Genomic DNA, 144,036 nt, shown 5'->3' with positions numbered 1-144,036 from the left:
GACTTGGGGTCTGAGTGTCTGGAGTTTGCATGTTCTCCCTGTGTTGGTGGGTTCCTCTGTGTGCTCTGGTTTCCTCCCACAGTCCAAAAACATGCAGATTAGGCTAATTGTGTGTGTGTGTGTGTGTGTGTGCCCTGTGATGAGTCTCATTGGATAGGCTCCAGGCCCATTATACAGGATAAGCTCTAACCCTGTATACAGGATAAAAGGTATAGAAGATGAATAGATGAATAAATATATTATAACAAAAACTGCCTTAGAGTTATTTTTTTCATTCCTATTTTTTTTATTCCATTTTACTGTAAAGACTACATGTTTTTGAGTTATTAAGACTTGGATTATATTACTTTTCATTACCTTCAATACCTTTAACTTGTCATGAATGATAAAATTAAAGTAGGTGAACCCAAAAACAGCGTTCAGAACTTGTGGTTGATAAAGCAGTCAAATACTCAGGTGAACTGCCAACATCAATCAAAGGCCAAAGACAAAAGAATTTACTCGAGACAATAAGCAAAGTTTTGAGACCAGCAAACTCAAACAAGACTTGGTGGAGTCCAACAATACAAGACTGAGCATTGGGTGGGCAAAGCCTGAAGTCTGTACGTATAGAGTGGGAGGGTGATTGTGAGCAGGGGTGTGTAATCAGTACCCAGGTGACCGTGAACATGACTGACTGCATGTGTGTGTGTGTGTGCGCTGGGATTTTTAGCCATGTTTGTAGGCCACCATTTGTTCTGGGAATTAGAGTCTCTATCTGGTGCTAAAAGCCCCAGAATGCTGCAGTCAGCACCAGGAGAAAATACATGGCAGATGTTCTCGCTGGAGTCTGGTGGTGAAGTGATGACATTCTCACCAGAGTCTGGTGATAGAGTGACAACATTCTCACCAGAGTCTGGTCCTGGAGCGACGACATCTTCAGCTCAGTCTCAGGCTTGAGCAAGACATGCTCAGGTGACTGTGAATGTAAGTCGGTTCATGCCTTCTGGGGTTTTGTATTTTTCCACGGCCATGTCTGTAGGTCACGGCTTAAGTGGGTTTAATCAGGTTATGTGCATGGTCAAATTATAAAATTTTCTACGAAAAATTCTACAATACTAATGAAGTTAATGTTAGATATCATATTTTTTTTGTTTTTTTTTTATATATATATATAACATGAAGCTTTTAGTCCTTACTCTCACCTGTCCTTACTTGGCCATCATGTGAATAAATGTGAATTACTTGGCAGACGATTTTTTATGGATCAGTTATTTCATAGCGATATCATGGTATCATTAGATACAAGATCCAAATCCCACCCAGTGATGAATTCCATTTACGATCACACGCACTCCCAGGAGTCATCTAAGGTTGAAGGTCTTTCCAGCCTTATCTATATTTGATGGCTCAAAAAGGTGTGAGATTAAAAAAAAAAAGAAGGAAAGAAAGAAGGTGCACACTCCAGTAGCACAAACCTTTGCTCCTTTAAGACGTGTTTTAAACATTTCTTCCTTCAATGCTTCCTTCATAGGGAAATGAATGAAAAGAATCCCTTTTGAACTTTGTACGGATTCCACTTCCTTATGATTTTTATCTTCTTAGACTACGCCCCTTAACTTCATCACTGATCTATTACAACTACACACAACTGTAGAAAAAAAAAAATGGTTTGAAGTGAAGTAAAATGATTAGACCAGAAATCCAATGTAGGCCAGAAAATCTCATATTACAGTATTAAGCTTCTCTTAATATCACTAATGTCATAAGTCTACCTGCACCATATATTTGCACTGACTCAGTATACAGTATATAAACTACTATTTGCACCTCTGGTAATTGCTAAACTACCTCTTGTTATTACTATACTATGTTACTTTGCAATGACAATAGAATTGTGTCTACCTACCAATTAGAGCAAATAATAAGTACCAAAGAAATGCGTTCAATCTCCTAATTTTCATTAGAATTAAGCAAATTTATTGAAACATGACATTGGTGATATATATATCAGGCATCTGGCATAAAAACCTATAATGATAGGAAAAACACAGAGCAGTTGTAAGAGTTATTACATGTACATGGTATAAGTGGTTTAAGTGGTTTAACGGTTTAGCAGTGTGATGGTTGTGGGAAAAAAACTGGACCTGAACGCGCTGGGTTTGGTGTGATTGTTCCTGTACCTTTTCATCTAATCTAACACATTGGGACATCTTTATATTTACCGCCCATCACCTAAAACCAAATGAAGAGGTGTATAATTACATAATTACTTAATGAAATAATTACACACACACACACACACACATACATACTGAACATTTAAATGTATTCAGGTTCTTCCACATTTCATTTCAGCTGATCAAGTGCGGGCGTTTTTCTTTTACATGTTTTTGCTTGTTTTCACCTGTTTCTTAGAAAATGAATCACAGCATTTTAAACTGATTGGTGTTTGAGTTTTGTTTGATGAATTACCACGGTTCCCGTAGTGACATCTCTATGGTTATGATGGTTGACTAATGGCCATGATGGTTATGATAAACACACAAAGACCGATCTGAGCTCTCCTACTGGTTCAGATTCTCTTACGACCTCAGAGCTGTTAAAAGTGCCCAATGGTTGAATTCAATCAAATCACAAGAATACAGTTATTGTTTCAGTAGGGAAACATGATATCTTAATAAACATGTTCAAAAACTTTATTGTTTTTATTTTGTAATATTTTCCTACTTTTAACATAATCTGGTCACCCCCCCCTCCCCAACGACTAACAGCACTGCGTCTCTGTACACATCTGTGGACTATTAAGCTGGTTGAGAAAGTGACTCTGGACCCCCCTGAGTGTTTCTCTTCTCAGCAGCGGATGAAGTGAAGTCACAACTCATCCACACACACTATAACCACAGTGGGTAATAAAGTCTGGGCTTACAGTGTACTGCTTGCGAAACCACCGACCTGGAGCAGTGACCTAGCGAGCACATGGATGTCAGAGAGATACTAGTGGCATGATTGCGTACTAGTCTTATAGTCTTTCTCATATAAAAGGACTAGAGTTCCTAATCAGGTACAGTACAGTACAGTGTGAAGGTTTCTGCTCCCTAAGAGCCAACATTTCTTGTATTCTTTAATTGTCTTGAGTAATATTTCTCCAGGCATCCTGAAGGACTTTTCGGCTCTCGTTTTTGGCAAAATTTTGTCTTTTATTTTTTAGTGCTGTCTTTGTACCTGAGCAATTTTCTTTTGTTAAGCCACACAGTGACCTAAGAATCATTTGAGCATCTAACAAGGCATGATCCAGTGAGAAACAGGTGCAGATGATGAGAGATGATCAGGCCGGTGATTAGTATACCGGTGATGCTGAATGCTGATTGGTTGGAACAGACGAGAGGGGAAACGAGGTCGCTGGTGAGGTTGTTATGTAAACAAACTATTTCTGAATTGCATCTTTGGGTACTTTGCAGTATTTAACCTACATCATTGAATTCAATTTTATATGAAAAAATGAGTAAAGACTTTTGAATGGAATATATTGGTTGGCAGAATTCTGTGCACAAGTGGGGTGGGAGTTTGGGGGGGGGGCAGCATGGGGTGGCAATGTTTGAAAGCTTTTCTGGGAAAAAATACGTTGCACCAAATCTTATGATTTTTTTTGTTGTTGTCATTATTGCTTTGAATTTGAGTCTGTTATTGCAAATTTATTATTGTTTTGTATATATTATTTTTGTAAATAATAAATGTAACTGTATAAAAATACTGTAAATGTATAAAAATAACTAATTTTCCATAAAACATTTTTGCAAAATTCTTTCACTCACTCATTGTTTATCCCATTTAATCCTGTATACTGTGTCATAGTGGGTCTGGAGCCTATCCCAGGAGACACACACGTACATACACACTCATTCACACACTACAGGCAATTTGGGAACGGCAGCTTAATCTGCATGTCTTTGGACTGTGGGAGGAAACCAGAGTACCCAGAGGAAGCACAGGGAGAACATGCAAACTCCAAAAAGGTGGGAATTGACCCTGGCTGGAAATTGAAAAAGCACCCTGGAGGTGCAAGGCGACAGTGCTTACATGATTTAAACATGATAAAAAAATAAAAAAATAAAAAAATAAATAAAAACATTGGCTTGTTCAGTCTTTTTACCCCAATTTCTGTCCGACAAACACAGGGGTTTTCCCCAGATCATTTTCTTTAAAACAAAACAAAACAAAAATCAATCTGTGCTCGGAAAACAACTAAAGAAATGCAGTAAAACCAGAATTAACCTCAAAAGCATTTTCCCATGATGGAGTCATTCATTACTCATCAACGGTGATTAAAGCCGGACACAATATTTATTAACAACGTTGCTTCATTTGCTTAAATTTTTTGAATGGCTGGTTTCTTTTTATATTATAAAGGAAAGGAAAGTGAAAGAGCTCATCACCATCCCAATGAATCATTCATCCAGCAAGTTTTGTGTCTTTATAGCGTTGTAGCGTTAGAACCTGGCTTTCGAACTGCTAAATGGACAATCGTTTAAATAGTCATGCTAACAAGGCTTACTGTACCATGAGCTTATAAGGTTGATTGATTTTTTCAATCTTGAAATTTGAAATTTTAAAGTATTGTTATTGTGATGAAACAAAGCCAATATGTTACCTCTAACTCGGCCGAATATATGTGAAAAATCCGTTTAGTATTTTTTACATGATGTCTCCACAACAGACAAACAGAGAGACAAAAATGCCAAAAACCATCTTGAAATGTTCTGTTACTCATCTTATCACCCCACAAATTTTTTTTTTTTTTTACAAATACCTTCAATGTACAGCAATGCCGAGGTCACAGTTTTATCATATGTATAGAGTAAATTATCAGATTATTTCTCATGATGATGATTAAGCAGCCTTTCTTTTAGTAACAAGACTCACGTGCTAATACTAACACCAAAGCGTCCCTATTTAAACCCAGAACATTTTAGCCATTTCTGTGTTTTGCTGTTTTTTTTTTTTTTTTAATAAATATATATAGGGCTCAGGATTGTGCAGTATGGCGGTACGCTAGCTTAGTGATTAGCACTACAAATGGGAATTAATACAATGGTCACCACTGAATAGACTGTGCAGTGTAGGGTGACATATAATTTTTTTTTTATAACCAACCATACATAACATAACTGTGCAAAAAAAAAATAATGCAAAAACAATAATGGTTATTTCGTGTTGTTTCTATGACCAAAAAAATGAATAATAATTTTTAGAGTTCTTCGTATTTCTAGTTCTACGACCCATATTCTGAAAGTGGTCAAATTTGCACCTTATAAAAGTACTGATTGAGTGGTGTGTGGATGGCAGGGAATTGGGTCAAAAAGGTAAAAAAAAAAAAGAAATCTTGCCCTATTTCCTTTGAAACCGGCTATAAATAACATCCAGTACGTAGAGAAGAATCCCAGGGAAGTTTCAGATAAGTGGGTTTTTGCCAGACTTCATGTCTTTATTTTTAGACATGTCCTAATTAACAACCTGGAAATAACCCCAAATATATTTATGGCTTGCTTTTGGAGATTAAATCATTTGGGATATTTGAACCTGTAAATTCTGCGATGGTGAAGCAATAAACAATGATGGTTATGATGTTATATTTTCAGAAAGCTTTGTACTTCTGTTAAAAAATGAGTTCACTGTGCATGCTCGCTTTAATGGCTCTTACATTACTACAAAAAAAAAAAAAAAAAAAAACCGATCTCGGACCACATTGCAGTCATGAGCCTACGACTCCCATGTGGAGAGAATGAGGGTAGCCTGGGACAGGGTATGCCGTAAGCTGTGAATGAAAACCACATGTAGGTCAAATAAAAAAACTTAGCGTAGCTGCCTCGCGTTACGTAACACATCCCTCACCCTTGTTCGAATTTAGTAACCGATCACTGGGTTTGCTAGATGATTCTTGTATGGTACATGACTGGCTGCCCATGGTTGCCCAAACCTGTTTCCGGATGTTTTTACTTTTACCAAGTTAATTAATCTCTCCATCACACACTCACCTAACCAAGGCTATACTCCCTAAATATGGACTAAAATAAGACAGGATGGGCACGAAGAATGCGATAAAGCACGGCTGATAAGGTGTGTAAAACAAAGCGAGACAAAAAACTAAACAAAACAAAGGCAAAAAACAAGGAAATGAAAAAGTTAGCAGTTCCAGAGAAAGTAGTTGCATAAAAGCTTTAAGTGGAAATTCTAGTTATATCACATTAGCATCGCAAGCTTGATAAGGCCAGAGAATAACCATCACTTTATTTAGATACAGTGACTGCAAACATTCATGCTATGTGAGACACTTCCTCTCTACTCAGAAACACTGGATTGCTGGTGACCACTAACAGGGTGGTGCCACGGACAAGCAACACTTGGTTTCCACTAACAGCTGGATGAGACCATGGTACAGCTAATAAACTCTTAGCGGAAAACTTTTTTTTTTTTTTTCGGAGAAAGCATGTAAAAGAAAACAAAGTCAATCTAAAGGAACCATGCTGACGGATAATTCTAAGAGAGAGAGAGAGAGAAAAAGGTAGTTAAGTATTATTTTAATAGCTGAGGTTTCTACAGTATCTTTCTTTCTGAAGGGTTTTAACCAAAATCTCTGACTTTTTAGTTAGATGATCTGTGATAGATTTCTGCACGGTGTTTTCACAGGCTGATGTCTCCATCATGGAAATACAGTCAGCTCGAGAATGATTAGGTTCTCCCAAGAGAAACTGCAGCAATGACTGAATAAAATAAACATTACACACTGGGCTTCCAACTGACGAGTTGCTGGCAGAGCATTGTTGGCTGTGCTCACTATGAAGTTTTCCCATCGATTAGTGTGACACTAAACAATTGTCTGTTTCTGACCTCATAAAAACACCAATCAGCCATAACATTAATACAATAATCCTGGCCTTCGAAAGAAAAGTCACCAGAAAACCCGGTGCACACCAGCCCACAGCCCCACAGCCCCACAGTGCACGGGGCCCGGCAGGCAAAGACAGGCAAAGACAATGATGCCTACCCGACCTCCAAACACAAGCACCCATGGAATGCACTAGACAAACATGTCCGACCCACGGAGTCCCCACCATGAAACCCACAGCACCCGAAGTTCCTCTGCCAACATCCTGGTGCCAGACAACACAGCACACCCCCAGATGGTTTTAATGTTATGGCTGATGGTGTTCAAGTGTCTCAAGTTTCCCTTCACTTTTTGGGGAAAATATGAAACCCAACAAACAAATAAATATCACACAATTATTCACTATAAACTTACATTTTTCATCTAATAATAATAATAATATTGATGATAATAATAATAATAATAATCATAATAATCATAATCATGTCAGGAATTCCCATAATAATAGTACTTTGTTTCTCATGTTAAAGTGTTTGGAAGCCTTAAATGATTTTTCTTAATTGTCATGAATCGAAAATGTTACACTGCATTCTGTCTTTGTGTGTTAATTTACTTCCTGTTAATTATCTATCAAAGAGCTTTTAACACAAACAAATATAATGGTTCTTGACGTACAAATATTTATTTGCAAATGTTAAACTCATTGATCCCTTTAAGATCGTCTTCAAGAACACGGCACTTATTTTTTTCTATGCATTTCCTTATTTTTTTATTCATTTTTGAACAGACTCCAGCATATGCCTCTTCCAAATGGTTGAGATGTCACTTTATGGTAAAGATATCAATATCCCTACATATATTAATAAAAAAAGAAAGAAAGAAAGAAAAAATCTGAATGTGTGGTGGGAGAACAGCACAAATGTTTTCTTGGATTAGATCCGCTTGTGTGTGTGTGGTTTACCAGACATAGCATTATCTAGTTGCACACCTCGGCTGAGTAGTACAGTTGACTCAGTGTGGTTAAGTTCAGCATATTTTTCAATGATAAAAAGTGACTCAAAATGTGCTCTACCAAAAGGTTGAGCAGTACATTAAAAGGGGATAATGGACACAAACAGATAAAACATGTCTAAGCACATAAGTTAAGTATAACAAAAATATGATTTACTTTACAAATCTTGTATTACTATATTTAAACATTTGTACCTCATGAATCGTTAAAGCCAAATCTATTCCTTTAAGATTTATATAATAATAAAGCGGGTTTGTAATAGATTGTCGCTTCTGGTTTGGAAGGATCATACACTACTTCACTTATGCCATTTTCAGCTATGCATATTATCAGCAGCTTCTTTATATTCTGACATGGGATAACAATAAAATCCTTTGTTGCTCAAAAAAGCCCATGCAAATCACTGCTTCCTAGTGCTCTGTATTATTACTTGAAAAGTGGTGCCTCTCCGGGGGCCAACAGATGTGCCACAGCTGGAAATAGGTAAACCAAAAAAGAAGAAGAAAAGTTTCAATACAGTGCACTTTAGCACTTTTAAAATCACTATGGAATCAGCACTATTACTTTAACGTCCTGTAAAATGTCCAGTATACCACTGCTTTGGAATCTTTTACTGTTTAAGAACCTGTTAACAATGCAAGAACTGAGTTTTATTGATTCTAAAAGGCAGTAAATAAAAATGAATGACATAGGAAAGGGTTTGGTGTCCCTTAGTGTCTTTGCCAAAATCATAACTGTCAAAGAGTATTTAGGACAACACATACTATCTTTCTATCTTTGCTTTCACTGCCATCTAAATAGGACCAATGTTGCATTCACAAATACAGTACATTATACAACAATCTGGTTCTTTTCACCTTCTCATCCCACCTACATATTCACTGTCCAGCAGAAACCTCATACCACAAGTAGCCTACTATACACAGGGGGTTAGAAGAAGGTAATAAGACTCAGGAATGTTTTTGAAGCCACAGAGATGACATCGACTTCATGATAGACTGTGTAAAGAAGTACTTAACTTCTGTGTGGAAAACACCACCCCCACCAGGACAGTGTGATGCTTCCCCAACAGCAAGCCCAGGATCACTGGTGATCTAAAGAAACATGAAGAGGAAAGGCTTCATACGAGATGGGGACAGAGACTTAATGAAGACAGTTTGGAGGAGACTGAAAGTGAGATTGGAGGATGCTTATGAGAGGTAGCCGGAGAACAAGCTTCAAGAAAAAACTAAACAATATGCAGGATGTGTGGTCTGGTATAAACCATTTCACGGGTCTTAAGACTAAGAGGGATCAGACTGAGGCTAACCCGAGCAGAGCCAACAAGCCGGCGCTATTCTTCAGTACACGACCCCCAGCTGCCCCTCGTTTTCTTCCTCCAGCCACATAGACCCCACACCCAGCCTCACAGTTTCCACAGCTGCTTCCCTCTCACACCTCCCCGGTGACCGATGCCAGCAGCTTACACTGGTCTGAATCCTGTCCCCCAACCCCCACCATGGACTTCACATAGCCACCCCCACCTCTTTATTCCACCACATTCAGCAACATGGAGGATACCTTTACATCCCTTACTCCATCTCTGTTTCTACAAGCCAGGCTTCAGGTCCTGATGGCATCAACTCCTGATTTCTGAAGGGTGTGCTAATTAACCATGTGGCATGATGCAGCACTTGTACATTGTCCCAGCGCCAAAAGAAGTCATCTTTTGTCTTGGAGACACTGGTGTTCAGGTGAACATCTCCATATAGTGGACCTATAGTTCAGGGTGCCATTTTTATAACTTTTCCAGTGTGCTCTTTCTCACCTGGACTAATAGGGAAGCATTGCAAGGATCGTGTTCTTTCATTTCTTTAAGACAATCTAGCTTGTAATGCTGAGAGAAAAGCCCCAGAAGATGCAGGTACTGTAGATGCCTCCGAATTCTCCTGGGTAAACAACTATCTGATAGTTTTTGTGAGATAGCAGAGATATGTTTCTGAACAAGTAGTCCACAGCACAGTAGCACTGCAGTAGACACTCCTCTCATCTTATACCCCTGTTCACTTTGGACACCATCGACTTTCAGTACAACTTTGAGTCATGTTATCTACAGAGGTTATTAGACTACTCTGCATTTGGTGGGGTGGGTTAGCATGGACAGGAGGCAGAGGACGTAGACCGTAGACATGGACAGACTTGTGGAGTGATGTTGACCCAGCTGCCTGGTCTTGGATTTTAGGAGGACTACAGTAGGACTAGCTCAGACACCACTGACCATTCCATTCTTAAGGAGAAGGAGGTGGAAGAGGTTGGAAGTTACAACAGACTAGACTGGAAATGTAACAAAGAGGATGTCTACAGGAAGCATAATCTACTTCCTATGCCAAAAACAAATACTAAACAAACTGGAACACTGACTTGGTGCTGGGGATTACTCTGAAGGCTTTGCAGTTGGTTGTGGAGAGGAGGATGTTGCATAAGCTATTTAACATCATGGAGAACACCTCACATTCCATCCACGACCTCTTGGTCAAACAGCAGAGCACTTTCAGCTCCCCTTGACAAAGAACACTACAGGAGGTCTTTGCTGCTTACTGTTATTACATTGTACAACGACTCTCCTCAGTGTCTGGAGAGGGATCACTTTTGTTAATATACAAACTTGTTGATTTATTATGGGTGCACCTTGATGTACAGATTTGTTAGTTTATCTACCTCACCGCACCAATGTAAATGGCATTTTCTACCAGCGCAGCACTTTTATTGTGGAGAATAACAGAACACAGTTATGAGAGTATAAACTCTCTTTATTTCTCTATATAATCCCCTGCTACACTAATGCACTTATTCTTAAGTGCATTATTCACTAGTGCTTGGACACCATCAAGGTAGAAAGTTTTCTCAGTACGCCAGAGCAATGATCTAAATGATGTCTGAAATGCTGGCCTCCCAGGAACTCCTTTAATGACCCAAACGTGTGGAAATGGCTTGGAGCGAGGTCAGGACTGTACGAAGGACGTGACAATAACTCTTAGCCTAGTTCCTGTAATGTGCAAGTGGTGTTGGTGAATGATTGTGTGTACAGGTCCCAGAGACAGAGGAGTCTCTCCCCCAAGTTATTCGTTGACTTTTAAGGATCAGACGCTCTACTTGCTGAATGGTTTACAGAATCTTTGCACCATTCAAATGTCTTATTGCGGGTAAAAATCTCATCACCATACTGTCCTTGAAGTCTTCTGTAAATGTCAATAGGTTTTAATCCTTACATTTACATTTAGGCATTTGGCAGACGCTCTTATCCAGAGCGACTTACAAAAAGTGCTTTAATGTTTACATAGGAATCCTTCAGTCCCATGGTTCCTAGACATGCAGTGTAGGTTGATTGACAGCTCCAGATTTTGTGTAGTGTGTGTGCTTGTGCCATGTGATCAGTTGGCACTCCATCCAGGCTGTGTTCAGAGTTCCCTTGGATAGGTTCCAGGCCCCTGCTACTCTACACAGGGAAAGTGATATAGACAATGGATGGATATAAGTTCTTCAATTCTTTACTTAAGGAGAAGCCTGGGTGTTAATATACAGTAAAGTTCACTAAAGTAAAGTAAACTGCCCTCTAAAGTCACACCAATTTTAGATGCTAATGTTAATTATTCCGTCCAATACCAAGGAACAAATCCTTACCTACGGCTTTTTAAATGTTAGCTAGGGTGCATGACAAACTAGCTATGTGTCCTAATACAAACATCCTTGATAAATACTATGTGGATATTGGTATTAGGTGTCATTCACCTACAGTAGTAAGGAATGAAGAACTTTACGATGATGTACTGATGTAGCTTTCGAACCTGCAATGAGTAGAAAATACTTATAAAGTATTAAAAGGTATTTCTTACATTATTTGATATACTGCGGTTTAAAAACAGGATTAATTACAGTCATTTGTAAGTAAGTCATTTGTTACTTCCCAGCTTTTAAGCAAAATGTGACACTTGTAAGAATTTTACGAGGTCATATAAGATATAGAACTTTACCTTTGAGTCAAGTAAATATGCTTAATACAATATTGAACATTAAGTTAAGCATATGTGTAAAGGCTTTATTGTACATCACAGCACAGGTTTCCTGCGTTACTTACTGCATGCCTTGTTCCTGGCATTGCTGAGATACAGTTAATGCCAAAGCACTGGAAATTCTCAGACAACCTGATTCCTGGGTTAAAAAAAAAAACATCAGTACATTTTTTATATCCAGTATCTTTTATCTTTTAGGTTTTTTACTTTTGCAATTAGCTAAAGCTGTTAGAAATAAATAAATAAAAATGACCTACTGCATATACTGTACCAATGTGAATAAATAAATGATGCTCAGTGTCATATCAAAGCATGCGGATTTAAATATTTATTTAATGAAGTTAGTATTACAACATCAAAAATACAAACATATATTTATCTTATACTGTGTAACATGAGGCACGGCACGGTGGTGTAGTGGTTGGCACTGTCGCCCTGCACCTCCAGGGTCCGGGTTCGATTCCCGACTTGGCTCGATTCCTGTCTCTGTGTACAACTGTGCTTGGTGGGTTTCCTCCGGGTACTCCGGTTTCCTCCCACAGTCCAAAGATATGCAGGTTAAGCTAAATGGCGTTCCCAAATTGCCCGTAGTGTGTGAATGAGTGTGTGAGTGTGTGTATGCCCTGCGATGGATTGGCACCCTGTGCAGGGTGTACCCCGCCTTGTGCCCCAAGTCTCCTGGGACAGGCTCCAGGTTCCTGTGACTCTGAACACAGGATAAAGCAGTACAGAAGATGAGTGAGTGTATAACATGATTGAGGTGCTACCTTACGAGTTAACTTATAATCACATTTTCACTCTCATCTGCTTATACAGTATTCCTAATAACAGCCTCGTATTAACCCACAGTACCTGATTCAGGTGTTTAATAGCTATAAAAATGTGACATCCAGAGCCATTGATTTATTCTGTATAAAACACACCAAACCAAGTACAAGAGATTTAAATAGATACATTCGCTATCCAAGACCTTTTTGAACCCCCTTAGAAGTAACAGGATACTAAAATCATAATATCTCTCTCCCTTTTACTCTCTCTCTCTCTCTTACTCACTAATCAAGCATAGCATTACAACACAAAACATTAAGCCCAGTACTGTGTAGGTTCCTCTTGTGCTGCCTGGAAGGCTCTGGTCCCGCGGGGCATGACTCCATATGACCTCCAGGGTTGTGCTGTGGTCTCTGGCTCCAGGATGTTGTGGTGTCTGGCTCCAGGATGTTGTGCTGTGAGTTGCGGGGTGGGGCCTCTGGTGATCAGACTTGTTTGTTCGGTGCTCCCATGAGTGCTTGATCAGATTGGGATCTGGGGAGTTTGGAGGCCAGGTCGGCCACCTTGGGCTGTTTGCCTGTCGGGCCCTGTGTGTGGCAGGGTGTGGTGCATGGGGTACCTTCCTGTCATGGAAGCTACCTTAATTCTGAGTTGCTGCAGATTTCGCGAATACACATTCATGATGAAAATCTCCCGTTCTACCATATCCCAAAGGTGTCCTACTGTATTGAGATCTGGTGACGGTGGAGGCCATTTAAGTACAATGACCTCATTGTCATATTAAGAAAACCAGTTTAAAATGATTTTAGCTTTGTGGCATGGCGGATGTTCTGTGGTCATAAAGGGATGGAGATGGCCAGCAACAATTCTCAGGCCGGCTGTGGCATTTAAGGTTCTCCTTTGGTACTAGGGGGCTGAAAGTATGTTAAGAAAATCTCTCCCACACCATTGGTGGCTTAGTGGTTAGCATTGTCGTCTTGCAGCTCTAGGTTACTCTCAAGTCTGTGTGCATGGAGTTTGCATGTTCTCCCCGTGCTTGGTGGGTTTCCTGCGGGTTCTCTGGTTTCCTCTTACAATCCAAAGACATGCCTGTAGTATGTGAATGTGTGCGTGCCCTGTAAAGCGGTATAGACGATGATGACAACGACCATTTCAGCACCACCACAAGTCTGAACTGTTGATACAAGGCAGGATGAAGCTGACTGAATGTTGCAGTAGAGATCGAGACCTATCAGAGCCTGCAATGTCTTTTCCATCCCATGTGAATCACAGCCTCAGTTTACGGTTCTTAGCTGACAGGAGTGGCACCCGGTGTGGTCTTAACCCTCTGCTGTAGCCCATTTGGTTCAATGTCAGACATGTTGTCTGTTTAGAAAGGCTCTTGTGTTGTAACAGGATATTACTTGAGTTACTGCTGCCTTTCTATCAGCTCAAACCATTCTGGCGATTCTCCTCGGGCATCTGGCATCAGCATGTCATTTTCCTGCCCATAGAGCTGCCGCCTACTGACCATTTTCTGTAAACCCTAGGGATGGCTGTTTTGTGAAAATCTCAGTAGATCAGCATTTTTGGAAATACTCAGACCAACCCGTCCGGCACCAACAACTTTACCACGTTTAAAGTCACTTACAGTAAATCCCCCTTTCTTTCTTCTCCATTCAGATGCTCAGTTTGAACATCAGGAGATAGTCTCAACCAGATCTACAGTACATGCAACGAGTTGTTGCCATGTGATTGGCTGATTATATATTTGCTCTAAGAAGTAGTTGATCAGGTTTACCCAATGAAGTGGCTGGTAAGTGTGGTGGCACCATTGCCTCGCTCCACTAGGGTGCGGATTCAAATCTCTCCTCTGGGCCTGTGTGCATGGAGTTTGCATGTTCTGCTGGGTTTCCTCTGTGTACTCTGGTTTCCTCCTACAGTCCTAAGACATGCAGCATAAGTTGATTAACATTTTAAAAATGCCTTTAGTGTGTGTTTGTACTTGAGCGCTGCGATGATGTACCCAGGGTGTACCACGGCTTGTGCATTAAGTTCCTGTAAGTTTCCATTGCCAAGAATGTCTTAAATACAACCATTCATGCAGTAACCACTTTTTCCCGAGCCGTGAGTCACGGAGGCAGGAATACATGCTGGATGGGATGCGACTCCATTGCAGGGCATCCCTTACTCACGCACACACAAACACACACACAGACAGACACACACACCTGATGCATTTTTTTTAAAGAGCTGTAATGCTACCTAATGAATAGTTTGAACAGCAATGAATTTAAAAAATGCATAATAATGAGCCACTCCTTACTATGGTTTCAAAGAAGGAAGAAATTTCACATTCAAAGTAAAGCTCATCAAAATTCAATCCTTTGTAAAACAAAGCTTTTTAGGAGGTTGAGGGCACGGTGGAAGCTTGCTAGCATTGGGATTTGAACCAACAACCTTCTGATCGGCAACCCGGAGGCTTCCCTGTTGAGCCACCAATGCCAAATAACCCTTATAGGGTGGTGAATGTAATCATAAGGTTACAACAATATAGGGGTTAGAACAGGGGACACCAATCTAAGGACATCCATCTGGGCGGCAAAACCTTCAACAAACAAAATGAATGGGTGATAAAATTCATGCATCGAGATCAACAAGGGTGTGAGTCTCGTTTGCTCGAAATCTGGTGTGGTTGTCAACAAAACTAAAAACAGACGCTTTGAAGAAACTTACCCTCAGCAGTCCGAGGTAAGGGCGGAGAAATGAAATGAGCTCAGAGCCCAGTACGTGCAATCTACACCCAACAACGAGCACATGAGCGCCCACTGAGGATACAGCAGACAAAGCGCAGAGTGGTTAATGTGTTGAAAGAGATGAAGTCATTTTTACACTTTTTCCTTCATCAAATGTTAGTCATACATTGTCGCTGGTTACATTTCAGTCATTTGTACCAAAGCAACCTAAAGGACGGAATTAAGCAACGTTAAAATCGAATCCATCTAGTCTGGGAAAAAGCACAGATTCATGATTTTAGAGATATATACCATATGTAAATTGTCCAGAATTGTTTTAGTTGAAGACCCCTTGGCTAGGATCTAGGTTGTAGAGGAGTCTGAGTGATGCAGCATGTCAATGGTTTCAATTACAGAAGTCACACAACAAAGCAAAGTCTATATTTAAAGTGGCCACATTAAGATCTCAAGTGGAATTCTTGGTGGAATCAAAACCAATTTCTTTTTCTGTAGACGCGTGGGTCAAGTACTGACACATCACTGTGCATGACTGATCAGCTCTTAAACTGTTGAAAAGAAAAAATGTTCAAAGGGGAGGTTTGGTGTAGCGCCCTTAAATAATAATAAACATATTAAGAAGTATTACATTTCTACAGAGCTGTCATGGGAACACTGGGAATACGCCCTGGATATGGCACCATTCCATCGCAGGACACTGTTCGCACATGTACAGTATTTACTCACACCTAGGGGCAATTCATCTTAACCAGCGTACTAATTGGCTTTTGGAACACAACTAGAGATGGTTAGAAGGATACAGCACCGAGACGATGTGACTCAGAAATGGGAAATCTTAAATCTAAAGTATACAAAGACATCCAAGTAGAGCTTTGTGGCAAGTTTCAGGACGAACCATAAGTGGGTCTGATAATCATGTGTCCATGTTTTATCTTGGTGGAAAGGCAACACTGGGAATGGAAGCACGAGGATGGAGAAATCACTTCAAGTCTAAAACCGGTCCATCGTAGCGCAACATTTAGCGTAGCCAATCCAGATGTGTGCATGTTACTGGAATTGAACTCGAATTAAACTGTACACCATAACGGAAATCTGCATTTGTTAATCTTGGGACTGAACTAGAAACCCTGGGACTGTTAGACGGTAACGCTACCTGTCCAACCTTATGACTAAGTATGGGCGTAAAGATGCAACTGAATTTACCGTACTTAAGAGGAATTCTGGTATGTAATTCCTGTGAAGGTATTACAGCGGTTATCTCACTTTCATCTTTTTTGTTAGCTGAAAAGAATGGGCTTAAAAGGCTATTTTTCTAGGGAAAAGGTGTGATTCACAACAATCACACCTTTATAATGATAGTAAATTACTAATATGATTACAATAGCCTTGTTAGTTCATTGGAATTAATGAGGTCACACATTTTTAGCTGGTTAGGGTTTTTGTTATTAACAAAAAAAAAAAAAAAGAATGGAAACCAGAATTGCTCTTTGCAATTATACAGTATTAAGAGTATTTTTTTTTTTTTGGTGAGAAGCTTCCTTGCAGGCTCCCTAAGGCCCACAGTGCAAGGGTCATTTGTAAAGCTGTTTTCGATTTTATATAATTTGCCATGGTAAGCCCTAGCGTGCTCAACTTTGCTCCGGTGACAAATAAATTTTTTTTCAGATGATTAATTCCGAAGCTAGTAACTCATTAATTTAAATTAATCTATTCTCTAGAAAGTGCACTTCATTTCCAATCAGCTCACTCATCAGGAGGCGTCCATTCATGCAATTCATCACCAACCCGTTTTTTCGCTTCTGTCAAGGGCACTTATTCTCAGATTCTCATTAATGCAAAAAAAAAGATTTTTTCCTCTGATAACAAGCACACACATGCACAATCTAATAACTATAATCATATGAGGAAATAAAAGAAATGAGGAAGTAAAAAAAAAGTGTTTTTGGAACGTACAAATAAAAACAGCTAAGCTTGGAGTTCTTGCCCCGGCATGGAACGAGGAAATAAATCTGCTCCAAGAGATATTTAGTGATTTATGGACCGTGTGGACGGTCCGATGAGGTCAACTGTCGCCGTGCTTACTTTCTCCTGAAGTCAGGAAATGCAGAATTGTGATGGATGTCAGAGGAAGCCGTCTTGCCAAAATGTGGGCGACGGTTTGTGTTTTCACCCAAATTCCCTAGAGAGAGGTAGCGTCTGGCTGAAACGGTGCTCCCCTGGAACTTAGACTCAGGAGTGTGGGGATGATTTTTAGAAAGAATGGAAAATATAAATGTTTTAACGTTCATGCAACACTTTTAATTATTAAAATGTGCACAGGATGGAGCGTTAAAAAGTCTAATAGGTTCTTCTGTCCTGCTCCTGTTTTACTCTTCGAGTGTTCTTCAAAGGTTCTTCGGATAAATTGTTTATATATCGTTGTGATTGTCCGGCTTTTTATTTGAGATCAGGAGAAACTCTTTTTTAGGAATTGTTTGTGGTGGAAATCCTGAAAACTATAAGAACAAGTAAGTCAGAGCAAAGTTAATGGTTTACTGAAACTTCTGCAGAAGGACCAGTCTCAGACAACAGTTGCAGCATGGAGAAAGGTGATTTCTTCTCTCAGCCGTTGCCATTTTATACACAAACCTCTCTGCCAGCATGATCTATGCCCCGTACATGGTGTTCTCACATATAAGGAGTTGATTTCCCTATCTGTCCAGGAACAGATGTCTTCACCTTATCATTCAGTCGCGACTGCAATCAGTTTGTTTCTATTCTATCTTGGGCCTTGTCCTTCTACAGTCCAACAGACAAGTTTTAAAGCTTCTGCAATCTACATGGCACAATTAATACTCTATTAAAAATGTGATTTTTTTTTTCAGAGCGATTAAAGCTTTAAGGTTTTAGAAAATACCGCAGAACAATAATGTTTGGATTCCTGAACCAGATCCTGTTGGTTTATGGTTCTTTAAGCAGTTTAGCTTCACTGAATTAGATCTGATTTTAAGAAAGTATAACCTCAACCTGATCATTATTCCAAACAGGCATACTTTCTTGAGAATTCCTCACTTCCTTTAACCCAGATCACGAAAAGATGTAACAAGAGACGGTCTCCATGTAGAAGAAATCTTCCTAATGATCATGCAGGCAAAAAATAATACTGCAAAGAAGAAGAATGCCCTAAAATGTCGGAATAAAATTACTAGAACCCTACAACCAAGAAATCTCAATTCCTTGAGAATCAATGTTCTTAACAAGATGTGGCCTCTTAGAGAACAAATTGCAACGGGAACTTCTTGTTATCTTGGGAAATGCTATACTAATTCTATGTGGATTATTATTATTTTTTAATAAGGTAGCACCCCAAACCAACCGAAGAATCACTGAGGAACGAGACATGCTCTCTTCAGTACTTTGAAATGATTTCCAGCTTGTCCCTCTGGGGGAAACCCTTACAATAGTCAAAAATGGTTCCAGGTAGTGGAGGACAACTTCAGGAAGTGGAGAACCCCTAATTTTCCAAAGCACAGTCGAAGAAGGTTTTTTTTTCTTCAACACACATCCAGTGTGGTGCTCAGCCCGTGATCTCATGCTCTCTATCACAATCACTCGCACACAGCAGAACCCCTGGCAAGCCCCGCTCATGGGTGGACCACCAGGCTCTCGATTAACTCCAGACGTGCCGCTGGGAGGCCGCCAGATGCAGGAAATGACCTACAGTGTGTCACAGGGTGCAACTCCAGCGTCATGGAGAGTGAGAGAGAGCAGAGAGAGTGAGAGAGAGAGTGAGAGAGAGCCCGAGGGGTGGCGAAAGGGGGAAGGACTTCCAGGAAAACCTGTTTACCATGGCAGCCTCAGACACGAGTTGGACTGCCAACGACACCGCACATGAGCAGAAGAAACACAACAGGGCTTGTGTGAGAACTCGCACATATAGGCTCAAGAAGACAGCTTACAGTACCGAGCTGTCTCCTATTCAAGGTACTAGATTCAAATAAAAATGAGACGTCTTCAAAACAGGGTCCAGGAAGAGGAGTTTTATTTCTTTTTTTTCTTTATTAAAAGAAAACGGTAGATTATAAATATTTTAAACCTTACTAATAAATAAATCCAACATGATAATAGAAAGTCTAGACTGAAACTGTACACATTTTAATATTCGCATCATTTTTTATTTTAAAGCTATTAACAACTTCCTGGCTACAAAACATTCACAAACTCCTACTCTAACGTCCTCAGTTATGATCTCATGTATGGACTGTGTAATAGGGTGTAGCGTTACACCTCTCAGAGACAATAGCTCCTCCTTGTGGCAGCTTGTGTGTATGACTACTATTACCACTACTAGCCCTGATCACCAAGACCATCTTTCTCTCTTCATGAGTGTCATGTGTAGGTCGATCAGAATGAAAAGAATTAGCCACAACAACGTGGCTTCCAGCTCACGCGTGAATGACGACACCGGAGGCTGAACTCGTCTTCGGGGCGGTTTTATTTACAGATCAAACTTCCTGAAGTGTAACAGAAATTTTACACAAAATTAAAACATCTCAAATATACAAACGCGACGGCGATAACATCAACGACTTTAAAATTAATACTCGGCTGAAGAAAAGGCGTGGATCGTGTGTCACGTTACGATCGCAAAAACTAGTCTAAATGTACTTGGTATTTCTTTGAGATGATGTATTTATGAGAACCACAGCAGCATGACGATGATGAGGATGATGATGATGTTACAATAAGAGAAAACTAGGCGTCTACCAACAACAGCAACAACGCACTGCTGAACTGTAGAACATCCACATCCAATGATTACATGAAGCAAGTACAGTATGAATTGAATTAAAGAGGTATATCAAAGGTACATTGCCTTGTCTTCTCTTTTTTTTTGGAAAGAGATGAAAACACACAGACAAGCATGATGGCCTGCGCATATTAACAAGAAGGAAAAAAAAGCGCTAAAGCACAAGGAGGCAATCTGGAGGAGGGGGCACAGGAAAAAAAAAAAAAAAAAAAAACACACATGGCACCTCATTACCTCATTACACAGCCTTAATCCGAGGCTTAACATTTAAAACAAGACGCAAGAGGAAGCCGTCATTATGAATCACTGCTGTGCTTAAGCATGGAGGGGAAGAAAAAAAAAAATCTAATTAAGCAGGGTAGTCCAGCTACGTCTTGCGACTGCGCACTGAGGAAATACGAGGCTGCGTCTGGGACGGGTTCTCAAAAACCCGACGGTGTCAGAACGTTCATGTCGCGCGGTTTGAGCTTGTGGGGCCGCGTCACCTGCTTCTTGGGATCCACCATGGGAATATCCATCTTGGGCGGAGCTTTAAAGGTGATGGGGTCCTCGGCCAGCCGAGTGGCCTGAGCCTTCATTACCTCCATGGGAGTCGGCTTCTGGGCGCCTTTATAGGACGCCAGCGCGAAGCCCCCTGTCAGACACAGAGAGTAACGGGTTAGAACATCTGGAACATTCATTAGCAAAGGTCCAGTGGTGCAGAGGGGGGGAAAAAAAAAATGGGGCTAAGCGTCGGGATAGGGCTTTGTAAAAATAAACCTCAATCTGCGTGTTGTGATCAGTGAACATAACCCGAGCCGGGATTATTTTATTTATGTTATTATATTTTATTTTAATTCTACCTAAACGAATCACAGAGTACAAAACTGAGAACTTTTCTTTAATCACTGAACTACTTAAAAAAAAAAAAAATCTTTAAACTCCTAATAAAACGGCTTAACAGCTGTGATTTCTTTCTGAACTGGAAACTGGAAATGTGTTGTAACAGATTTCAGAGCTGCCTTCAATTCCTGTCAGAAACATCATAATTATGAGCTAAGCGCTTTCGAACTCCACCATGTCAGAAACTCTGGAACTTTTTTTTTTTTTTTTTTGCATTTTTCCGGGTTATAAGAATGCTCATGTTAAAATAAACAACCCACCCGAATCAAAACATGCTTAACTTGTTCGCTTTGAGGATTTGCTAAATATAGAGAACAATGAAAAGTTGATAGAAGTGAGAGCTTTAATCGAGAGCTGACAAAACAGGTAACAAACTGCTACCGCTGAGTAATGGCGTTCCTGGAAATCAGTTCTCTGGACATCATTATGAGCAGAGTCATGGGAATAGTGTGGTGGTCATGGTAAAATGTCGGGTTTAAGCCTGAATACTAAGTATATAAAAACTGGGTTTAACTCGGGAGGATTCACGTTACTTGGTACCGTAGAGGATTACAGCGGAGTGCGTGTACACTGAGAGCGCTGACCTACTGCGGGTATTCGGTGACGGCTCAGCAGTAACGCTCTGTACAGGAAACCGAAAAGATCAGATTGTGGTTTTACTGCCAGACAGCCGTCGCTGGACTTTTCACCGTGAGCGGCCCAGCTTGCAGAGCACAATGCCCGAATTGTATTCTGCCTCATGTGCAAGCTGTACTGGATAAGGCTTCTGCCAAGTCATAAACATAAATATTCCAAAGAATGTCAATCCGTGGACATTTTGGGAAATGCTGCTGTGAGCTTTATCCTATAGATCTGATCTTGGTACTGTATCATGGAGCGAGATGGGTCATAATTTTTAAAATACTGACATCATGAAACGCATTTTTTGTAGTTTATTATTCTCTCAAATTATAAAAAAATCCAAACATTGCCTAACAGACACTAATATATCTGGCTATTCTCTTTTAAATCAGTCTCTCTGGAGTTCATGCATAACACAAGAACCTTAATTTCTGGTGCGAGTGATATTTCTAAGCTTTGTGCCACATTAGCTATAAATCACAGAAACCTACAACCAGGATGTAACTCTAGAAAGTCCCCAAACTGGCTATGCAGGAAGATGTAAGAAGAAAAATCATGCAAAATCAGAACAAAGTGATCAAAAGCATAAAGAATGGATAATAATAATAATAAAAATTCCATTCTGTATCATTTTTTAATACTCCAAGTAGAACCATGTTTAACTGCATCAGCAGCTGCGAGTCTTCTGGCATACTGTACGTTTCGATCAGCTTCGCACATCTGGATCGGGACATTTCGTCCGGCAGAAACCCCTCGAGCTCTGTCACACCACATGTAGACTGTTGTTGAAGAACGATTCCAAGTTCTTGCCACAAGTTGTATGTTGTTGTTTATGTTTTTTCTTCTTCCCAAACAGTTTCTTGTATACTGGAATAGATTTTCTTCTGTCTCGATCTGTTTTGCTCTCAACCCTGACCAGTAAAGAGGTTAATGATTAATCGTTAAGAATTTAATCGATTCAAAGCCTATTAGGTTTGTAGTGGTATCCTTGACAACGCAGTTTTCCTCACTACCCAAACTACGTATGTGTTTGTGCTGATAACGTAGAGTCAGGAGTCAGATCTTGGGTCTGTGGAGTTTGCATGCTCTCCTTAGGGTTTCCTCCGGGTTCTCCGGTTTCCTCCCACAATCCAAAGACATGCAGATTAGAATAAAATGCAGCCTGTACTTTTGGTGGCCCAACCCCCTTTTCATGGGACTGAGATCACGTGACCCGTGACCTCGTTGTAATTTTCTCTAAAACAGCCATCATGACGGACATGGAGCAAACTCTCAAAAAGAAGAACGGCCGCAAGCTTTTTATGAAATCTGCCAAGTAAAACGTTGACGTGTTTGGGTTTCCGACATCTTGTTTGTTTTGACACCTTGGTCACATGTCCGCTGCATTTCCATCGTCTGTGTCGATCTTCAATTGCTGTGTGTTTAGACTGATGATAAAATCTACAAACAATTTCTACTGAACTGGGATATTTATAAACCGTGATACTTGTAGAATCGCAATACTAATTGTATCGGCTAATTTATATCGTATCGGATGATCCCTTCTACTCTTACTGAAATCACCAAAAAGGCGTTTTTGTTCATGGATACCCCTCGAGTTCTGTGAGTTCTCCGAATGCATCATGTGCTGGGAGATTTTTACCTGCTGTGCCGTGGTCTATTCCCGGGTCAGTCATGGACTTGTGGACCTGTTGCCGCGGTCCAAACATGCCCCAGCGCTCCATGGCTCCCTCACCGGATCCCAAATCCATACTGGAGCTAGAACTGGAGCTGAGCTCTGAGCCTGTGAGGGACGTCACCGAGCCCTGATTGCTGAACCAGCCCCTGAAACACACACACACTCGAATAAATATCCTCCTCGAAAACGCCACCGTTGTCCGATCATAACTCTAATGTGCTCATACCGACTGCATACTGTACCTGCGCGTCTGTTTTGGGGACGACTGCGGAGTTCCTGATGGTGTCGACTGAGCCGAGGACGACTGCTTCTCCTCTTTATGGTCGGCGCTGTGCATGTGCAACTTCTACAAGGAATCAGAAATGAAATGAACTTTAATTACAATAGAGAACAGAACGAAGTACGCTGTTTACAAATGTCTTAATTCTGACCTGCATCGACTGAGCCATGCGGTGGTAGTGGCTCTCGTCAGCAGCCAGGCCCTTGTGGGGTTTGTAGCCTGCGTCGGTGAGTCCGGCTTTCTTCTCAAAGCTCTGCATGCTCTCCTGGGTCTGCTCTGGATACGACACGGGAACAAAAATTCTCCTTCAATATTCTACAACAAGAACAAACCAGGCAGCAAAAACAAAGAAACAAACAAAAAAAGGAACACTCAGAGGTCTTACTAATGATCAGGGAGCTCATGAGCACTGAAGACGCTTTGGCCTTCACCACCACCGGAGGTTCACGGGGCTCAGGTGCAGACGTGTTCTTTATAGTGTTTTCTGATTCCTCCTCCTGAAATCAAGCAAAAGAAATGCACAAGGTGTACAACACAACACAACTTCATCATGACTTAATCAGATGCTTAAATTCAAGGTGTCATTGTGGTTTTTTTTTTGTTTTTTTTTTTTGCTGCAGTTACTAAATATTGAGGAAACAAAAGATTATGAAAAAATGCCTGTGGTTAATTGGCTTAAACTCACACCCAAAATATGATCCATTCTTTAATCAAGGTACACTTAATCTCTGAAGATAATAGTGTTGCAAAATCTGCAAAATCCCCACATCTATAATTAGACGCCGATTCCATGCTAGGTTTTGCTGATGTATGCCAAGAAGCCACAGCTGATCCGTGGCTGGACTTTCGAACATCCACATCTGAACAAAAACGAGCGCCGAATCAAGAATCTTGGTTCTCACAAATCCCACAAAACCTCACTGAACTGAGGAAGAGAATTCATGAACAATGAAGAAAGAGAAGACGACGATGACCTAGAACACTGGAGGAGTTGGTGCGATTCTCCTAACAGGATAGGATATGTCAAGAAAATAATTTTACTGTGCTGTAAAGCTGTTTCTTTTTCTTTAGAATATAGGTGTACTGATAATTATAACCAATAACAAACATAATTTTAAATGTTAGATTTTTTTCACCTCCTCCCCGAATTGTTTCAATTCCCCTCATGTTTTTTCGTTAACAAGGGTGCTTTTATTTCTGCACAAGACTATTTCTTATAACCAAAAGCTTATTAGATAAGACAAGACCAAAGAGGACAGGTACAAAGGTCACCGCGACATAAGAGGAAATGCATGATATTTTGATTACTCACGACTAAACGATATGAAAAACGCACGCGTCGTCTTTTCTTATTTGACACGGTATGGTTGTCGTGGTTACGTTTCCTGACGTCTTCAAAATAATTGTTTTCTATAACACTACGTCTTGTTCTGCATGTTTTTAGCTGAATAGGAACAGAAACGTTTATCAGGTTGCATTAGTCATGTATACTCAAGAAGAACGCACGTTCAAGTCAAACTGGGACTTGTGATGTGATTCAACAGGAGATTTTGCAATACGGTGTTGAGACTTCACTCTTCACAGTAAGACATTTGAACATTGGTGCAAACGTTTTAAAGAACGTCCGTGAACAATGAGCGAGTGTGAGTGGGAGGCCGAGGTTTTGGACCTAAAAGAAGGCAATAAAACCTTTCTATTTTGATTAAAAACAAAACAAAACACTGGGATAGGTGTATTAGTGTAGCAGAGAAATAAAGTCCCAGTTTGACTTGAACGCCCCTCGCTTGTGACTAAAATGACAGGAGCACCTCAGCCAGTCGGGAGAACTTTCTCTCGGGGATGACGGGCCTCCTCCACAGGTTGGTGATGTTGATGTCGGAGGGTGGAGGTGACATGGGCCGCTCCAGGTTGTCGTCGTAGTTCAGGGCTCGGCGGGTCATCCCCGTGGGGATAGACATGCCCCCCAGGAGGCCCTCGCTCACCCCAGAGCCTGCCTCCAGGGCTGCAACGACATCACAGCCACAGAGTAAAGTACAGCTGACTGAGTAAACAATAAACCTGGACGAGTGATATCTTTGGTCTGCTCTTAGATAACACCACCTTAGGGAATCAACACGGGGGTAATTCTGTCGTTTTTCTCCATTCATCTACACTGAATTAGGTGTTTAACTTCCTGCTTGACAACATTTTTATCCGAGAGGCACTTGAGCTCATCTGATCACGTTTTCCCAGATCACTACATTGGTTTGCTAAAGGGATCTCTAGTGTAGCTTGATGCGTCTCATTCTTTCTCAAAATACTGCGAGTTTGTGTGGAGACAGCGAACTCGTAACCAAGAATTGACTTAAATAAAAATGATCCCCCTGGATCCAGACTGCTGCTCACAACTCACTACTGAACATAAACTAAACACTCAGGACTGCACTATTCATAAATGTTGCACATACTGTATATTGTATAAAATGGCCAACCTCTTTCCACTCTCAATAACAAGCTGCACACATGTATATAACCTTCTCAACTGCAATATCACAACCCTGGTATACAATACTGTATGTTCCTTCATCTACAACCATTGCTCTCATTGTACATAACCTGTATCTGTGTATATTTACATATGCATATTATTTTATCATGCCATATAAAATCTTTCTTCAGTGTATATAACCCTTTCTGTGTACAGTTTTTATACACAAATTATTTATCATGGTTTACAATGTCCCTCATTGCATACATCCGAATCATTGCACTCATTGTACAAAACTCTCTGTTATACTGTTCACATGCAGAGTCTTTATTATGGTATACAATACTTCCCCAATTACACCCACTTATAATTTATTTGCACTTATTGTACAGTATTTTTTTTGCAGAGTATTTTTAAGGGATTCCTGTTTGCAAAAAACTGTATAGGTGACTCAGTGGTAAGTGTCTCGACTGCGTATACTGTATACTGATTATATTTGCTAATTATTTATCATGGTATACAATACCTTTCTTATTGCACCACCTACAATCACAATCATATTCTCAGTCCCTGAACTATTTGCATTAGTACAACATGCTTTTTTTTTTTTTTTTTTTAAAGGCCACAAAATCACTCTGGATAATAAGATTTAAAATCTGAAGCTAATCATGTCTTTGAATTTTACAGCAACTAATACTGTACGTCTACAACCCAGGAACAGAGCTGAAGGAATTTGCTGGAACAAAATGAAAGCAAAAATTAATCCCCTCTTACCTGGAATGTCTCCAGGTCTGGACACCATGACCACTTAGGACGGAGTCTGTGTTCAGCAGAAATATGGAAACGGGGACGAACTGGCAGTCTGACTCCCACCGGTCTCTTGTTAAAAAAACGAAAACAAACATCAGACTACATGTCAAAATGGCTGATGCACCATGCACAGTCAATCAGATTCTAAACCAAGACAACCGACTTTAGGTCATCACTAATCAGCTGAATGATCACTACAAACACTCACGGACAATTCAAATGTCCTTCACTGCTCGTAGACTAAATCAGCACAGCTCCTGACATGAGTCAAAACACAGTTTCATTATTCATTCAAACTGTACATAATTCATTCTGAAAGGCTGATTGTGTGCAAATCAATACAAAGCACGACAGAACGAAGCCTACAGTAATGCAGGGGTTCTCTAAAAGCCATTCTTCAGAAAAGTAAAACTGACTGCCGTGAATCGTATTATTAATATTCACCACATTCAAAATCCAAAACCAGATGAGAACCCACATATTTTCCTTTCATTTACATTAAAAAAATAATGATTTACCACAATTTATACATCAATTATAAATCCCCTATTCCGTTTGTTTATATACATGATCTATCATCTTATGCAAAAGTTTAGGCATCCCCTAATAAGTGATTTTTTTTTATTAAACAGATGGTCAATACTCAGTCTTTCTTGAAAATGGAAAAAAAATGCACAATATTTTCAGCAAACATTGATGCATAGTTACTTCTCATGCTATAAATTTTACAAAAATTAAAAAAATAAAAACATTACTATGGCAATGTGCAAAAGTTTGGGCGCCCTAAGAGCTCCAGAGTCTCAGATTCTTTTTACAAGGTTGCACCCGTTAATCAGCTCGTTAGATCTGATGCATGGCAACAGCTGTCATTAGTAAATGCCAATACTTTGACTCTTCAAACCTTGTGTACACACTTGCTGACACTTAACAACCATGGGTCCCTCTATGCAGTCTGTGTAAGACTCTGAAAATGAAAGTTACTGATGTCCACAATGCAGGAGAAGGCTACAAGAAGATAGCAAAGCATTGTCAGTTTTCAGTTTCCACAGTGAGAAATGTAATTAAGAGACGCAGGTCAGGGGAACTGTGGAGGTCAAGACGAGATCTGGAAGACCAAGAAAACTCTTAGAGACAACTGCTCATATACTGGTCAGAAAGACAAATTAAAACCCCCATTTGACTGCAAAAAACCTGTAGGAAGATTTAGCAGACTCAGGAGTGGTGGTGCACCGTCCCACAAGACCTTCATGAAAGAGTCAGCAGAAGAAAACCTTACCTGCGTCCCTATCATAAAATCCAATGTCAGAAGTATGCAACAGAACATCTACAGAAGTCTGATGCGTTTTGGAAACAAGTGCTGTGGACTGATGAAGTTAAAATAGACCTCTTTGACCGCAATCAACAAAGGCATGTTTGAAGAAAAAAAAAGAAGCAGCATTTCATGAAAAAAAAAAAAAAACACCTTGCTAATTATTAAGCATGGTGGTGGATCTATCATGCTTTACGGTTGTGTTGCAGCCAGTGGCGCAAGAAACATTGCAGGTGGAGGGAAGAATGGATTCCACTAAATAACAGCAAATTCTGGAAGCAAACATCACACCATCTGTAAAAAAAAGCTGAAGCTGAAAAGAGGATGACTTCTACAACAGGACAATGATCCTAAACATACTCGACTATGGAATACCTAAAGAGACGCAAGCTGAAGGTTTTGGAACGGCCATCACAGTCCCCTGATTTAAACATTTTTTACCTTAGTTCAATTTATTACATAAAAAGTAACTATGCATCAATGTTTGGTGAAAATATTGTGCATTTTTTCAATTTGCAAGAGAGACTGTGTGTTAACACCTTTAAAAAAAAAAAATCTATAAAAAAATCTATTATTTATCAAGGGGTGCCTAAACTTTTGCATAAGACTGTACATAGCATAAAATATAAATTTTCTTTAGCTTATTCTTTTTTTATATATGTTCGCATTTGAGGTGGTAAAATGATGCAGATCCTCTATAATCCTACATTTGGCACTCAACTCTAATTGGATGAGCAAATTATTTCCACCATTTTACACTCTACATTGCCAAAAGTATTCGTTTACCTGCATTTATATGCATATGAACTTGAGTAACATCCAATTATTAATCCACAGATTTTATATATGATGTTGGCCCCGCCCCCTTTGTAGCTATAACAGCTTCAACCCATCTGTGAAGGCTTTCCACAAGGTTTAGGAGTGTGTTTATGGGACTTTCCCCATGGAATCCAGGTCTTGATGGACCTTGCTTTGTGCACTGGTGTTGGAACTGGTGTGGGGTTGTTTTTCAGGAGTTGGGCTGATGCTTAATGCTTCAGTGTACCAAGACATTTTGGAGGCATTAGTTTCATGCTCCCAACTTTATGGGAACAGTTTGAAGACGGCCCCTTTCTGTTCCAACATGACGGCGCACCAGTGCACAAAGCAAGGTCCATAAAGACATGGATGAGTGAGTTTGGTGTGGAAGAACTTGACTGGCCTGTACAGAGTCCTGACCTCAACCTGATAGAAAACCTTTTGGGATGAATTAGAGCAGGGACTGCGAGACTGGCCTGCTCGACCAACATAAGTGTCTGCCCTCACAAATGCACTTCGGGAAGAACGGTCAGAAATTCCCATAAACACACTCCTAAACCTTGTGGAAAGCCTTCCTGAGAAGCGCTGAACCTGTTATAGCTGTAAAGGGGCGGGGCTAACATCATACTAAATCCTATGGATTAAGAGTCGGATGTTACTCAAGTTCATATGCATGTGAAGGCAGGAGAGCGAATACTTTTGCCAATATAGTGTATGTTTAGAATCATAACGAAACCTGGGATTTTTATACAATCGTGATACTGAAACAATACAAAATAGAATCGGCACCTTTGTATAGTATTTGATATTTGATAACGCTGTATCGCGAGGGCTCTGGTGTTACTGGAGATGGTAATATATAGTAATGATGTTCAACTACGAGTTAATCTGGAACCCTAGTTTATAGTATCAAACTTTCCACCGATATACAGACCACATGTTTGAGAGTTTTACAGGTTTGATTTCATCTCAGTACATTTTTTACGATAAAAAAAAGCCTCAGTGATAGATTTCTGCTTTGATAATGATAATTTTTTTCAAACGCTGTAAAAAAAAAGAGAAGTTGGAACGTAATAGTCCCACATTCCCAGACGCCACATTGCCCTAAAATAAAAAATAAGACACAAGCACTGTGTACATGGATAAAAAGTCCTTTATTATGAATCACCCCTCTCCAGCTTACCAGTAAGTCTTTACTAACCTTGAAAAGTTTCCTAAAACTGCAGGATGAGCATTACCTTAACAGCTGTTTAAAAAAAACCTAATGTACAACCTGTACAATTTTATGGTTCAGTACTGGAATTACACTGCTGAAACAGGTGCTGATGCAATAGCGATTAACAGTAAATGTACACCTGCTGGGAACACACCTGACTGAGGAGTAAATGACAGGTAACAGGGGACATATGTTTTCCTTTATAGTGACATCATCATATGCTGTATAGCTCTTAATAGGAAGGAAGCCAACTGGGACAAGCATAAGCAGAAACGGCTGTGTTTATGAACTGCTGAAATGTTTCCCTATCTCTGTGAAAGGCGTCCAGGAACGTGCAGCTCATTAAAAACTTGCACTGAGATTAGTGTGTGTGTGTGTGTGTGTGTGTGTGTGTGTATTTACCAGGGCAGGAGGTTGAGGCCTGAGGCAGTACTGCTATAGGGCTGGATCCGATTGAGCCACACAAGCGGAAGGTTGCACGCTAAGCATTGTGGGATACGCAGGGAGAGAGAACTGTAAAAGAGACAGGGCATTAAAACTACTAAATCTTCTATCGTTTAATGTTTAAAATAAATCTTTATCCTACAAATCTACTACTAAAAATTATGAAAATTGCATTTTTGTACACAGATCTGGAACAACCTGTCCGATCTCACGTGAGATCTGCATGTTTCTCGGTTTTACGCCTTTCTCTAATTACAGCTGCACCCTTAAGTACAGTGATTGCAGATCTGTTTGTCACTACCACACACACAATTATTAAAGTGAAATGTGATGCGACGGTACAGTAATCCGCTTCAAACACAGATTTGAGTTCTGTTTCCCAGCTACGCAGATGGATGGATTAACAGACAACAGAATGTTAGTAAATTCTTTTAACGCAGTGTGGCGGCTCCTTTGCTTTTGGCTTATTCACTGTAATAAATGCAAAAAACTGGGATTGTCAAACTGTAGAAGCAAGTGGGCAGGATGGTCACCCAAGATTAATTATAATTAATGATAATTGGTTAACTCTATTTAGATTGGCTAGAGTTCATGAAAGAGTGGGTGTGATTAGTGGGACTGGCGGGACAATTGATGTGATTGATCAAACCTTTCGTGGGAGTTTGGTTAAAATGTATGTGAGGGCGGGCGGGATTTATCAAACGTCATGTGGGCTTGATTGAATTTCATGTGGAAAGGGTGAAATCAATCAAAATCCATGCTGGCGTTGGTGGGCTTGATGAAATTTCATGCAGGGGTTGGTGGGCTTGATGAAATTTCATGCAGGGGTTGGTGGGCTTGATGAAATTTCATGCAGGGGTTGGTGGGCTTGATGAAATTTCATGCAGGGGTTGGTGGGCTTGATCAAACTTCATGCAGGGGTTGGTGGGCTTGATCAAACTTCATGCAGGGGTTGGTGGGCTTGATCAAACTTCATGCAGGGGTTGGTGGGCTTGATCAAACTTCATGCAGGGGTTGGTGGGCTTGATCAAACTTCATGCAGGGGTTGGTGGGCTTGATCAAACTTCATGCAGGGGTTGGTGGGCTTGATCAAACTTCATGCAGGGGTTGGTGGGCTTGATCAAACTTCATGCAGGGGTTGGTGGGCTTGATCAAACTTCATGCAGGGGTTTGTGGGCTTGATCAAATTTCATGCAGGGGTTTGTGGGCTTGATCAAACTTCATGCAGGGGTTTGTGGGCTTGATCAAACTTCATGCAGGGGTTTGTGGGCTTGATCAAACTTCATGCTGAAATTGGTGGGCTTGATCAAACTTCATGCTGAAATTGGTGAAATCAATCAAACGTCTTTGCAGTAGAGAATGGGATTGAACAAATTACATGCAGGAGAAGCTGAGATCAATCAAACGTCCCGCAGGAGATGGGTGAGCTTGATCAAACGTCCTGCAGGAGAAGGGTGGGCTTGATCAAACGTCCTGCAGGAGAAGGGTGGGCTTGATCAAAGTCCATGCAGGAGATGGGTGGGCTTGATCAAACGTCCTGCAGGAGAAGGGTGGGCTTGATCAAAGTCCATGCAGGAGATGGGTGGGCTTGATCAAACGTCCTGCAGGAGATGGGTGGGCTTGATCAAACGTCCTGCAGGAGATGGGTGGGCTTGATCAAACGTCCTGCAGGAGATGGGTGGGCTTGATCAAACGTCCTGCAGGAGAAGCTGAGATTGATCAAACTTTATGGAGGAGAGAATGGAATCAAGAAAACTTTGTCCAGGAATGATCAAATTTCATGCAGAAGTTGGTGGGATTGATCAAACGTTGTTCTGGTGTAGTCGGCCTTGGTGTGTGAGTAGGCAGGAAGTGATGCACAGTGACGAATCGTTCAAAACAACCAATTAAAATGTGTAAGCAGTGAATTTATTACAAAACAAGTCATTAAGCAATGTAAAGTCACACTGACTGATAATAAATACCCCCCCCCCACACACACACCAGTTTAACAGCACAATAAACACATGGAATGCCCTCTAAATAACCTTCATGAGCTCAGGGTTTAATGAAGACGCGTTACATTAGTTTATTAAATATTAGATATGATAGTTTTAGAGATTCTGTCTGTGCTAAAGAGCTTTAATGAAGCCTGCTAGCTAATGCTAAGAGGATGACGTCATGTTATTAGCAGACAAAGCTCTCACCGTACTCAAATGACCCTAGAACAAATCCAAATCTAATCATAATACAAACAATGACTGAAATACGAACTAATTTGTTATGAATAGAGTTAATTCGGAATTAAACCCCGAATAAACGTTTTGTTTAGAACCCAAACGATAAAACACACAGCTCTAATTTACCTGGCCCGGTGTTTCAGCGGCAGCTTACACTCGCTTCGAGAGCTAACAATTCATAACATGTAGCGAACAGACACTAAACCGAGCTGTTACACCGCTAAAGACAGATATTCCCCAGATTACTGCTGTTTCTCTCCGCCATCACTTCCCGTTAGATTGAAAACACAAACCGGGATGGAGCGGTTCCTCAAATATCGCGAGATCTCGCGAGAATTCATGTAGATGAGCAGGCTGTAGTACTGCAACCTGCCACAAGAGGCAGTAGATGAACGTTGCATGCACCCCCGCTGTGCTGTACGAAGTAAACGTGTACAGTTCTGTGAAAAAGTTTTTGCCCCGTCCAGATTTATATACCTTTTTTTTTGGCATATTTGTCACCCTGAACTTCAATCTGATCCCTCACTCATTTATCGTCTATACCCTTTTTAGGGAACACCTACATGACATTTTTAAAAATATTATATATATATTAAATAAATTTGTTTTTTTTTTTACATTTTATATTTTTCATTTATAATATTCATAATGCTTTTTTCTATTACAACTTTTGTAAATTATAAATTCATACACTTACTCCACATAAAAAAAAAACATTCCAATTGCCGGTAAATCTTTTTATCTTCCTCTCTCGCCTAACTTTGATTCAACAGGTCAGATTTAACTCAGCTTTACAAAAAATAGTGCTAATCACAGATCATTCATAATTTAACAAGGGGATTGTATTGCTGTACTTTTCCACATAGGGTCAGGTGGGTTCGCAGAGCTTTTTTTTTCTTTTAATACATGAAATCATAATTTAAAACTGCATTCTGTATTTACTCAGGTTATCTTTGTGTAATATTAAAATTTATTTGATGATCTCAATCATGTAACTGTGACAAATATGCAAAATGTTAACAGGAAAGCAGCTACAATGCAAAATAAATAAGTACAGAATGCTGTAAGCAGATGTACAGCAGTAAAGCAGTTTACACCTTATTTTTTTATTACTTATTACATTATTTTACTTATTGATTATGCATTATTTCTATCTATCTATCTCTATATATACACTACCGTTCAAAAGTTTTAGAACACTTTCTAACTTCAAGATGGTTCCTGATTTTTATTTCTGTCTACATTGTAAAGGAATGCTGAAGGCGTCCAAAAATATGCATAAATCTCCTTTGAACAGTTAATGGTGAGATGTGTCTACTACTTCTGCTGTGTAAAGACTTCATAACGCCTCTAATCTGAGGAGCTGTTAATTGGTCATTTTTCAGGCTGATAACTCTAAATGAACTTCTCGTCTGGGGCAGAGGTAGGTTTTGGTCTCGCCCTCCTGGGACGGTCTTCATGAGAGCCAGTTTCATTATGGTGCTTCATGGATTTTGCTAATGCACTTGACAATACTGTTCTTGCAGGAACTATTACAGAAAGGCTGACCTCTGTGTCTTAAAATAACAATTAATTGTTGTTTTTCTTGTTGTTACGTAATTACTGTACCTAATCCCATATGTGTTATTTTATCATTTTGAAATCCCCAGTACTGTTGTAGAAAATAAATCATTAAACAAAAACAAAGAAATTTGCAAGTGTTCTAAAACCTTCAAACAGTATATATATATATATATATATATATATATATATATATATATATATATATATATATATATATATATATATAATTGATATGCTCTGATATGCTCTTGATCCAGATCACGTTTTCAGTCATTAGTGTGCCCGGGTTCGATTCCCAGCCAAATGCCCAAACCAGCCACCAGATGCAAGATGTGCCCCAGAGGTGATGGCCCCAAGCCCTGATATGATGATGAGAGGAAGGATGTTGTGCTCAGTATAGTGTTTTAGATCTTCATTGTATCTCAGTTAAACCTGCTCATGTATAAAATATATACATTTATTATATCACATATGGAAAATGTACATTTGTCTGTAAGAGGTTACTTGTTGGTGAAAATGCCTGTGTTTAGTCAGCTACCAGCCTCCTGCTTCCAGCTTCCAAACACAGGGCGAGCTGATCAGGCTGATAAGTGAGTGCATTTTGTATATACAGTAAAGCATATTTAAAAGAACAATTGTTGACCAAAATGACTTACAGACAGGATTGTGTATAACATGGTTAATAAATCACCCTTAGATCTTCTTTGCCAGCTGGTAAGTACTGGTAAATGAAAAAAAGTTGCTAGAAGTCACCAGATGAATAATTCTTTTTCCTATACCACTTATTCTGTACAGGGCCGTGGGAGGCCTGCAGCCTATCCCTGGAGACTTCAAGCACGAGACGGGGTACATACTGGACAGCGTGCCAATCCATCGCCAGGCGCACACGCTCATATACTCACACACTCTGGTCAATTAGCTTAAACCGCATGTCTTTGGACTGTGGGAGGAAACCAGAGCTACGCACACAGACCCGAAGGCAGCATGCGAACCCTCGACCCTGAATGTGCGTAATGGTGTGGCGCCGTCGTGTCTCCTAGATGGAAATAATTTCTTTACTAATGCAACTAATGCTTCATTATATATTTACAAGTTATTTTTATGGAGATAACACAGTAAAAAGCAACACAACAAGAGCAAAGCAATAAGAGGCTGACAGATACTTCCAGGCAAAGAAAGTCCTTACCAGTATTTACCAGTTCAGCGTGTTTTTCTTTTAAAGCTCATCAGACCAAGCTGGTTATTTGTGCAGGGTTAAACCGCCTTAATCCACTAAGTTGTTTAGAATCACTCAGATTGTGAGACAGGAATTGACCCTGATGCCATGTGACTCCACTGGGGGGCACCATGCACACACACACACACACACAGTTTCACATGCTCATTTACACAAAGCCAATTCATGTGTATTTAGAGGGGTTAAAGGGGTCTGTCAACGTGCCATCCAGTACATCAGGTGAAGGATGGATACTCCCCACCCTGGAGATATGTCTGTCGTTTCACTGGCATGTACTTGTCAATGCCACAAGTAAGGTTGCCAGGTCGATGCCCGATTAAATCGGAGCACTTAAGGGTGAAGGACCTTGCTCAAGGGTCCAACAGTGGCAGCCCGGCGATGTCAGGGCTCGAACCAGAGACCGTCTGGTTGAACTGTTGAACTGTTTGCCAACTGCTTTTTTTAAAAAGAGGAAGAAACAAAAGAGCCCCAAAAAAACCCCATACAGATACTGTACTGTATATACACAATATGAACAGCTCACAGCAGACAGTAACCTGACCTCGGGATCGACTTGCTGTAGTCTTTCACTGATGCATGATTTCTGACTCAGCAACAACGAATAGCTTTGATTTTATGATGATTTTCTGCAATCTTTCAAATGACTCGCTCTACACTAATGTATAAGAAAATAAACCTATTTAATAAAAAATAAATAAATGCACCAGACTAAAAACACATAAATCACAGAGACTTTTTTATTTAAAAACTTGAAAAATGAACACAATTTCAAAGACGTACAAATAACAAGTAATATTTTACTTTGAACCATTGAGTTATTCTTTTATTCAAAGGAGTGGCATTCATAATAGTCATCATAATAATAATTTATAGCATTTCGAATGCATAAATAGAAAATCATTTACAAAATACATGCAACAATTTCTTCTACGGTTCATAATTTAACATTTAAATTACCTCTAAACACCAGAATGCCAAATGTGTTTTTATTTATTATAATTTTTCTTTCCCCCAAGGGTCTGTGAGTAAGAACAGTCGTATAAGGATAACAGTACAGCGCTTCATTGGCTTTTCGAGACATAAATGCTTCTGATTTAAAAAGGACTGGGGTGTGATTTAAAGGTGGACAAACTTTTTGATTAATTCTGCTTTGCTATTTTTGTCCCCTACAGTATGTATTTTAGTGAGTTCAAACACATGATCAGGGGCCTTGTAGATTCTTGGGGGGAATTAATGAAATAATAACGAATAAACAAGTGATCATGATCATGACTTCAAAATAAATGTGGACCGACTTGAATAAAATCGACAAAGCTTGACATATGACACTTACAGATGTTTAAAAACATCTGTCTAGGCGGCACACGGCAGCAAGTTGTGATCCCACACGCTTTGGGCGAGTGATAAATCAAATTATAACCCCTTAAAAATTTTTTTTGCATGTTTGCCAAGCCAGCTAGGCAAAACGGGATCTCTTTGGGAATACCATAATTCAGAATCATATTCACCAGCAGATTGTTTTTCTGATGATATGTACGGGTTCGTTCAGGGCAAACCTGTTGCTGTGCTTCAGAACAAATTAATTGTCTTAAATCTCTCTCTGAAAGATCTTGTGATGTCCTTGTCCGTCTACATCCTGACAATCTGCTTTGCCATACTGTAGCTGCCATGTATGACGCGCACAAACAGGAGTCTACTAATGCAAATAAATCCCATAATAAACACACAGTGATATCTGTTTGTGCATTAGAGATAAGAAACTCGCTCCCTGGTATAATGACCACACACTCCTTTTAAAATAAACCACTCAGAAATTAGATTGCAAACGGCGTCAAACTAAATTGCTAGTATTCCAAATAGCATGGAAGGAGAGCATCCTGAACTATAAAAAAAAGCTCTCAGTGATGCTAGATGATTATATCTCTCCACTCTTATTGAAAATAACAAAAATAATCCTAGACTTTTATTTAATACCGTAACTGAATTAACTAGAAACAAGACCACTGCAGAAATCTCCACAACAACAACTTTTTCAATAACAAAATCATAAATATTAGGCAAAAAATTCAGGCTTTGAAACCAGACAATTTAAGTGATACAGATGATAAATTAATCACACCACATCAGAACCTAGAATACTTTACTCCCCTTGAAGAGAGTGAACTAATTTCACTCATCTCTTCTTTAAAATCATTAACCTGTGTATTAGATCCTATACCGACACATTTTCTTAAACAGATAGTTCCAGCAATAACAGAACCCCTGTTGAAAATAAGTAACTTTTCACTCAGCAGTGGGTATGTTCCCAAATCCTTTAAATTAACAGTTATTAAACCGCTAATTAAGAAACCTGATCTTGACCCCTGTCAGCTGTTCAATTACAGGTGGATATCAAACCTCCCCTTTATCTCTAAGATTCGGGAAAAGATAGTAGCAGAGCTACAACTGTATGCTCATATCTACATAGAAATGGCATAAACAAGCTGCATCAGTCAGGTTTAAGGCCTCATCACAGCACAGAGACAGCACTCGTTAAAGTAGTAAATTACCTCTTATTGCCCTCTGATCAGTTTTGCATTACTATCCGTGTGTTACTCGACCTCAGTACAGCTTTTGACACTATTGATCATAGTATTCATTTTCACAGATTATAAAATGTAGTAGTATGTAGTAGGAATTAAAGGGAATGGCCCTCTCGTGGCTCAGATCCTATTTGACTGATTGTTATCAGTAGATAACAATCAAATTGTTGATTTAAATGGTGACCATTCTCGACGTTCTAATGTGGAGTTTGGTGTTCCACAGGGTTCAGTTTTAGGCCCACTGCTTGTTTCTCGTTACATGCTTCCTTTGGGCAACATCACCTCTATCTTATCCACACTGCATTGGCTCCCTGTGAAGTTTCGCATTGATTTTAAAATACTACTATTGACTTATAAAGCATTTAATGGTCTCGCGTCGCAGTATCTGGGTGAATTGCTTACGATCCGCCACGAGCTGGGGGCAGAGCTTTTTCTTACAAAGCCTCAAAGTTATGGAATAGTCTTCCAAATAGTGTTCGGGACTCAGACACAGTCTCAGTGTTTAAGTCCAGGTTAAAAACCTATTTATTTAGCCAAGCATTTTTGTAAATAGATTTGCCTTAGGTAAAGGAGCAGATCTGGGGGACTCGTGGAGTATTATGGTGAACTGGTATGTTTAGATGCTGTCTTCCCCACTCTCATTGATTACTCAGGTTTGTTGATAGTGAAGTGATTGGTCGTGTTAGGACGGCCTTTCTTTACTTACGCTGTCATAGTTAGTCCTGTCGGAGTCCCTGCTTGCACTCTGCACTAAATATACATTCACATTATACATTGTTTGACTGTGACCATACCTAACTGCCATCTCTCTCCTCTCCTCTCTTTCCCTCTACCCGTCTCGCTGTCGAGCTATACATGTCGCTCCTGAGCTGCCAGTGCTGTCTGACTCGTTCTGGTGTTCTGCTTCTGGTTGGAGATCTCATTGCATGGATGCCCTGTGTGGTCTTGGATGCGTGTGGTGACTGGGGATGGTTCCACTTTTCCACGAAGACAGTCCTGTCCTCGGCTAATGCAGACAGTTGTTCTCTGAGGATTTATTACTTCAGTCGCTCGATAGTTCAGGACTGGAGTTTCCTACATTCTACCTGAGCTTCCAATAACAAACTGAACTCAATTTTAACTTAAACACATGTCCTGTTATACTGAACTTCCAGTCTCACACACTATGATGCAGATCAATCACTGCTATGCGTTATCACCCAGATGAGGATGGGTTCCCTGTTGAGTCCGGTTTCTCTCAAGGTTTCCTCCTATTGCCATCTCAGGGAGCTTTTCCTCGCCACTGTCGCCGTCGTCCTCGGCTTGCTCATCAGGTACAATCTTATCATTTTGATTCATACACGTTCCCATCTCATACAAACTTAAATAGTTCTTTTGATTGTGTAAAGCTGCTTTGCGACAATGACAATTGTTAAAAGCGCTATACAAATAAAATTGAATTGAATTGAATCATTGTCCTGACATCAGATCATTTTCTACAATCTAAAATATAAATACCGAGCAATCTATTTTAGTACTGTATTTTTTATGTATTTTTTTTTTTTAATCACTAAACAATGTTAAAGTCTTCCAACAACCAATACAGTAATTGATCACAACTGGACATGACTGGACTGACACTGACCAGTTTAATCACTGACATTTAGCGTAACTCTACACTATGGTGTGGCATTAACACGTCACCATCTATAGGGTCACTTTTTGCTTAGTTTACACCTAAAAATGGTTAGGAATAGAAACCTGAAAACCGGGAAGTCACATCTTTTTTCTAGTTGTGATATTTGTGATGTTGATTAATGTTTTTTTTTTAGACAGCGACTGGAGACACAGCTTGCAGGACAAGCGTTACGGAGCAGCGTTACTTCTCGGCGATGGCGGGGAGCATGCAGGCACGGATACGGGCTTCCCTCCATGCGCTCCGGCACTCCGAGATCCAGTGCGACACGATTGTTTGCTTGTCCATGCTGCGACTGCTTTTCGCCCTCCAACCAGAAGGGGCGCCATCGACCTTGGCACTATCTAGCTTCTTCCTGCTGAGCGGCGAGCGCTGTGGCACAACAGGAGACGGGACAGACTCTGGTAGATGCAAATTAGGACAACTTTTGTTCTGGATATCAAGCCCAGGACAGGGCACGCTGCGTGCTCTGCGAAGCGGAACGCTGCCCCTTCTGGTGGAGGAAGAGAAAGTCTCTGCTTCTCTGTAGCCGTAGAGATACTCCAGCGGGTCAGCAGAGGTTGGGCAGTCCTGCTCGGAGCCTTGGGCTTGATCTGGCGCTGAGGACGATGGCCCCGGTGATTCCACCTTGGGTGACTGGGTCGTGGAGGCGTCAACGGGGCAGGTTAGGGGCTGGACAAGCTGGCGCAGACGATGCGGACGCATGCACGGCTTCGGAGAGTCCAGTCTGCCGATGGACAGGATGTCACGGTCTGGCTCGTGTAAGGGAAAAGTAGGCCGGGCCAGCTGGCAGATGGAGTGGAAGTAGTCCTGCGCACTGCTGTGCTGGCTGTTGGTCTGGTTCAGGTCGTGCACGAGCTCCTCCGAACCCTCACGGATGGTCGGGAGGCCCCGCTTAGCCAGAAGTCTAGACCTGGGCCGCATGGCTGCGTAAACAAACATGGCTTTGTTATTGTCTGCTCATCTATATTTATATATGTATATACATCATATATACACTTTCATATCCTTTATACAATTATGTCAACATGTACACTGTACATACTGTACATCCTTTTAAGATTCTTCATTCATTCAAGTAATAATCGACTGCGTATTAGACCATTCATTTCTTATTTTTTCTTTCTTTTCTTAATCTTGCCGGTTCGCCGCTGTAACTGCAAATAATCGATGCACATAACATGAGACATCAGTTACGGGAAAATGTGCAAGCCCAGTCTCCATGGTAACTCCTCTTCCCGTTACATATCAGATTTCATTTCGACTGGAGAGCGCAGACATGCACACAGCACACATATACACGTACACACACATACACGCACACAATTAAACACACCACAGACACATCGTCTTTAAATATATTCTCAATATCTCTGCATACGCTCAAAGACTTCCAGCTTGCCCTTGCCTTTTCAGCATTCGAGCGAACGAACAAAGTAAATAACCCATCGCCCCCTCCATCTCCCCCTCCCAACCCCTTTCTCTCCTTATGTTTACCACCTAATTCTGGCAATCGCTTTCTAAGCTCCGAAAAACCAGAGGGCTTAAAAAAAAGACACAAAGGAAGAATTCCTTTTTTTCCCCTTCCTCCTAACTCCTCCTCACAATGCACACCTGGTAGCCAAGCAGCGGTGGCCGAAATTGCATTGGGAGTGCATTGAACTTCTGCGCATATTATTCCATATCACATCAGATAAGAATGGATCTAAATCCTTCCATCATTCACGTTGCTTCCCTCCTTCTTGAATATTTAAGAGCCGGAGCTAAACACCGACCCGGTGGAGGATGAGGAATACCGAGACGATAAGGATGCTCCCACCTCACCTACGTCTGTGGTACCTGCGAGTCTCAAGAACGTGTCTCCTCTTCTCTCCTTGTTCTTCACAGCTGCCACTTCTCCCTGCCACAGCCCAGCACTCAACTGCTGCTCCACGAGGAAAAACAATGCTTTCCCCCGCCTCGCTCTCCTTCTCTTTCTTCCCTACGTATGCACTCTCCCGGACTCCCTCTCCCTCTCCCCCTTTCTGTCTACACTCTTTCTCTTGCTCGCTCTCTCACTCAGTCACCTACTCACTCACTCACTCTCTCGCTCCCTCCACCCTCCTTTAGCTCGGGCTAAAAATAGCACCACCGGTTCATTCCCGTCTCCGTAGCCGCGCACAATCATTTGCAAAATGGATTCGGCTGATGCGAGGAGAGGTTGACGGAGGAAGGGGTGGTTGGGAGCGAGGGATGAGGCGAGCCAGGAGGAGGCTTATGAGGAGGATGAGGCGTAGGAGAATGAAGGGAAATGAAAGAGAAAAGGTTTAGTCATTGGATTGGGAGATGACGAGTGGCGTATAGGACACATAAGGGGGCTGAGTTTTCTTATACAATCCTTCATTAAATTGCATTAAATCTTGGAACGCTTTCTGCTCTGATTTAGACGATCTTACGTTTCAGCTCAGATCACTCAGTGCTTGATGCATCATCAGAGACTCATTTCAGACTAGAAACTGCATGGATTATTATATTACATCATTGGTTTCGCAGAATATTTCTCCCAAGGAACTCGTCTCATCTCAATCACTCACGTCTATACTGCTTTATCCTGTATTCAGGGTCGTGGGTGACCTGGAGCCTATCTCAGGAGACTTAGGGCACGAGGCGGGGTACACCTTGGACGAGGTGCCAATCCATCGCAGGGCACACACACTCTTTATCACAACCCGAGCAATTTGGGAATGTCAATCAGCCCAACCTTCATGTCTCGGGGAGAACATGCAAACTCCATGCACACAGACCCAAGGCGTGATTTGAACCCAAAAAGTGGTGGTGCAGGGTGACAGTGCTAACTATTACTCCACCTTTGAACACTCTCTCTCTCTCCTGATTTAGACGCTTTTAGATTTGCAAAGCTTCTGCTGAACCTCAGCTCAGTGCTTGATGCATCATCAGAGACTCATTCCAGACTAGAAACTGTACAGATTAATGGATTACATCATTTGTTTCCAGAATTACATATCTCTGGAGGAGGACACTAAATACCTCCTAAGGAATGATTTTTATATAATTTTTCCTCAACAGTCTGCTTATACAGTAAGTATGGTTTTTAAGGGGAAGTATTTTAAAGTATATTAAAGAGCTATAACCCGAGCCTTATGCATGACGGCCTTGAAGCTGCTAAACTGTGCTCATATCACTTGTGTGGCGAACCTAGCCAGTGCCTATGGAAACAAAACTACAGCTGATTGCTCTCATACTGTACCTCAGTAATGTGTGTGTGTGTGTGTGTGTGTGTGTGTGTGTGTGCTGGCATGCACTGTACTGTATGTATTGCCAGAATAAACACATTCCTTCAATTTGTTTTCAAAGTGCACTTAAAGAAATTTGAACCTCGTCAGTTTTTTTTCTCCTAACACACACACACACGCACACACACACACACACACACACACACACACACACACACACACACACACACACACACACACAAGCAAATTGCTGACAAAGCACTGACTTTCCCAAATGGCGATTAACTTTAAAAGCGCTCTATTATTATTATTTTTATTATTATTTTTTTTTTTTCATTTATTTTATTATTATTATTATTATTATTTTTTTAAAATTTTAATTAATTTATTTTTTTATTATTATGATGATGATGATGGTGATGATGCGAGGTTTACCTTTGATTCATTTTTAACATTCAGTTTGGTCTTCACTGGTCAAGTACTAACAACATAAGTACTTTTTTTTTTTGTACCGGCCAAGCCTTAAACAAGTCAATTAGATTTTCCCCCTATTGTGAACTCATATAAGGAGACAACTCCTCCCCCCAGATTGCTGTCCGGCTCTGCTGTTCTCTAAGGGGCGTGGCTCAGCAGTAGCTCATTTACATAGACACTAAAACAGCATCTTTGGAAAAGGAGTGAAACAGGGGAGAGTTTAAGCTATTAAAAAAGGATCATCTGATAGTTATTTCAGTTGGAGAATTATTGCACACACTTTGATGAAACACTGAGACCTTTGCCAACCTGTTAAAGAAATAGTAAAATACGGGACCTTTAAATCCGTAAATAGTAGCAGTAAGGAATACAATAGGACAGGTTATTGTTTATTTTTTTTATGCTACTTATATATAAACACTTTAGGAACTTTAATAAACATTTATAAAAACTTGTATAAATATTATATTATATTAATTTTTCAGCTACAATATTATGAATATTAAATTAATATAATAAATATCAGATATTATATACATTCTGTACCCGTCCGTGTGTGTGTGTGTGTCTGTGTATATACATGTCTTAATAAAATAACATAACAATTTAAACACTTTTCTTAAAAATATTATTTTTATAGTATTAAAAAGTTTATGTAAATAAGCTGTGTGTGCATGTTAATATTAAGTAAATATCAACAACTTTATTATATCAACAACTCATAATTTCTTTTGATTGTGTAAAGCTGCTTCGTGACAGTAACAGTTGTTAAAACTGCTATACAAATAAGACTGAATTGAATTGAAATCAATATTATACATTGAAAAAAAAGTTGATTTTATTGTCAATACAAGATCATGAGTAAGTATATGCAATATGCTGAGTAATATTAAATAAATTAAATAGCTTATTCTAAAAATGTTAAAAAACATTTTTACCTGTTTGAAGTAAAAACAAAGCGCAGCTTCGATCCTCCCTGCTGTGAGCCTGAGAGACAGTCAGTGTTTTTACAGTGTGTCTCACACCTTTACAGTCCTGTTTATGGTCTTATCTGTGAAGCGTAGTCTAAAAAAAAAAAAAAAAAAAAATGGGTGGGAAGGCAATCGTGTAGTTTGAGGCAGAGAAGGTGGAGCACTTGCAGTTTGGCACGTTTTTGCTGCCCAGACCTATTTAATGCAATACGATCCCCGGCCGTCCATCTCTCTGGCGTTTAGAGCCTTTCTCCATGCACTCAAATCAAATTCACAATTACGCCTGATCCATCACATTAAGTACGAGAGCGCCTCATGCAGTAGGATGGAGTTAGAAAGAAAGACAAATAAAGAGAAAAAAAAAGAAAAAGTGGGAGATATCTGAATAGGTGACGTGCACATAACGCCATAAAGAAAAACTGGATTTAAGGGGAAAGTTATAAAGATACAAAGTGTGTTGTCACAGGTAGAGAGGGAAAGACACATTTAATAAATCCAGTCTCAGAATAGGAGGAATAGTTTCCACAGAATCGGGATATTCAGCAATCCTGCGTCCCGACCGGAGCGCTGCTGTGGAAAAACTTCAGTGTGTTTGGTTTCAACCACAAACATTCTATTAGGTCCAAGTGTTCATGGTTTGCTTTAAGAAATCGGTGCTCAGGTTTAAATAATATATGCTGTGCAAAATTCAACCCCGTCGACAGCTCGCCATATTTGCTTAGTGGAACATTTTCTGAATCGCTAGAAGGTTTTGGTTCCAACATTCAATCTGCGGGTTTTGTCTGGATATTTTAGGAATTCTTTCAATCATTTAGACTTAAGCATGCTAGTGAGGCTTTAATACAGAAATGCTAACTTAAGCAAGAGTCACACACACACACACGCACAGTCCATTTTTCTTGATTTCTTTATCAGGAGTAGTATTAAGTCCACCAATGTATGTTTTAAACTTGGAACAAGGTGTGTTCAAGTCAAACCAGGACTTGCTAAACCATGCTAAACCAAGACCCCTGTGCGTTTCTAAATGATGTGGCTCCTGTTGACATTAAGCGAGTGGAACACCTGATCTATAAAAATTAACAAATAGCTTGTCTCCAACCTGCCAAAGAGATGCATCTTATTATTCAAGCCATTTCCACATGTTTGGGCTGTTAAAGGAGTTCCTGGGAGGCCAGCGTTTGAAACGTGAAGCAGGCGGTCTGATCATGGTTGCGGCCTTCTGGGAATTTTTTCGACCTTAATGATATTTAAGCACTAGTGAAACACTGGGATGAGTGTTTCATTAGTGTAGCAGGGGATTATATAGAGAAATAGAAGGAGTTTTTAATCTCAGAAGTGTGACAATAAAAAAGTCCCGGTTTGACTTGAACATGAAAATCGAGCGCAAATTATTTAAGCAAACTACAGATGAAACTATTAATTAATTCTAATAAATAAATAAATAAATGAATTCTATAATTAAGTCTATAATTAGTATCATTCCTTCAACATTAAAACTTTAAACTGTTTAACACATAGATTATTTAAATTATTTAAATGATAAAAAAACAAAACAACGCAGAACAAAAGCAAAACTTTTTATTCAGTCTCATCATTTAGACAATTCAAACCAGTGACATATACATTCAATGTGACTTGATTGATGGTTATGCAAAATTCACTTTGTATTCAATTTCAGGCATCCTGCTGTATCTCCATTGGAAAAGACAAACATTCACTGCTTTTTCTCCTTTTTCTATTTTCGACATGGCTACGATTTAAACTGTGTGTTTACACAGAGTTGAAAAACCGTGAATAAACAGGACTTTTTTTCCGTGCAAATATGGACATGGTTTTTGGATTCAAGTCACAAACCTTGAATGTGCCCCACAGTGATTAAATCGTCCTACTATGTTCATACGGGAACATTAATTAACAATCTTTCCATAACGCGTAAGTGTTTGCTCTCAGTTGTTTGAGCAACCTTCTTAGAACATTATAAAGCAGACGTTTTAAGGACGCCACCTTTCGAACAGGGTGCTGCTTGACTTCCAGAGCATGCCGAAATAAACACTGAATCATTTTCATGCAACGCCTTCACTTTAGAGTAACATCATGTGTTTTCACGTATGACATCAAGCGCCTCCAGTCTGACTGGCTTCACAACAAACTCGTACCAGCATGAGGTCATCCTGACTGCCCTGTGCTCCAGAAGTCACCTGTGTTTATTTTGATCCTGCTGAGAACAAAATATGTTTTGAGAACAGACGTAAGTGCCCTTTAGCCTACATAAGGTTATCGTATTTTGGCCCCTTGGCCCAGATTCCATCCCGCCGACACCCGACTGAGTGATACACAATAAATAGTAACTCGAAAAATCCACAGAAATGAATCTCTACAAGTGGCATTATTATTATTATTACTATTAATATTATTGTTATTATTATTATTATTATGGAACATAAGGAGGATTTTGTGTAAAAACAAAAACAAAAGATTTCATATGAGCTAAGATGAAACATTTGGAACCTCCATACATGTTCAGTGTTATTCGTCTTGTATACAGGGCTGGGTGTTATGAAGCTGTGAAATTTAGATTATATTATATTAGATTAGATTAGATTTAGCTTTATTGTCATTGTGCAAAGTACAGCACATGTACAAAGCCAATGACATGCAGTTAGCATTTAAGCGGAAGAGCACAAGCGCCCTATTTACAATAAATAAATATTGTAATAAAATAAGATTATGGGTTCATATTTACATATGTAAATATTATGACGCTTGGGGTATCGTATTTATTTATTTATTTATTAATTTATTTTTAAAAAATAATTACAGCCTCATTGAAAGAATATAAGAAATTTTACCTAGTTTGGAATACTGTAAAGTAAAATAACCCCCCGCTTTTTATGTAAATAAATATTGTATGTATTAAAATTTGCTTATTTACATTCATTTTAAATAATTATAGTATTACTTATACAATTGCTTAATGTTTTAAGGACATAAAATGCAATTCTATAAAGAAAAAATATCTTATATACAGTATAGCTACCTAGAGATATATTTCCTATTATTAAATGACTATTAACCAAAATATATAGGTATTAACCTAGTACTAAAATCTAGTTTAAATAAAAGGCTTTTAACAAAAAGTTTATTTAATTTATATTCATAATAAAGATTTATAATATTTTTCTAATTGGAAATATTGGAAAATTCGCCCAGATCGAAAATATTTTAAGTTGCAACATTTTACTTTCCTTTTGTTTTTGTACCAAAGTCCTACAGTAGCAATCCGTATAAAACCTTGATACAATATTGTGATAAATGCAGCTCAAAACATCAAGGGAGCACTTATTAGTTCTGGTTCAACTTGATCACCAATCGGATGTGTTTTTATGGTTCAGGACTAAATGTTCTTCATTTTATTTAAACTGAAATATATGTTTTATTTTATTTTTTTTATTCTTTATTCTTAAAAATAAACCCTTCAATTTTAAAAACTATTAGAGACCTAATCTTGAAAAGAAGTAAATGAATAAATAAACAGACCTCATCATTCCTAATGCACCTTTAATCGAATCTGTCAAAGCAGATCGGACAGGGTGTTGGTGCAAAAATAGGAGCGGCTGGATCTGACCCAGTTATGTCTTTACGTGTTGTTATGTATTAAAACGAGGTGTGGTAGTTCAGAAAAGCAACACATGGGTTGAAACTGTAAACAGGGAAAAGCGTGAATAACTACTACAGTAAAAACAGCAGATTGAAACTCTCATCTCATTTAACAATCTGCCTCGGAAATCCTGGAATGCCAGAACCGTCGATCATCAAAAGTCACACAGAAAAGTAATAATAATAATAATACGTTTCTATGTGTGTGTGTGTGTGTGTGTGTGTCTATATATTCAATCAGTTTTTCTTGATATACTTATAAGAAGGAAATGTTTTTAGGAGTGTACACAATATAGTACATGCCAGGTGTGTGACTACAAAAGCAAACATACAGCTCACTACTTTAAACAGGGGAAATTCTGGTTGATGATTAATGACTTGGCACACACATGCACACACACACACACACACCAAAACCTATTTAAAGACTAGCGACCATTTCTCACTTTGTTTTCATCAATTTGTCATGTTGTCCTTCATATCACATCCCCTTTATGGCTACAGAAATGATAACAGAACAGGTTTCATTGTTGTGATTGCTCTGGTGAGTGTAGTAAAGCAAACAGCTCGGGAAATATTGTTGATTTTATCATCCTGTTACTTTATAATCCAACAACAGGACACCTGCAGTAAAAATGCAATGATACAGTGTCCAGGAAAAAAAAAAACCCTGCCTGTAAACCATTCTAATTCCAGTTCAAGTTCCTCAACCTCAGCTACGTCACCCGAGTTCAGTATCTCAGTATCGCCCTTAACTATACAATATGATTGAAATCCCTCAATCACTCATTGAAGGTACTGCTTATTTAGGAACTTGGGAATACCAATTAGCCTAAGCTGCATGCTTTTAGACTGTTGGAGAAAACTGAGAAAACTGCTAAGCACTAAGCCATCATGCTACCACCACCATGTGGAACTTTAATATCTAGTTATTTAATCCCAGATCAAAGAACTGCTGTTTATATTTGACAATTATACTTCATTGATTGTTAAAAGATTACAGTTGCGGGATCTGTGAATTTCCCCACGAGGATAAATAAAGTATCCATCCATCCATCCATCTTTTAGGGTTTGTTACATTCAGGAAACATAAGAAAAGTTTCTTGAATATGGTACCAAGCTTGAACGCAGTGAGTGCTGCTGCTAGTCAAAATGCAGCCCTTTATAGCTTACCATTTTTAATTTACAAAGTTACATAAGTTATAATTGTTAATATTAAGAAAATGAGAAAATTTTGGAGACCCCAGCAGAAACATGCTGTATATGGAGCAACTCTACACAGTTTGAGTCTAATTGCGATTGTAATAACACTGTAGATTGATAATTAATCCAGATTGGGGGTGTTGTTGTGTTTAGACCTTTTACACCTGACCTCACAATGTCAGTCCACCATGGCCCCGCCCACTTCTGGGCAGTGAACTTTACTTACCGGATGACAGTGCTAAAAAAAAACCTCACGTAAACAACCAGACACTGAAGCACTTTCAGTAAGAAAACACATCTGATGACGTTATATCAACTCAAACAACACTTTGTCTCATTAGAAGTTGCTTGTACTGTAAGTCATTCCAAACTGCCTCTCAACCGTCCCTATTGTGTTTCACGACTAATGATAGCTAGGAAAAAAACTAGCTAGCTTTTTAACACAAGCCTAAATTCCAAATCTATTCTAACCCCTGATCAAGGGCACTACTTAGTGAGGAACAAGGGGTTTAACACTGTAAGGTTTTATAATGTGATGTGATCTTTATGACCATGAAACAACCCCCTAATTAAAGTAATTTAAGCTAACTAACCTTTACCTCCTTGCGTTTCCTGATTCCTTATGTGCTAACACTTCCTGTAGCCTCAATCCAGATTTATATACATGAAAATAACGTGTGTCTGTTGTTTAACACTCTATCGAACACCGTATGTAGCGCACAAGCTTTCCATTTAACAGTATTTGAGATTCAACCCTGGATCAGTTAGTTAGGTATTAATTAGAAAGCTTGAAATGTCAGTATTAGCTAACATTACCTGCACCTCATTTAACGAAGCGTGAAGCACAGCATATTCGCCTCATTTGCAACAGAAGCACTATTACTAGCAAACGGCACCAAATTCATATTTGTTCATTGTCTGTTGTAATCACATTATGATAACATATCAAACTTCTGCAAATTAGCTACCCTTATTACTTTCTTCATCACTTATTACTTTCTCCGTTTCAGCACGCTTGTTTCTTCTTTAAATACGTTTCAAAGCCAACCACGTATGAAAACAATCAGCAGAACAGAAGCGATCAATTACTAGATTATCTTATACTCTTTTATCTTTTTTTATTAGGAAATTTGGCAAGCTACATATTTTCCTGGAGTGAAAAAGCCTTCTTTTTGCACGTATCCCAAACACAAGGGAAATCACAAGCTGTAGTATTTAAGCATTTTAGCAAATATTAATCTGTATTATTATGATATTATTCATTTTAATTAAAAAGAGCAAATAACCACAAAGATTATTGGAAATTGTTCAATTGTCAAACCAGGACTTTTGATTGTACAGAATAACAGAACACGGCGATGAGAGGAAGAAACAAATCTCCCTTTATTTCTCTCTATAATCTGCTGCTACACTAATGCACTTATTTCAGGGTTTCAAAATAATATTTTAAAATAATAATAATAAATAAATAAATAAATAAATAAATAATAAAAATGAATTTTTATTAATGAATAAATGAAAAGTAATAGTAACTTAATGTCGGTTAACGGTTTTTCCATTGTCCACTGTTGTGACTTGGTGAGATGGGGGTATAACAGCAGGAATAACAGAGGGGGGCGAGTTATCAGGGGCGGGGCTTGTAGGACGACTTTCACACATGACTGCTGTCTGGCTCACGGATTACATGAATTGTCTAAATAATGAATTACAGTTTTTGAAACAGTAACTAAATAACTAATGGCGTTAGATTACTCGTTACATCAAAAAAGTAATCCAAGTACTCTTACTTTGTAATGCATTACACCCAACACTGAATACATTGCAATTACTATTCCTTTTACCACAATAAGGGTTAAATCTGTTATAAATAGTAATGGGGCCGCAAGGGGTCCAGAAATCCCCCCAAAAAATGAATCACTGAAAATAATTCAGTAAAAAATTTATTTATTCTTTTATAAAGTACCTACACTTACCTGTTATGCCATTTTCTGAATTATACAGTCTTTGTTTCCTGATTTTCTCACCCTGTTTTAGTTTATTTACTTAATTAACTTATTAATTAGTCAGTATGTATTTAGGCTTGCTTGTCTTGCTTGTGCATGTGTGTTCGGGTCCAGGTTTGGGAAAACTTGTATTTTAGGAAATTTGGCCAAGTACATATTCCCCTGAAGTTAAAAAGCTTTCTTTCTGCACGTATCCCAAAAACAAGTAAAATCATAAGCTGTAGTATTTAAGCATTTTAGCAAATATTAATCTAAGTCATAATAATATATCATTATTATGAATATTACCATTAGTTTAAAATTAAAAAGAACAAATAATCACAAAAAAAATATTGATAATTGTTTAATTGTCAAACCAGGACTATTGTGCAGGAGAACAGAACACAGTGACGAGAGTAAAAACTCTCTTTATTTCTTTATATAATCTCCTGCTACACTGATGCAATCATTCCATCAAGCATCCAGGTAGAAAGTTGTCTCAGTAGGCCTGAGCCGTGATCGAACTGCTAGTTTGATTCACAACTGAAACACTGGCCTCTCAGGAACTCCTTTATTGGACCAAACATGTGAAAATGATTTGGAGCGAGGTCAGCTGAGTGCAAGTTGGTGTTGGTGAACGATTGTGTGTGAAGTTCACACAGACAGATACGTCTCTTCTGCAAGTTGGAGAAAAGTTATCTGTCGATTTCCAAGGATCAGGCCTGGATAATAGCCTGACCTTGACTGATAGCTCATGTGGAAAGAAAAGGTTTTTAGCTGTTTGCAGCTGAGCAGTTTTCTCAGACATCCCTAACCTTGCTCACACACTCACTTTTATCGGTTCGACTTGCCTCTGTTTCTCACCTTTACTGCACCCCCCTGTGTGAACTCTGATAACTGATACGGTATGTCCGCCTGGGGTTTGTTCCTAGTTGTGGGCTTTTCAATACGGTTCTTGGAAGAACCTTAACAAACATGCTTTGAGTACATACACAACCTGAGCCACTCTCACACACATAAACAATTACCTTCATGGAAATGATTCATGGAACTAATGACTAGAGGAAACGATAAACATTAACTGGTGCAAAGAATCCTGGGAATTCAGAGGCAATAAAAGAACAGCGCTTAATGCATAATACATTGTGTTCCTTTAAAAAAAATAAAACTCCATAATCAAAATGAGCAAGTGCATAGTTTCAGTATTTTACCTGATCAGGAAGGATGGGAGAACAGAGCCCAGTGAATCTGAACTGTTATTCATGGAACAAGACAGAATCTTCAGGGTGTAATCATCAGCAAATTGAAGCATTATAATGCTGACTATAAGATGCTGACTTATAGATTATATCTTTCTGTTTTTTCAACTTGGTGGCTTAGTGGTTAGCACTCACTCCTCCAGGGTCGTGGGTTCGATTCCTGCCTCGGAGTCTGCGTGCATGGAGTTTGCATGTTCTCCCCGTGCTTGGTGGGTTGACGACATGTACTTTAGTCATGTGACTAGCTCTCGTTATAATAGTTAAAAAAGAAAGAAGAAAAAGTACCTTTAAATTTACCAAACCTATTTGGAACGATTCCAAGCCCAGCTGAAAAAGGAGGAGGGTGATCATCTCACCAGAACCAGAACCCCCCACCCACATCCAGGGCAGTAGATGTGCCAGTAGTGGGGACCCAGGGTGCTGGAGAGAAGAAAAAGAAGAAAACTTGACCATTGCATGGTCTTATACTATCGTGCCATGAAAAAGTATTTGCCCCTTCCTGATTTTTTTTTTTTTTGCTATTTGTCACACTTAAATAATTGCAATCATCAATCATAATAATTCACTAATGGTGTAATTAATATTACACAAAAATAACCTGAATAAATACAAAATGCAGTTTTTAAATAATGATTTCCACTTATTTAGGGGAAAAAGCTGGCCAAATCGGCCTGGCCCTATGTAAAAAAGTAACTGTCCCCCATACCCCCATCACCCAATCACACTGCTGAATCATGAATGAAATGTGATAAGACACATACTTCGGAAAGCTGAGTTAAATTTCACTTGCCACACTCAGGGTTTATTACTGCCAGACCTGTTGAATCAAGAAGTCACTTAAATAGAACCTGATTGACAAAGTCTAGCACAGTAAAAGATCAAACATTTGTTTGATGATCTGAATCATCTGCGTGTGACAATTATGCAAAAAACAAACAAACAAACAAACAAACAAACAAAAAATCATTGCGCTTTTCACGGCAATGTATATTATTTTCTCCCTGCTTTGATCTACAAAACTGTATACCTTTGCAATATGTGCGGTGCACTTTCAGTCTAATTTGAGATTAGTCACCATGTGACAGATGCGAACCATTGTTGTTTGGTAGTTACATGTTTATTCTATCAGGGACAACATAATGAAGAGGATGCCAAAATTTGTGTGTCGTTCACCACCTGCATGTCAGCTTGTCCTGCTCTTGTCTGCTTTAATATGAATGGAATTGGGTTGCCGTCCGGTAATTATTTACATCCTATTCTATTTCTGTCCGATGCATGTCATATGCAACACATGGCCTAAAAAACCACAAACACTCTGACTGGTAAAGAGGTGGACCGATCAGTTGACGTCTGTGCATACAGTAGGTGTATGATGAGTCCGCTTATAATGCCAGCTTTAAAGTCTGCTCAGGTTCTGTCAATCATTTACTGTCATGTGCCCAAGATACAGTGCTACAGTACATTTACAAGGGGTGTTCAAGTCAAACTGGGACTTTTGATTGCGCAGAATAACAGAACACAGGTATGAGAGTGAAAACAAATGTCAATCAATTTTACTCCTTCATTCACCAAAACATTTCATTAAAAGGATTTTAAAGCATTTAAAAGAAATAAAAGCACTAAAAGGTATGCTGTTATAGGAAATGTATATCAGTTAATCGGACATGGAGTTACTGTTAGCATCCTGAGGGTATTATTTCCCAAGTAGTCGATTCCTTTTAAACCAGAGCAATTAGAACAAAATCACTATTAAAAAAAATAATAATAATAATATTATAAACAACGTGTCATACGGGATAATGCGGTATAGCCGATGAGTGAGTGAGTAATTAATAGACATGCTTAAGGTAACGTTAAATACTGTTATATGTAAAACAGTATACAGAACTAAGACCAGGCGCTCATTTGGATTCAGCTGGAGTTATTTAGAGAGGTGCACAATATTGCCAGGAAATTTTTTGTTGGTGCAGTTTTATTCATTGGAATATGATGACCTCATGCTTCACCGAGTGATTCATCTTGTGAAAATGCTCTCTAACACTAACTGTAAAAACCACACATTTACATTGAGAGTGTTTGGCAGACATTTTTAATCACAGGAGTGCTTTTGCGTTTCCATAAAAAAACAAATCCTCATACTGAGGCTACCAAGTCTGAAAATATTATTGAGCTTTTTTGGATATTGCTTATCCTTTACAGTAAGTGCTGAGGAATCCAGTGTTCGTGTGAAGAAAGCTAGTGACTCAAGGTTTTAAAGAGCTAGAGGAAGTTTATTCTGGCACCTCGTGGCCAGTACATGATATATGTCTTCCTTGTATGATGAAGGACGCTGGGTCAAGACGAGCCATGCTTGAGGCCGAAATGGAATCAGCCAAAACACAGTAATGGTGCTGATTTTCTTTACTTTTTTAATGTTATGCGTTTATATAACATGACAGTGACCAATCTTGCTTCCTAAAAATTTCAAGTTGCTAACTTCAGCCATTTTGGAGAGATGATTTCACACCGTACGTACTGTATGTGCCCCCAAAATGGTTGTTTTTTGGTGTTATACTGTCTTGCTTCAAATTATAATAATCTGAAATGCAAATTATTCATATTTCTTTAGTATTGATATTAAAATTGGTGTAAACATCTAGAAAAATTGTTGCTTAAATTTAAGAATTCCCCAAATTACTAGCAGTAGTGGTTTTGTTTAAAGCCTTCAAATTAGACATAGCCGTAGATCATACTGTCTATAGTGAAACTATAGTTTATTCAGTTAAAATTGCTTTTTGTAATCTGCCCAATAATTACTGTTAACACAAATACCATTACAATTTCAGGGCGACCTTAGTGCTTTATTATCTAAGAGATCTTTATTTGGTAAAAGCTTAAAAAGCAAAAAATCTGTAGTGTCCGTAACCATGTCAAATTCATGTTGCAATATCTTCACAATTTCTGATAAACAGAAGTGTGATTGACTCAGTGATTGAGTCAAGAACTATCAGGAACATAAAACATAAAACTTAAAACGTTTTTGAGACTTGTAATTCATAATCGCTGCTTATGAGTGTGATCACAGCGGTGTTGTTCGCTAAAACTCTTGTTCTGAAGCCACAGAGTCATAGTTTATCACTCATCAACCTGTTTAAAGGTGTCCAAATCTGTAGCAAAAGCTAAAATATAGCAATACAAAGCTAAACTGGAATTATATATTTGACTTAAAAGTACTATATAGCCAAATGTCCCATACAAAATGTGGAGATTTGACCATCACAGCCTATACTGTATGTTGCTACACAAGTTCTGTAGCATTAACATTTCCCTTCACTAGAGCTAGCAGGCAGGGAGCTGTACCAGCGTGACGGTGCAAGCTCCAGGACTAGAGGGCTTAACAAGGTTTCAACTAGAAAAACACACTTGCACAGAGCCCTGATCTCGTCCCGAATGAACAACTGTACACCAGCCCATCCTCTCACAACACCAGGGCCCGACCTCAGTAATGCTCAGGCGGCTGAGTGAGCAAGAGTTCCAACGGCCATGCTGCAAAATCGAGTGGAAAGCCTTGCCAAAAGAGTGGAGGCTGTTACGGGGGGAAACCAGGGACTAACTTTGGAAAAGGGATGTTCACCAAGCAACATATGGGTGTGACAGTCAGGTGTTCACAAACCTTTAGCCATGTCTTTGCTGGAAATATTGGTTATTTTAACACACAGGAGCTGGGAATCATATCCAAGGCCCAAGCTTCCCAAGAATGTCCTCATGTCCAACTCTATTACATTTAATTATGTCAATAAAATAAGTCATTTAAATTGCACATGTTGGTAGAGTAACTTGAGCCGGAAGAGTTTTGAGGCTGACATCCAACACCTAAATATATAAAAATGTCAAATCTTAAAATGGCATAACTATGGCAAAAGCTAGATAAAAATAAATTAAAAATAAAAACATGGAAAAGAAGAAGCAGCAATTTGGAAAGTGTTGGAGATCTATGTAATCTAATCAATAAATTATAATAATTAAGTAAACTGTAGGCTTAGCCTATACGTCATTATAGCAAGAAAGCAGTTTGGTGAAAGTTTGGGTTGCTTTGCAGAATGTAATTTTTATTTTGCTAAATCTTTGAGCACAATTTGTGATTTTTTTTTTTTTTGTAGCTTGGTTTTTTAAAGTGTACACTTTATAGAGTTACTTTGTAGAATATCTGTTTATCTGTTCACTTTCCATAATGTTTATTCTCAATGGTCAGGAGGCCTATCCCAGTAAACATAGGGCACAAGGAGCTTAGGGCTGGATGGGGTGTCATTCATATACTATAGGCAATTTGGAAAAACACCAGTCAGGATACAAACCATGTCTTGGGATTGAGGGAGGAAACCAGAGTACCCGGAGGAAACCCACCAAGCACAGGGAAAACATGCAAACTGAAAGCATGTTCAAACACCAAACCAAACGAGGAGGTGCGAGGCGAGCATGCTAAGCACTGTGGTTAATTGGTGTTTTAAATTTAAATTCACATTTTATTTGTCACCATACACAGTATGATATGCAGTGAAATGCTTATACAAGATAAGATTTGTCTGTAATGAAATAAATTGCACTAGAAAGTATAAATAAATAAAAATGTAAATTTCCCAACTAAGGTAATAATAATAATAATAATAATAATAATAATAATAATATATACTATACCAAAGAATTTAGGCTGAAAAATGTATAATATTTTAACAAGTTAACAAAATAAAATAGAATTAAAGTAGAAGATATAAATGATGCAGAATTTACAGGCTGTACAGAAAACAATTATAACCTCTGAGGGATAAATGTGTAAGAATATAGAAATGTATAAAAAATATGTTGTGCGAGTATGACAGCAATTTATACAGTAGGTTTGAAGGAATTTTTAAAGACTGAGTTTGTGTTGTATCTGTTATGAGGTTATTTGTTCATTTATTAAAGTTAAAGTTTATTATTATTATTATCTATATTATATATTTACAAATAATAAAACTGTAAAGTTGGCTTGTCTACACTGAAGAAGATTGCTAAAAAAATTATTTGTGGGATTTTGTTTGTAAGATGAGTGATAGAACACATCAGTTTTTGAAATTTTTGTCTGTTTGTCTGTGTGTTTGTGCAGGCATCACGTAAAAACTACTGAATGAATTTTTATAGGGTTTTCACAGGTGTATTCGGTTGAGCTTGAGGTAACATATAGACTTTGTTTCATTACAATCGGCCCATGGGAAGAGAAGAGATATGCTACTTTAAAATTTCATTGGAAAACGCCCTTGTATCATCAAAAAATATTAGTTCATCTCAAAATTCAATAGATGGGGCTGTACATTTTTTTTGCGCTTATGAGTGTGCACTTGAAATATACTTAATAAACGCGATCTCCCACCTTCATTCTGTGTAATTTACAGTAACATGTAAAATTGTATTTCATTCCAAAATTTAACATTTGTTAAAACATGCTTATGAGTGTGTAAATTCCATGTGAACAAAGTCGTGGGTACATGTAGTATATTATAAACCTATTTATTTAAAGTTTGTTAAAGGACCGCACATGGCTATTGAGATCTTGGTTAATGAAAGAATATAAAAAAATAAAACTGAAGTAGGGTGGACTGTGGGTCCTGTTTCCCTGTAACCGCTTGCTGCATTTCCCATCGTCAGTGAAGAGTCCCTACATGGATTTTTTTTACCATTTCATCGACGATATCAAATTTTTGTTTCAAAATTTAACTCACAAGAACATTTAATAGGTTTATCTCATCTTGGCGTGCAGCCAGGCAGCATATAATCTGGGAAGAGTGGGACTGCATTACGGGAACAGCAACATTACAGAACAGTTTGTTTATTCACTGGCAGCATTTATAAGAGATTCCTGAAATTAAAAAATGATGAAATCCACAGAAGGGTTACATAAACCTGCACACGCTGACGTCCAGACGGAACATCCTTCATCCATTTCCTCCATTACTTATTTACAAATCTGGAATGTTGAGTCAGAAATGTGTGTTGGAGGAAAAGGCTTTAAGAGGAGAGCAGAGGACTGACCATTAAAGTTGCAGTACTGTTCTCTATGGCCCATGGAAATACAAACATGAAATATTGATAAGATGAACAGATATGTTTGTTGCAAGTGCAGTAGACAGAACCACAGAAATTGTGATAAGATTTCTTGCTATTATAAAACTATGGAGATGCTTAAATAAGGTTCCTGAATTTCCACCTTAAACAGCTGGCTTTTAGCAATGAACTGCACGTTGTGTTGGATCAGTCAGCAGTTTGAGAAACACAGAAGATCTTAAGGCTCTCAAACTCTCAGGCTCAAGAGTTCTCATCTCAGACTCAAAATACACCAGGGCTGATGTGGAAACAGAACTGGTCCAGATTACTGCTGAAACGTGGAACAAGCTGTAAGCAACAGTCATCATTTTAATGTGTCTGATTATCTGAATTAGGTGGCATTAGGGACATGGCGTAAGCAGAGGTTCAAGTTTTGTCTCCAGAAGCTCCATGATGAGTGGAAGTGAATAATCAACAGTGGTGGCCAAAGTAGACAATCCTGCCCTTAGATATATTCTAGGTCGAATATAACTTAAGTAAAAGTAGAAGTCATGCATTTACATGATAACTAGAGTAAAAGAACAAAAGTGCCATAAGAACAAAACAAAAGAAAAAAAGTAATTTTTTTTTCTTTCTGACTGTAAACTGTGGTTATTTAATGCAATGCCAGGCGGAATGGTAGCAAAGTAAAAGTACAACTATTTGTCTTATTATGTAGTGGAGCATAAGTAAAAAAGTGTCTTCTAATAAAATTGTTACTTAAAAACAGTAACAAAGTACTGATAATCCACCTCTGATAATCCAAATAAAACAACTGGCCAGAAAAGGCAGTGTGGTGGCCTCGTGCTCCCAGAACCACTCTGTCTCAGTTTAAGTCCTGGAATATGCCCGAGTCATCAGGGAAGAAAAACTCCATAGGTGTAAATTGGTGACTTTTTTGGCTACGCACGTAAACTTAACACAGAAAATCCTAAACTGTTAATATTAACTTCATTCAAAATAGATTTCATTGTCTATAATATAAAGTCTATTCTACAGTATTATATATAGACATTTATATTATGTTAAATTTAAGAAGAATAGTATTAACTGTAAGGGCGGGAGCTGCTTAATCTCAGCAGGATGATGGATTTTTAAGCGATTCTGCAGGAATGTGCAGTAAAAAGACTTATTCAATATAAAGTCCTTTTCACTGTGGCTTAGTGGTTAGCACTGTCGCCATGCACCTCCAGGTTTCAGGTTTGATACCCACCTCAGGTTCTGTGTCTATGGAGTTTGCATGTTTTCCCCGTCCTTGGTAGGTTTCCCCTGGGTACTCTGGTTTTGGTTCAGTCCAAAGACATGCTGATTGGTGTTCCCAAATTGCATGTAGTAAGAAAACCAAAAGTATCGTTTTAGGCCAATATTGACTGTAATATTTATGTGGCATGCTACAATAAATACAGTATTGTATTGGCACTGTATGTTTACTTGTTTAAAGTTAGCTAGGTTGAATGTTCATCGATAGACTTCACTGCATTGCGTGAACCGAGCACATTCTCCATTTACTTTTGAAGAAAGCAAGACTGTACAGTATGATAGGGTGCGGGGCTTGGTTTATATTAGGGAGTTCAAAAGACTTGTGAAAATGATTTCAGGGTAATACTGGTGGCTCAGTGGTACAGTAGGTCTCTCGTCTGGCATGCAGAAGGCCTGGGTTCGCATCCCAACCACTGCGTTCAGTGCCGGTCCCAGAAAAAGGGAGGGTTGCGTCAGGAAGGGCATCCGGTGTAAAACCTGTGCCAAGTAGGTGCATGGATCATATGGTCTGCTGTGGCGACCCCTTGATGGGAGCAGCCGAAAGACAAACAACAATATATCAACTGGCTGTGCTCGGTTCTACTGCTTATAATAAATCTGTTCTTTTGGTTGATAAAAGTCTAATAATAAGCGAAAACTACGAGCAAAAAAGCAAAAAGTAGCATTGCTTCCTCAGAGCTCCAGGCGTGCCTGGTTTGAAAATACAGTATGTTCTGGTTGTGGTTTAAGTAGGCTAGTATCCAGTTTAGGGTATGCATTCCTTCCTTGCACCCAGTGCTCCTGGGATAGACTCTGGACCGTCCAAGGTTAAAAAGAAATCCAGCAAACCACCTAAGCCCAAAATAGAATATGCACGGCAAGAGTATTACATCAAGATCACAGATTTCCCCAGGACAAAATGGCTGTATTTATGCTGAGACATAACATACAGGGGGATGTGGGTTGGGAATATTGGGTAAACCCCCAATAATCAAAAGCAGCCACACATCATATCATAATAATGAATTCAAATGACTAGCTGCTATAAAACATGACAAAGTGGTTGGCTTTCTGGACTCTTGGTGTATTTGGCAAAGAAAGAATAACACTCCTCCCTGCCCCGATGTGTGCCACAATCACCCATTGTTCTCGGATACCCCCTACATAGGTGGAGCTCTCTAACCCACTTACCCCCCCCCAAAACACACGATGTTGAACCCAATGTTAAGCCTTTGCACTAAGATCTGGTGGATTTACATCAATGTTCCATGACTCCAAATCCTCGCTGCTACAACATCAAAGGGTGAAACAACTTCCCTTTCTCATCTGATTTAACCAACGTCAGAACGATAACCTGACAGAGCTGTTGTGACGGCTTGTCCGTTCAAGTTTTATGAATTTATAAGGCCCTGAGTACACAATGATGAAAAAAGTTGACCAACATGTGAGTACTTCAACGTTGTTGTGACAGCTTTAAGATCCAAAAATAACCTTTTAAAGGTAAGCCATAAACGGAAGTCATATAAAGGTCGAGAGATATAATTAGAAGGACACGTTTTACACCAATTTAGCAGTTGCTATGAGACTGACGTCTGCAACCAGGTAGGGTAGGGCAGGTGAAGACTATTCTTAGTTCATATATACAGTATACTGTATATAGAAGTTATTATGATTATGACGAGCAATTTGAGTGTGGATGATTCACAGATTGAAAATCTCGAAACGATCTTTGTAAACTCTTGTCAGATCAACAACATACTTATTAAACACAGATGACTGCCAAGAATGATCATAATGAATTATCATGGAAATAGCAGAACAATGTGATTTTCTCATAAGAACAAGACAAAGGAAAACTTGAGAAAGCCTGATATGAGTGCAAAGAGCAGGAAACATACATTTGGGTCTAAAAACAAACTACAGGGTGTTCAAGTCAAACCGGGACTTTTGAATGCACAGAATAATAGAACAAAGTCATGGGAGTAAAAACTCCCTTTATTTCTCTATATAATCTCCTGCTACACTAATGCACTTATCCCAGTGTTTCACTAGTGCTTGGACACCATCGAGGTAGAAAGTTTTCTCAGTAGGCCGGAGTCAAAGTCTGAAACACTGGCCTCCCAGGAACTCCTTTAACAAGCCCAAACATATGAAAGCGAGATCAGGTCTGTAGCGGTAACTCTCAGCCAAGCTCCTAGCGTAGTGTGTAAGTGGTGTTGGTGGATGATTGTGTGTACAGTTCTCACAGACAGATCCATCACTTCTGCAAGTTGGCAACATTCAGTTTAATGCCAGAAATTTCATGTCAAGGTTGACTTGAACACCCCTCGTATGTCATTATACTGTATATCTAAAAGCAGACCAGCACTGCCATCTTATGGATAGAAGACAGAACAGACCCAAGTGCGTCCAAAGGAAACATCACACCAACCCTGTACACCCGTCATCACATCTCTTCTTATGAACTTCTTATGAAAAACACAACCAGAAGACTTGAGTTGACTTGCAGTTTTATTGGAATAATGTATGAAAGAATGCGCGTGCACTCTTGTGTCTTAAAGAGAACCGTTTCAGACAGCAGGGACAGCATGGACAGCATGGACGCTCCAGCAAGGCGCTTGCACCGAACAGAAGAAACAACAATCCCAAATGGATCTTCAATAAATATAAAAAATAGAAAATTCATATATACAACACACATGAGGAGGTTCATATTTGTGCAGGGATGGGATGTTGTGTGTACAGGGTCGGGGAAGATGAAGGTGATACTAAATGGATCTGAATGGTGTGACGAAAATAGACGTAGCTTATAAAATCCCCAAATAATAATAATAAAAAAAGGAGGTTTTTGGTCCATCATGCTCATGTTGTAAGAACAGAGTTTATGCATTATTTAAAACAATCTTGGTATAGATGAAAATAAAAATGTTTTACTGTTAACAATGAATATTTAAATATCCTTTAAAATGTTGACCGTCTCCTGCTGGAAAATTTCATGGTTTTACAAAAAAAAAAAAAAATCTGAAATGTAAAACTAATGCAATGTACGTCTTTAAGAAAAAAAAATAATAATAGAAATGTATTATGAAACCTACTTAGAAATTTTTGCATTTTCAATTCCTATTTCTTGGACACTTTGTGACTGATACACACAAAACCATAAATCATGAAAAAAAAAAAAAATCCAGATTTTTCAAATGATTTTCCCAAAATTTACTTGCTAATCCATAACTGTCATTAATGTTTCCTAAAAAGAAAATAAGAAATGAGATGTTCATCAGAAAAGCACAAGAAAATCACAGCGTGTCCACGGATGACGGTTTTGGAGTCGACTCCATATTTAACGGCCACTTTAACATGAACACCTGAATGCTTACGTGATTATCCGCTCAGCCGATCATGTGGGAAAAAAACTCACGGGGGTCAAGAGCTTAAAGTTTTAAATGTTCCATCAAAAATGATGATGTGAAAAACAAAGAACATCCTTTGGGCCTTGACCACATGTACAGTGTGATTTTTAAAAACAGGAGGTTTTCTGTACCTTCTGATGGGAAGCAAACTCCAGTTTTGGTATCGACGTATAGATCAATCACGCTGTGCAACTTCATCAATAATTCCTACCTAGAGATTTGAATGAGGCAGCATGGTGGTGTAGTGGTTAGCACTGTCGCCTTGCACCTCCAGGGTGTGGGTTCGATTCCCGTCTGGAGTTTACATGTTCTCCCTGTGCTTGGTGGGTTTCCTCTCACAGTCCAAAGATATGCAGGTTAGGCTAATGGTGTTCCCAAAAATTGTCCGTAGTGTGTGTATAGGTAATGGAATCAAATAAAATACATGTATGTTCAAGTCAAACAGGGACTTTTGATTAAAAACTCCCAGTGTTTCAAAAAGTTTTCTCAGTACACCAGCACCATGATCAGACTTGTCAAAACACTGGCCTACCAGGAACTCCTTTAACGCCTTAAAAATGTTAAAATGGCTTAACTCCCAGCTGAGTTCCTGCAATATGCAAGTGGTGTTCATGATTAATTAATTAACGGACTTACAGCCTTTTGTAAAATGTTTGCACCACCCAGATCTACAGTACTTGAAGTGTGTTCTGTAAATGCAGATTTTTTTTTTTTTTTGCGCCTTCATTCATGAGAAATTTCGTCAGCTTGGATAGCCCTCATATAATACAGTTTTATCAGGGGTAGCACTTTTTTAAACTTTTATCTTAATAGAACCTCTATAGGTGTCTAAGTGGTTAGTGCTGTCGCTTTGCACCTCCAGGGTCCGGGTTCGATTCCCGCCTCGGGTCCACCTGCGTGGCGTATACACGTTCTCGCTGTCCTTGGTTGGGTTCGTCCAGGTGTCCCGGTTTACTCCCACAGTCCAAAGACATGCAGATTAAGGTTAATTGGTGCTCCCAAATTGCCCAAAGGCTCCAGGCCCTCTGTGACGATAATCCCTATACTGTAGTTTTACCAATGCTGGGACGTTCTGACACATCATCGGTCATTCCAGTCAACTTAAATAAACCATGCAAATCAAATCGAATGTACTCAATAAATAATCAATATATGGTATGAACCCTAGTAGCATGGGTTTATACAGTAGGTGGGGCAGCGAAACATGACGTATTTTTTATATGACAATTTTTTTTAATGTTAATTACAAATTCCAATGTACGTGTGAACGAGGCCTGAGTTCTGTTTGCAGAAGCACCTTGTTGATGTGAGATATTAAAAGAGAATGGATGGAATGTCTCAGTAAACTCCAGAGTCTAGTGGTGTGCAGATCAGCAGTTTTCTGAAATACTCACAATAGCACCAAGAACCACGTCACAGTCGAACCCCCCCCCAAAAAAAAAAAAACCTGGGAGAACATTTTCACCCAGTGTTGAGGTTTTGATGTGAACATTAACCAAAGCTCTTGACCTTCCGAGCGGATAATCACACAAACTAATAAAAGTTTGTTTCGTTTCCAGGTTAAAGGAATCTCTACTATATTGGCGTTTAAGACGGGATGGTGTGTATAGTGAGAGCGAAGGAGAAAAAAAAGTGCAAAGCTTTCATATGAAAACAGAGACGAATGCAAATGAGAGATAAATGTTCTGAAGGTGAATTTTATACAGATGTTACAATCCATCTCGGAGACTGAAGTGGTTCTTTTAGAAGAAGGAAAGAAAGAAAAAAAAACAATCCTGCCAGATCAAATCAGTCTCCGGGTTTCCGTTTGAATCTTTTGAGAAAGTCTTGCCTCCGTTTTTCCTCGAGAAGCTGCTGGATTCTTTTATTCTGCGTTCTCTCTCGCTTTTTCGGCGTGAAATAATTCTGACTCGTGACTTCGTTAACGTTTACTATTCTGTACGACACGTCGATGGAGTCGTTCTCCTTCCTGTCTTCTGATAAATGCAGATTTACTACACTCGGAAGACTCGCACTCGGGAACCCGGGTGGCGCTGACGTCGTCGTAACCGGTTTCGCGGTTACCGGATATCCGGTGGTGGCTTGTAAAAGGTTCTCCAACCTGGACGTGGACTCGGGGACCTCCGTGACGATCTCGACTCTCCAGGGCTCCGTGATTTCGTCGTCTTCGGACGAGGCGCTCGGACCGTCCGTTTCCTGCGGGACGAAGCTCCGAGCGGTTCCTCGGCTCAGGCGGATGGGGTTCGGGGTCGTCGTGCGTCTCCGGGGTTTGGCGGTGGACACGTGGGTGACGGACTGGGTGGTGTAGAGACGGTGAGGCCGTGGGGACACGGTGGTGAGGGTCACGTTGAGATTTGACGTGAAGTTGTTCTCGCTGCAGGTTTTGCAGCACATCTGCCAGTATCCAGGGTTCGAGCAGTACTTATTCAGCGCCTCCATGCGACAGAAGACTGACTTGTCTCCTTTACAGCGCACTTCTAGAACAAAGAGAAGGAAAAAAATTATTGTAAACACATAACGAGCATTTGTGGAAGAGTTGGAATGTGCAGAAGGAAAGAGGGATGAAAAAGGAAATGAATAGAAAGAATTCGGACATGCGTGCCAAACAAATCAGTACTGAAGTCGGGATATTCAACGTGACTTGACCTTTTATTCCTCACTCCTCGTAGATGCGGCCGACAACGAGCCGCACGTTTAACACTCGGTCCTCGTCAAATACACACCACGTACAATACGACACTTTTTTTTTTTTTACAATGTAAACTGTTTAGAAATGTTACATCATTCACAGTTTGGTAAACACTTTGGTTAAACACTTTCTCCCATCCAGATTTTTAGAAATGTCGATAATAAGATGACAACAACAAGCAAAAAAAAAAAAAAAGAACGAAAAATTCCCAGGGACAATCGTGATGGGGAAACAACAGAGACAACAGGTTTGAGAATGTACATCTGGAATCAAGACACTGGAATTAAGATTTCCGAAACCATTAACCTTTTTTTTTCTTTTTCTTTTTTAAATAGAATAATAAGGCAAGAAGAAAATGTATGCACAATTTTTTTTTCTGATAATGTGTTGTAAAACAATATACGGTCTGTAGGTGATGCTCTTGTATTGCCAGGTGTGTGAGTGTACTGTAAGTGTGTGTGTGTGTGTGTGTGAGAGAGAGAGAAAGAGAGAGATCCGTACGCAACATGAGCTTTTTGACATTCTTGACCTTTCTTACTCTGGGAGTTTGGAAAAAAAAAAAAAAGACAAAAAAGACAAAAACTCTCCAGACGATACCCTGAATATCTCGGTCTATAGAATCTTCTTCAACGCTAAAACTTTACACTTTGAACACAGGTTGTAAATCTTTCCCGGTCACAAAATATAGACATCAAGTACTGTACAATATAATTTTTTTTCTTAATCGAATAAGATTAAGATGATTAGATTAGATGCGGAAATAATAACAGTCATTAAGGTCACTGAATATATTCATCATATACATATATTTATATTTATATATTTATATAGATATACATTTCTCTCTATATATATTTTTTCTTTTTTTTTTCTCACTGTGTAGTCTATAAAATATAACTGTACCACAGATCGCATGTGTTACAGAGCGACAGAGCGATCGCAAAAGCACGATGACGCGATTCCTGTAAACAAACAACATCTGTCTCGGCCCCGGGTTCGAATCCTCGTCTCTTCTCTAGCTGTCTCTTTTCAAGCTTTCACTGGACGAGACACGGGGTGAAGACGCGTCTCGTAAATCCTCAACAGAGGTCAAGTCCTTTATACGGTAGAAACGCTAAGATGTTTGTTTCTTTCTTTTTTTTTTTTATTACACGATGAAGCATGAGGTATTTGATTGTCCTGTAAATCCGGAAATCCACCACGAAGGTTAATGACATGAAAAAGCAGCAGAAATGAACAGTGAGTCTGTCGTAACGTCATTCCTTCGTATTGTAGGTTTATATTATTTAAAAGGTTATTCGGGTTATTATGTACAAAAATACAGGATAAAATATAACAGTCAAAATGGCCAAGACTCTGGATCCACACCTTCTGTGTTTAAATATATATACTGATTTTAATTATATAGTATTTACTTATAATATAATACAAACCACCCCGACAATCTCCTAAGTGTTCTCCTACAGAAGGAGGGAAACCTTCCGCGTCCAGGACACAAACAATAAACGTCAACCTCACTTCCCGTTACACCACGACCCTCCGACCTGATCGATTCTGAGCCCAAGTGGGCCGTAAGAAGAGGAGGACAGCCAGGTAAAAAACAGCCCCCTAAACTCCTTAAAGAGGAGCAAGAGGAGAGGGAGAGATAAGCAGCAGGCTCCAGAGAGCAAGAGCGAGAGCAGTCAAGGCAGAGTGTAGCAGAGCCAGAGGGCCAGAGAGAGCGCCAGGTGGCGGGCGGGGGAGGGCGCCGTGCACGCGGTCGCCTGGCCGCTGGAGAGAGGACGTTTACTTGACGAGATCTTGGGCGCCGGGAACTCGGGGTTGGTTCTGGAAAGCCACTGGATCAGGAAGTTCCCCTTATCGCCTGGAGAGAGAAAGAGAACACAGAGCAAGATGAGGAACTTGTCATACGATACATGGCTGTGAGTGTTTCTCCAGATATGAAAAAAAAGCGGCACAAGGTCGTTTTCTGCAAAGAAGACGGAGAAGCTCTCAGGGGATGGGGAAGCTACCCCAGGAGACTTAGGGAAAAAGGTGGGATACACCCTGGATATGGTGCCAATCTTTCCCAGAGTACACACACATACACACACACACACACACACACACATACACTACAGGCAGTTTGGGAACGCCAATTAGCCTAATCTGCATGTCTTTAAAATGTGGGAGGAAACCAGAGTACCTGGAGGAAACCCACCAAGCACAGGGAGAACATGCGAACTCCATGCACACAGACCCAAGGTGGGAATCTTGGCCCATCTTTATTATGATATCATAATACTGTATTAGTGAAATGAGAGAGATGTTTATGGGTACTTACTCGGACATGGCGTCAGTTGACAGTTCTGGACATTTTCTGGCTTTTTGTCCTTACAGATCCCGATGGAGTTGTCAGCGGTGCTACATATAACCAGACGGTCCTTGGTTCCATTTCCACACGTGACGGAGCACTGCAAACACACAAAAACAGGCATGTTAAGAAGTGATCACAGTCTCTAATCATGTACAGCTCTATCCTACAGAGCGGTACCTCGGCATACGAGTTGGTAAAGTGAAATTTTGTATTGTGAAACGCAATTTCCCATAGGAAGCAATGTAAATGTAGATAATCCGTTCCAGCCACCCAATAATGTTACCAATATTACTCATTTCCGACTCTATACTCATATTTTGGATATAAAAAAAACCTAAACATTAAAAAAAGACATGCAAATCAAGTAAAATATGAAATAAATAGACATTAAACCTCCATACATAATGATTCCTTTTGGCAGCGTTTGCTTTTAAAATGAAACTAAAAGCGGCTCTGCTTCGGTCCCTGCTAAGTTTCGTTGGACTCATGGTGCTATGTCTTTACAAAATCTTCCACAAAATGTAAATTTTGAGGTGAAAATTCTTATGACGGGTCTTCCGTTTGACGAGGTACCCCTGTATCATCTTTTTTCTCTTTTTACGATGGAGAGACTCACCAGGGACCACGGTCCAGTTCTCCACTGAGCGGGACAGAGGTGGCGATTACAGGAGCGCCGGCCCTCAGGACGATCGTCGCCGCAGTATTTGGAGTTGACCACTTTTTGCGTGCCGTCTTCCTGAGGCCTCACGCAGCGCACCGGTCGAGTCTGAGTCCCTGTCTTACCACATGACTTACTGCACTCCTCCCAGTCTCCAGTCACCCAGCTATAAAACACATACATACAGTACATATCATTTTATCAGTCTCAATACCCCTAGTTTGGGCTAAACTACTATCCTGGATAGTAATGCTTACACGGGCTCGGAGCACTGCTTCACGTTACAGGCCCGACTGATGGCACGGGGTTTGGGGATGTTGGCGCAAAACGTGCGGTGCATCATCTTGCCATCGGACTTCCTGCGACAGCCAAACCGCGTATACTGCTTACCTGCAACGCAGGAAAACACACACCCATGCAAACTCTGTTCAAGCAGCGCTGATCGAGGACATGAATCTGATCTTTTCTGATCCGAGTTTTTATTGTAGCTTACCTCCACCACATGGCTTGGAGCAGTGGGACCATTTCTTAAGAGCCCACTCGAAGTACGCGGTGTATTCCTGAGGTAAGCTGTTCTCCATTGATGATGACGGATCCTCAGGTAGAATGTACCTATAGGACAGAGTGACTTTGGATGTGCCATGGGACTGGACCTGGGGAAGAAAAAGTTCCAAGTCAGAATCAATTCAGTCAACTGCAACAAGTCTCAAAAAGAAAAATACATATTCTTTTTTTTTATAAAATTTTTTCCTTTTATGAAATTTGATGATGTTCTTTTAGAAATAACAATACACTTCAGTAAGATCGAATGGAACCTATGATCACGTACACAAGACAGAATACTTTACATTTTTCTTTACAAAAAAGTGATGCACCCTGTGTTCTGACCCCCTTCTATCACAACCAGCATTAACATTTACATCAATTTGAGCTCTTCTATTGGAGTTGAGTACGCGAGCCAGCCTTCACTCCCTATTTGCATCAGTGAGCCTTAGCCATCCATGACCCTGTCGCTGGTTTTCCTTCCATATACCTGCAGACTGAGAATATCCCATAAGAGCTGCAGTTTTGGAGTTGCTCTGCCCCATCACAATATTGCCCTCATCACAGTTCAAATCCTGATTCCGTTGTAATGGGATATTGTAACTGTGGCTACTGAGAAGGGCCAAATTGGGATGTCTAGACGACTGGGTTGGAGCAAACTGCAGGTCTTATTGGATGTTCCTGGTCTCCAGTGGTCAGGATCTAACAAAAGTGGTCCAGAGAAGGAAACCAGTCAACCAGTGACCGGGTCAACCGTAAGGATTTGATACAAGTGATGATGGCAGGATGGGGATGGGTCAGAGCAACTCCAAAACTGCAGCACTTATGGGATGTTCTTGGTTTGCAATGGTCAGGACATCACAAAAGTAATTCAAGGAAGGTGGACAGGGTCATGGGTGGCCAGGGCTCACTGATGATAAAAAGGTGTCAGAACACAAAGGTCATTACTGTTTTGGTGGCAAACAGGGGGACCTAATCAAGAATGTTATGGCTAATCGGTGTATATTTCAAAAATATGTGATTTCTAAACATCATCTGCATAGAAAGCAGAACGATGGAAAAGTCTAGGTGATGTGTGTTCGTGTGTGTCGGTTAGTTTATATTACTAGGGTTTATTTCTAGTGATTATTTTTCTAAGTAATTATTTAGAAAAATATTTCAGTTGCAACAAGTTTGGTTATTTAAGTCACACGGAGAGTTCTGGCATTATTGTCTGTCATCATTACAGAGCACGAAAATAATTCCGCCCTGTCAAATTGTTTAAACTCACAACCATTAATTATCCCTAGTTAGGAAAACACAAACACCACCATCTGGACTGTTACACACAATCACTATCATTACCATGACGAGGACCCCGTAACTCAGCGGGCCTGTGCTCTGGACTGATTCCATGTCATCGTCGTTGCTGTACTCCCAGAGGACACCTTTCTCGATCACCGACCTGGTCTCGGGAAACTCGCCCTCGTCGTTCAGGAACAAGTCGTCCGTGGCCTGGTTCTTCACCGCTAATGGGGAAAAAATACAGCGAACTTTACAACTACGACTCTCAACGACTCTAACATTCAAGAAGGACAAACCAAGATCAGTGTTGGATAAGTTGTGATTTGGGTTGTTGGAGATAAATGAAGAGAAATCAGCACCACCAGAGGCATTACTTTCTAGACGTCTGGAAACTTCTCAGGCAAGCTGGAACGAGTGAAGCTTTCAATGCCAAGAAGAGCCTATCAATAACAAGCTGTGGGAGGCCAAGCACTTGAACTCTTGAGCTAAGAGGAGGAGAGTTTTCAGGAATGAATCATTTAGGTGAAGCTGCTTACCGAGAATATGTGGGGATCCTTTAAACTCCTGGATCAGGATGTGCCTCGCTCCTCGGGGAATTTCCAGGATCTTCAGGAAACCTAAAGTGTTTATTTTAGAAAAACGCGAGTCAATTCAAAAATGTTTTGCTGTACTAGAAATGGGCATGCATTAGAAAGCCTAGGAGATGTTTTCCACATACAGATCCAACTAGGAGCTGAAATTATATCGTTATTGGCGCTGCACTGTTACTCTAATGTTAGTTTTACATGATTCTGGAAAACTAGCTTTAGACCCAGTTTTAGGCCACTGAAAACAAAGACATTATTGGTATTGGTGCTAAAACTGTCTCACCTAGGTGAAAAACACATTTTTTGTAAATATGCATACACATTTATGTTTATATAATATAAAAAGAAACACATTTGATAAAATCTATTTCGTGGCCTTTTTATGTAGTGTCTGTAACCTTTTTGAATTAAAATCTTTTAAAGATCTTAATTGTCATTCAGATAAAATGATTTAACATTAAACAAAATAAAACCAGAAAAACGTTACCAGCGAAATATTTGCGATTTCACAATTTGACATGGTTACGGACACTACAGGTTTTTTGCTTTTTTCAGCTTCTTTTACCAAAAGAACAATTCACGCAACAATTTTTACAGGTTTTACTGTATGCTTATACTTATGCTTATATATGAACAATGTGCATTTTAAATGATTTTTCTTTAAAGTGATACAGTATAACACTGAAAATTTGCATATAAAACCATCTCTCCAAAACGGCTGAAGTTAGCAACTTGGAATATGTAGAGAAGCAAGATCGGTCACTTCCATGTTAGATAAAGTGTAAAAGTAGCGTCTTTGGCGCACACATTTTCTGTATCATATGTATAACAGAAGAAGAAAAAAATCAGCATCGTACATAAAAATGTATTCACTACTCGACATTTTTCCAAGGAAACTGGAAAACCCTGAGGAAACCCAGAGAGAGAGAAGAAACACAGTACAGTATGTACAGACGCCTGGAACGCTCACCTGGCTTCCTGGTGCTTCGCGTGAAGTTGCCTTTGACGATCTTGCAGGTGGAGTTGTTCCCCCCACACACGCCGCACTTGTCTTCCTCCAGCTCGGACGCGATCACGTTATCGCAGCCCACTTTCTGCACAGACCAGATATAAAGCGTGCCTCAGCACTTTATGAACGTGTCCTTATAAAAAAAAGATAAGAAATCTAATCTACTACACTAGACTAGGGCCAGAGGTTTGTGTCCTCTTCAACCTGGGTTATTTGCTACGATCGCAGAGGCCAACTTTCATTTGCCTTGTTTGCCGCTGCCCACAATTTCCAGGATATTTCATCACTATTTAACAAGCAGAGGACTTACAAAGCTAGCATTATCTTAGAGCCCCTGATTATATCTGCTCCGACGTACATATTATTATTTGTTTAGCTACACTATACTAATGACCTTGGAAAAAAAAGAAGAAAAGAGAAAATGCGATTAATCATCTGCAACAGACTTTGAACAGCAGAGCGTTCACTCTAATCAGGAAAAATAAAAAATAAAAACGTCAGATAGCTGTGACAGAATCAAAGTTAATCTCGGGGAAGGGAAGATAAAAGGGAAAGCATAATGGAAGCAGGAAATGACACACACACGCGCACACACACACGCGGACATGATTTTATAGGAAAATCATCCACACCAGAGTAATGTGAAGCAGAATGGCGTTATTTCTATTTCTAATTCTATCACCTAAACCAATATTTCTGTTAAATCAATTAAAATGTCTCTATTATGCACAATTCGATTTTTTTTAAGAATCATTTTAGACGAATGGCGAAGTTCCAAGGCGAAAGCCACTGATGACCAAAAAACCACAAAGACTCGTCTCACATTTTTCAAAAAATATCATGGCCATTTTTATAAAAAACACGGTACCAGCAGTGAAACATGGTGGTGGTAGTGTGACCGTCTGGGGCTGCTTTGCAGCTGCAGGACCTGGACGACTTGCCGTAATTGATGGAGAATTCTAGCATTTCTACTAGAAACTCCTGAAGGAGAATGTCCGGCCATCAGGTCGTGACCTCTAGATCAAGCGCACTTGGGTTATGCAGCAGGACAATGATCCGAAACACACCAGCATGTCCACCTCTGAATGGCTTACAAAATTATTCATCTTGGAGAGCTTTATTCCTTTAATAAATTAATGAGTAATTTAAAAACTTATCTTTGTGTAATACTAAACTGTGTTTAATGATCTCAATCATTTAAGTGTCACAAATATGGAAAAAAAATTATAATAAATAAAAATTACGCAAAATTGAGCAAATATTTTTTCACAGCACTGTTGGAAGAGCCCTTGCCCCGGCTGGTCGCTCAGCTCTGCTGTTCTCTTGCAGGGTGGCTCTCATTTACATAAAAAGTACCTGGAAAGTGTTTTTTCGGAAGAAGAGTGAAACGGGGGCGGAGCATTAGCATACACACTTTAAAGGACCCCTGCGATGGATCGGCCCCCTGTCCTGGGAGTACCCTGCCTCGTACATACACTGTACATACAGGATAAAGTTGTATAGACAAGGACATTAAAGGACCTCTACTGTAGGTCCAATGTTGACTTGTTAAAGAGAAAGTAAATCATGGGACCTTTAAATTAAAGTTACAAGCCTGAACTTAAATGAAATCGCGATTGCTTTGTTCCCAATCCATCGTGCTGGTTAACCGAGGCGGGAATATATTGTATATTCCGATTACGCCGTTGTCCAAATACTTATGAACCCGACGGTACACGGTCTCCATCGTTTGCTTTGCAGTTTTACGGGTTAGGATTATAAAGTGCTGTTTTTTTTTTCTGTACAAAGACGTGCCAAAAGAAATCATTAAACGCAACCCAAAATCATTACAGCGTTTAAGTGTATACTCTTGACCTAACAGGCATTAATGCTCGGCCCGATCCGCCTTAACCTCCTCTGCCAAATGACTCCTACGCTTTCGGAAATATGAGACTAAAAGTGAACCGAGGAGGAGCCAAGGATAGCCAACTGAGATTTATTCTATTAGGCCTGACATTCTTCATTTGATAGCACTGGAGGGGATGCATTCCAGTGATGGGTTGAGGAGTGTCTGTGGTCTGTGTGTGTGTGTGATGTGTGTGTATGTGGGTGGGTTACCTCGCACTCTCCTCTCACACACAAGCTATAGGGATCCTTATATGAGCAGCGTGTGCCATCATGTACCATCCTCTTCATGGAGACCACATCTCCGGTTTCTTTAGATTGGCAGTAGAGGTTGCAGTGCTCCTCAGCTAGCAGAACACACACACACACACACACGGAAAAGAAAAGCATCTATGAATGGGTGCAGCTTGCCTAAATTCCATCTAATGCACGAGCAGTCTCATAACACTGGTGGAAAAACAGAGAGGTCATTGCATCCCTAATAGCATTTCCATTCGTCCCAAATGGAACCGTAGCCTTCCTTCCTTTTAACATTCACTCCTTCTGTTCGCAAAGTTACGAGTCGAAGACTCGTCTTGCGTTTCCATCACCGAATTCAAATCCCGTCCAGGAAAGATCCCTCAACCCGGAATAATAATAATAATAATCGTAATGTTACTAAACCAAATAGAACAGATATCTTAATTCACAACTCGGAGACAGCCAAGCCGTGGTGGTTCCTAATGTAAAGCAGTGATACGCTTAAAGTATCAAACGAGAGCTCTCAGACAGACAGAGACACGGACAGACGGATAATTCTTTCCTGCTCCAATTTCGCCTCGGCATTGCCACTTATGTAACAAAATATTGATGTCAGCTCAAAAGGACTAGAACCCAAGCTTTAAAGTGCTAATCAAGCCTTAGATTCTTTGTTCAGTCTTATTTCTATGTCATCTAAAATGACTACGGACAAAACTAAACACTCAAAACTGCATTCGCACTTACTTAGATCATATTTTCAAAGACACTGTAATTAAACTGGACGTGTCACTGGTAGGGCGACAAGTGGCTAAGTGGTGTTGCCCTGCACCGCCAGGATCTGGGTTCGAGTCCCATCTCGGGTCTGTGTGCATGTTTCCCCCGCTGGGCTTGGTGGCTTTACTTCAACATTTTTAAAACATGCAGATTAGGTTACTTGGCATCCCCAAATTGTTGTTTCGATAGGCTCCAGGCTCATGAAGCTGTACAGACGATGAGTAAGTATTACTGGAATGTGAAGCACATCATGAATGCAAGTGTAAAATAATTTTGAAATATTAAAAAAACATTTTGGCATTTGATCATTAAAGTTAAAGAAGACAGAGAGAAGATTATGATTGAATCCGTTCCAGAGGCGGGTTCTTACGACAAAATTTTGTATTGCGAAACACATTTTATAACACATGTAATGAAATAATGTAAATGCAGATCATCTGTTCGAGCCACCCAAAAATATAACCAATATCAACAATTTCCAACATTATAAAATATATTTTTTTTGCATATGAAAACAATCAAAACATTTAGAAAAGACATTTAAATAAGGTAAATTATAAAATAAATAGACATTTAACCTCACCTAACATTAATTTATGACTCCTCTTGACTCTTTATAAAGGAGGCTGAAATCGGGTTCCTTTTCTTCTTGCTACCGTCCTTGATAGCAATTTTGAGACCCATGGCGCTTTGCATGCCGAGGCAAATTTCTTGCAAAATTTCAGTTCTTAAGGTCAAATTTTCTTAAGGGGGGGAGTTTGTAAGCCGAGGTACCACTTCAGATCATCAACTGTCTAATTTCAGAGAATCCGTGCTCACAGTAGCCTCAGGTTCCTGTTCTAGTCTGATAAGAGTGTAACCTGATGTGATCTTCTGCTATTGTATCGTATCTGCATCTAGTTTTGCCCATCACCAGAACAATTCCAACCACAGAACTTTCTTTCAATAGATGTTTTTTTTGTTTTTTTGCAACTATTTGTATAAAAAGTTGTATGCGAAAATCCCAGGAGATCAACAATCATACTCCATCACCATCCATCTACCTAGGAACCTCTGTAGTCCAACTAGAACCCGTGGGGGCCAATGGTGATTGCCATTGTATTAATTTCCATTTTACAACTGTGGTAGGACCTCAAGTCGACATTCACAGGTGCATTCACGCACTACAAGCAATTTGGAAACACCAATTAGCCTATCCTGCATGTCTTTGGAATGTGGGTGAAAACTGGAGAACCTGGAGGAAACCCACCAAGCACCATGCACACAGACTCTGAGGTGGGAATCGAACCCAGAGCCTAAAGGTGCAAGACGACACTGCTAACCACTACGCCACCCTGCTGCCAAAAGTCATACTACGGTCAAGAAACCTCCCTGTTCTGATATTAAACATGAACACTTATCTTCCACTTTAACAGGAACACCTAAACATCTGGACATTTCTAATCAGACTCTAGAGTTTACACAGAATGGTGTGAAAAAAATAAATTAAATTAAATAAAACCTTGAGTGAGCGATGGTTCTGTGAGTGGAAACCTCTAGAGCAACTCGTCTAGCTGCCAGGAGGGATAAAGTCACTAAAATAAGCACCTTTTACAGCCACGATGAGCAGAAACGCATCTCAGAATGCACACCACATCAAACCTTGGTCCAGCAGAAGACCACATCACTCCTGTCAGCCAACTACAAGAATCCGAAGCTCCCATTAGCTCAAGACTCGCCGAAACTAGACAGCTGACGACTGGAAAAAATACCAGCTGATTTCTTTTTTCCCGTAATCTTCACCGGTCTAGTTTGGGTGTGTGTAAAATTCCCAGCAGACCAGGCATTTCTGAAATACTCGAACCAGCCCATCTGGCAGCAACAGCCATACCACGGTTAAAATCACAGATTTTGTATTTTTCCCTATTCGGATGAAGATGTTGACTTGTGTTTGCATAATTTTATACATTGTGCAGCTCCTACATGATCGGCTGATTGGATCACTGCATAAACGCGCAGGTGTACAAGTATAACTATTAAAGTGGAAGATGGACCTGAAGAGCTTGTCCTGTATATTTTATGCAGTGCCACATGCATCTGATTTTGAGATGCAGAGGTGTTCCTATTAAAGTTGCCACCAAATATAGTTCAAATATACAGTATATCCTCAAGCATTTTCCCACCAACCCTATATCATAATCAACATATGATGTCGTAACTTACGATCAGGATGTTCATATGGCAGCCATTGGTGCTTGATCCCCTGGTGCTCAAAGTGCGGATTCCACATCTTGCACTGCTCCTCTCGGAAATCAGCGAGATCCTTGTCACACTCGTCAGTGTTACATAGCTGAAACTCGTAGTTGTTTCCATAGCATGTGCGCCCTCCGTTGGCCGGGCTGAGAAAGACAGCACAGTCATAAAAGGTGTGACAAAGCACAAAACCTTTTTTTTTTTACGATTTTAGATCACTATCGCCTTTATCTCGTCCAATAATAATTCCCAAAACCCCAAAACATCCCAGTTGAGCCATGCATTATACAATTAGGTCTCCATTTAGAGTGGTTATTTTTAAAGGTCCCATACTTTTAACAGTTCAAGACAGGTCTCAGAGCTCCCTCAGGGTGTGTCCTTTAATGCTCCTGCTGGAAAACCGCAGTGAGCTATGTCTATGCGAATGTGTTCCTGCTCAGCCACGCCCACCAGAGAACAGCAGAAGTGAAGCAACAACACGGAGGGGGAGGTTCTCTTCTTACATGAGGTCACAATAGGGAAAAGTTCTAACTTTACTGTTTAAGCCACGATGGACCAGGGACGCACTAGAGACCCATCTAAATATCCAAGAGTAACTAAAAAGCCCAATTTGCCAATTTCTCTAGTGTAAACAACTGGTTCAACTAGCCGACCTTCATAACGACGCACCTCATGAAATCCGTCCGGAAAACATGCAAAAATCTAACAAGATTAGTCTTGCAAGAAACACAGTTGCTTGGCAAATGGAAGATTTGTCAACCAAGTATGAGGCAAGGCACTTGCGTTTAATCCAATTTTTAATCCAATTTCGTGTGATGGGAGCAGTGATGCCACAGACACTGCTCAGCATGCCACCAGCTGCTCCCTCTTCCAGAGCTCTACAGGGGCACAGAAAAATCCAGACTGCCACTAATGAGGTGCCATGCAGAAGGAATGTTCAGTTTGTTCGGCTCCGCATGAAGTACACATGTGAGCAAACATTTGGTCTAATTACGCTGAACAAGAGCCGACTGCGATCCGAGATAACAGACAGCCACCTTTATGCCGGGCTCGAATCTCCACAACCGGACTACCTAATGTGACAGCAATTCTTCAGTTCCAGAAACAATATTACCATCCTCACTAGAACAGGCAACCAGAAATAATTAATTCCTCAATGTGTCCCCTAACAAAAAAAGTTTCCCGCGAAAGCAATGGAAATGGAAATTTGTTTAAAAACGTATACTAACATGGGGTTATCACATTGGCGGGTTCGGAAACGGACGCCTCCTCCACATGAACGTGAGCAGGAGCCGAACTTAGTCCACTGCCCCCAGTGTCCGTCTTGCCTAAGGATGTCCGACGTCAGCTTGATACAGTGACCCTTAAAGCAGTTCTGCAGAAAAAAGATCATTCTAAGTGTAGATAACCAATGGTTAAGCTGACGCCAAAATTCAGCAAGTGCTTGATGATACATTATCGCTAAACTTCGTACCTTGCCTGTGGCGCACTTGGTGCCGTCAATGGGAGGACCCTTCTTGGTCTTGCAGAAGAAAGGGTTCTCAGGATGGCTGCACCACAGCTGCTTGCACGGGTCGTAGGTGCTGTACTAAAAGAAACAGTCACGCTCGCATTCACACATGCAGCTTGCAAGGCTAGAATACAACCAGGACACACAATCAGGTCTACCTCTGGACAAAGAACCATGCATAGTCCCCATGGAAACTGAAATTATTTATTATTTATTATGGACAATTATAATTTTTATAAATTAGAAGTTTTGTTTCAATTGGAAATATTAAGCGGCATTCGTAATAAATTGCACTATTGGGGTCAATTTGGTTCTCGATTTCTGTTCGTTTTGTCTTAAGCAGATACACAAGCAGGTTGTAAAGAATTTTAAAAACTACTAAAAGTGTCTAATAACAACGAAATGCTGTGTACTGTTTGTTTAAGCAATAATTGTTTTTCCAATCCTATCCAGTAGCAGTGGCGGTAACGCCCCAGCCGCCCATGAAATCAAAAGAAGAAGAGATAATCTTGCAAAATAGGAGTATTTTACAAGTATTTTGCAGAAAAATGTAAGCGATAAACAGAAGATTGCATTATTGAGGTAGTCCTGTGTACAGTAAGTACAGTCGGGTCACATGTTCGACTCTAGGTGTCAGCGTGTTATGTGTCACTCACCGCTGTGCACATCATGTACCCCATGCCAAAGTCGAAGCGGCATTGCTCGTTCATGGAGTAATGCAGACCGGGCAGCTGAGGCAGGGACGGCCAATCGTGATCGAACGGGTCGTCGCGCATACAGTCATAAGTGCTGCAGGAAACACATCGCCATTTTGAGCTTTCCAATTAATAAATATACATCCAGGCCATCTCGTAGCGTCTTATTATGGAGTTGTTTACTAATATGCCTAAGATTTAATAAAATAATAATAAAATTCATAGCAAAGGTACGAAGTTATGAGAGTGTGTGTAAGACCATGGGAATTTAAACGGTTAACAAATGAGTCAACGAATAAAAGAAACATCAATCACTCACTCACTCTTACTTCGTTATCCTGTGTACAGGGTCACAGGGGTCAAGGGGCCTATCCCAGGTGACTGAGGGCACAAGCTGAGGGAACACCCTGAATGGGGTGCCAATCCATTGCAGGGCACACACACATACACACATGCTCATTCAAACAATTAGGGGAATCCAATTAGCCTAATCTGCATGTCTTTGTACTGTGGGAGGAAACCGGAATACCCGGAGGAAACCCACCAAGCATCATGCAAACTCCATGGAATCGAACCCTGGATGTTCAAGGCGACAGTGCTAATCACTAAGCCACCGTGCCACCCAACATCAATCACTAACTAAGGATTTTTTATTTTTTTATATTGAGGATGCATTGATACCATGTTTCGGACTTTAGACATGGACATGTTTTGGTACTCGTCATGCAGTCTGAGCATGGTTCATATCTAGTGTTAAAGGGATAGTTACTGTAGGATTTTTCAAAGTCTGTCTTGCATGAAAATTGATCTACATATAAATAAATGACCATAGGTTTTGTTTGTTATAATGTTTCCCGCTCTGCATACCAACTGTAAAGTTGGAACACGAGTACTATGTACAGTACATACATTAAGTAATCGGGGACAAATTCCACAACCCTCGTTCCGTGCACAAATGTATTCCAAAGTTCAGCTGAGTCTAATATAAAGCTTCTGCGCTCTATCTAAACTGAATCGTGTTGTTATCTTTCAATGCTACAGTGTATTTAATAAAACTGAGTTTACAATCAATGTGCAGACCAGGACAATTTATGACAACCAGTATCTTTAGTAATGTATTTATATGCACCACAATTTTAATTTAAGACAGACAGCGAAAATCTGAACGATCCCGTTAAGCCATGCTGAGAATCCAGCAACCTTTTGAGATTTCTCTTACTAATCTTTTTCCTTCCTTCCATTTTTTTCCCCAGTTCGTTCTTTCTGTAAATTCCCATAACTCTCCTTTACTGCCATTACCGTTTCTCCCTCCACGTCCACAGACCTGCAATCTGCTTTCCAGCTCACTAAAACCTAATGGCCGCCTTGAAACCCAACTTAACAGCTTAATGTTGACACCTACATATTATCCTCTGAGTTCTGTAAGCAGTAAACTGAAGGGGAAAACAGTATAGGAATCTAATGGCCGTGCGGTGCAAGTAGAGTCTCACTTGATGTATTTGCTGAGCTCTTGCTGGCTGCAGCGGGACCAGTGGAAGCGGTGAAAGGCGGCCTGCACCAGCGGAGCCATGATGCTTCCCATCGGCACTTCGTCTCCGCACTCGTTCCCCTGCCCGTCATGTTCCATCCCTAATCTGACCATCCCATAAGACACAAACATGCACAGACATACACTTTTTAAGTGAACACATTTTAAGTTAATATGCATTCTCTTATTTAATAGCGTTACCCCCAGAAATATTGGCACCCTTTAAGAGAATCTGAAAGCGTGATTATAATATACATTACATGCATTTATTATTATTTGTTTTAATGAAGTAAAACAATTGATGTGTCCATAAGAAAACCTCTTGTTATTGAGAACAAAAAGGCTTCATAGACTGGACTTTGGATTAACTGAAAAAGGTCATGTGGTCTGATGAGTCCAAATTGACCCTATTCTAAAGTAACGAGCGTGGCAGGGTAAGAACATGAAGTGATCATGCATAGTGTCCACTGTATAAGTGTTATAAAGACAGTGTTATGATCTGGGGTTGTTTCAGTTGCTCAGGTCTAGACTCAGCACTGTGATGTGGCAATAAAATGAAGTCAGCTGACGACCTGAATGTACTGAATCACCAGTTTATCACATCTATGGAGTTTGTTCCCCCTGATGGCACGGACAAGCTTCCAGGACTCAAATTGTGAAAGTGGGGTTCTGGGCTGATGAAATGAAATATTACAGTGTGCGTTCTTTTTTTTTTTTTTTTGGCCAGGCAGAGTGTACTGTATATGGCCAAAACACGGTATACGTATTTTTTCTGTTATACATATAATACAGAAAATGTGTGTGACAAAGAAGCTACTTCTGATGTTTTTGAAATATGAAAAAGATTTTTTTAGCTTCCCTAAAAATTTCAAGTTGCTAACTTTAGAGAGAAGAGATGGAGAGATGATTTTATATGGGGCCCCAAAATGGCCATTTTCAGCGTTCTAACTGGCTCGCTTTAAACAATAATAATTTTAAATGCACATATTCATATTTTTTTTATATATATATAAGTATTGACACTAAACATGGTGTAAGCTTGTGGAAGTAAATGACCTGTAAAAACTGTTGCTTAAATTAAAACATTCTGTGCAAAATGAAGAATTTTTCTGTAACTTTTCTGTGTCTGTAACCACGTCAAATCCATGTTGCAATATCTTAACAATTTACATTTACATTTAGGCATTTGGCAGACGCTCTTATCCAGAGCGACTTACATTTTTATCTCATTATACATCTGAGCAGTTGAGGATTAAGGGCCTTGCTCAAGGGCCCAACAGTGGCAACTTGGTGGTTGTGGGATTTGAACCTGGGATCCTATGAACCGTAGTCCAATGCCTTAACCACTGAGCTACCCCTGACCCAGAAATTTAGCATTTTAGAATAATACACTTTTTCAGGTTTAGGTCTTTTTATGTTAAATCTAAATTAAATTAAAATGTTGGAAAAAATGTTTTTAATCTCAAAAAGGTGACAGACACTACATAAAAGTGCATAAAAATATAAATGTGTATGTGCATTGAAAAAAAAAAGAAATTTGGGTCGAGAGATAAGAAGCATCAAGTATGAAAAATGATGTTATATGATCCTGTCTGAAAATTCACTTTTTCACCTAGGTGAGACACTTTTTAGCACCGATACCACGTTTTGGCCCCCACTCTGTAGATCAAATAAGATTGAAAATTCATCAAATCCTGAAAATCTTTGCAAAAAGAGTGCAAAATCATTTTTAGGACACGGCACTGTATTTGTCTGATCCAGAGGATTTTTACTTTCTAAAACCATCTAATACCTGACTGACATGACTGAGGGTTCTCTAGGCTACCTCTAATCGGAGCTCGCTTACACGATTAAATCCTGTTCAATTAGAGCTTTTGGATTTCTTATTGATATCATCCCTGGTGTCCAGAGCTTAAAGGAAAAAGAAAAAAAAGAAAAACGTTGTATGTGGATGTGATTGGCGGGTGATTTTGCGTTTCTCACACGTGTCCCGTCTCATGAGCCACCACAAAAGCAGATGAGAAACCGTCCTCATGGTTCAGAGTGCAGCTCCTCACGGGGTGACACATGCCCGTGACTGGAGCGTAACCTACACACACAGACAACGGAAAGGAAAAACAAGTAAAACTATATATAGATTACACACTGACCATATATACCTGTACTACATAAGTGAAAATATGCATGCATGTGTACAGTATGGATGATGATTATACTGTGCTTGATTTGGTGCATTCTGTATCGAGCAGTATTACCCTGCATGCCCGTTGGTCCAAACTCTTGTCTAGTAAGGAAGATGGCATGATCGTGATACTCTGCATCGTTCTCGTCCTCTTTCTGTTGCAGAAAAGCCCAGCGACACACGTTCTCCAGACTCTGAGACGGGTTCCCGAGCTCAATCAGTCCCATGGACTGCGAACAGTGAACAACGGAATCAGGATTAACTCCACAGCATTATATACAGTATATTTATTATGCTTTTAATAGCGCTGAATCTATAATAGGATCAAACGATAATGTAATCCAAAGCAATGTACTGTAGGTGGAATCAGTGAAGACCTGTAAGAGGGAACAGGAATGGCCCTGGGCTCATACAGAGCAACACGGAAAATCCTGTATAAGGGTGCTTTCACATACAGTACTGCGCAAAAGTCTCGACCCCCCCTCATTTCTTCACATTTGTCTTGTATTTTTATGTAGTCTTGAGGAATACTGTAGGTCTCCTGGCTTCCTAAAGAGCTTTTTGGGCCTCTCATTTCCGACAAGCAGTGACATAGTGAAGTATGAATTATTAAAGCAGAAAAAACACCCAACTTAAGGCATGAACCAGTGAGAAACAGGTGGCGATGACCAGGCGGGTGATTAGTATAATGGTAATGCTGAGTGGTCGGAAAAGACGAGAGGGGAAATGAGGTTGTTAAATAAAAACAACCAGTTTTTAAAATGTATCCTTAGGCACTTTGCAGCCTGTCGCAGTAAAACATTTGTTCCAGTTTCTTTAATTTAATATGAAGTAAAGAGGGGTGGCACAAAGGACTGTATAACCAAGCAGATCAAGATTTGGGAATGTTCTTGTATAGCAGTGGGCCAATCCTGTAGTCCAACTAGGTTGGCCAATGGTAGCCATTGTATTTATATTTATTCACATTTTTATGACAATGGTAGAACCTCCGGTCAATTTCCACACACACACTTTTACACAATTTGGGAACACCAATTAGCAAAATCTAAATGCCTTTGGACAGTGGGAAGAAACCCGGAGGAAACCCACCAAACATGGGGAGAACATGCAAACTCTATACACACACAGAGGTGGGAGTCAAATCCAGACCCTGGAGGTATAAGGCAATAGTGCTAACCACTTTACCACCACCATGCCGGTATAAAAACGACAAAATTGACTTATTATATAAATATACATATAAGATTAACATCATATAATCGATTAGCTAGTTCCCGTATGCGGCATGGTGGCATAATGGTTAGCACTGTGGCCTCGCACTTCTTAGGTCAAGGGTTCAGTTCCCACCCCACCCACATGTTTGGTAAGTTTCCTCCGGGTTTCCGCCCACAGTCCAAAGACATGCAGATTAGGTTAACTGGTGTTCCCAAATTGCCCATAGTAGGTTTGGTGTACCCCACCCCATGCCCAAAGACTTCTGGGATAGGCTCTAGGCCCCCTGCGACCCTGTACACAGGATAAAGTGGCATAGGAGACGAACGAATGGATGATTATTGTATCATGATTTAATCAGCGAGAATTCATCAATGCTTAAACTTTTGCAAAACGGTGGATATTAAAGAAATAAGGAAAAGGTGGGAAACTAAAGAATGGCTGTGTTGGACAGCTGAGCATGTTTTTAATGTACCTTGGCTGAGCAGAGCATCACGATTCGCACCAGCACCACGTTGATGTGAGCACCGAGTGAAGAATCCTGGTAGATCTCATTCACCTGAGAGCAAAGAGAGAAAAAAAATACCAGTCGAACCTTTGAACTCACAATGACCTCAGGGCAAACTTAAAAGTGACAGACTAATAACAGGGTTCATGTCTTTTAAAGTAAGTTAACTGGTTTAAAAATGTACATATAATTAGAATCCGGCAAAGACAGGCTAAGCAAGCAGAGACCCTCTCGGGGTTGCGAGACAGCCGTGTTTGTGGAACGAATACCATTTCTCTCCTCCTTGCACCTGACCCTGTCTCATTCGCCGCTTCCGTAGCCCATCATGCGAAGAAACCTGAGACAGGGTGCCGGACCGATGCCAAAACGCACAGCGTGTGGGTGTGCGAGCGTGAGAAAACTAATGAAGGCCTTCGACACACACACGGAGACTGACAGATGGATGGCAACCCGACCAGAGGCTGTTTAAGAATCTGAGCGCAACTGGGGAAAACGAACAGAGGAGAGGAAAAAGACGACAGATTGACAGAAGAAAACATCACACAGCCGAATCAGACGACCGGAATTCTGAGAAACGACTCGCCGACGCTCTTGTCGCTTAGATAAGAGCGACTTGAAGACTTTTTTTTCTTTTTTCTTGTTGTTTTTTTAATTTTGCTGGAAATTCGACCAAATGAGACAGTTGATAATTAGTGTCAGGTCTCATTAGCTGGACTGGAGTGGGATTATGCGGTAATTGTGGTGATCAGGGCTGCGTCTAATAAGGGAGAGAAAGTCTTCTTCGAGTTTATCGCGTTAATCAGTCGCTAAAGTTGCTTGGCAACCCTGACAAGGAGTCGAGATGGTCATGGATTGTACGGCCATCTCCAGCTTTGCATCTGTTCTCTACCACACACACACACACACTTCAGCCTTTTACCTTTTAACCTCACACATAAGCAACAATCAGCAATGTTCCCTGCGCTCGTTCTCATTACCACTGATTTTCTGTCTGTTCATTTTCTCACGATTTCAGGCTCCGACATAGACGAGAGCTCACACACACATTAACGCACACGCACACACAGCGCTAGCAACCAGCCCAGAGGTCCCTCATTAGTGTATCTCTGTCTCTGGCCCTCGGTAGGACCCTGACCGTGTTCTATTAGTCCGGCTCCCAGCATGCCGCCGAGCAGGTAGGCAATTGACGAGCAGGAGGCCAAAGTGCCAGAAAATCATTAGGATTCAATTAATAATGCAGCAAGGGCTTCCACCGGAGCTTGTCTTCTGCCAAGCAGTTGAACGGCAGCATAAACAGAAGTGAGTCAGGATGGACTGCGAACAGAGACGGAAGCAAGCAGAGAGCCTGCAAAACAAGGGATAATGCGACTGGGTTCGAGTGGAACTTATACATTGTGTGGAGGAAAAACATTATCATTATATGATAGGAGAATAAAAAAGTCAAAACGGAAAATGCGAATCTAGTTGCTCGTGAGTCCGGTCTTGCCCGCATATGTGCGCAATAATTCTTCAGGTCAAGAACGCTGTCAAGAACAGGACAGAATTTCCGGTCTCTCTGGAGCTGTCAGGAAGATCGATGGAAACGCCTGCTCTGGAAAAGCCTGGATCCTCTGCTATCCGAGGTTACGTTGAGACCGGGTTCATTCCTAGCACACGTTTTTATTGGACCCCTGTCATTTCATGTAACAGATTAAAATAACAAGGTCTGCAGTGACTTGTGCCAGCCTGTCCTGGTCGTTTTCTAGACGCGCAGGTGTGAAAGATCGCGCTACAACTCCGACACTTTCCCGAGTCAAATTCCGAGGTGGGAAAAAGCAGCGAGCGAGTCACGAAGCAAACGGGAATCGCTCGCGGGGAAAAGAAATTCTGTTGGACTTACAATGTTCATGAGAGTCAGCAGATATTTCTGGATGTGCTCTCGGCCGTGAAACTGCACCACGGAGCAATCCACTCCCAGGAGCACCTCGATGTGGAAGATCTCGTCTTGGTACGATCTCCGCGCACGTCTGCTGCTGTTCACTTTGGGATGAAACCCTTTGGATATGGCTTCCGCTCCAGCCAGACCACCCAGTGCTGAACCTGCAGAAACACACACACACACACACCTCATGTGCTACTTCAAAATCAGCCAAAAATGCATGACATAGAACTGATATTACATTTTAAACCAGCCAAGGCTTTTATTTTGAGGTCAGCGCGCGTGCATTCTAACGTAATCAGAAAAATCTTCGGCAATGCAGACTGAAAAGAAACCAAGCTTAACTTTTTATGACAAGAGACAAGAGTGGTTTCCAAAGCTTACTATGTGAACCCCAGAACCCTTCGCAATAAAGGACTGAGTTGAAGGAAGAACATCTTGTGCATTTCTCGAATTCAAATTCAAACTTTATTTGTTACATACACAGTCATACACAGTACGATATGCCGTGAAATGCTTATACGACCGCTTGTGACCTTTAAACTCTAAATTATCAATAGAAATAGAAATAAAAATAGCCTGTTCCTGACGCCAGCTCGTTTCCCTCTGGACCGCTGCTTGGCGTCGTACACTTTGTTCGCTCAGGATCTCACTTGGCCAACTTGGATCCGGAGTTAAAAACGTTGTGTATACTAATAGAAATAAGGGTATCTTTATCATACCCAGTGTACTCAATTGTGATGAATTGGACGGGTTTAAGTTATTGAAAACTAGTTTAAAAAACAAAAACTAAGAAAACGAGGTCAGAGCAACCGTGACGGCAGCCGATCTCACCGGCGACATCTTGACTTTCTATGACAGACAGCACTCCAATTAACCAAAAAATAATAGCTTTGCCATTCAGACATATACACCATATATTAACACTACTGCCAGGTCACTTAAAAAACACTGATTCTTAATTATATACCCATAAACTGGTTACAGGATCATGGGCACTGGGTAAATCAAAGGCTAGCCCGTCCACTCAGATCCCAGAGAAAAGCCAATGGAGCACAAATTGCTGAAAAAAATCAATGCTGGCCATGATAGAAAGGCACCAGAACTCCCAGTTTACCACATCCTGCACCGTATGGGACTTGGCAGGCAAAGAGTTTAATGTTGTTGACCTGGCCTTCAAATGCCCCAGATCTAAATCAGATTGAGCATCCATGGAATGCACTGGACATACAAGGAGGCCCTACCCCACAACCCACAGCACCCAAAGGAACCCGCCACTAACCTCCAAGTGCCAGACACCACATCAAACCACCAGAGGTCTTGTGAAGTCCTGCCTCAAGGGGTCAGAGCTACCAGTGATACAAGGGGAACCCACACAATGTTTTGCGTTTTAATGTTATGGCTAATCGGTGTATTTTTATCACTGATTACTGAAAACAAAAAGAGATTGCGAAAGCAGACGAGACAGACTGAGACAAGAGATCTGTTCCATGATAGGACTGGCCGTTAACCAGCAGCACACAATGTACCCAAGTCATTGATGAACGTGGGAGTTTATTGGAGAACCAGGTGTCATGTGATTATCTGAAAGAACATACAGTACTCAAGCGTGTGTTCGCCTAACCCCGATATCGAAATAGCAATGATAACGTTGGAACAGGAAAGAGAGAAAAGCCAGTTGAAGACGATGACTGCGTGGCTTATTGTTGCTCATTTCTAAGGCAGCTAAAAAGCAGTTAAACAAAAGTGAAAATTGGGCCCTCAACAAGGACAAGGGTTCAAAAAAACATTACGTCAAAAGACATTGGAAGTAGCTGTTTACACTTACTGGACATTTTGTTTTTATGGAGCTTTAATTTTGATTATTTGCTATAAAACATCTTGGTGGCTGTAGTTTAATATTATTATTCTTATAATTAGCCCAATTTGGCCGCCCTGTCATTGCCCATTCTCTGCTGCTCTTCCTTTAATGAGTGAGCATTCCTGCTTTAATGGGATACTAGTGCTTGTTGCCATTCAATCACATTTTATTTGTTTATTCCTTTAAAAAATTCCATCGTTGCAAATCAGTTTAACGGTTTGTCCGGTGCATCCCGCGAGTGCTTGATCGGATTGGAATCTGGGGAATTTGGAGGCCAGGTCGGCGGCCTTGGGCTCTTTCCCTACCGGGCCCATTCCATGGATGCTCAGTCGCATTAGGGTCTGGGGAATTTGGCGCCGGGTCAACAACATTGAACTCTTGCACTGGGTGTTCTGGTGCATTTCTATCGTATCCAGCATTGACTGTTTTCAGGAATTTTGTGCAGCATTAGTTTTTTTTCCTGGGATCAGCCCAGATGGAGCTGGCCTTTGGTCTCCGTGAACATGGGTGATCCTGAGGTGATGTTCAATGTTGCTCAGTTCACCTGGTTATCAGAAAATGGTCATGATCAGTGTATGTTTGGGTTCGACCTCACCTAGCCCTATCTGAGCTAAGCTAGCACCATAGTAAACAATGCTAACAAGTGTATAAGCTCATGAATACAAATTGCGTTCAAAAGAAAAAAAAAAAACCTCATTGGAAATTTTTTCTCAGAATCAGCATTTCTGATTCTCAGACTGCGGGCGTATTAGCATACCAGCTTGGAGCGACCGTTTTAGCCTAATTTAGACTAATGCTCAGCTGTTTAATCCTATTGGTTAAATGCTGGTGGGTCGATTTGACACCTACCACCGATGACTAATCTATAGTACCTCGCAAGTACAGGCCGTTTGGGATCGTTTATGTAAATGCTGACCATAAATGTGATTAAGACCGAGATGCTCCTGGCTAATAACGCTGGTTCGGATTGCAGAAGCAAAACAATGCACGCACCATGATGAATGACGAAGAGGAGCTTTGATTGCTTTGATAATGACTTCAGATTCGCGAATTCCTTGGGAACGGTCCGACTTCTCGCAACCTCTGATCAGCACAATGTCTGCAGTGTGGTGTGGTTTAAATGAGTTCATCTCTTTCAGGCATCATCAATCCATCATCAAAGCAGCTGTCTGAACATTAACCGCTGCGCGCATTATAAACGCTCCCTACGGCTTCGTTGGTTTTTGCGGAATTACTCCCAAAAAGCACTGTGATTAAGTATTAAAAGGAGGGAGTGCAAGCAAATTGAAGGCTGCAGATAAGACGGGTTTAGGCTGATCAAGTTTCCGCAAGAAGTAAAGCTCGGGTCATTATACTCCTTTAATAAAACAGCGCTGTCAGATTTAATGAAAGAAATATTCTGCAATAAGTCATAATGCTCATCACAGCTCTTATCTATAAAAATAGACATCATCCAACCGTGTAAAACCGGTACCGGTGTGTTTACCTCTGCCTTTACATCGGAGCAAAGACCATGAATCAGTGTATTCACAAGGGCTTTCGATGCTTGAAGGCAAGATTTGAAACACCTGATGAAGTCAGCAGTTTATCAGCTCAAGCCTGCAAACTATAGGGAATTCGCACAACAACAACAACAACAACAACAACAACAACAAACGCTCTACCTGCAAGTGCCAGCACGCTCCCGAAAAACCCGGCAAATATATCATCAATTCTTAGTCTGGACAGCTCATATTCTATTATCTCTCACGCCAATACACATAATTGCATTCAAAAATCCTGTTACGCCAAATTAGGCTTGCAATTTAATGATATATTTGTCTCTACATGATTTTACGCTGATCCATGTACATGTTTACTCTGATAATATAATGTATTATACACTTCCCGGGCAAAAAAACAAAAGCAAACACCATCTGGATTTCACTAAGCAAATAGTTAAGAACCTTCCACGGGATAATTACTGCAGAGATTAATATGATGTTTCAGCTGCAACAAGTTATTTAACCCTAACTGATGCAAGGAGGAGCTTCTCATTTCTTAAGCAACAATGTCAGAAGACATTTCCTGAAATCAATTCATTTAAAAATAAAACAACAACAACAGCAGAACTCTCGTCTATACTTAATAGTAAAAGTAAAAATATTTTCACGCGCACAATGCAGGAAGAACTCAAGGGATCGGGACTAAACAGCTGCGTAGACGTAATAATAAACACTTACTGCTGTTTACACTTATTTGCCGGGGAGCATAAAGAATGGGCTGTGGAGCAATGGAAAAAATGTCATATGATCTAATGAGTCTAGATCTATCCTGTTTCAGAGTGATGAGTGCGTCAGAATAGGAAAAAAGGAGGATGAATGATGCATCCATTATGCCTAGTGCTACCATACAAGCTTATGGAGGCAGTGTTAGGATCTGGGGTTGCTTCAGGTGGTCAGGTCTACAGTAGGTTCAGCAATGTTATGTGTAAAAAAAAAAAATACTAATAATTTCATACAGGATATATACAGGATTCCTCAAGTTCAAATTGTGGGAGGGTGGCTTAGTGGTTAGCACTGTCGCTTTGCACCTCCAGGGTCCAGGTTCTATTCCTCAGACAGGTTTGATTCCCGCCTCCGTAGACATGGAGTTTGCATGTTCTCCCCGTGATTGGTGGGTTTCCTCCGAGTACTCTGGTGTCCGCCCATAGTCCAAAGACATGCAGATCTGGCTATATGGCGTTCTATGTGTTTCTATGTGTGTGTGTGTGCACCCTGTAATGGAAAGCCCTAAGTATCCTGGAATAGGCTCCAGGCCCCCCATGACTCTGTTTACAGGATAAAGCGGTATAGACGATAAGTTCACACATGGATCGGCCACCACAGAGTCCAGACCTTAAACCTATCCAGAATCGTTGGGATGTGCCGGAGAAGGCTTTACGCGGCGGTTTGACTCTACCATCATCGATACAAGACTCTAGATGGTATAAAAACTACACCATGGTTATAAATCAAGCAAAAGGCGGTCCAGAGAAATATTACCATGTGTGCCTTTTTTTGCCTGTGCAGTGTAATACAAAATATTATAACAGAAGTGAATAATGCCTTAGTGGTTTGCTCTGTTGACTCGCACCTTCAGGGTTGGGGGTTTGAATGACAGATAAACGAGATAAAGACAATGGATGGATGGATAGAATATTTAATATTATAGTAACAATTTTAGTATTAGTAAGTCAATTTTTAATTAGTGAAACCTGGAAAAAAACATTAAATGAATCTGGAGAGATTTGACCAAAGTAATTTTTTTCTTTAATCCCATGCCTGGAAGCCCCGCCTCTCTTTCATTTAGATTATAACGCAAAGATGCGCTGACACCTCACCTTTTCCTTTTTGTGAAGGGGAACGTAGATTTTTTTGCGTTAATTAATATAACTTTTCAACGGTCACATGATCATCTAAAGTCTTTTACGTCTGTGTGATGTAACCCGGGAAATCAGATAATCCAGACAACCTGAGGCACTGCCTTTAAACTTACAACCAGCGTCGATGTTCCTACAGTAGCATCAATGCTCCAGCTCAGCACAGGCAAACCCCACGATCGAGCGGGTATCACAATGTCACCACAGTCATCATATTTCAAGGGTAAAAGGTTTCAATGCACCACTCTGTGCTCGGCCAAATCCTAAAAATAGAAAGCTACAGAAGGGCTGGCCATGTGTTTATAGGTGCTACGCTGAACAAAAGGCTGCGTCTGCCTTTACTGTGACAGCATTACTGATAGACCTGGTTAGAACTCTTAGAACTGACTTTAACACCTCGATGTAGGGATGCATGATTATGGGCAAAATTATAATGATGATATGGATTGTTATTATAATTATAATATTATTATTACAACAATAATTATCATAATAATAAACACAACATATCTATAAGCGATAGACCATCCAAGGAGCGGCCGATACGATATTATCACGATGTTTCCGATATGTATTGCGATTCATTATGCGATTATTCATTGCGATACAAATTTAGGGAATAATGCCTGCCAATGCCTGCCAGTGAGAAGTTCAGAGAGCACCACCTGTAGGATTACAAAGGAACTGCACCACATTACCACTTCATATGCAAACATCACCGTCATCATCTATAACGCATTATCCTGTATACAGGGTTGCGGGGGGACTGCAGAAGACTTAGGGTGCGAGGCGAGGTACACCCTGGCGGAGTGTCAATCTATTGCAGGGTGCACACACACACACACACACACACTCATTTAAACACACTATAGCCAATTTGGAGATGCCAGTTAGCCTAATGTGCATGTCTTTGGACTGTGGGAGGAAACCGGAGTACCCGGAGGAAACCCACCAAGCTCGGGAAGAACCAGGAGGGAATCAAACCTGGACCCTGGATATGTGAGGCAGCATTTGATTTGCGTGTGTAGCTCGCCCACTACTAAATCACCCACTCATTCATCATCTGTACCGCTAAATAAATGTATACAGGGTCGCGGGGGGCCTGGAGCCTATCGAAGGAGACTTAGGGCACAAGGTGGGGTACACCCTGGACAGGGTGTGAATCAATCGTAGGGCACACACTACAGCCACATTCACACACTACAGCCAATGAACCTAATTTGCATGTCTTTGGAGTGTGGGAGAAAACCGGAAGACGCGAAAGATTGCAACATCAATATGGGAATCCAAAATTGTGATCTGGGTTAAAATGAAAAAGTTAAAAACTATATATCACCAAAACAATCTTGCCTTGGCTTGCCTACTGTATGTCCAGTTTTAGTCAAGGTGCTTTTTTGCACACCACGATTTCATAACCGTGACCATCCTGTCTGCCTGAACCAGTCGCACCGTGCTCCTCTGACCTACATTTGATCTATGTGAGGTCTTAGCTCTCCTAAACTTTCTCTGCTAAGACACTTAAGTCTGTACTTACAAAAACAAAACAAAGAAAGCTCACATAACCAGAGAATGATACTGTGCACACACACACACACACTTACATTCCAGAGGTCTTCAAGTATCACACATGGCTTTTGGAGAAGTCCGGGAAGATTACGTGCCAGATGGATGCGCAGACACTGGCATCGAGAGTCAAAACAAAATCCATAACTTGGCGTTTCGAACAGGGCCGGCAGATGTGACCGCTCAAGCAACAGACGTCGAAAAATAAACAAGGAATAAATCTGAGCAAATTGCCTGATGTTTGGTTTATAGAAACAAGACGAAAGGCATGCGAAGGGTGTCAAGTTTTAATCACGATGAGTTCACAGGGAAACAGACTAATGTAGGCGACTTCTTACATTTTTCCGAGGTACTCCCACTTCCACAGCCTCATGTGCTGTAGGATTTATTCCAGTAGGATGTAAAACTTCCATCTTTATTATAGTACAGAGTGAAAATAAAGTCAGATTTGAAATTGCTAAATGGACCAGCTAATTAAAAATACTTTAACGCACTCACTCATCGTCTATAGCGCTTTGTTCTGTATTCAGGGTCGCGGTGGCCTGGAGCCTATCCCAGGACGTTTAGGCCACAAGGCGGGGTACACCCTGGATGTGTTGCCCATCCATCAACACACACACACACACACACACACACACACACGCTTATTCATAATCTCCAGGCAATTTGGGAACGCCAATCTGCAGGTCTTTGGACTGTGGGAGGAAACCGGAGAACCCGGAGGAAACCCACCAAGCACTGGGAGAACATGCAAACTACATGCACACAGACCGGGCGGGAATCGAACCCCAATCAAACTCCAAAAATGGGTCCAGAAAAAAGGAAAACCGGTGAACCAGCAACAAGGTCATGGGCCCGTGTAGTCTAATCCATTAGAAGAGCTACTGTAGCTCAAATTTCTGAGAAGTTTAATGCAGGTTCTGATAGAAAGGTGTCAGAACTCATAATGTTATGACTGATCAGTGCCAATGCTATGGCTGATGTTTTAAACCACACAATTATTATTAAGTTTAATCACAGTGTTCTTTTAATGCATGATCAAAGTGTACGTCCTGACATTTTTACGGTTAATAAATTTTTAACTGAGTGCATAAATTTAAGGGCATATTTTAAAGGTCGCATATTTTTACAGTACTATTTCCGTAACAGGTTAACATAGGTCTCAAGGGTCCCGCAAACTGTGTGTGTGTGTGTGTGTGTGTGTGTGTGCACGCGCTAATGCTCCAGCTGAAAGATGTCTCAGATAATGCATTTGTTTTATCCCTCAAACTCCCTCTGTTTAACTTCTCCTCAAGGGGAAGTCGATGTGGAAGTGCCAAAACACGCAGTTCCTCAAACTGCTCAGAAAATGAGTCAATCCCCATGTTAAAAATATGCAACTTTACAATAGAAATAAACAGCCAAAAACAAACAAACAAACAAACAAAAACATTTTGTGTCTCCATAGATAGATTTCTCATTCATGGCGACTATACGGGGTGAATATTTTATCAGTTAAAATTATATTAAAGCTTTGCATAATTAGGGGCGTGGCTGATTTGAGTGACAGATGTATTGCAGGCGCCAAACCGCTCTGCATCACTTTAGCTAAACAGCTAACGGGAGTCATTGTAAGCAAAGTATTGTAAGTGTATATATATATACTGTGGATGTATATTGTATGTGTATGTATGTAAAAATAGTCTGATGTATATATATGATGAATATTGTATTATCATATTGTTGTCAAAGATATCAATATATAATGGATAGCAATACATTTTGTATTCAAATATTTATACAAGTATTTATTTTCCTAAAATGTGTATATATAGAGTCAGCCAAAATAATAATAAATAACAAATACTGTAATTGAATACTCTATATACAATATTTAATTATTATCACGCGTACCTTATAGCACATTGAAATTATAATTTTTTTGCATATGCCAGTTAGGAAGCTGGGGTCGGAGCACAAGGTCAGCCAGGAGACAACGAGAAGCCCCTGGAGCAGAGAGGGTTAAGGGCCATGCTCAAGGGCACAAAAGTGGCAACTTGGCTGTGCTGGGGTTCAAACCTCCAACCTACTGATCAATACCTTTAAATATTTGAGAAACATTAAAGAACCTTTAAATATTTGAGTCACCACTGCCCCCAAATTACGTAATCATTGTCTGCAGGATGCGAACCTGTACTGCGCGACCCCCGACGCATTGCTAGTCCCTCGCCTTAACCACTTGGCCACCTGTTAGGATTTTAGATTTCGACGAGATGATGACAACCAGAGATCCCACAGTAGAGCTTCAAAACCACTCAACTTTTTTTTAATAGTCATTTTATTGATTTATTTACACAGTCATTTTATCCTTATACAGTCTGCACCCCTCAGTGCTTCAGTGTCTATGTAAATGAGCTATCGCCGAGCCCCGCCCCTTTAGAGCACTGCAGAGCCGAGCAACACCCTGGGGGAGGCTTTTCCCTCATATGAGGTCATATTATTGGGACAAAAAGTCTAACTGGCTTGTTTAAGTCCCAAGACAAAATGAAATACAGTACAAGGCAGGAAGTCTATTGTTTTTTTTGGTTCTACACCAGCATTCTAATAAGTGAGGTCGTCTATAAACACAAATTTAGTGCATTTTCATTGGGGTTGTTCAGGGTATGTGAGCTACTGTATACCCTTTTGTTTACAGTAGGAAATATTTACATCCTAATGTATTCCGGATAACAGAAACATAAACAAATGCACGTGCACATGCTGCATTAAACACGCCACACACACACACACACAGACTCACAGACTCACACCGGCTCACCAACATCACCCTCAGCCACAACACAGGCCCAAGAAAATAATCCTAATTACTGTGTTTTCCGTAAGAGCGCCACCGGGGCTCAGTAATTACAGCTCTGGAGCGCACCGTAGATCAAGCCGGGAGTCTCAGCCTGAGATATCGGGACGAACGAAATGGAAAGAGCAGTGCTGAGACGGCCGCTGCAGGAGCAAAAGGCCACGGTGCCATCTGCAGAAGACATTGAGGTTGTGTGTGTGTGTGTGTGTGTGTGTGTGTGTGTGTGTGTGTGTGTTAGAGAGGGAAGGTGAGGACACGCAGAAATCTTCTCTGCTGGAATGTTTTCGTTTCAGGATGAGAAGATATTTAAATGAAGAACATGTGCTTCTCTCTCTCTCTCTCTCTCTCTCTCTCACACACACAGACACACACACACACTTATTCATTTCAAACATTTCCGAATGTTTCCACCACTCCACACACGACACCTGCGGCGATGTTCCCAACCGCGCCGGACGTTCATCACCCTGTTCCTCGTTCGTAGTAAACTTCATTTATAAATTTATACTTATTTATAAATATTTCACAAGGCGTAAGTGATCGCGGTGAACAGTTTCCATCAAACCGTTCCTCATTTCCCATCAGGATCTCAAGGACTTCACTCAGCGTAGGTTCAGGACACACTTAGTGTGTAATAAGTAATGAGTAAGGAATACCATTACAGGCCATGCTGTTCTATGAAACTCATTCACGCAAACGCGATCCAAACTGTCCTCTTCCTCCTCCTCCTCCTCCTCCTCCTCCTCCTCCATGACATCATGCCTTTAAACTGATTAACGCTGTTTTACTGAATATCTGCGAGAATTGATGTTGCTGTTATGAAAAAACAAAGAATGAGATAGAGAGAGAGAAAAAAAAGCTTGTCATGTTACTAAGAGACCGGAAAGCACAAACTCCTCCGCCCTGAACACATTCCCATGTGAGAAGACGTCTTATAACAAAGCCCTGACACTTGAGACTTGAGACTCCTTCCATGAATGTCATCTCAAAACAAAGAGCTTCACCAGATCAACAGTTACACAATATGTTGAGGGAAAAAATATCCCGCCCTTTTTTTTCTTTCTCCATGGAATGTTATGACATCCTTCCAGGCAAGAAGGGGAAAAAAAGTGGGAGGAGTCTGCACAGGGCCTAGACTGAACCCTATTTTCAAAAAAGCTCCATTTCCTGGATTCTGATTGGCTAGAATGATTCAATTAAAAATTGCGATTTTATAAGTATCACGATTTTATACATATCTCAATTCAATATTATATCGCCCTATCATCCGGAGATCGCTGGTTCCTCTCGCAGCCGGAGGTCCAGAGAGAGCTGATTGGCCGAGCTCTCTCAGAGGGGAGGGGTGAGAGGTACTCAGTGCTCCCACATTAATCACGGCTCTACAGCCAATCAGGGCGTCTGTGAGCTCGTGCAAGCGGAAGCAGCGGATAGCGCTGTCCTCCGAGTGTGTTACTCCGCCCCCAGCGGGGCATGAGTGAGCAGTTCGAAAAGATGCGGTCAGCTGGGATCACGTGGTTCGGAGGAAACATGTGATAGCCTTTGGCCCTCCCGACTGAAGTAGCTTAATGTGGGAGCCCCCTAGTGACGGGAGGAATTGTACATGACAAAAAATCGGGAGGAAAAAAAAAACACGTTTAATGATTAAATAAATGTCGCCTGTTACTTATAACATAATTTTTTTCACTAGAAAGCCAAAGGCAGCCTTTAAACAATACAAACTAACTGCAAATACAGGAGTTTAACTCACTTACTCATCATCCGCACCACTTTATCCTGTATTCAGGGTCGCATGGAGGCCTAGAGCCTATCCCAGGAGGGTTAGGGCATGAGGCGGGGCAAACCCTGGACAGGGTGCCAATCTATTAAAGGGCACACACACACACACACACTACGGTAATCCCAATTAGCATAATCTGCATGTTTTTGGACTGTGGGAGGAAACCAGAGTACCCAGATGGAACCCACCAAGCACAGGGAGAACATGCACACAGAGGCAGGAATCGAACCTGGACCCTGATGGTGCAATGCGACAATGCTAAGCGCTAAGCCATCGTGAATGTTAAACATTTACTGTAGCTTAAAATTAAATTAACCGCACAGGATGAAAATGCTAATCCTTTATAAAGAAGCGCCAACGTTTTACCTCCTCGAACGCTTCCAAATTCCCAAAACTCAATTCGCCAGTAAGCGCGCGGGTCAACAGTCAATCCTGATTTTTTTTTATACATTTTTGGAGTCAGTGTGGTGATCATACAAACAGATCATGATTCATAGCTGAACACATTCTTCCCCATCTCTTTTTCAAAGACCTCTAAGACTTACGTTAACTTGTTTAAAAAAAGATCAGAACATGGCAGATTTTAATTAGCCTTTTCTATTAATCCATTTATTTTTAGACTTAGACTTTGTATAGCTTTCACCAAACTAATCCCTCTGAATGTTCTGTTTCTATGGAAGCACTGTAACGTATTAGAACGATGGCACAAATGTAAAACTGTGACTTCGTTCACAACTACACTCACTCATTCATTGTCTATACCACTTTATCCTAGAGACTTAGGGCACGAGGCGGGGTACACCCTGGACAGGTGCCAATCCAAGTGCCATGTCTTTGGACTAGGGGAGGAAACCAGAGTATCTGGAGGAAACCCACCAAGCACGGGGAGAACATGCAAACTCCATACACAGACGGATGGGAATCGAACCCGGACCCTGGCGGTGCAAGGAGACAGTGCTAATCACTATACCACCATGCCACCTATCATGTGTTCACCATGCCACCTACAAAATGCTTTTACAGAAAATTAATCCACACCATGAATATCACTGAATCACCATTAAAGTGATGAGTTACTTAGATAGAGTTGACCATCAGACTCCCTTAAGAACCTTAAACTGATACTAATCCTAATTTCTTCACTTTCTGCATGTCACACATTCTTGATTTGAGATCACACTGAAATTATTATAATTATTTATTATTATAATTGTTTATTATTATAAACCAGTAACACCAACAGCACCCAGATGATAAAAAGTATTGACCCCCCCCCCACCTTCAACTCAATAACCTGACTGTAGTGGTTCCTTTAACTGGAGATGTTAATCTTTTACATCTCTTTGGAAGGGTTTTGACGCACTTCTGCTTCTTTAAATGAAGTACGATCACCTTATTTCAGCAACATTGGCGAGATTTTGCACACGAAGTGCAAGTTTAAGCTCCTGCTGTTATATCTTCCGTCTCCAGGTGTTTAGGACTTTTGACTTGCTAATCATTTTCCTTGAAGATCTCTGTGACAAATCAGTCAGCGTAAATACTTCTGCATGAAAAAGGGAAATAAATCACCTTTAAATGTTTTACATATTCATTCATTCTTATTTTCTACCGCTTTATCCTGTATACAGGGCCGTGGGGGGGTTGACGCCTATCTCGGGAGACTTAGGGCAGGAGGTGGGGAATACCCTGGACAGGGTGCCAATCCATCACAGGGCATGCGTGTGCAGTTTGGGAATTTCAGTTAGCCTAATCAGCATGTTTTTGGGGATTATGGGAGGAAACCAGATAACCCGGAGGAAACCCACCAACCACGGGAAGAACATGCGCACAGACCCCAGACGGGAATCGAACCCTCGACCCTGGAGGTGTAAGGCCACCTAATTGTATTATATTTATATATTGATATATTTATTTACTACAACGACTTTATTTTGAATTATTAAAAATAATAATAATAATAATAATTATTAAGTGCAAAAGTTCAACTAAGTTAAAGTACACTTCTTAGATTATGCATAATGAAACTCCCAGAATTCAGGCATTTTCTTTCAAAACCACATGTGGTAAAATGTGACTCAGGGCTATAAACAGTGCTTGAAAAGAAATTAAATGAACTTCTCCGACCAGAAGGACCTAAACAAAGACAATTGCTCTGGTTAGCCTGTAGTTTAGCTCTGAATGTTTACAGCGGAAAAACAAAGGCATTTTTAAAGCCTGACCTGTCCTTGTTCCCTCTGCCTCAATTTTCCCCTCCACAAGTTATACACTGAGTTTTGCCCTTCTCACGTACGCCAAGAAGAGCTTAAAATCCCATCAGATCTGCCACGTAGACACTGTCTGCCCGAGTCCAGGCTTGGCTGCAACATGCCTCTGCTGGATTTCAGTATGAGCTTCAGCCCCTCATTCACACTCACACAGATGACACAGATCTGCTCATCCAAATCTGGGTGCTGGGGAAAAAAAAAAATAAAACCCTACACACAAGTCTGAAGATATTTTATTGAGTAAAATCTGGGATGCAAACAGTGAGGTGCATCGTAATGACGCGTCATGGTGTCCACTTACTACAGCATGGGTCTAGACTGGGTTGAACTACATAAAACAACTACAGTACTGTACGAGCAGCCATGATGGCATTAAAGATCTTATTTTAAATATCACATTCTAAATATCTTCCAATTAACAATCCTGTAGGATCAGCACCATGGGGTAGAACATGCAGATACAAGACAAAAGCTGAAAACATCAGAATCGACATGATCTTGGTGGCTCTATATTCTATTATTAGTCATGAAGTAACTGTGGCATGGCGTAGTAACCAGTACTATATGGCTTGAGTATTAAGTATTTATGGTCTAATGGGATTTTTTTATCCAAAACACGAAATCGGAATCGGAACGGCCAGACTGGACACGGTTCAGGCCGACTGGAATGTTACGGTGAGCAGAAAAGCATGACGAATCATCTTGAAGAAAGCGGTTGAGCAGCAACAGCAGAAGAGCACATGGGGTTCAGCTCCTGTTAGCCAAGAACAAGAATCCGCACTGGGGACAGGCTCAGAAAAACCGAACAGGTAAAGATCTCATGATTTGATGAATCTCGGTTTCGGCATGCTGGGCAGGATCAGAATTGGGCATCAGCAGCATGAAGCCATGGACACAACAGTTCACGCTTGCGGTGGTGGTGTAACTGTATGAGGAAGGTTTACTTGGTGCCAAAACCAATCAAAACCAGTCAACCAGGAGTATTGTTGCTGATCATGTGCATCGTCTTATGGAAACAATTTACCCATGGCTTCTTCCAGCATGAGGATATGACAGTACATCCCTAATGAGACACTGTTTAAAATGCGTATGATAGCCATCATGGTGTTCAAGTCAAACCGGGACTTTTGATTGTGCAGAACTAGTTTTCCACTAGTGCTGGAATTCCATCACGCTATAATGTTTTCTCAGTATGCTGAAGCCATGATCTGACCGCCTCAGACTGCATCATGTCTAAAACGCTGGCCTCCCAGGAACTCCAACATTAAGAGCGAGGTCAGGACTGTACAGAGTATCATCACCGCAAGTCTTCTCTAAACCTCAATCTGTTTTGTACACCTTTATTCGCAAGAAATGGAATGAATCACCAGTCCCGGTTTGACTCGAACGCCCCAGCTGTAACATCGGTGTACGTGTGCACCGGCCAACGGGTGACTCCTCCCTCTAATAACTTTTCTTTTATTACAGCCTCAAGACAAGTGACAAAAAAGCACTCAACGCGGGGTGAGTTTAAGACAAACCGAGGTTCGACGTTTCCCCAGCTGAACCCCTGAGGCGACGTTCTGAGTGACAGGTGAGTCTCTCTAAGAGAAGTTTATGACTCTGGGGTCCTTTCTCACACCTCTCACACACAGTGCACTAAAGGAAATGCACTCAAAGCAAGACAGAGAGAGAGAGAGAGAGAGAGAGAGAGAGAGAGGCGGAAATGGGTAATGCATGTAGAGAAATGCATCAGCCCCAGAGACCTGAGCTAAGCTGAAACAGGTTTCTTTGAAAAAATAAATAAATCAGAAAGGTCAAGAGTAGTCGCCAGGTTTTTATTATAATACTCTTTTTCTGCGAATTCATCAGTAATTTTACATTCTTTACTATAAAATACTTTTAATATGTCTATTTAAACCCCTAATCGCCCTGGCCTTTTTTTTATTCCTTTTTTTTTTTTTAGTTTTCTATACGCATCAGTAACACAGGAAAATACACTGATCAGAGATAACCTTATAATCATTAACAATAAACCACCTAGGATGGCTCTGGCCCCTCGGGCGGGGCTCCACAGGGGCCTCTGTGGGTGTCCTGTGGGTTGTGGGGCCTCCATGGTTTCGGAGTGGTTTGATCAGATTGCGATCTGGGGTGTTTGGAGACTGGGTTCGATGGCTGTGAGTTCTTTGCCTGCTGGGTCTCATGAGCACTGGATATTCTGGTGCATCACAGCATTGACCTTCTACAATTTTTGCTAATTTACTGATCTTGATTTGAGCAATGGTTTGGGTCGAAAATATTTGTATTCAATCATTTTTGTCATTTCCATGAGATGAGATCAATGACCAAAATATTCCGATATAAACAACCATATATAATATTATAATATCTGATTGGCAATACCTTGTCTTAATTCTTCAGCTGCATTTTTAAACATTCTTGAACATATTAGAAGTTTCATAGTTGAAACTTTTATTTTCATGTATGGCAGTTTCACATTATGATCATTTTTTTTTTAATTCTTTTTTTTTACTTACTGACACTAAATCTTACTATTAGATGGGGTTTATTCAATTAGGAGGTGACAAAAATGTCTCGTATTTTTACAAGTCATTCAAAATGACCAAAAATTCTTACGCCACAAAAGAGGTATAATTGCATACTATTTGCAAACTGAACTGTGATCGGCCCACGGTTACAATAAACAAGCGCAACTCACATGACGTTGGCCACAGCTCTTTGGTGCTCGAAATGTTATACTCGCAAAAACACATAAAAGGTGAATTTTTTTTTATCATTTAGGTGGCGAAGAAACCTCTTAATATTTAATTTTTAAATAAAATGTTTTTTGAGTCTCCAACTACTTGCACTGCTAACGTACCTTATCCATCGTCCATCCCTCCAACCATTCCTCCATTATCTTTTTTTTTACATTATTTCAATTTCCCATGTAATTTACATTACGGCATTTGGCGGACACCCTCATCCAGAGCGACTTACATTCTTATCTCATTATACATCTGAGCAGTTGAGGGTTACGGACGCCCTGCTCAGTTCCCAACAAGGACACCTTGGTGGTTGTGAGATTTGAACCTGGGACCTTCCAAACTGTAGTCCAATGCCTTAACCACTAAGATACCCTGTTCCGATGTCATTAAAGCGCTCCTCCATTAAGAACCAACCAGCGAGGGCGAATGCTATCACATGTTTTCGTACAAGATGTCAGTCAACCACGTACTTTCGAACTGCTTGCTGACACAAAACGTCATGATCAGCGTAACACACTCGGAGGAGAGCGTTATCCGCATGACCTCACAAACACAAAGTCCCCTGGCTGGTTAGAGCATTGGATTCTAACTGACTATCTCCGGATCATAGGGCGAGCTCGTTACTGTGCCAGCTGCGAGCTGTGGCACTGAGAGGCCTCCATCCATCCATTCATTATCTAAACCAAGTATGTCGTGTAGGGTCACAAGGGGTCTAAAGCTTATCCTAGGGAACCCAAAGCACAAGGCATGGTACACCCGGTAAACCCAATCATTCACTAAATGTAAATTGGAAATGCCAATCAGCCTACACACATAACTTTAGCATGCAGGAGGAAACTTTAGTACCCAGAGAAAACCAACCATGATACACAGATACACACCAGAAGCACGATTCGAACCCTCATCCCTGGAGGTGTTTTCCTAACCGAACATAACCAATGGATATTCTATTCTCCTACACCGGCATGCATCATGCTTCTCTAATATTAAAGCATGTCGTGAGCTGGATTTGAGCTCAAGCGAGCTAACGTTACACTCCTGTAACTCCTGATTTTAGTCTAGCCCACCTGAGCCGCTTTCGAAAACATACTGTTGCCGTAGCATTTAAATAATTTGCTATGAACAAATACAGCTGAGGCGCTCCTGCCACATTTCAGAACTTTTGCAAGTCAGCTAATGAATATTAATGAGCGCCAAGAGTCTGCTTCTTAATATTAACGACGTGTGGGCGGCATCAGCAAAAGCAGTTGAAGATGCTGAGGAAGTCATTCTACTACAGGTTATTAAAGTTCCTACAGTAGAGTTCTGTAGACGTTTCAGAGTAAAGCTCGTGTAAGACGTGTTTTAGGATAACGGGTATAATATCGCGTGCTTGAATATTGGGTAAGAAAGGTCTGGTTTGTTACGTTCTTGCATCACATATTCAGGTATAAAGCAAAAAAATATACAATTTTATAGACATTATTAAACACTAGGACTTTATTAAGAAACTTGAATCCAGCTGTTGCTGTTATGGTTGTTAATAGACGTTATCATTTACTCCATGTAAGGTAATAAGCTATGATTAAGATCCGACACTTGAAAGCCCTTTTATATAATCCTAAACCCTTTCCCGGGGACGATCCTGTCTTTCTTTTAAGGCTTGATGGAAAAAAAGCAAGAAGCGAGAGAGATAAATCTTTAGTCGCAAGGCATCAGCATGAGCTCTGAGCACTGAGTCCTGACCTCTGGGGTGAAAGTAGTCTGCATGACTGATGGCTGGTTTCTTGATGTCAGACGAGCGGTAGAGGATGTGATGTCGCCCGGATCCACCCTCCTCCTCTCCTGTCATGTCGCCTCCTCTCTCCAGTGGCTCGATGAAAAACTCCTCCTGACCCGCGCGGATCATACCCGCCTGACAGGAGAGACAGAGACAGACAAGGAGCCGGTGAATAAATAAAAGAGATAAAAAGCTGTATGGAGATAAGGCTGAAAAGGAAAGAAAGGAACATTTCATTCAGAGAGGGGTACAAAGCTCGCATGTAAAGTCCATTAGGTGAAGCGGCTAGAGCGGGCTATTTCCGTAGGATCGCTATATCATATTTTCAGCCGCTTTGGAAGAAACCCGAGCTTCGAATCGATCCGTTCTGTCTTCACCTAAATCATGCGTGGAGGCAGCAGCCATCGTTAAAATCTGCACTGCTACCTGCTACGGACCAAAACGAAGCCGCGCTAAACAGATTCCCGAGAAGCTGTCACTGTGTCGAATTTAAGCTCGCCGTGTTTACACAATTAAAGCCGAACAGGTTGTCAAAGACAAGAAGAAAGAAACCCAAGCCAAGAAACGAGATCAATACAAATGTCTTCTACTGAAGAACTGACAAGCTGATATACCTGCCTGCTCCTGTCTGGCTCTGCTTCTATTTAGTTGATGGTGGACATCTGAAAGACATTTGAAGACATACTTGACTGCCCGAGGCACCAATGGACATAACCCAAAGTGACTAAATGACAGACAGACTATCCAGTGGGACAGAGTGGAGACTCCAAACCTACACACTGCTTACTTTTCCCCAGAAATCGGGGTCTTTAACCCAGATCTATCAAGTCAGCTTTGTCTGGATTAGTGTTCGAGTTTCTGAAGGTGTTCAAACGAGAACTCTTAATGTCACACCGGCATTTCCAGGTCATTGCTAATAACTCGGAGAGGCCGCTGAGCTAGCCGTTTACCTTAGCCTCGCAGAAAGAAAAATAAATAAATAAAAATCTTCCACCGAAATCTGTCCCTTCCTCCTCCCTCACTGTCTTCCGCGTCCCCTGAGGGTTCATTATGAAGGAAATGGCCGCATGCTGCATAAACCGATACTGCTGTACTCAGGTTCAGCCTTCGCACTCATCCACTGTACCGACAGTATCTGTCCCTTATCAGAAAGATGTGTTGTCTTCATCACCGAAGAAGGTTATAGCACTACCACTACAAAGTATAGCCTTAAGATCCTTTAAAAAAAAAAAAACTGAATTTTTGCATCACTGAAACTACAGTAAGTCCCCTACATACAAACACTCGATTTACAAACTATCCAACATACAAACATGCATTTGTGCAACTTTAACTCAAAATCAAATGCACGCACTCAAAGCTTAATCAGGATCAGGTTTCACCCTGATAAAAGTCAGAACCTGTAGACATATCAGCATTTCACAGCTCAACATCCAACCTGCATTTCCACGTACAGGTTAGTCACTAGCTAGCTAAAGACGTTAGACTAGCTAGCCAGACCTTTTGAAGTTTCCAGAATGAAAGTCCAAGACGTCAGCGGTAGATTTTATTATCTGTTGTGTTCCAGGTATGGCTATAGGCTATGGAACTTTTACAGGGACGTGACTACCATGACGTCAGTCACAACAGTTGGATGGTGGAAGTACAGATAACCGACGTAAGGCTATTGCGTATTTTCGTTGATAATTTAAAAAAAAAAAACAGAAATTATCTGATGCAATTGATAGCTTCTGTTCTGCTGATTATTTTCATTTTTGCTTTGGTTGACACCGATTTTGTTTATATATATGTCATACTGTAAGTTATAATATACAGTATCTGCCAAAACATGGAAGCAGCTTGAGGAGCGGCAGCGAGTTGACCACACACTCCATTCGGAAGGTAATATTAGCATGCGGGCATCAGGATCTTCACATGGGTGGAACCACAGGTACCTTCTAGTGAAGAATAGACATAAAACTGTCCCTCATTTAAGGATTTAAGATTTTTCACGAATTCTACTGGATGGTTACGTACAGTAAATAACAAATACAGGCAATCCAAAATCCCACATCCTTAAACTTTCTGGATTCAGAAGAAACTTACAAACAAGTAACATGAGACAAGAAGAATCGCATCTTTGTCCAGGTTGGTTTAATATTGGCGGCCCACACTGTTTACAGAGCTTGGACCGAACGCAAGACTGTTACAATGTGTTAGGAAAAAAAAACACCTTTAATTCACTGAAATAAAAGCTAGATCGGTCATTCGGAATCATCAGACTGCTTGTGTTCATAGCTGGAAAGTCTATAAACTCACACCAGGAGTTTTAACACCACACTTGTATAAAGTTTAAGAGGTTTAGAGGATAAATTCTTTCCATCGGGAAGGCTTGGGGATGGAGCCAAAATCCTGTTAAACTAAAATTATAGTCCATCATCAAAAAAAATGAAGAAAGAAAGAAAAGAAGAAAAGAAGAAAAGAAGGGGAGAAAAAAACCTTAAATAAAAAAAACACATCATAGTGTATATACAGTACATACTCTATCTATCTATCTATCTATCTATCTATTCATCTATCTATCTATCTATCTATTCATCTATCTATCTATCTATTCATCTATCTATCTATCTATCTATCTATCTATCTATCTATCTATCTATTCATCTATCTATCTATCTATCTATCTATCTATCTATCTATTCATCTATCTATCTATCTATCTATCTATCTATCTATCTATCTATCTATCTATTCATCTATCTATCTATCTATTCATCTATCTATCTATCTATCTATCTATCTATCTATCTATCTATTCATCTATCTATCTATCTATCTATCTATCTATCTATTCATCTATCTATCTATCTATCTATCTATTCATCTATCTATCTATCTATCTATCTATCTATCTATTCATCTATCTATCTATCTATCTATCTATCTATCTATCCATCTATCCATCTATCTATCTATCTATCTATCCATCCATCGAGGCTTTGGCTTCCAGGCATGTAAAAACGATTAAACACAGCATTGTTAATAAAAAAGGTTTCGCTCGCTGTGAGTTATACCAGCAAGACAAAAAACAGCACAGGCTTCCCAACAGAACACGCGGGGCCGGCTGAACCGGCCAACACCAGTAAACTGGGTCCAAGTGCTCTTTATCAGGAGTCACTTCCTGCCAGCGCCGAGGCGAGGCGAGCCGAGAGAAGTCGGGGAGATCGTCCCCGGGTGGGGAGGGGAATGAGAACGGTTATGTTTCTGAAGACTGTCAGGTTACAGGAAAGTTTTTTACCAGAAAGCCAAAACGGATTCTGCTTTGTCTACGTGTGTGTGTGTGTGTGTGTGTGTGTATTTGTCAGCCTGTTGTGTTAATGGACTTGTCTGCACTTTTACAAATGTCATGTCAGCACTGTCCACGCTGCCGGCTGCCTCAGGTGTCTCGAGGTGCTGAAGCCTGAGCCTACCCCGGGAGTGAGGCTGGAATCCGGTCTTGAAATGGATGTTATTCACAGAGCACCACACACACACACACACACACACACACATTCACAATCACAATCACGCCATCACTTACACCGATGCAGGCTGTCCATTTAATGGGTCGGTTTCGGGACGCGGGGGAAAACCAGACGAAACTCACGCTGACCCCGGAAGAACCCCAACGGTAACCCAAGCTCTAACGTATTCACTTCCATTTGTTTTTGTTTTTGTTTTATCCAAAATCTTCGGCTGTGTTTTGCCTGACAAATAAGAGCGCCATGACCAGACAGTCGGGTCCAAGCAGGAAACGATTCTAACTATATCCAATAATAAGAAAATCATTCCAAAGAAAATATTTACTGAGTGCACAATCTTATCATGGTATTCTTATCTTTCTGTCAAAACAAACTCATAAATTATAGCGAGACACAAATACATTTGGGGAAAGATTATCATGCCAAATCTGAATCTTTTTTTTTAACTGACAAACACATTTCCAGATATTCAAACTAAAGTACTGTATATGTTCACTCACTCATTTATCATCTATACCACTTTTTTCCTGTAGACCGAGTCATGGAGGGAGGCTGGAGGCTATCCTGGGAGACTTAGGGCACGAGGCAGCTCATTCAAACACTACAGGCAATTTAGGATCGCTAATTAGCATGGCTTTGGACTGTTGAAGGAAACCCACCAAGCACACACACACAGACCCACACGGGGCGAGAATCGAACCCGGGCCCTGGAGATGCAAGGCGAGAGGGGGAACCACTACCCCACCGTGCCGCCAGTACATGTTCACATTTCATACAATTACATTTGTGATTGAAATTTGTAGAAATATTACTTGACATCCATAGAGGAATCTATAGAGACAAGAATTTAGAAATAAGACCGCTAAGCAAGACTATATAAAGGAAAGACGAACAAAAAGATTTTAGAGCTTAGAGATTATTCTTCATAAAAAAATGTTTTTGGTTCAAAAACCTGAAATCACGTGTTACATTTTATTAAAATATGACATTACTAGTTGGGCCGTTCAAGTCAAACCGGGACTTTTGATTGTGCAGAATGACAGAACAGTTTTAAAAGTGAAAAGACTCTTTATTTAAACTCCCTTGATACAATTTCCTTTTGGGATTAAAGTACTCTCTCTCTCTCTCTCTCTCTCTCTCTCTATCTATCTATCTATCTATCTATCGCTCGATCTGTCCATTGATCTATCGATCTACCTGGCCTCCCAGGAACTCCTTCAAGGGCCCAAACATGTGGAAATGGATTAGAGTGAGGTCTGAGAGGTGTATGGGGGTTGTGGCCCTCCTGACCCAGTGCTAGTAGTGATGTTGGTAAATGATTATGTGACAGTTCCCACATCTCTTCATTTCTTCGTCTCTCTTTGAGAAATTAAACTGTGATTATCAGGGATCAGGTGTGCCACTCACTAAATGTTCACAGGAACGACTCCAGTGGGCTCCGAACCCCAAGTTGTCATTTACAGATAAAGTATTAGCCTTTCTTTAAAACATTTGTCCTGTTAAGGTTTTTTTTTTACTGCAGCCAAGAGTCTCATCACCTTCTTCTTGTTCTTAATGTATTTTTAGACATTTTATAGAAGTTTTACGCCTTCATTCACTAAAAAAGGTCATCACGAGTCCCGGTTTGACTTGAACATGCCTTGTAAATGATTTAAACCTGAGTTACAGATTACATCTACTACAATAGCTCCAATCCTGAACAAAAATAACTGTTATTTAGTATAAGACTTAGCCACTTTGGTCTTTAAAACTATTCTTGATGAACATAACTAATGCATCACTGATGGTTCCAGAGCCGTGACTCACTCACTCCATTCATTCACTGTACTTGTTTTAGCAACTGAAAATGTGATGTACACTACACAAGTACTCACAAGCTTTTGGATATTGTCTTTTTCTTTGCTTTGGACTTTCAAGTGTGTTTTAGAGATCATGAAGGACGGCATTCATGACCCAGCGAACAATTACGGAATCGGGATTGCTCTTGGAATAAAGATAATGATCATACAGTATCTAGGGTACTTCATTCCATCCATCCATCATGTGTAGGTTCCAGGGGCCACGACCCTATACCAGGGAACTTGGGCTATAAAATTTGCTCTGGATAGGGTGCCAACCCCAACCCGCTACAGACACAGTGATGGAGAACCCAGAGGAACTCCACCAAAGCGTACACTCAGGCTAGAGGGAGGATTCAAACCCCCAATCCTGAAGCTCTAAGGTTACAGTACTAATCACTAAATCACCATGTCACCTGTTCTATACCCCATCTATAACAAAATTCGGGAATAAGTGGAAATATTTAACTCTTTGTAACCAGAAATTAGACTTTATAAATAAGCTCAGACATTACGGACATTAAATCACTAGAGAAATCTACATACAGGGGTGACCAAAAGTTCTCCAGACCTGAATCCAATAAAAAAAACTGTTGGACGATGGTGATGAAGGAAGAAGCAGTTTTTGACTCTACGTATAACTAATAAACATCTCTATAAGCAGCATTCTTCGGGTGCTTTAACACACCTGGTGTGATGTTGGATGTGACATCTATAGAATACTGTATATCTATTATATTACATAAAAAACCCTACTGTAATAACAGAAGTGCAGTAATCTCCATTTCCATTCTCAGGTTCTCATTGGAACCAAAACCTTTTCCGAGATCGTGTATGGAATGGGAATACACCCGAATTTCATCACACACACATTCACTTTCGCTTTTTGAATAAACATTCCACCAAACAGCAAGTTTGCGGTTTGCGTGAAGAAACCAGAGAACCCAGAGGAAACCCAAAGCACACAAACAGAAACCTGAGCTCGGGATCAAACCCGAGACTTTAAGTTTGAGCCAGAAATTCCACTCCGTCACTCATCATCTACACCACTTTATCCTGTAAACAGGGTTTCGTGGGTCCTGGAGCTTATCCCAAAGGACAGGCTTGGTACAGGGTGCCAATCCATCACAGGACACACACACACACGCTCATTCACACACTACAGGCAATTTGGAAACGACAATTATCCTAACCTGTGAGTACCAGAGGGAAACCCACCAACCTGGGGAAAAGATGCAAAACCTGGAGGTGCAAGGCGACAGTGCTACAGTAACTGCTGGACCACCGTGGATCCACTCAGGAATTCCAAAAAAGACGCCGCATCATCAGAGGAGCAATGAAAATAATGAAGACTAAAAAAAATAATAATAATTTAAAACAAAAAAAGGCAATGTGTACACGCCCGTGTGTGTGTGTGTGTGTGTGTGTGTGTGTGTGGTTGAGCATCATATAAACAAGACTCCTCTTAGCTTTTAACCCAGCAGGCCAGCTGTTTAAAGAGTGTGATCTATAGCGCAGATAAACAGCAGTATGCCATTTTCTGTACATAATGATACATAAATACACACTTACACACACTGTTATGGCAGCTAGCATCGACTGCCACGCTTAATTACTGCTATTCTTAACATACCGCGTCAAAACATTGTTTTGTTTGAGAGATTACTTGATAAGGAAAGTGCTGGAAAAAAATCCTTTAAGAGGGTACTTATATTTTCCAAGAGAGTTTCCCTGCACAGTTTATGCTATAAAATTAGAATATAAACCTGAAATCATTTGACGTGGAAAATGTGACAAGTCTGTTCTTTCCAATATAAACTAAGCCTGTATAAGCAATGCCTATGATTTAAAAACGATCTGTTCTGCACAATTCAATCCGTAATCATTTTTAAACATCTAGACAAAACTTCAATGTGTGTTTACAAATAAAAAACAAACAAACAAACAAAAACAAAAAAAAACCTTTTTAAAATTTTCCCCCTAATGTGACCTCATTGAAGACCCTGATGGGCGTGGCTCAGCATTAACTTATTTACATAAACTCAATCTCATTACTCTGTGACCTGTTTTAAGTTGTTAAGGGAATAGCAAAATACGGGACCTTTAATTCACCAGAGCCAATAAAAATCGATATTTAATTACTCAACTATAGTTTAAGCAGACAGATTGTTAAGCACCGTCGATTGTTTAATTAATTGTGATTAACTGTGCAGTTGGAGTGTAACGCAACCCTGCTCCGTGTATCTGTTTAGCGGACAAAATATAATTGCTTATCGTATTCAGATTTTAACAAGACGTCAGTATGATCTATATTGGAAGTATAAAGAAACTATCATTCTCAGTATCTGTATTTGTATCGATATTCATTTGACTCACAAGCATCATCTGTTTAATCCAAATAACCTGTTTATATTTGTTTCTATATTGTACCGCTCACTATTTACATTTCTTTACCAGTCTAGTAGACCACATTCGCCCCATAATAACCCCAAACAAAACCTGGCTTTTCTATCACGTTTAATCTACACATGTAATATATAGAAAAAAAATGATAAAATGCTTTTTGTGGCTGTAAAGGCATGAAATGAATAGAGTGGTTTCAAAATGTGCACGACTTGTAACTGTATCTATCGCTAGAGACTCTACGAGGCGCGTTCAAGTCAAACTGGGACTGTCCCATTATTCGGTGTGAAACTGATTGACATTTACAGAAGACTTCAAGTACAGAATGGTGATGAGACTCTTAGCTGGTTCGATCAGTAAAATCATTCTGTTTTCACAGGCCATTGCACATTAAAGGGAGTCATTGCCACATTCCCGTACATTTCTAAATGTTTGGGTTTTAGAGGAGTTCCTGGGAGGCTAGCGTTTCCGATGCAGAAAACATTCTACCTTTATGGTATCCAAGCACTAGAGAAACGCAGAAATATGTAGTGAAGCAGGGGATTATATATAAAGAAATAAATATTGTTTTGACTCTCATTGCTGTGTTTTGTTATTCTGGACAATCAAAAAGTCCCAGTTTGACTTGAACAGTTTGAAACTCTTCTTGGCCCGGTTTAGCTAAGGTTCTCTCTTTTTTTTTTTTTTTTAAACGATACGCTTAACAGCGACTACACACATCACAGTTGTTCACTACAGACGTGAACTCGGTCGATGTACGCCGTCGTCCCGAGGCTCGGCTGACCCAGCTCTGAAAACGTCCTTTCTTGAAAATGAATATATCACGATCCAGCTCACGTTTTTATTGAATCACTTTTGCATTCCAGATGAGAACATTTTTCCGTGACTGCAGGCTTGGAATGGAACTTTTTTTAAGGTCATGAAGTTGATAGCGATGATGTATTATTGTGCAAACAACTTATTATTTAACGAATTCCTTTCGTGAGATTCGTCTCCTTTATTATCACAACAATGTCTTCCTCAAAGCAGACCTAACAGCTGTATCCAGATGCTCATCATGCATATGGAAATCATTTTCAGCATCAATATTATGATTCAATTACAGTATTTGTTCATTTCTTTCCCTTATACCTGACTATTAATTACGCGGCTGTTTTATTACTGCTACAATAACCTTAATTAAATTCCGTAAAGACAAACAACCTCACTAACCTCGTGCATATTATTTCTGCCTCGTATGAGTCATGCTAGCTTTGGTTCATGTGAACTGATGGATTTTCCAATCTCTTATGCATTGAAAGTACTATCTGTGCATGAAAGGCCAGGACCGTTATGTTATTTCAGCTTGCATTTGGACAATTTCCATTCCAAAAATACAGCCTAAACCCATTTACCTTCTCTCAGACCTAAGAACAGAGAGAATGGGCAGCTAGCAGAGAGCAAGATAAAGGTTCTGGGAAAGCTAATGCTGGAGCGCAAAGGCCAGGTCGCCCTAATCTACTTGCAGTATGAAACATAATACAGAAATTCAACTTGTATTTGATGAGATAAAAAAAAGAATAAACAGTTTCAGAGCTCTGGGGAAAAAAAAACATAAATAGACAACAAAGGCTAAATTTCATTTGATATCCAATAGAATTGTGTGATATAACAGTTTAACGCGCTGTACATGTTTTTTTTTTTTTTGTGGTGTAGTGGTTAGCACTATCGCCTCCGGGGTCTGGGTTCGATTCCCGTCCAGGCTCGATTCCCGGCTCTGTGTGCATGGAGTTTGCATGTTTTCCCCGTGTTTGGTGGGTTTCCTCGGGGTACTCCGGTTTCCTCCCAGTCCAAGGACACGTAGATTAGGCTAATTGGCGTACCCAAATTGCCCGTAGCGTGTGTGTGTGTGTGTGCCCTGTGATGGATTGGCACCCTGTCCAGGGTGTACCCCGCCTCGTGCCCTAAGCCTCCTAAATTAGGCTCCAGGTCCCGGCGACTCTGAATACAGGGTGAAGCGGTATAGAAGATGAGTGAGTGAGTAAAGTTTTGCATAAGATTTCGACAATTTAACCCCGGCATACATTCTAATACATTTAAAAATACTCCGATAGAGCATCGTCTCATCTTCTATACCACTTCATCCTGTATACAGGTTTGCAGGGGCCTGGAGGTGATCCCAGAAGACTTACTGTAGGATGGACTTCCTAAGTCCATGCACACAGACTTTAACAGGGACCGGTCCCTTTCACCCGCTTCCCTTATCCCACGCACACTCTCAATACTCACAGGCCGCCCTCACTTTCTACAAGAATGTAAATGGAATATTGCTGGCAGATATGACCGCAAATCAATATCACAATTAATTGAACATTTTACTTTGATTATGATTAATGAACGACGTTTTTTCATTTGCTCATAGTTCACCGACGGGGTTTGTACTGCAGGGAGACTTTTTCCTAATAATAAAGATCTCCTCCTTGTTGTAGATTGGATGGGGCAGGGTCATGTGACCACGCATGCGGTGGTATGCTTTTAAGGGGACCCTCACCTCGGACTGCTGCAGATTCCTTAACCATTTACACGTGATTTATCTCATGGTGGTACTTTACATCATCCATTTCAGAAAACATATAGGACAAACTAGTTTAAAAAAAATAATAAACATACATTGATCTGTCCGTTTACCCTTGAAGGTTCAGTTTTCATAGTCTACGTTCCTTTTTCTTCGTTTGAAAATGAATCAATTGAAGTGCCGAACATAATTAGATAATTAATGTTTATAATGATCATTATTAGAAAGTGATTAAAAAAAGAAAGTGATGTCGTTATATAATCCCTGTTATCCGTTATCACCCAGATGAGGATGGGTTCCCTGTTGAGTCTGGTTCCTCTTAAGGTTTCTTCCAATTGTCATCCCGGGTTTTTTTTTTTTCATTTATTTTTGAATTGCATTGAAAAGCAGAGATCATGAAGAAAACCAAAGTGTAGAAAGATCATATACAAAATGTACTGTTACAGGTTTTTTCGAATAAGAAAAGATCCGCCAACTAAACGAATGTCCATGATTGCCACCGCCACCAAACAGTTTCTGACTGCACTGCAAAAGGAAAAACCTAAAGCACATATCACTGATACGGCAAGTGGATCATCTGGTCAAAGCCCCAGCATGCTCTGGTTCCTATCAGAGCTCTGGAAAAACAGCACGGGGGGATTTAGTGGAAAAAAACAACATGTACTTAAGGCTGCAGTTTGGAAGCCGTGCCATCATGACTTCCAGCTTTCCGTCCCATTTTCATCCTCGTCTCAATACCATCGATTCCTCTTTGATAAAAACCATCCTGAACCATCCATGGGTTCATATTGGCGTGAAAACCTTTTCCAGAAGATAAATCTGAAGAATCTCATGTTTTGATTCTTTCCTCTTCTTAACAACTGACCGAGGTTTATCTTTCCAAAAAGGGGGGGAAAAAAGCCTTAAAACCATGAATGTGGTTGGAATTTGGACTTCTTGCTTGATTGAGGTTGAAGACAAGCTTTAGAAGTAAAAGATTGAACCTGAGAGTAAGTGAAGTACAAGGTGTTAAGGAACATTTTCTCAAAGAATTTAGCGCTGATGGAGCGGCACACAGCTCTGTGTGTCCTGTTGCGAGAGTAAATTGCCTGTGTCTTCCAGTCGAAAGACACGCTTAACTCCCAAGCACTGCTAATTTCCTGGACCAGAAATCCAGACGAGACCGTCAATATGTCACTTGCAAATGGTAATGTAACACACATTCTGCTAGACTGGGCCAACGACAGAGTGAAAGACAGAGATACAAAGCTGGTAAGAAACAGGAAGGGAAAAAAAAACAGAGGAGGAAAAAAAGAAGTGTCAGTGTGTGAGAAGTGCTTTAAGAAGCTGTGAAAGAATGTTAGTCCACGAAACTACTCGTGAACTCCAAAAATGTGATTTTTATGGTTACCTCCTTCTGACTCCCGGGATTAGTAATCAGGTCACATGCGCTAACAAAGTCACTAAGTTCACATTTGAGTTCAAAACAGATTTATGATGTGCAGTATTTACAACCGAGTATTAAAGATGAAGCACAGCGTGATGCCATGAACTAATATGATCAATATGACGGCTAACATCTGTCTAGCTTACGGACATCAAGGCACAGAATGTGCTTGTTATAGTACTCTGTTGTTGTTTTTTTTACAGGTTTGTCTGGTTCTGTGACCCAACGCTCTCGGAGTGTACAGTAGGTATATTAGCACCAACAGCATTTCATAGACTTCAGCGTTCCATACAGCAAAGCAATTCTGCAAAACTCATATAATTCAGCCTTGCATATACACTTCAGCATTCCCTGTATTCCGTTCAGAATTCCTTACACTTCTCTATTCCATATACTTCAGTATTCCATATTTCTATAGCGCTTTGAACGATTGTAATTATCGCAAAGCAGCTTTACACAATCAAAAGAATTATTTAAGTTTGTATGGAATGTGAATGTGTAACCAAAAATGGTCAGATAGTCCCTGATGAGCAAGCCGAGGGCGACAGTGGCAAGGAAAAACTCCCTGAGATGGTAATAGGAAGAAACCTTGAGAGGAACCGGACTCAACAGGGAACCCATCCTCATCTGGGTGAAACAGAGAGCAGGAATTGAGCTGGATTCATACAGTGTGTTAGGTGGCAGCCAGTTCAGCTATAACAGTTGATGTTAATTGATGTCAATATGGAGTCCAGGTAGTTATTGGAGGCTCGGGTAGACTTTCCTGAACTATCGAGCGACTGCAGCCAAGTCAAGTCCTCAAAGAAACAGCTGTCAACATCAGTCGAGGCCAGAACCGTCTTCATGGTAGAGTGAAACGTCCCCAGACACCAGACGCATCCTAAAGAGACACACGGGGCATCCATGTGACAAGAACCACAACCAGGAGCGGGTCACCAGGATGAGTCAGACAGGTCCACAGCAGGTCAGCTCAGCATTTCATACACTTCAGAATTCCATACAGTTCAGAATTCCTTGCACTTCAGCGTTTCATACACTTCTGTATTCTGTACACTTCAGTATTCCAACGGTTTAACATCCTGTACACTTCAGTATTCCGTACAGTTGATCATTTTGGCTTTTCTACATCAATACGGCACACATGTCAGTATTCCATACGCTTAAGGCTTGTGTAAAATTCAGTAGTGCGCGCACACACACACACACACACACACACACACACACTTCAGTGTTTCATAATCTTTTCAATTCTGTATCCCGTACACAGCATTTCATATACCTCAGTACGCTATACAACCCTACATCCTGAATACTTTGGTGTATAAGTTGTCACTGTTGAGCCCTTGTTGCACGGCCCGTAACCCTCAACCGCTCAGACGAGTTAAAATGAGATAATGAGATAAAAATGTATGTCGCTCTGGAAATGTGAAATGTAAATCTCACTATTCTTTACATTTTAATAGTTCGTAACATCCGAAAAGCGTACGCTGGAGCAGACTTCAAAAAATGACATTGTTACCGTAGCGATGCTAATGCCATGTAGCGATGGAGTGGACAAATCTTTAGCCCTAACTGATTTAGCCTTCCAAATTAGCATACATTAGCATTCATTTCGTCCTTAACTTTAAATGCCTTTGAAATGCAGTGTTTTACATAAAGAACACAAAATACCCCCGTTGTATTAGGTATAAAAGGATATTGAAATAAACCATTTCCTACCTGAACAAATTAAACTAGATCGATTTTACAGACCAATCCTAACCGATCATCATAGTCTTACTGAAATCCAGTACTTCCTGAATAAGTACAGTATTATCCTATGTTATATTTATATTCAACGATTAAATTAAGAGTTTAATTCTTATACACTCAGATGTGCCTAAATTACGGATATGTAATGATGATGATACTGGTGCTGATGAAGATTATAGATTATGATTAGGAAATCTAATGCACATTGTGTTTTTTGTGATATCATAAAAGAAAGATTTAAGGAATTCGGACCGCGGCGCCCCACGCAGTTCACAGGCGAAGGAGGAATCCCTTCCATTCTTCTGCATTTACGAAATCCCGCTCGTCCCTCCTCGGAGTGTATTTAAGTTATCGGAGACTATGCTGATGCAGCACAGGCCCCTCTCCCACTCGACGCTTCCAACTGCCACGTCACATGACTCTCAGGCTGAGGTTTCACAACACACACTCAGAAGCTGAGCCAGAGGCAGAGCACGAGCAAGAGCAAAACCGATTTGTTTTTAAAAGCTGAGCTTCCCCAGCGTGGCCTTCCTCAAATCTGCACCGAGCTACTTCTGTCCCGCGGCTGAAACGACGGAGAGCGGCGCGCCGGCCTTGTTTCTCTCATCACTTTCGAAATGTTAACGACATCATCAAAGTAAACCAGGAACACCCCTACCTGACTAGCATTTCTCTTTCATCATCTGCCACTGAAAAGCTACACACACACACACACACACACCACAGATCCCTTGCTAAGGACACACTCATTAGTTTCTACAGATGTCCCAAATAGGTGCTCTTTAGTCAATTTCTTTTAAAGCGTCCTCCAGGTGATCTGAGACTTGAGCCCGTGAGCGGAGAACACTTTCATGGATCTCACAACTGACTGTATTCGGCATCAAAAAAGCCAAAAGATTGAACCCTTCACGTGTCCTGTTAGCCAGTGGGTTTCAACACAAGGTAAAACACACCGTGATCATTTTGATGCAAACTACAAAACAACAACAAGAACAAAAAACCCTTAGAAGTCCACACTACTGTTGTACACTACTAGCATTCATCTTGTGTTTAGCATCTTCACCTGTACAGACTCAATAAATCCGATGTGTTCTTCTGCGAATATAGCAGATCCAACTCGTGGTTTGACATGCTGTGTGTACTGGGTTGCTTTTTGCTCACCATGATTGTAAAGAGTGGAGTTCAAATGCTTGGTCTTAATCTATAATCTCCACTGATCTCTCGAAGGATCCTTTCAGACTAGGCCGATTGCTTGGTTCCGTGCTTAGGGTACGATACGGTGCAAAACAAATTAACAAAACCCAAAACAAAATAACAAAACCCAAAACAAATTAACAAATTCAAAACAAAAATAACAAAACCCAAAACTATTTTTGACAGTTTTGTTTTTGGTTTTGTTAATTTGTTTTTCGTTTTGTTAATTTGTTTTCCGTTTTGTTAATTTGTATCGCACTTCTCGGCCAGTCCGATACAAACCGGGAAAGGTAGGTATAGTTTGCGAATGAAATGCTTACCGCTGATTGGACGAGACATCTTGAGTGACAGATGTCTCGTCCAATTAGCGGTAAGCATTTCATATTTATGAAGTCATGATCGCCGATCACAGAATCAAATCGGCATCTAGGTAGCGTGATAACGTCGTTTTGGGTGATCCCTGGTGATTCCTATCCCTACTACTCAGATCTAGTGGATCCTAGAAGTGGAGGTTTTTGTTTTTTAAATCAATACGAACTCTAGGGAATGTTTTATGTGAATATCCCAGCGGATCTGCAGTTTCTTAAATACACAAAGAAGCACATCTGGCACCAAAAACAAAACAAAACAAAACAAAAAAATTTTATGGTTAAAGTCACTCACATCATTTTTATTGGTCTAATCTTTTTCTGTATTGTATTTTCTCGGTATAAGGTGCCACTATGTCACACACTATGTACTGAACATGGCACAGCGATCCGCTTTTCCATTTTTAATGCAATATCAATACGAGTGCTCAGAGCTTCTTGGCGATACCCGATACTGATCTAATAAAGATCTCCTTTTAGTAAGTTTACAAGCTTTAAATGAAACATCAGAGGCAGAATGGAACTCTTATCCGATACGCAGATATATCGAAACGTGAGCCTCATATCAAACACTGTGTTCAACATGATAAAGCTGCTTGCTTTCACCCCTCGTGAAAAAAACCTGAACATTCTCAGACAAGAACAAGTAAAACATCTGCTTCTGAAATTAATTTGTTGAAACAAGCCACCCCTCTGAACGCTACAGATGACGAGCGCCGTGAGGAATGCACTCCCATAGCAAACTTGGCACATGTGAGGACGAAGCCAGAGGAAACGCGCAACAAGGATGCGCTCCTCATGAAGACCGGCTTCCCAGTCGACCAGGAAGAAGACGGAACACAAACACCGCCACACGTGTCCTCTGTGTAGGTGGCACATCCGCTTTAGAACTAGAAAAACAGCAGTAGTGCCGGTAACAGCTTGTGCCCCTGCTGGAGAATCGAGGCACGCAGTCGCCGCATCGCCTCCTACTCACTTCTCACTTAGCAGGGCTTTGGGCCTCCCAGCATGCACCTTGGTGCTCGAGCCCCACTGCCACTGACAGAGCCGGTGCCGAGTGGTGGGTGTATTCTGCAGAGGTTTGCAGGCTTGCAGAGAAGTGCAGACTGCCAAGGAAATCTGCTCAGATACAATGCTGTGGAGAAGCAGCATAAGGAAGAGCTTGTTAAGCACTGGCATGAAGGAGGAAAAAACGGTGCTGGGAGACGGCCGATCACACAAAACTAAAATAACACTGTAGACTTCAGATTCCTGCGCTCGGCTAACAGGAGCAGAACCTGACACGGCCTTCTTCTCTGTCAGTTTGTCTTCCTTGAGCATCCTGAGATGCTTTTCTGCTCACCACGGGTGTACAGAGTGGTGATTTGTAGAGATTATGCTTATGCATCGTGTTCCTCAACTCCAAAACCAAATTTCTTTTCCATTCATTCATCGTCCATTTATCCTGCATACTGGGTCGCGAGCGTGGAGCCTATGCTAGGAGACTTTGGGTACGAGGCTCTCCATGGGCTATCCGGTACATCGGGCGATGGAAACTCCCCACCCTGGAGATATATCTGTCGTTTATGTGGCAGTTACTTAAGAACTCAGATTGTAATTCACAAATTACGGGCGATTCGGAAAACCCCAAGAAACCTAATCTACATGTCTTGTTGGAATGTTGGAGAAAACCAGAGTACCCAGAGGAAACTTCCCAAGCACATGGAGAACATGCAAACTCCACAAACCCTGGAAGTGCGAGACCCCCCCCCGTGTTAAACACTACTCCATCGTAAAATGTTGCAGTTCCTCTATAATCCTACAGGTGGCGCACTTTAAACTATGCACACATTAGCAGGCAGCGCAGCATTTTGTGTAGTAAAAGCAAATTATAATTTCTTTTTTTTGAATTGTCACAATATTGTACGATTCCCATCTCTAGGCGTTACAGTAGCCTTCCTGCCTGCTCGAGTCTCCGCCTCTGGACCCTGATTGTTTTATGTTTTTCATCACATTCTGTATCAACTCTGGAGATGAATTCTTCATGGAAACAGGAGCTTCAGGCGTCCTCTAAAACGTCTAAAAGACACTGTGGAGAAGAAACCAGTGAATAGAAAAAGAAGGATATGAACAGAAATACTAATAGACTGTAATACTTGTAAAGTATCGTCAAAGTCCCGGGAGCTACTGTACTTTTTAACTTTCATTATTCTGTTATAGCCACGGTCCCTAAACTGGAAGTATAAAAAGTGAAGAATATCCAGGGGGAACATCTGCTTATTAATTTGAGTTCCTCTATCCAAACGCTTGAATCAGATGGATTTAATCCAAATCTCAACCGCTCGAAAACAACTCGGCTTATAAATAATGTCAATGATAATAATAATTATAATAATAATAATAATAATAATAATAATAATAAATAAGTTGCTTCTGCAACAAAATGATAAGTTTTGATCTGTGAAAGGAAACATCAAGAATAAAAGTTCCATAATAATTTATAATAATAATAATAATAATAATAATAATAATAATAATAATAATTGATTAAAAGCATCTAATATTTTAGATAATAGTAGAATTATGCTTAGGGAAATATTTGTTTTAATTGCATGCTACAGATAAAAACCTGGAATGCAATAACAAAAAGAGAAAACCTATGAATTATGGCGAATAAATGAACGTGTCTTTAGGTGTGAATGTGTGCATATATTATTTTATATCTTGGTAAGGACACGGTTTTGCCCATACGTCTATATAAATAAAAGAAAGGTCTGTCTGTAAATCTGTATGTCTGTCCAGCCGATTTTGTCACAGCATCACCCAAAACTGGCCACACAGAATTTAATGAAACTTTGCCAGTCCTTCGGTATTTGCTTGAAGTTTAACCTGCACCATAAATTAAATGTTAAACAAAAATGTAAAACAAAATATTAAATAGAAGCGACGTTATGAGCAGGTTTATGCCAGGAACCCGATCGATGAAAGAAGTAGCGCAAACAAGGCGTAAGATACTTAAAATACATTTTTTCTTTGTATTATTAAATTTTTCTTTGTATTAATAAGTTATGCAGTATAAGTTATGTATATACCACAGTTAATAAAAGAGGGACAAATGTTGCCTTTTGGTAGTTGAAGTTTGATTTAGTTGTAGTACAGCATAAATGAGCTGCATTAATAATTAGAATGGATAGTAAGGCAGCTAGTGTGTGTGTGTGTGTGTGTGTGTGTGTGTTTAGTGTGTTTGTTCCTGGATGTGGCCATAGCCATTAAATATGCATGACAAGAAACACACAATAAGCTTGTTAAGCTACAACGCTGTGTACATTTTGCATCGCCTAGCTGTCTAGGAACGCGCCATAGCACAGCCGTGATTGCGCAACACGAGCGTCCACTTGCTTTCGAAATAAACGAGTGTCCCGTCTCTGATCAACCTGCCTGAGGAAAAGCTTGAGGCGGAAAAAAATTGCTGTCGTAGATACATTTATTCCAAACATCCAGGACAGTTAATGCTAGTACCATATTTTCTGGCGTATAAGACTGAGTATATGGGGGAAAAAAATTATGTACATGCTACAGTACAGATGTTTTCACTTCTCATCCATACCGCTTTATCCTGTATACAGGGTCCCAGGAGACTTAGGGCATGAGGTGGGGTACACCATGTGCAGGGTGCCAATCCAGTGCAGGGCACACACACACACACACACACACACACACATACTCATTCACACACTATGGGCAGTTTTGAAACGCAAATTAGCCAAATCTGCATATCTTTGGTCTGTGGGAGGAAACCGGAGTACCCGGAGGAAACCCACCAAGCATGTGCTATATACGATAGAGCTAACCACTAAGCCACTGTGCCACCAGTTCATATGTTAAAGTCCTTTATTTTCCATGACATCATTCCAGACGATAAGGTTCTATTTATTGCTTGTATTATTAGTGTAAAAGTTAAAAGAATTATACCCATGCAAAAAAATTATAGTATTACTTTATAAGGAATGCATTCAAAAAATCCTCTCTGGATCATAAGCAAGTGACAAAAAATTATGAGATTATTATCCGAACGCAGACCTCTCCTTCCCCACATCCTGCTGGCAAACACGCAAGAAAAACCCGATCGCTCACCAACTCAAGTGCGTCATGCGAAACGCTTTGCTGTGTAACTTGTGCAGGATTCTGTAAACTACGAGGGCCGTTCAAGTCAAACTGGGATTAGTGATAAAATTCTTATAAATTAAGGCATTAAACTGATTTACGTTAACAAAAGACTTCAAGCACGGCATGGTGATGAGACTCTTAGCCTCAGTAAAAGCTTTGGATGGTGCAAATGTTTTATAGAAAGCAGTAGTATATTATATATGAACTCACTCCAAGCCATTTCTACATGTCTGGGACGTTAGCGGAGTTCCTGGGAGGCCAGTGTTTCAGCCGTGAATCGGGCAATCTGATCATGGCTACGGCGTACGAAGAAAACTTTTAAAACACTACTGAAACACTGGGATGGGTGCATTAGTGTAGCAGGGGATTATATACAGTGAAATTAAAGGAGATTTTAATCTCAGAACTGTGCTGTTATTCTTCCCTGGGGAACACCCCTTAGATTTTAAATCCACTTGCTCCGAAATGCTCCTTTGTTCCTCTGTGTTCGAATGAAAGTTTACATTCCTACTGCATTTAAGTGCAAAGCATTAATGTGATTGTAAGCTTAAGAATTAAAAGGTTATAAAATCTGGAGGATTGTCTGGATGAGCTCCTTTAACCTGAATAAAGTCTATTTATCATATTGTGATCCCACAGGGTCTCCGACAAACTAAACATTTAACCTGAAGTGCTTCAACAAAATGAACCACATTGTAATGATCTTTAAATTTACACATTATAAATGGCTTCCCAATGAGTGAGCAGCTGGAACTTGCTCCAAAACCTAGCAGTGACAGTACTGGGATTTGAACTTATGACCTACTGTTCTACCATGCATAGCTCCAACCACAGAGTCTCCTAGTATACACACTTAAATTAGACTTTTCATAAGAAGACAGGTGGCTAAACTAATGTTTTTATATGGTACAACATTCCTGCGCAATCGGGTCACTCTTTCACCCATTACAGGGTCCCGGGGGACTTCTGGCACGGGGCGGGGTACACTCTAGATCGGGTGCCGATGCATTGCAGGGTATATACTTACACCCTCATTCACACACTTCGAGCAAGTTGGGAATGCCAATCAGTCTAATTTGCATGTCGTTGGACTGAGGGAGGAAACCGGAGTACCCGGAGGAAGCCCACCAAGCACGGGGAGAACATGCACACCCTGGAGGTCACAGTGCCAACCACTAAGCTACTAAGCTACCATGCCGTCTGCAGCATTATTTTCATGTTAGTCTACGTTTCAGGAGCTCTAGAGGAACCTACTGCACTACTAGCTGGTCACATGTTTCAAAACCGTCAACGCTGCAATCTGGTATGAGAGGAAAACCCGGTGATCGATCATGTTAAGAAGTAGCCTTATGGCAAAAGAGAGCACATTTCTAGATAGACATAAATCAGAGGCAGAGAGCTGAGGGTGTTTCTGCAACAAAGTGCTCTCAGAGGAGCTGAGTCTTCAAGCGCGGGTAGCGCTAATGCTAGAGTTTCAGAAAGTCAGAGAAATATGCTGTATTAGGAAACTGCTCGGGCAAACACCGTTTTCATCTGTACGCTAAGCCAAGAGATAACAGACTGTATTCCCAAAGAAAGGCGTGCATGCAATGTGTGTGTTATTCAGTTTTATTATTAATAATAATAATAATAATAATAATAATAAGTGCTGTCAATTGATTGAAAATTCTTTAATCTAGTTAATCACAGTAATAGTCTGTAATTAATCATGATTTATTACAATTTTTTTTAAATACTCAGATTTACTTGTATTATAAACGTGCTACGTTAGAATAAATAACATGCATGACAAACTGGTTAGAGGAAACTGATTATGCAGTTTTATAACATCTTAAAAATTAACATTTAACAAATGCTATATTCAAATCTCTTAAATTAAATAGTGTGGCAACCTCCCAAGGGCGGGGCTCAAACCCCAATCCTGAGATGGAAAAATCAACAACCTAGAGCCTTAGCCGCCTGAGACACCACTCCCACATCTTACATCTCATGTACTCTTATAAAAATTGTTCGCCCTTGAAGGTAGCTCGAGCAGACAAATTCGGTTTCGTCCGAATGTCCACCTAGAAACTTTATACAAGGAAACTTGGTGTTTAGGACACCCGGCGATGTTTCCTCAGTCTTATTATCCGAGTTAAACGTGCCATTATCACATGCAGCTGGGTAACCGCGCTGCAATTATGGGAAGCCATTGGGGTCAATCTGATACTGAACTGGTCATATGATTCATTTAAGTAATGAATACTGATATTATATAATATTAATATAATATTAATATTGACAGCCCTAATAATAATTATTATTAATATAATACAAACTAACCTACGAGTTACACGTTTGAACTAAAATGTGTATCCTAGACTCAAAGAGTCAACTCTAACAGGAATGTAACTAAATTATAAGCCTCTCGCATGCGAATGCTAAAAGCCTGTTTTCCCACTAGATTCCCCGCACTGAGTAAAAGCACTGCGGGTCAGATGGAGTAATCCTGCCATGCAGCTTGGCCAGACTCCAAGCCGGGTCCGTCATCTCCAGGGATGCCCCGTGTCTATGTGTGTGGAAGTGTGTGTGTGTGTTTTGCGCTTGTGTGTGTGTGCAGGTTCACTGCAAGGCTGGCACACTTACTGCCTCTATCTCTCTCCCTGCAGTCAAACAGCATTACGGTAGGTGAAGACAGGAGCCGGCACTTGTGAGGTCACGCGGGCGTTTCAGGGAGGCGTCCGGACACGCTCGTAGCTCGGCGCAGGAGAAGCACTTCCAAGTGGATGGAATTCCAAGATATTCATGAGCTCTTCTATCATTTCATTTATGGACTTTTATTTATCGGGAGCACGTTCGGTGGGGAAACATGAGACGTGTGATATCTTTGATAAACAACATAAATGTTCGATGCCAGCAGCGCTTTCTGTTTTGCCAATAACCAGTCGCTCGGTTCTGATCTCGAAGCTGCTAGAATAAACGGGAGAGCCGATGAATATGACTAAATATCCAATCAAAATTCAATAGATGAAGCTTTAGAAGATTTTTAAAGATGTGTTGAAAAAAAAATGTCTGGTGCTGTTTATTAGATTTGTCGCAGGGTGTGAGGCTCACTCATCACTCGCTCATCGTCTATCCCAGGAGACTGGACCGGGTGACACGGGACACTTTGGGAACACAAATTAGCCTAATCTGTATGTCTTTGGACTGTGGGTAGAAACTAGAGGTACGTGCAGAAAACCCACCGAGCATGGGGAGAACTCATGCACACAGACCCCGAGGCGGGAATCGAACCCGGACCCTGAAGGTGCATGGCGACAGGTGTTATTGCTCGTGGATCCACAAAACAACTTGGCACAGGTTTTACGCCGGATGACCTTCCTGACGCAACCCTCCCATTTTATCCAGGCTTGGGACCAGCACTACATCCAGTGGTTGGGCTTTGGGCATCGGGACCCGCATGGCAGGCGAAAACCTACCACTGAGCAAACCAATGCCCTGGTGCAAGGCGAGAGTGCTAGCCACAATCAGCTGTGGAGCACAAAATACACAGTGGGTTGTAAGTCTGGAGTAATAAAGGCAAGTGACCCTGATGGCACCAATACTTTGATTTTGGTTAATATGGAGACACTTTGCAATACATGAGACTTCTGCAGAATCTCAGACATTACTTTACTAAAATAATCATCGCATTATGAAATGAATGAATGCCAAAAAAAAACTCTTACTATAACTCTGGATCCAAATCAAGAACCATGTTACTTATTTTTATCACGAAGAGAATTCACTCACCAGGCCGTCACAGTTGCTAATGGCCACTGAAGTATCTGGTACGTTAGTAACATGGCCCACGTATAGGCATTTGCTTGGCAGTAGTGGTTCTGTCCGGGTTTGGTTATCCTCCTCATGCCACTCTATAGTCGCCCCCGGGGCCACCAAGCGCGAGTTGCGCCTCAAGAGCATGTGAAACTCCTGTCCGAAAACAGTCACATTGTAAAAGAGCGTCTCGTGGTGCTCTGGCCCCGTGTGCTCGTGCGCGTCTCGCTTCCTGCGCCGGTGCTGCAGCCCACTCAGGCGGTCAGCCGAGACGGCGTGGGAGATGAAGCGTCCATCCGTGTCCACGCTCACCGGCTTCACCAGGGAGTACTCCTTCAGGACATGCTGCAGGGAAGCTGCACACACACACACACACACACACACACACACACACACAAACACAAGCCTGCTGTCAATATACATTTTGCACATGCAGCTACTTGGTCAGTGCATAGATCAATAATCATCAGTGTGGACATACAGTACATCTAAAAAGGCTTTTTTGAACATGGAAAGGATTCAGTCTAGGTGAACCCTACTCCCACCAGTGTCGTGCATTCCCGGTCCCACAAGTTTCCATCAGTGTGCAGGGTAGTGTAGTGTCAGGCATGCACACACACACACACACACACACACACTCAGTGTCCAAGGCATATGCATATGAACTTCACCTCTGAGGAAAGGTGCAAGTGCATGGACACGGACAAGCACACACACAAGCATTCTGCTGGAGGACTGCACACTTGTTTTCTGGCGTTTAGAAGCAGTGACACTAATGCCTGAGTTTTATGCAGAATATATTATAAGGCAGAAACACTGCCTCCGTCAGCTATTTCAGCTCCACCAACAGCACCTTCTGAACATCTCAGCCAGGCTGAAGTGTCAGGCAGAGACACAAAGTTAGCAAGCAAGGACGCACACGCGTCTTGTGTCTTCGCATTACATTAAATAGATCTTGTGGACATGTCCAAGTATCAGGCATGGAATAAAAGGAAAAGTTAGGGAGACTGGGAAAAGGTTTGCTGACATGCAGGGCATTGCCCCTGGGAGATTCTCTCTCTCTCTCTCTCTCTTTCACTCACTCTATCTCTCTCTCTCTCTCTCTGTTTTATTAAACTGACGCATATGTATTTATAAAGGCTCAAACGTTTCCAAATTACGCACGCGCTATTTTCCCCCCTTTTGCATTACAGCCTGTTTGATCTTCTTGTTTATTAGAGCAGAGACCTGAGAGTCTGAGGTCTCTTTCTCTTTCTTTCTTGCTCTCCCGGCGCTCCAGACATAAAGTCCCCCATCAATAGTGAACAAACAAGAAGGAAAGCTTCAGGACGAACCTGTGCTGCGGGTGATGTAGAGAGCCGCTGTGTGCTGGAAGTGGAGCAGGAGAGGAGTGACGATGATGATGATGAGCGCGTATTTAACCGGCGTAACATCCATGGCAGGTCGGGGGAGACGGAGAGCGCGCGCGGGCGACCGACTGCAAACTAGTGATGGGCGATCCGCGGAAACCGCTCGAGTCTGAACGACTCTTTAAAGCGCGTCAAAGGAGTCGACTCGCGCGCGCGAGCGGATCGAAACTCGCTCGTTCTTTTTTCGCTTTGAAGTCGGAGAGAGGCTTGCCTTTGTACTTTTAGTTGTTGAATACGTATATAAACAAGTAAAAGTGTTTTAAAAAAGCAATAAATATATTATGTTTTTTATTTTATATTTTATATATAATGTTTTTTTTTTATTATATTATATATAGTGTGTTTATATTATATAATGCTTTTTATATGTTTTTATAATGTAAAAAAAAAAAAATATATATATATATATAATGAAAAATAGTATGATGCATATTATTAGCAGAATATTATAAAGCAATATATATGACATTATGTACAGTTATATATACATACAGTTTATATATATGATGCTTTTTATATTATTTAGGTTTTTATAATATACTATATACATATATATATATATCAAAAAACATATACAATATAAAAAACATAATATATTTTAATATACTGTATATATATATAACTGTACATATTGTCATATATATTACTATATATAGAGAGTCAGACAAAAAAAATTATACACACCAGAAAAAAAATACAATAGGATAAATATTTAAATACTACATTTATTGCTGTACGTTATATATTAACATATAATAGTCTAATAATAATATGAGAATGTTATTAAATGTTTTTTAATATTTTACTTTAATGTACAATATATAATATTCAATTTCATCAATTTGAAACTAATCACTACTTTTTTAACTAATAGTTCAGATTATTCAGATCAGATGTACACTGGCTTCTATGAGCACAAAATATTATTATTATTTGTATGTATTTTAAATAGAAAATGCAGGAGAACCACAGCAGAACTAATGCAGCACTGTGGCCTTGCCCCTTCAGGGTCCAGGTTCGAGACCCGCCTTGGGTCTGTGTGCATGGAGTTTGTATGTTCTCCCCATGCTAGGTGGGTTTCCTCCAGGTTCTCTGGTTTCCTCCCACAGTCCAAGGACAATCAGATTAGGCTATTTGTTGTTCCCAATTTGCCAATTCTGAGTGAATGATTATGTAAGTTGTATGTATGTGTGTGTGTGCCTTGCGATGGATTGCCACCCTGTCCAGGGTGTACGCCGTCTCGTATCTGGTCTAAGTCTCCTGGGATAGGATCCAGGCCCCCCGTGACCCTGAACACAGGATAAAGCAGTTTAGATGATGATTGAGTGAGTGAGTGAGTGAGAGAGCACTGGTTTCTATGACCACCAAACACATTAATGTATTATAAATAAACTAATTATAAAAAAATATATTTTAATGCTATGATCTGATGTCTAATCCCCTGTGAATCAAACGTCACTTGAAGGAATCGACTCAGTAAAGTGAGTCGGAATGTCCACCCTAACTGCCAAGTGCACAGAAGCGGTTCCTCCTCTCTCTCTCTCTCTCTCTCTCTCTCTCGCTTTCTTATTTCCTACCATTTTCTTTCCTCTTCCCTTGATCACTATTAACAGGCTATATACAGCGCATGGTTCATTACTTATATTTCCAGAAATAACCCACATCTCCTTTGTCTTTTGTGCTGTTTAAAATTCAGACAGCAATAAATCTAGTCATCATTAATGCAAAAATAAAAAATTCCTGCCCAGCAACCTTTGATAGTCCTCAGCTATTCTGTGTGTGTGTCATTTTACTTATTAAGATTCTATAGGAATAAAAAGACATGTGGACGTGTGCCTTAGTGTGTGTCTTAGTGGTGAGCACTGTTGCCTTGCACCTCCAGGGTCGAGGGTTCGATTCTCACCTCGGTTCTGTGTGTGCATGGAGTTTGCATGGGGTTTCCTCCGGGTACTCTGGTTTCCTCCCACAGTCTAAAGACATGCAGATTAGGTTAATTGGCGTTCCCAAATTGCCTAAAGTGTGTGGATGTGTGGGTGTGCTATATGATTGATTGCCACCCTCAATCATACCCAGCCTCGTGCCATAAGTCTCCTGCGATAGACGTTGCTGACGATGAGGAATAAAAAGAACTTATTCCAAGATGTCAGAAATACATATATATGTTGTTGTTGTTGTTTTTTTTTTTGTAAAAATAATAATAATGCCACTGTCACTGTAAGCAACATCATGCAGTGTGGTATTCTTGATATAAGGTGTATATATATATATATATATATATATATATATATATATATATATATATATACATACACAACAACATATGTATGTGTGCGATATGAGTGTGTCTCTGTGTGTTTATATATATATTCATACACACACACACAGACACATATCGCACACACATATGTTGTTGTTTTTCCATGTACACAGATATTAGTTCCCCGGATTCTCTATCAATCATCCTGTCTGGTCAAATCCCAGGAGACGTCGGCTGTCTGCAGGTCCTCTCTCCTGCCAACTGAATTTCGGGGATGTGAAAGTCTCAAAGCCTGATGCAATATGAGGGTCTGAATCACCAGTTGCTTGAGCTAACAATGCAGTTTTTCGGTCTTGAATCACGTTGTGTATTTTCCTTTTTTTTCTTTTTTTCGTTTTTCTTTTGAGTTTTAATGACCTCGCTTTATTGTCACCTTAGACGAGCTGCCTGACATGTTAAAAAGAAATTCGCAAGAAGTCCGGGTCCTCTTAAATGAAACACCAAAACTGCAGAGGGATTAACGGAAAACAATATTTGTTTCCTTTTTCCAAATGTCCATTTTAGATTGACTCTCTGATGGTTTAATAACAGTACCTGGATTTATTACTTATCGGGCTTCCTCGCAGCAGAGTAAATCTCTCTCTCTCTCTCTCTTTATATATTAGTAAATATAGAAACGGTATATTGTATCCTCACTTGTAGACAGTCTTATATATTTTTTTTCCTTAACTGGAATTAGATTGCTGGTTGCCTGTTATTTCTTTCTATGCCATCTTTATATTCTTATGGACAGAGAAAATATGCTTGAGAAACGTTAGCATGTACAGTATAATCCTGTTCTGTATTCTGTTGTAAAATGGAAAGCACGGCACTGCCTTGAGCTGACATAAGTGGATTATTGAAATAGATCACCTGGTAGGATTGGATGGTGGATTCCTGAAAGACAGAGGAATCAGATGAATGTCTAATGAATGCGGCTCAGGAGGAAGAGGGACGTCGGCTATCTATCTGTCAGCGCATCTCTCTTCCTCTCTCTCTCTCTCTCTATTTCTCTCTCTCTCCAGTCATCTCCTCTGGGCCATGCATCTGAAAGTACAATTACAGGTCCTCGCTGCTGCTGCTGCTGCTGCACGGGTTATGCAGGGAAAAGAACAAAATGACATGCAAAGGGTCACTGAAATCCACACAGCCTGTATTAGCATGAGCTGTCATTTCCGAGCGGATTAGAGTTGCCGTGCAGCCTTTTTTTTTCCCCCCCAACATGTCACGAAACACGTCACATGACTCATCCAAGGTCGAAACAGCGAAAGATCATGTGGCATTCATCTCAGCCACCTCCACACGACCTTGCCGGGTAACTGCGCGGCCTCTGCGCACAAAGCCGCCGCACCGTGCATAGCTAAAGAGACGAGGACGTGCAAAGTCGGAAGAGTTGAGGTTTTTCTGACTAGCTGGCGCACCTCGGAGTTTTATTCATTTGTCGCGCTTTTATAGAAAAGCAAACAGGCCACTCGGCTCTAATGGAAGACAACAGGGTTTAATCTAAACACCGCATTCCTGCTCCGCCGGCTTTAGCCAGACTAAGCATTGCTACCTCTTATATAACAGATGATAACTTTACCATTCCCGGACTCGACAGTCACCCTACAGCTGGTACTGCGATCCGCGCGCACAAAATCGGAAACATGAGCGCATGGAGCTTCACATTTGGGTTTGATTGAGCCGGCGTGTTTTTAACTGCATCTGGGTATCAGACCACCTCATGTGCAATCTGAAATATCGATCCAGTCACATGGTCTGAAGGAAGATTAAGTGATTTCTGGTTACCGTCGAATAACGTGGCTCAAGACGTTGATGTTAAACTCGAGAAACTCAGAAAGCTCATGCGAAGAGAGAGTTTTAAAACAGATGGTCATGTATATTAAACATGTCCATTAAACAGTCTTAACAAACCCAGGTACATCTGTCTTTTTAATGAAGCCCACCGCAGTGCTTTCCTAGCGTTTCCGTATAACGTATGCAGTTTATCTCTACACAGGATTCTCACCAGCCTCTTTAATACAGAAACATATACTGAATATTCACTGAAAATGAAGAGCAAAGGATCTTCAGCTGGGTAAATCTCTACACATTCGGAGATGCTTTTCTGCTCACCATGTTTGAAAAAAATGAGTTATCATTACCTTCCTATTATACTTTGACCTTTTTCATCAAAACTGCCAGCTAAACTTATGTGATTGTCAAATGCCTGGTCCATGTGGCACCAACAATCACACCACTGAGCAGGAAAATCCTACCGGTTCTGATGTTTGATGTATGAAGTGCGTTCAAGTCAAACCGGGACTGGTGATGAAATTATTTACTCATAAAACTAATTGACATTTACAGTGATGAGACTCATGAGAGCCACAGGTGAACAAACATTCCCTTAAACAATCATTTGGGCCGATAAAGGGTTTCATTATAATAAAATCATAAAATTTCATAAATTTCGTATTATTATATGAAGGAACGGAAAATATTTGTCCAAATTATATCTCCGGGAATGAGTACACTCATGAACATTCTAACAACATAAAAAAAAAAACTTGCGGTAAACAATTTTATATAAAGAAATAAAGTTTTTTTTTACTCTCATAACTGTGTTCTGATATTCTTCACTGTTAAAAGTCCCGGTTTGACTTGAACGCCCTTTTTCTTCTTAATTTGTAATTAAATTTATGTAAACCTTTTAAAAATAATTGATTCCATGTAATGAAACGAACAAGAATGATTTTTTTATTAAAAGTATGAATTTGAGACGAGTGAGTTCTGGAGGAGTAACAGCGCCAAACTGATGCAGTTCTTAACATGTCGTTATTTTTAATAACTATCTTTATGAGCAGTTTACTGTACATCTGCATGTTTTTGAGAAAAAAAAAAAACTACACAGGATCGAATCCCCGACCCTGAAGTTATACAGCAGCAACACAACCCACGGCCTACAATATTTCATCATGTGATCAGTCAAACTCAGCCAGTCTGTACTTTACAACAAACACATGGCCTGATTTTGATCACGCTTCGTGTATTAATCCTGTAAGTAATACTGAAACTTATGTTTCCGGCATTGTTCCTCTGTCTCGATTCCAGCTCACCATATGTACTGTAAATGTGTGTGTGTGTGTGTGTGTGTGTGTGTGTGTGTGTGTGTGATTCATTTTCACATGAGATCAACTCCAAATAATCAAAAGACCTCAGACTTCCCAGCACTGGAAACTTTCCCCAAGCTGACAGACTGTACACTTTGTTATCTTAATGTATCACTGATGTTTAAAAAAAAAAAATGGATGGATTGTACCTAGAGGACAAGTGCTGAGCTTGGCATAAGTGTTTGACCGTTTTGGCTGCGTGAGTGAGAACTTGACTGGCGTCAGCGCTGGCTCCGGATCAGAGTTCGGCCGAGCCAGAGAGTGTGTTTCAAATTTACTCGCTTACCCCCAAGTCTGTCCTCCTTCGACCCCTCCTCTCTAACACAAACATTACACTTTACACCATCCACTGCATTCCAAGTGCAAACACACGGACATACGTAATCAGACACACAAGTATGCATATCCCATGTACTGTACACTCTGTAAAGCCATCATATTATCCCATTCCATAACTGCTGACTGTGCTGATGATATAGGAGGCTTTTGTCTTCACAGTGACCAGATCTTAAAGCTCTTCCAGATTTTGACTGATGTGTCAAATATCTCTCTTCACCACCAGCAACAAAACACAAAATAGGGAAATTTCTTTCGGAAAAATTGTGTCCATCCCTCTAGGAACAGTTTTGGAAACCCATGGTGGCGCAACAGCCGACTAACACACTTTATGTTGTTTATTCCTTTCATTTCTCACCAGTCTATTTTGCTTGGATGGTCTTGTTGGATGGTACTTGACGACTAAGACCAGGTATACACCTTGGGAATAATAATAATAATAATGATAATTAATCCGTGTTTATTATAAATCAATTTGTATTCTACAACCTGTAGGTATTTTCATCTTTGAAGACCAGCATTGGAGCACGTCTGCCTGTGTTTCCTTTGATAAACTTTTTCCTTTACCTAGTATCACTGTGGTGGCACAGTGGCATAGTGGTTAGCACTGTCGCCTTGCACCTCCAGCGTTCTATTGCCGCTTCGGGGTCTGTGTGCATAGAGTTTGCATGTTCTCCCCATTCTTGGTGGGTTCCAGCTGCATACTCAGGTTTCCTCCCACAGTCCAAAGACATGCAGGTTTGGCTAACTGGTGTTCCCATATTGCCAGTAGGGTGTGCATATTGACCACGGACGCACAATGGAAATAAATACAGTGGTAAACTCCATAGAATGGTAATCATCACTGGTCTCCATGGTTCCTAGTTGGACTACTGAGGTTCCTGGATGGATGGATGGATGGATGGAGGGATGGATGGATGGATGGATGGATGGATGGATGGAGTATCATTGTCCATAATGACAACGGGCTGAGAAAGTTAGGTCAGATTCTCAGCTGGATTGATATACTCTCTTCACCAGTCCTGGGGATGGCATGTAGAATCCATCCATTAGGACATAATTGTTTGGTCAAACTACCCCAAGTGTCTCCTGTGGCTCTACAGGTTTGTCTGACCTTCTCAGCCTGTTGTCACTATGAACATTGATACTCCATCCATCCATCTGTCCCATGTAAAGGCACCGTGTGATGACCCACTATATTATAGAGAGCAAACAAAGGAACCCTTCAGTGGAACCTTATTTCCTCTACTTATTTTTGTTTTGTTTTTTATTCGTTTTGAGATTTAATCTTAATTATAGATTCCTGTGTGGGTTGTGTGGGCTCCAGTCTGCCTATCGAGATAAGATAATGAGATACAGATATTAAGGTAAGATCATAATATTTTTATCTCTCTTTACAAATTCCATACACATATTTGCAGAAAGGAGAGAAACGAAGGTGAAGGTGAAGGGAAAAAAAATACACTGACTTTAACCGTGGCATGGGTGCTGGTGCCAGACAGGCTGGTTTGAATATCTCAGAAAGTGCTGATCAGCTGGGAATTTCACACACAACAGTCTCTAGAGTTTACACAGAAAGGTGTGAAAAGCAACAACAAAAAAAAAAGTGGAGTTTCTGCAGGAAGAAAGGCATTGTTGATGAGAGAGAAGAGGTCAGAGGAGACCGGTCAGGAATGACCAGACAAGCTGATAATAATAAGTCTAACGTACTTTACTAACGTAAAGGGAAATCTGATGCTCCCACGAATCCAGTTAGAGCCACTTATTGAAAATAAATGACATCGTGAAGGTTGGAGTCTAGATTACATGGCAGCATGGTGAAGTATTGGTTAGCACTATGGCCTTACAACTCAAGGGTCAAGGGTTCAAGTCCCACCTCAAGTTTGCATGTTCTTCCCCCAGATTTTCCGGTTTCTTCCCACAGTCCAAAGACATGTCGAATAGGCTAACCGGCGTTCCCAAATTGCCCGTCATTGAGTGTGTGAGTGTGTGCATGCTCGCCCCCCGAGTCCCCTGCGATAGGCTCCAGGCCCCCCTTGACCCTGTACAGGATAAGCATTATACAGTACAGAGTGAATGGATGAGCGTTCCATATTATCATCATGTAAAAGAACCAAAGACCTCGGGTACAAATCCTTAATTTAAAAGCCAAGAATATGCTTAAATTTGCATGTAATTCTTTTTTATTTGTAGCAGTCCATTATCTTAGACAGTCTATAAGACATTTTTCAGCAGTGTGTTTTAATTGATAAAAGTTGTTTCCTTGTGTTTGTTTTTCTTGGTGTGTCTTTAGAAGCATTTAATAGAGTGGAAGAACTGGCATTTCACAAAGTCACTTGTGGTTTTCCAGAAAGCACAAAAACACCTCCTTTGTGTAGCCTGGCTCGGTAATGGGACCAGGAACAGCACCGAGCAGCACAAGTAAAATGAAAAGTCACTGGGCTTTTGCACACACACACACACACACACACGCACACGCACTCCCCCAGGCAACGTGTGCACTCGTAAGAACATATGAGCAAAGACATAAAATTGCTTCTTTCCAAAGAGCAGCCGAACATGAACACGCTATTCACCGGCAAAGTATCTTTATATGTTGTCTGTTCAGAACCCTTACTTAATACCGAATATTTTTGTAATGGCAATACTGCACTATAGTTTTCTTTTTTTTTTTTCAGGTGAGTTTGGATGTGATCCTGTCCAAGGTCAGATAAAGTTTATCCTCCTCTGCTGTTCATGAAGAAAGATCAGAACAACTCCCTGCTGTAGCACAGAAAAAAATCCCACTGGGCAGCCATATGCTAAAACTGCAGAGCTCCTCCATGGTCCGGGAGGACCACAAGGTCTTCTGCATCTTCTGCAGCAATGAGTCAAGCCTATTAGCAAATGCTGAAGAAAGCAGATGTAAAAGGGGGAAAAAAAGAGAGAGAGAGAGAAGAAAAAAAAAAGGAAAAAAGGCACGGTTTGAGGGGACGGTTTTGAGCAGGGTGACATTAACTAGAAGAATCTGGACAGTCTCTGCAGTGATGTGCATGACAACATCAGAATAGCTCATTAGAGCATGTCTCCCAGACAAGGTGTCACCTTTAAAACCTCCTTTGATGCTTTTTCGGCTTGATTTTAACAACTCGGAATAAGTCGGGGAAAAGGAAATAGGCGTTTCTCGAGAGTCTGATTGAAAACAAAACGAGCAATTGAATCGCAGTCTAAACAACACAAGCATGAAACATGCCAGGCTGTGTAGCGCGGTAAAAGCCCCACGGGCTCGCTGACTTCATTCTAGATATGCACAAGTCAAGAAGAAAGGTGGAAATAGAGATATGATTTACTCCTCATTCCTGGCGTTCCAGTACAACCTATCGTTCCCTGTAAATCTAACAAAGTAAAAAGCATTTCCTTTCTTCACTAACGTCTCTGCCTCTCTGTATAGATATGCTGACTATATAATGGGCCTCACACCAGAAATATTCTGTCAAGTTGGAGCCCAAAGCTTAAGCAGAAGCAGTCTCGCTTTTCTGGCAGTCGGTGCCACATCCAGTACGTCCTAATCCCTGATCAAAAGCAGTGTGATTTTGGAAAGGAATGAAATACACCAAAAAAATGAGATGGAAATTTTCCAATAAAATGTTCAAAGTGATCAAACGAGCTCCTGGTGTTTAAAAAAAAAAAAAAAAAAAAGCGGTTTGTTTATGACCGGTCATTCTGACCCTGTAAATCAGATCTGTGAATTCAACAAGCACATGATGTGAACACTGCATACATTATTTACGCTTTGATTTTCTCCTTCTGGAAATAATAATAAAACATTCAGTATTTTGATAATGCTAATCACATGTAGAATTATAAATTATCAGTGTGGTTTCTAATACGGACATGCTAATACCAAAAGGCCCCCGATACGATATTATCACAATACCTAGGTGTAGATACAATTTGTATTGCGTTTTTTCAAGTATCACGATTTTATAAACATCAATATAATTTGATAATCCTTTTTTTTTGTTTGTTTTTAGTTACAATTCTAAACAAACTTTCACATGGAACGCTGTGCCGACTGTTACTGTGCAAACAGTTTAGAGCGCCACCTGTAGGATCATCAGGGAACAGCAACAGTTTAGTACCTCAAATGCAAACATGAATATAAATTTAAAATGTATTTAAAAACAATTTCTAAGTCAGAGAACCACGATCTAATTCAATTATTTCCCCCATTACTAGTTTCTAATTTAATAACACAAATAACTGGTCTTTGCAGAGATAATGCTTGTCAACAGGCAAAACTGCATGGGGCTCCAGGCCAGTAGGGGGCTAAGGAGAGCTGACACATTTTAAGCTACTTAACCCTTTTCCTCCTATTTATATATTTGAAATTACAATGATTTTTTTTTTACATTTTTTTTTGCTGCCCATAGTTTTATCATTTGCCTCATTAACAAAATTGTGTTTTTTCTAAAAAAAAAAAATACTGTTTGTTTTTTTATTTTATTTTATATTAAGCAAATATCAATGTGTTCAGTGCCAATTAAATAAACCCTTGATGTTGCTAATTTTGGATACAGCCTAAGTACTGTCACGTTTATCAGTATCAATGGAAAATTAACAACTTTTGACTGCTTGCTAGCCGCCCCATGTCAGTTAGCTGTTCTTAGCTACACAGTATTAGCTAGCTAGCTAATGTCGTTCTTCATAATGTTCTTCAGATTCAAGATTCAAATAGTGAGCCCCAAAATCCTCAAAGTTATCTAGTTAGCTTGGATTAGTTACCGAGCTAAAAATCAAGTTCTTGTTACAAAACAAAGTTACCCTTTTGATCAATTTTTGTTCTTTTCTTTTGGATTCAATCTGACTTAAAATCAAAGCTATGCATCACTTCAGAAAGCCTGTAATAATACGAGGAGCCTTCAAGTCAGGCCTTAACTAGTGATGAAACTTCTTGTCTATAAAGGTGTAATTATTTTAAAGGCACACAGCCACGCTAAGGTCCCCCGTCTGTCTTTCAACTCAGCCTGGAACCTCATCAACAACTCTATTTTCATTGTTCTTTCGACCATTGAAAAGACATAGTGAAATGAAATGACGCTGCTCCAGAGCTATTGTGCTACATAAGACTACACATATATTTAAAAAAAAAAAGAATGTTAGCATATTCCTGCTATGTTAGCATATTCCTGCTACTTTCTTAGCATGGAGCTTCGTGATGTTTGTACAATATCTGTGGAAAACCCAGGCTAACTCCAGGCTGAGCAGCCATGCTGACTCCGGAATGTTCAAGTCAAACAGGGACTTTGGATTTTACACAATAATGAAACACAGTTACAATAATAAAAACTCCCTTTATTTCCCTATATAATCCCATGCTACACTAATGCAATTATCCCAGCGATTCATTAGTGTGTAACTCCCAGCTGCCAGAGTTCATGTGCAAGTGGTGTTGGTGATTGGTTGTGAGTACAGTTCACTTAAAAAGATGTGTCTCTTCTGCAAGTTTAAGCATACAAGTTATCCGTCAATTTTTAAGGATCAAGAGCTCCACTCTGGGAATGTATATAGAAATGTCTGCAGTGGGGTCCAAGCCCCCCACGCCGGGATTGTCATTCATGGACGTACAGCTGTCTTTAAAATCTTTAGACCTTTATAGACAAGAAGTTTCATCACTAGTCCAGGTTGGACTTGAAGGCCCCTTGTATTATTACAGGCTTTCTGAAGTGATTCATAGCTTCTCAGAAAGACTTTATCTCAGTTATTTTCCATCCATGTTCCTACAAAGGTTCCGTTTTCATTCTTACACTCTGTATCTGCAGTGCAGCTCAATTTATACCAAAATGTGGGATTCTGAAACCTAAACTGAACTTTCTGACTGCTGGTACTATTTTGTCCTGGTCATTCTCGCTTCACACCACATTATGGTTGTTCAATTCCTGCTGCCGTGTTTTTTTTTTCCCACATCTCTTTGTCAGTTCTGATGGATGGACTGTGCGTGTCCATCAGCGAGGCTGTGTCTTTTACACTGTATGAATTTGCTGTCACAGACAAAATCCCATCTTAAAAGCATTCTTAAATTCGTGAGTTGAGATTCCAACTTGAGTTGCGGTTCTTAGTTTGCATAAAGTAATAATGTGACTAAATTTCTCGTCGTGCAGACAAGTTGTAAGTGATAATAATGCTCTAACGCTACAGTTTGGGAGGTGCCTGTGCTGGAAGCGTTCCCCCTTGTTGAGTCAGCAGCGTTAGCTACCTGGGCCTGCTGTCACCCAGCATCCTCCCCTGCCACCTGCATCTCCAGCAGGGCCCAGCTCCCCCGCTAACAAACATCAATGTCCTGGATGTCTCGCCGGTTCTGTGGCATTGACAAATGCCTCTATCGTCGATGCAGGCACACAGCCACGCTAGCTCCCCCGTCTGTCTTTCAACTCAGCCTGGAACCTCATCAACAACTCTATTTAGGAGCACACCAAAACACAGCTCTAGCGCTGGGTGCCTTCCTCACAGGATGAGATGGATGGCAAGAGGGATTCGCTGTGACAGAGCCAACAAAGCAGCCCAGAGGTGAGGACAGGCAATCAATCAGGTTCTTTTAGGTTGAAAGTGAAGGCCTTCTTGTTTCCTTAATTTAGATGATACAACAATAGGGTGGGACTGAGTCAAGTATGCAGGCTGTATGCGGATATATGGATGTGCAAGAGAGAGAAAAAGAGAAATTTGATCAGAAGCTTGATATGATTTTGTCACAGAATTCTATTTTTCATTTTTTTTATTAAGTCAAGATGGCTGAATTGAAACCTTTGGGAGAGCTGAGTTCTGTATTTGATGTTTTTGACACAGGACTGAAGTTGAGAAGTGATCATGCTTGACTTATGCGGCATGGATTTTCAGAGTAACCCTGTAATAGATTGGGTTAAAAGTCCACACCATGAACTCGACCAGCTATCGGCAGAACTCTGGGGGCAGATAGAAGGGGTGTAACCCAGTACAACTATCCCAATATATCATATCATATCATATAATGATGAACTAAAATTACTGGCTCTGTGGTTAAGGTGCTTGACTGCTGATCAGAAGGTCCCCGGTTCGAGCTCTGATGTTGCTGGGCTGCCACTGTTGGACCCTTAAGCAAGGTGTTAACATCCCCTCAAACATGAGTGCCATGGTGCTTTTATAAGTAACAGTTTTACTACTGATAAAAAAATGTGTTTGAAGACACCAGACTGTGTTTTTTATGTTAGTATTTTCCCATTTTGTATCTACAATTTTCAACAGTTCCTACAGGGTTTAGAGTCAAACATTGTCATTTCTTCACTCCCCAACGAAGTTAATCATTAATTTGTTGACTCAAGTGAAGGTAATGCTTCATGTTAAGTCATACATGCCCTTTAATTTGTTTGCTGACCCGACAATTGTCAAACATAGCATTTCAAAATCACTGCCTGTAGTCCAGCTTCAGTATGCTGAATGAATGGAATGGACAATTCAGTGGTTGAAGTTCATCCAGCGTTGAGTGAGTATGAGTGGGGTTGTGCCAGGATATCCACACTCATGGAATGCTTCTGTCTTGTCCAATCAGAAATGAATAAATAATTTGACCAGACCTAACTTTTGGAATAAAAAAAAAAAGGAGTGAAAGGTAAAGGCTGTTTTAGGCTACCAGCCCTGCTCTCCAGCACCATGTGACAAGAAATAGTTCATCATTCAAACATTACAAATTTGGTGCGTTTATACAAAGTAAATGATTTCATGCTGATCAACTGCACTAGTTGGAATTTGTAAAGCATGCTGTTTTGGTATGTCTCTTCCTCTTAAGATGAATGTGAGACAAATTCATTCGTCCCCCCGCCAAAATAAATAAATAAAATCTCTTGGCTGGGGGGATATCTCGACCACGCAATGCTGGACCCAAAGTTATAACCATAGTGTTCAGCACATTGACTAGTGGCTCATTTTAAACAATTTCAGATGTACGTTTGTTCAACTGTTGCCAAAAGGTGCCAGACAAACACTGGACAACTAATTTCTTGACCCAGGGTTTTCCGCTTTGCTATATCAACTACATCTCAAATTCCACCACAAAGCCCAAAAAATCATTTGTCTTTGTTTGGGAAACAAGATCACCAGAAATGAGTATGCCCCAAGACGTCCGCCATTCCATGATCCACCATTTCAAGTACCTTGCAATAGAAATAATTCTTTACATCACAGATATTGTGTTTGCACTCGATTTATTTTATTTCTGGCATTTGGCAGACGCCGTTATCCAGACTGGTTTACATTTTCATCTTATTATACACATAAATACTGTTCAAATATATACATAAATACTTGCTCAACATGTTAAAG

The 144,036-nt window shown here is 40.4% G+C and overlaps 3 protein-coding genes across 4 annotated transcripts; all 3 read right to left on the bottom strand.

The window, feature by feature from the left end:
• Positions 1-19,882: 19,882 nt before the first annotated feature.
• On the bottom strand, positions 19,883-33,239 carry kiaa1191 (KIAA1191 ortholog). Its single transcript, XM_053479112.1, has 9 exons — positions 33,066-33,239; positions 30,679-30,789; positions 26,918-27,022; positions 25,485-25,678; positions 24,062-24,173; positions 23,828-23,952; positions 23,639-23,742; positions 23,361-23,542; positions 19,883-20,849 (listed from the first exon to the last, which is right to left on the bottom strand). The coding sequence occupies exons 3-9, from the start codon at positions 26,943-26,945 to the stop codon at positions 20,638-20,640; spliced, it is 957 nt and encodes a 318-aa protein (XP_053335087.1). The 5' UTR covers positions 26,946-27,022; positions 30,679-30,789; positions 33,066-33,239; the 3' UTR covers positions 19,883-20,637.
• A 5,171-nt stretch (positions 33,240-38,410) lies between these two features.
• Positions 38,411-41,987, bottom strand: si:dkeyp-72g9.4 (uncharacterized). 2 transcript variants are annotated; one of them, XM_053477989.1, is made up of 2 exons: positions 41,821-41,987; positions 38,411-40,922 (listed from the first exon to the last, which is right to left on the bottom strand). In XM_053477989.1, the coding sequence occupies exon 2, from the start codon at positions 40,918-40,920 to the stop codon at positions 40,180-40,182; it is 741 nt and encodes a 246-aa protein (XP_053333964.1). In that variant the 5' UTR covers positions 40,921-40,922; positions 41,821-41,987; the 3' UTR covers positions 38,411-40,179. The 2 variants fall into 2 exon arrangements, with proteins under 2 accessions (XP_053333964.1, XP_053333965.1); XM_053477990.1 differs by having other exon boundaries at positions 41,836-41,987.
• A 22,053-nt stretch (positions 41,988-64,040) lies between these two features.
• Positions 64,041-130,003, bottom strand: adamts2a (ADAM metallopeptidase with thrombospondin type 1 motif, 2a). The gene is made up of 22 exons (XM_053478295.1): positions 129,847-130,003; positions 128,489-128,868; positions 105,500-105,668; positions 87,291-87,490; positions 85,379-85,462; positions 83,765-83,921; positions 83,493-83,598; positions 81,472-81,615; positions 79,943-80,075; positions 79,251-79,364; positions 79,006-79,151; positions 77,747-77,922; positions 74,744-74,877; positions 72,608-72,731; positions 71,587-71,667; positions 71,111-71,274; positions 69,717-69,876; positions 69,481-69,613; positions 69,182-69,389; positions 68,533-68,662; positions 67,999-68,073; positions 64,041-65,997 (listed from the first exon to the last, which is right to left on the bottom strand). Exons 1-22 carry the CDS (start codon positions 129,947-129,949, stop codon positions 65,309-65,311), a joined length of 3,810 nt encoding a protein of 1,269 aa, XP_053334270.1. The 5' UTR covers positions 129,950-130,003; the 3' UTR covers positions 64,041-65,308.
• Positions 130,004-144,036: the final 14,033 nt, after the last annotated feature.

Source organism: Clarias gariepinus, chromosome 19, assembly GCF_024256425.1.
Source record: "Clarias gariepinus isolate MV-2021 ecotype Netherlands chromosome 19, CGAR_prim_01v2, whole genome shotgun sequence".
In the NCBI taxonomy this organism is placed as follows: Eukaryota; Metazoa; Chordata; class Actinopteri; order Siluriformes; family Clariidae; genus Clarias; species Clarias gariepinus.
The sequence above is the reverse complement of the archived record's forward strand: the minus strand, read 5'-3'. Positions and strand labels throughout refer to the sequence as shown.

Excerpts from the sequence above, each read along its gene's own strand:
- kiaa1191 (XM_053479112.1), bottom strand. The coding sequence starts at position 26,945 with ATGGTGTCCAGACCTGGAGACATTCCAG. Across the intron at positions 23,953-24,061 it reads CATGAGCTCCCTGATCATTA|AGCAGACCCAGGAGAGCATG; the intron begins GTAAGACCTCTG and ends TGTCGTATCCAG. Across the intron at positions 23,543-23,638 it reads TCCCCAAAACAGACGCGCAG|GGGCTGGTTCAGCAATCAGG; the intron begins GTACAGTATGCA and ends TGTGTGTTTCAG.
- si:dkeyp-72g9.4 (XM_053477989.1), bottom strand. The coding sequence starts at position 40,920 with ATGCGGCCCAGGTCTAGACTTCTGGCTAAGCGGGGCCTCCCGACCATC.
- adamts2a (XM_053478295.1), bottom strand. The coding sequence starts at position 129,949 with ATGGATGTTACGCCGGTTAAATACGCGCTCATCATCATCATCGTCACT. Across the intron at positions 128,869-129,846 it reads CTACATCACCCGCAGCACAG|CTTCCCTGCAGCATGTCCTG; the intron begins GTTCGTCCTGAA and ends GTGTGTGTGCAG. Across the intron at positions 85,463-87,290 it reads TGCTGACTCTCATGAACATT|GTGAATGAGATCTACCAGGA; the intron begins GTAAGTCCAACA and ends CTTTGCTCTCAG.